Source organism: Loxodonta africana, chromosome 11 (assembly GCF_030014295.1).
Source record: "Loxodonta africana isolate mLoxAfr1 chromosome 11, mLoxAfr1.hap2, whole genome shotgun sequence".
NCBI lineage: Eukaryota > Metazoa > Chordata > Mammalia > Proboscidea > Elephantidae > Loxodonta > Loxodonta africana.
In genome coordinates this window covers 25,264,086-25,408,264 of record NC_087352.1, presented here as the reverse complement: position 1 = coordinate 25,408,264, position 144,179 = coordinate 25,264,086, and the positions used below count along the sequence as shown (strand labels likewise).

At 39.1% G+C, this 144,179-nt stretch overlaps 2 protein-coding genes across 2 annotated transcripts; both read left to right on the top strand.

Annotated features, from left to right (window-relative positions):
• Positions 1-29,796: 29,796 nt before the first annotated feature.
• Positions 29,797-61,933, top strand: LOC104845577 (sulfotransferase 2A1-like). The gene is made up of 5 exons (XM_064293194.1): positions 29,797-29,829; positions 32,646-32,772; positions 43,934-44,028; positions 45,286-45,464; positions 61,617-61,933. The coding sequence occupies exons 1-5, from the start codon at positions 29,797-29,799 to the stop codon at positions 61,732-61,734; spliced, it is 552 nt and encodes a 183-aa protein (XP_064149264.1). The 3' UTR covers positions 61,735-61,933.
• Positions 61,934-86,415: 24,482 nt separating this feature from the next.
• Positions 86,416-106,150, top strand: LOC100654856 (sulfotransferase 2A1-like). Its single transcript, XM_003406635.3, has 6 exons — positions 86,416-86,630; positions 88,536-88,744; positions 96,075-96,201; positions 99,348-99,442; positions 100,684-100,864; positions 105,716-106,150. Exons 1-6 carry the CDS (start codon positions 86,495-86,497, stop codon positions 105,829-105,831), a joined length of 864 nt encoding a protein of 287 aa, XP_003406683.1. The 5' UTR covers positions 86,416-86,494; the 3' UTR covers positions 105,832-106,150.
• The last annotated feature ends 38,029 nt before the right edge of the window (positions 106,151-144,179 follow it).

The window sequence follows — 144,179 nt, the reverse complement described above, 5'->3', positions numbered from 1 at the left end:
TCTGAAACACATGTAGTCACTGTGAGTAGGAATTGACACCACAGTAATCGCTTTTGGAATCCCTAGACGGTGCAAATTATTAACATGCTTGACTGATAACCAAAATGCTGGAGGTCTGAGTCCACCCAGAAGGCTTCAAAAGAAAACCCTGGTGATCTACTTCCAACAGGAACAAAAAAAAAATCAGGCATTGTAAACTGTGTGATCTACCACAGTGTGGATGAGCCTTAAAAACATCATGCGGTACAAAATCATTCTGTCACAAAAGGACAAACACTGTATGACCTTGCTTATAAGCAATAAGCAAATGTATAGACAATGAAGATTTGTAGTGGTTACCAAGAGTGGGAGGGAGGGGGAAAAGGGGAGTTTTTGCTTAGGGGGCATTGTGATTATGTTAATGATGGTGCAATAATTTGGGAAAGGATAGTGAGAATGGCTGAGAATTTGAAGAATGTAATCAGTGCCACTGAATTATACATGTTAAAATTGTTGTATTGGCAAATGTTTCAGTGTGTATATTTTCAACACAATAAGAAAAAGTGAAAGAAAAAACCCGAAGCTATTGAGGACAGTTCTACTCTGACATACAGGTTTGCCGTAACTCACAGTGAACTCAATGGCAACTATTTTTTTATTCCTCTTAAAAATAGGGTAAAAAGAAGAGAATTTGCATAACTCACTTGTTTATTCCCCAAATATTTAGACAGACACGAAATGAGCCGGATCATACAAGCAAGTGAGAACACAAGAGTGAACCATACAGTCACTTTTTCATCCCACTTCACTTGCAATGTCATTTGGATCATGGTTGGACCATATTCACGGTTGGTTGTTGATGTGAGGAAAAGAGAATTTCCTGATAATTTGATATGAGGAGCTGCATCAAGTAACCATTCTTCCAAAAAATTTGCTCTCTCACCCTGTATCACAATAATCTGATTTTCATTACCAGTCTTTGCCCCCAGAGCACTCTACTTCTATACAGCATTTGACAATTTGTACAAGGGCCTCTCTGCCACTAATTGGCCCATTTTATAGCCAGTGCAGCAGCTCATTAATCTCTCACAGCTGCTGCAATTCTAGCAACAACGCTTCTCCATTGGCCTCTGCACTGTCAGGCCATTCCCCTGATGGCTGTTCACTGTAGTCCTCTTGACTGCTAACTGGCTCAGTTCATAGCTATTATAGTGGCTTGCTCAGCAGTTTTAGATGCTCCCTGATGTCAGGACTCTCCACCCTCAGGCCTCCCCATTGATGGCTCTCTGCCCTCAGCCTCTGTGCCGCTAACTGGCCCAGCTCATAATCAGTGTAACAGCTTCAGGACCACGTTTTCCCATGTGGCTCTTCTTCTCTAACAGTGCAATCAACCAGAATCTCTGTCTCAACTAGGAGGCCTCTGAAACCTCTGCATTTCAGCCATTTATATATCCCAATCCTCATCCATTATGTAGTGGGGCTTCTTTTATTGTTAAGGCTGTGTATCAACTTGGCTGGATCATGATTCTCAGTGGTCTGGCAGTTATGATGTAGTTTGGTGGTTGTGTAATGATGTAATCACCTGCAGGATGAGATCTGCTATGAGCAGCCAATCTGCTGAAAAGGAGTTTCCTTGGGGGTGTGACTTCCATCCAATATTGGCTTTCTGGCAAGGCTCACTGGAGTTTGTTCACTCTGGATCCTGCAGCTGGCTCCTGTTCATCTGATCTCCAGTTCTTGAGACTTGAGCTAGCAGTTTATCTTCCAATCTTGGGTTTTGTCAGCCTCTGAAGCCTGTGAGCCAGCCGCCTGTCACCTTAGCTGCCAATCTTGGGATTCTTCAGCCTCCACAGCCTGTGACCCAGAGTCCTGCTGTCTGACCCAGTGACCTTGGGTTCCCCAGTCTCCACAGCTAAGTGAGTTAGGAGAAGCCTCCAGCCTGACCTATGGACTTCGGACTTTCCAGCCTCTAAAACTGCATGAGCTATATCCTTGATATAAATTTCTCTCTCTCTCTGCACATATATATATACACACACTTCACTGATTTTGCTTCTCTAGAGAGCCCAGCCTAAGACAGCCTCCTTCAACAGGCCAGAGTTTAACCAATCCTCAATTAACGATGAGATGCTAATTTACTCAGGTCTTGTTAACTACCAGACAAAAGAATCAAACCACAAAGTTGTTTACAAATTACCCACAAAATGCCAATCAACCTGGGAAAACCCGTGGGCAAAAGTAAAAAATCCTCAGGGGTAGAAAAACCTGAGAACCCCCCTATAATCAAGTTGCTTCTCTAAGAACTGGAGCAAAGGTAATCCCTCGTGGTTTAGGGGGAAATTCTCTCAAGCTTTCTTTTTCCCAAAGAACCAAGACAAAAGGCCACATAAAGGAACTCATTGCACCACAAATTCCTACAGTGTGAAAATTCCATTTTCAATCCACATGCTTAAATAGAGTGCTTGGGAAGACCTCACTGAGTAGGTGACATTTTAAAATTGGTAAGGCTCCTTGATAGAAAAGCATTCCAGGTAAAGAAAAACAAATTAAAAGAGCTGTGATGTGGAGGCATGCCAAGCGTGTTTTAAGAACACCTAGGAGACCAATGGGACTACAGTGTGGACAGAGACGTCACTGACTACTGTTTCAACGGAGCTTTGTAAGCCATTATCGGGACACTGGCATCTATGTCTAAAGTGGTGGAAAGGCATTGGGAATTTGTAGAAGACCTGGATATGAGCTGCCTTAAATTTTATAGGACTAAATTTAGCTGTTGTATTGAGAATACATTGTAAGCCTGTAAGTTCAAAACAAGACAATCAGTTAAAAGGTTTTTGCAATAATCCATGTGAAAAATAAAAGTGTCCTAAGAGGTATACGGCACAGTGGTTAAGTGCTTGGCTGCTAACCTAAAAGTAGGTGGTTCTTCCCCTAAGACCTGAGGAGTTGTTACCTTGTCCTCGTTCTTTGGAGATGCAACTTGGAGGACTTTCCAGATGGCTTTCTATCCCAGAGGGTTATTACTTTTGCCCAGGGAAGAAACCAGTCTCTGCCAGCAAAAAAAAAAAAAAAAAAAAAGAAATGTTATTTTGTACAAGACCTGAGTTGATCAACATCTCAAATGTAATTCAGGATATTTTGAACGTGGCTTAATGAGGGAGGGCCTGTCTTGTAACTGATGAAGACTGGGATACAGAAATGGCTGAAATACAGAGGTATTCAAGGCCTCCTGGTTGACAGGAGCAGGGAAGGGAGTGTGTCCTTTGGAATATGGAGGCCTTGTGCCTACCTTCACCCCAGGGCTGGTAAAAAAAGAAACAAAAAAAAGCTGCAACTGAGACAATGCTGGCTAAGAAGCAGACTGATTAGTAAGAAATAAAGAAATATACACACTAAATTCTGAATAGCCCTTAACTGTGGTGAAGCCCTGGAGGGATTGGCTATGGTTACAGAACAAGTATTTTCCTTGGGAGTAATTCTTCATTTCATACTTTAATAAATAAGTTCTTAATATGGCAAAGTATTAACTTTTATTTTTTTGTAATCTGGTAAAAGAATTACATGGGTTTTAAATATGATTTTATTATGTATGATTAAAGTATTACATAACATTTTAAGGCTGGTTCATAAAGTCGATAAGGTACCAGGTTTTTTTCAATTATTGAATATGTAATTGGATTGTAGGTTTAAAGTCTGCAGGAGGTTGGCTTAACCACTACAGCACCAGGGTTTCACATCTATGTGGGAGGGAAATGAGATTTGGAAGTTTGAAGGGAATAAGTTATCAAACTTAACAGCTAAATTTGGACTCAGCTAATTTGGGAGTCAATGATTTCGTTATTTCTACAGTGAATACTGTTTTTTTCTCCTATGCTAGAACAATGTTGCTGTTGATTGAGGAGCACACCTATGTTCTTTCTGCCCTTCACCCGTACCACACTGTACCACATGCGCATATCATGTATTATAAGAATTTTCCTAAGATGTTCAGTCAATTCAGGAAACTCTGATTGGAGGGGTCATGTCCTATCACTTAGATATCGTTAATACATCTATAATGGTACAATGAACCCATGCTGACCGTCCTTCTTCCCTGAACACTTTTGTTCTTGGCATCAAGAGAGAAGTTGCTGATCCCTTTATATGTCTGGACAATGAAACATAAGTTCTCTCATTTGAGAAATGTCAGCTTTTTTTTCAGGTCATATGAACATAAAATAATTGCAACCTATGCTGGTACCAAGAGCACAATAAAATTTTCAAACAGAAGAGTGGAGAGATTTAGGAAATTTTCTTTGATTTCATGGTTCCACATATTTGTATAAGAGAATGAATTGAATTCTTAAATTTGATTCATTGAGAAAAATATGGTATTTTATTCTTTTGGAAGTATCTTTTTTATCATATTTAAAGCTCTTTTTAACTAAGTATGGTCTACTTAAACAAGAGCATTGGTTGTTAAGAGGAGGGCCCAGAGATCAGAGGGTAAAATAAATTGACAAAATGGAGATGATGAACTGTAAGCCAGACTTTAGAATCAGCTCTTGAAACATCAAAATGAAAGGTATTTCCTACCTTGAGATCTCCTCCACTCTCCTGTTGCTGTCAAGTGGATTTTGACTTATACTGACCCTATAGGTCAGTGTAGAACTGCCTCACAGTGTTTCCAAGGAGTGGCTGGTGGATTTGAACGGCTGACCTTTTCACTAGCAGCTGAGCTCTTAACGACTGCGCCACCAAGGCTACCTTGTGACCGACACCTAAAATTCTGAGGGCTAAGCAGTTTTAGGAACGATCTCAATTAATACATCCTCAAACACCGTTTGATAAATAAGAAACTTGAGGCTCATAAAAATTATGTCATTTTTCCTCTGATAAACAACTAGTTAAAGGTCAAATAACAAAAATTTGAGCACAGACAGTAAAAACTCCCAGACAGGAGAGCATTTGAGGCCGTAACAGCCAAGATCATGCCAATTAGAAGCATAATATGATAAGGAAAACTCACTGTAATTAAATGCATAGTTACTCCACATGTATACCCTAGGGTCCCATAACATGTCAGAGAATTGGATATGCTGACAAAACTAAAAAAGGAGTTTTAAAGTTTTATGTTGGTCATTATGACACTTGGAAAATAAATACGTTTTATGGAAACTCTGTTGCCAAACCATCTTTTTATTTGTGATCCAGGTTAAATCCCAGGATTTCTAATCTATCCATGATCTTGACCAGGCAGATAGCATTAGCATCCATTCTTAACCAACCCTCCCCATCTATTGCAGTGTCTCAACTCTTCTCTACTTGTACAATTTCCTGTGTTTGTCCCCTCCGTCGTAATTAATTGGTAGTATAATCTTCACATTCTTCTTCACATGTCTATTTTTTTTTCCCTTAACAATGGATTTCAGAGACCACTTTTTGGTAGTACAGCAGTGTTCTTTTTTTTTTTTTTTAAAGGTAGCTAGTATTCCAATATATGGCTGGTGGACATTTACGTATTTTCTTGTTTTTTGCTATTACAACTAAGGCTTCCTGGAACAGCCTGTACATCCAGTTTCTTTGCATTTTTGCTCCTGTATTTTATTTATTTTTTTTTCAGTGTAAAAGTTAGAATTGTGCATCAACTTGTCTGAGATTAGTATTGTCACTCCTGCCCTTTTTTGGTTACTGTTTATTTGGTATATTTTCTTCCATCCTCTGATTTTTAGTATATTTATGTCTTTGTGTCTGAGGTGTGTCCCTTGTAGACAGCATATTGATGGGTCTTCTTTTTTTTTTTTTTTAATTCAGTCTGCCACTCTCTATTTACAGGCTCATTTAAGCCACTTACATTCAGCGTGATTATCAGTACATAAGAGTTTATTGCTCTTACATTGTGCTTTTTTTTTGTGGTGCTGATATTTTCTTTGTTCCTCTTATTCTCCTGTGCTGAATACCTTTTGTTTATGGATTTCCTGTTCTTTCTTTATTACCAATTATGTGTTTACTGAAGACTTTATGTTTTTTTCTTTTTTATTCTGATGAGTAGGTTTGTTAGCTTTCTTTGTGGTTACCTTGAAATTTACCATTATCTTGCTAAGATTGAAACAGTCTTTTATTACTTGATATCGCCTTGACTTTCTCTCCATTTGAAAGTTCTATACGTGCACCGTTTATTCCCCTTTTATTGTTTTGACGTTGTCTTCATTTATAGGTTGGTATTTCTGTTTCCCTGTTTTAAGCCTTTTAGCTTTTTTTTTTTTTTTTTTTAAATCATTATTGAGAGTTCTTTAACTAGGCTGGTATCTGGCTGATCCTGTCCTGTGTCCTAGATGCCAATTATCGTTTGATATTGTTGGTTCTCTAAAGAACTCCTTTTAATATTTCTTGTAAACTTGGCTTTGTTTTTACAAATTTGTGCATCAACTGGTAAGTGCTATTCTAATTTTGTTAGTTTTCAAACTACCCTATATAGACTTGCACCATTTTTTCTTCACACCAACAACATATGAATATGCCTGTCTATACGATATTGTGTGTAAATATTTTGAATGCTTGCTAAAGGATTTGTGAGGCACGGTGCCTCAAAGTAATTACCTCAGTGTAATTAAATCCACATTACCCATAATTTGAATGTGGTGGAGTACCTTTTCATATTTTACCCTGATTATTTCAATGGTCATGTTTGAATTTTTTTTAGAAGTAATACAGTAGATGGGATGGAGTAAGTCGGAGCGTGTAGAAGAAATAAGATTGTCAATTAATTGAAAAGTTTGATGCAGTTGATGAGTATGTTAGGAGAGCGGTCATTATCATATTGCCCATTCTTTTTATCATATTTCATATTTCCCATAATAAAAACTAAAAATTATCAGCTGGAAAGGTTTAAAAGATTGAGGCTCAGAAAGGATAGGTATTTAGTTTAAGTCGCAGGAATTGGAGAGATGGAAATATGCTGCCACCATTTAAGTACTGACAGTGATATAAGGCCTGAGACTTTTTTTTTTCTGATTTCTTTCAGCATATATTAATTATTTTTTATAAAAAAGCAAAAAAACAAAAAACTAAGCCTTTTACTTTGAAATAAATTTAGATTCACGTGCAGGTACAAGAAAGAATACAGACAGATTATGATGTCCTTTCCTGAATTTCCCATAATGTTAGCATCTTAGTGATCATTAGTATTCTAGTGTCTCAAAATTATACTAAGAGAATTTTCAAGAGAGCAGAGCATGGAAATTGAGGTTCTGTTGTTATATAGGAGGTGGTATGGATTTAGCAAACTCCAGGTTTGGAAGGCTGTGTGGCTGTTTATACAATTAAATAATCAAACATGGAGATGTTTCAGGTTGTGATCTGAGGTGCAGAATCTCCACCATTCCAACTGGATCCCTTATCTTGAGTGAGACTCACCATTTCCCTGGAGAAACCATTCAAACTATTGTTCAAGCAACTCTGGAATTCTGGACACATTTAAATGCTTTGTTGAAATAATAACCAGAAGCAATAACATAAATAGTCTGAAGTAAAAAAAAAAAAAAAAGATAATGAAAATGAATGCATCCAGTCCCCTATTCCTATATTTTGGCAAATTTTGAAAAAGCCAATCCCCTCCAAAGTGTTTGACTGCAGTTTGGTCTTCTTCCATTCATTCATTTAACACATTTTATCTCAAGTACTCTTTATATGGGCATGGTTTGCAGAACATGGTGAACACGATGTCATTTAACTGTACATGTAAAAAATGCTCAGATGGTAAAAGTTTTAGGATGTATATATTTATCACAAAAAAAGTCAATAATCAAGGAGAAATTCACGATTATAATTTATATCGTCAGGGACTCTAAACATCAGAATCTTCCTTTATACTACCTGAACTTGCACATCAGAGGCCTATGGAGATGTTGATTGGTGAAGACATAGTACAAGTAGATGATATCATGATTAGAGAAGCACAACTGGGTTTTAAATGTGAGCACCAAACCCACAAATCCTGTGAACTGTAGGTGTTAATTTATGATTCAATTGTTTCCACCATGAGGAATTCAATATAGGATATTTTGCAAAGGTACCAAAAACCCAAGGATATAGAGATATAATTAACTAAGGAAGAATGGGAAAAAAGGCCTGGTGATCTACTTCAGAAAATTATGTAATGAAAACCTTATGGATCACAATAGAATATTGTCCAATATACTGCTGGAAGATGTGCCCCCTAAGTGGGATGGTCCTTCAAGACAGCTGCAACAATGGACTCAAACATTCTAATAATCATGTCGATGGTATAGGATGGGGCAAAGCTTTGTTCTGTTATATGTAAGGCTGTCATGAGTTGGAGCCAATGCCATGGCAAGTAACAAAAACAATTAGGAATGAGTATCTATGGAGCAAAACTAAGAAGATAATCTAGTATGTTACTATGGTTTTGAACAAAGTTTTTGTTTATGTTCACTTTCATGAATCGCATTTTAACTCTTGATGCAAAGGAATGCATTCAAGAATGCATAGAAGTGGTCAATTATGTCCTTGTAAGCTCACCTTGGCCTTGGATTTGAAGAATGACTTGGGAAAAAACTGAATTGGGAGGTGTGAGTAGTACCTTCGTAGATCTTTCCGATTCTTTACCCATTCTCACGCATCTATTGTTTCTATCCGTGGTGAATGATACCAGATTAAAACAGATTGGACCCAGCAGGGATATCCCTTGGAGTGGATGAGACTGCTGATCTCTATCATCCAACTGGTTCTTAGAGAAGGAAAGACTTTGATGTACTTCATTCTGAGTTTCAATAGTGCCACAGCATTTAATTACTTTTTATTTGTCTTCCATGAGACCACACTCCTACTATTTTTGCTCCTAACCCTCAATCTCCAAGCATTGTCCTCATCTAATATTAACACCTGACCCCCTGACAAATTTGTCATATTTGACACATATGTAAAGATGCTCTAGAGTACTAGCTGGCAATATAGAGGGAGAATAATCAAGCAGAAAGCTTCCATAGGCATTCATAACTCCATCAGAAGAATGAGCTCTACCATCTTTCAGGCCAGTGTTCACCCCATGGACACAGTGCATTTCAATAGGGCTGGGAAGAAAAGTGGATTTACTCTTAAGGGAAACAGACATTATTTCTGATATAAAACTACCAAATATTAAATTTTCTCCTTCTCAATTGAAACTAAGGCTGACCCCCCCAAAAAAACCCAGTGCCGTTGAGTCGATCCTGACTCATAGTGGCCCTATAGGACAGAGTAGAACTGCCCCATAGAGTTTCCAAGGAGTGCCTGGTGGATTTGAACTGCCGACCCTTTGGTTAGCAGCCATAGCACTTAACCACTATGCCACCAGGGTTTCCAGGGCTGACCATGTGACTAGATTTCTGAAAGCAAGACAGAAAACATGCTGACAGGACCCTGGAGAAAAAATTTATCTTGTTCTGGTAAAAGAAATTCCTACAGAGGAAAAAGCGATTCCATGTGAAGGCATCTGCTTCCCACCTTTGAATTATCCAGGAGGACTTACTGCCCACAAATGCTGCAGCCCTATGGTACCATGATGAGTAACCCATTGTTGTGGATTGAATTGTGTCCTTCAAAAATGTGTGTCAACTTGACTAGACCATGACTCCCAGTATCGTGTGGTTGTTTACCATTTTGTGATCTGAGGTGATTATCCTATGTGTTGTCAATCCTAACCTCTAAAATGTTAGTAAGGCAGGATTAGAGTCACTCAAGTTAAAGAGGCAGGACTCAATCTACAGGATTAAGTTGTATCTTGAGTCAATCTCTTTTGAGATATAAAATAAAGTTGAGCAGAGATTATGGGCCCTCCTACGACTGAGAAAGAAGACCCGGGAGCAAGCCTGTCCTTTAGATCCTGGGCCCCTGCACTGAGAAGGTCCTAGAAGTGGGAAAGATTGATAAAAAAGACCTTCCCCCAGAGCTGACACAGAGAGAAAGCCTTCCCCTGGAGCCGGCACATTGAATTTGAACTTCTAGCCCCCTAAAATGTGAGAGAATAAACTTCTCTTTGTTAAAGTCATGCGCTTGTGATATTTCTGTTATAGTATCAGTTTTTTTTTTTAGCACTAGGTAACTAAGACATCCATACAATCAGATATGCCAGTCAGGAGGCTGAATCACTGACCTTAGAGCTAATGATGTCAACATCCTTTCTCTAAACATTTCATTATAAAAGAGAAGGAAACAAAACAAAACAAAACAAAACATTTCTTTAAAGTATATTACTCACCTGTCCCATTACATGCAGCTGCCTATGTGTACACTATTGCATTGGGCTTATTTACACTAGTCCTGAGGAGGCCAGAAGTAAAATGTATGGCTTGCCCAAAATGTTCTTAAGAAAACAAACATGTGATGGACCAATACACAAATGGAGCCCTGTTGGTGAAGTTGTTAAGAGCCCAGCTGCTAACCAACAGGTTGGCAGTCCAAATCCACCAGCTGCTCCTTGGAAACCCCTAAGGCAGTTCTGTTCTTTCCTGTAGGATCTCTATCAGTCAGAACCAACTCGATGGCAACTGGTTAAAAAAGTACACAAATATACTTTTTTAGTATATTCTTTTTGTTTCTAACTTAAATCCACTGACTTTTCTCCACTTTTTACACCACACCCAGTATATCAAAACTATGGAGATTCTTAATCTCTCTAATGCCAGTTCCAATGCTTATGCTTTTCTTCCAACTCTTTCTGTCTCAATGTACAGCACCAACTTTCACTAGTTTGTCCGGTCTGAAATCTCAGAAACATATGTAGGCTTCTCTCTTCCTCAACTTCTAATTAAGTAATTCTGAATCTCAGGCAGTTGTGCTTACAAAGGGACATTTTTCTGTTTCTGAAGTTTTTGTCATAAATGGGGTGAAAGTGTGCTACAGGCATCTATTGGATAGAGTCCAAGATATGGTTAAACATCCTACAATGCAGAAAACAGCCTCCTAAATAAAAAGTTATCAAGCGCAAAGTGTCAATAGTAACAAAGCTGACAAATACACCATTCAGTCAAAGGCCCAATCCCTTTGATACCGCCTAAATATTGCAAAAAAAAATAATAATAATTTTTTTTTTTTTAAATATTGCTCAGTATGGTCTAATTCTACCATTTCCTGTGTAATTCCAAGTCCTAATCACAGTCATTGCTTGTTCTGGTCTGCAGATCTAATGTTATATATTCTTGTCTTACTTTACACAATTATTCCTTCAACATACAGAGCTCCTGGTGATCTTTAAATGCATGTTTCATCACTTCTCCGTATAAAACCTTTCTGTGGATTTCCACTGCATTTGGTATACCTTTGTAACTCCTTAGCATGGTTTACAGGTCCACATAATTAACTATTTAAACATCTTCAACCTCACTTTCTGTCCCTGTCTTCTCCTACACTGCACAAAGCAATTACCCACATCTTTTCAGGTCTTTGAATATTCCTCAGTATCTTTAAACTCTAGACCTTTACGGTGTAACCCACCCTGCTCTGTTCCCTCTTCACCTAAAAAAACCTAACACTCTCAAATTCATTGTAGACATATCAGGGTACATGCTTTTTTTTTTTTTTCTTCAAGAATCTTCAGTAATCTGTTTACTGTAACCAACCTTACATTAACACTAAAAAAAAAACACTAAAACATGGAATAGTATTCTCTCCTATCAGGCCCCCAATACTGTACAGCACCCCATTTGTAACATCCTCTTGAATTATAATTTCCTATATTAATTCCTCTCTCTGACTAAAAACTCCATTAGGTTATGATTTTGGCCCCCCAGAAATGTATATATATATACACTTATACACACACACTTATATAATCAAGTTTGACACATAGAGAAGGCTCACAGTTAGTAACATCATTCCACGGTCTTTCTCAATTTCATATCTTCCTTCTTACCTGACCTTGGGTAAGAAAGTGTAATGACATCTTCATCCCTCACCTCAAATTCATCCCGCAAGGATTTCAAGATTTCAATACTGTGTATATATTTGGGATAGGAATCCCTTCAAACCACAAATAGTCAGTATCCATCCCAAGAACTGCCTGCAAATCTTGACCTTGTTGTTCCAGTGTTAGCAGTCTTAGAAGCAGCTGGCTGTCTTTCCTGGTACTGCTGGAGGCACTTTTTAATTAAGACAGATCTAGGTGCAAATGATAGAGAGATTGGACAGAACAATCTAAATTTTGCTGAGGTTTCCTTCCTGAGTCTCATTTATAGAAATGGGGAGAATATCGAGATGGCTATCTAGCCAATGAGAGTTAGTTCGAATAATCATTAGTTAACTCAGAGTACTTTCTGGGCTTACATTGATTTTTTTTTTATATTACATTCATTTCAGGTGTATCCAAATGTTAGTAAATATTCAGATGATCAAAGAAACATGGATGACCTTTTAACTGAAGGAAATTTTGAAATCATGAATGTTAATTTGAAAGTCTTAGTTCCTGCTCTATAATTATTCTCATTCTCTGAATATTTTTTCCACAGTCACACAGTTAGCAATTGATTAAATTTTGAATCAGTCTCATCTGAAGCCCATCATAAACTGTGACTCTGCTGATAGCAATTGTTTAGATTCTTAGAATATTTGTTCTGAAAGAAAAAAAAGTGTAAGCCATGTTAACACATGATTCCAGCAGTATTTTTAATGTTCATGTGATGATGAAATTGGTAAGTTTCTTAACATCTGTTTAATATGAAATGTGCGGTTACTCATGGACTTATGCAGTATTTCTACTTCCAATCATTTACAAGTCCTTGGATGTTGAGTTTTGTTGGGGTAAGCCTAGTTCACAAAAACCTAAATGATTCTGGCATGCTGAAAATTCAACAGCTTGATAAGGTTTAGGGTGGAAGACAAAGCCTACTCCTAGCCTGTGTCCATCTTGGTGTGGTTAAGGAGACAGCTGTCCTCAAAACTATGTTTTATGCTCATTCAATCAGGCCACATTTGCTGTCAAAGTTCCAATACCAAACACTGAATGAGGAACAACAATAAGGGTAGGAAGTCTCCTTCATTTGTAATCATCTTTCTTGAGGATTTAAAAATGGATGTGATGGGAAAATGCCAACATGTGGCCAGTCAGTGTACAACTCTCTCATCAACTTTTCACCACAGATCACTTTTTACACTTTCATAGTAGTCTTATGGAAATAAGGTTTTGATCCACTGGGTTGGTGTCATAACCTTCTGTCGTGATGGGCTAGGGAAACATACCAAGGTAAATCCATTGGAAGAAAAAGAATGGAACTTTACAGAATGCTTTTCTCAACATATTCACCTCTTCCTATTGTGACTACCACCCTCCCAGACTGTAACCATCACTATGTACACAAGACAGACTTTGATGTCTGGGAAGTTCTTACTTCACCATTGTTGTTGCTTCATCAGTGACATTATCTTTCATTTTTCCAAGTAAAATTTCTGTGAAACAAATCCTGACAGCTTAACATCTTATAACATCTAGTTATTCCAAATAATTTAAAAACTCTGGGAAATTGTATATAGGTAAATTATAATCCACACATTAGATATGAAGAAAATGATTAAATGTGCATGCTTTTGTCTAAGCTCAAGTGAAGAGAAAATTATATTACTCAAAAAAGTTTTCTTTTGTGTGTGGATGCTGATATTTGCTCATTGTGTTTTAAAATATTTAAAATTTTAGTTTAAAATTAGATAAGTGGGTTTCCTATAATGCAAACTAATTAGCCAACTTAAGTAAAACACCTTTCCATGCTTCATACTTAGTATACACTTAATTACAATGAACATGTTTTAAAAAAAAAAAAGAAAAAAGAAAAAACCAGCTAGTGCATAAGGAAATCAGTCACCATGAGTAAGATCCAGAAAAAAAAAAACAAAAAAAAACACCATCATCTTTTCAGCAAAGATATCAGAATTAAAATTACTGGATTTTGAATATTAAAGAAGTATTTTAAATGTATTCAAAGTTATAAGAGGTGGAATTAAAAGTAGGAAGATACAGTTGATTTGGAGTAGAATCCCCCTCTTCTGTTGCAGGCCCAGCAATTCCCCAGTCAGATTATGCTGAGCTTTATGGGTTTTTTTTTATGGGTCTGGTAGCCAGGAAGAGAGCTGGAGGCATTCTTGAGCAGGGTAAGCATTGCATTGTGATGCACATCTCTCATTGGGTGTCTTGGCTTAGTCTTCAAACCAGTGGTCCTTTTCTATTAAGAAAAAAAAAAAAATTAAGAAGGTGGAGGAAAACACTCCTAAACACTAAGAGAGCAAGGGGAATTTGACTCCTTAAGAATTGCAACTCCAACGACTAAAAAACTCTCCTCGTCACAGGGCCAACTCCTTCCTCATCAGGGCCCTGACTTTGGCATAGAAGCCCTGCCTGCGTGGGGGATTCAGCCTTCTTTCAGTTTCTGCCTCTCTTCTAATAAAGTGTTGAGTTTGCAATTTAGCTCTGTCTGTCCTCTGACTGCAGGAGATGAATGTTTCTTCAAATGTTGCCGAGTAGGTTCTTCGGCTTTCACACTTAATGTAGATTGGTGATTAATGTGAAGGTGGACCCTTCTGGAAAGATTTTTCTTGTTTAGCTGAGAGAAATTTTGCAGAGAAGAGATTTCCTGTGAACTGTTAGCATCTCTGGTTCATGGCAATTGGAGTATGGATGCAGTTTTGGTGATCAGGTGTGGCAGCAAGATCTCTTACTAAAGAAATATACACATTAAATTTTGATTAGTCATTTATTGTGGTAAAACCCAGAGGTAAATGAGATTGGGGGTGGTTACAAAAGAAGTCCCCCTCTTGTCTGACAGTCTGTCATACTATGGAGACTTTCATGTTACTGTGATGCTGAAAGCTATGCCACTGGTATTCAAATGCCAGCAAGGTCGCCCATGGCAGACAGGTTTCAAGTGAGCTTCCAGACTGACACAATCTAGGAAGAAGGATCTGGGGGTCTATTTCTGAAAAGACCTAGCCAGTGAAAACCTTTTGAATAGCAGCGGAACATTGTCTGATACAGTGCCAGAAGACGAGCCCCCCAGGTTGGAAGGCACTCAAAAGACGACTGTGGAACAGCTGCCTCCTCAAAGAAGAGTGAACTTTAATGATGTGGATGAAGTCAAGTTTTCAGGACCTTCATTTGCTGATGTGGCACTATTCAAAATGAGAAGAAACAGAGGCAAACATCCATTAGTAATCAGAACATGAAATGTACGAAGTATGAATCCAGGAAAATTGGAAATAGTCAAAAATGAAATGGAGTGCATAAACATCGATATTCTAGGCATTAGTGTGTTGAAATGGACTGGTATTGGCCATTTTGAATTGGACAATCTTATGGTCTACTATGCCAGGAATGACAACTTGAAGAGAAATGGTTTTGCATTCATTGTCAAAAAGAGCATTTCGAGATCTATCCTGAAATACAACACTGTTAGTGACAGGATAATATCCATATGCCTACAAGTAAGACCAGTTAAAATGACTATTATTCAAATTTACACACTAACCACTAAGGCCAAAGATAAAGAAATTGAAGATTTTTACCATCTTTTGCAGTCTAAAATTGATCGAACATGCAATCAGGATGCATTGATAATTCCTGGTGATTGGAATGCAAAAGTTGGAAACAAAGAAGAAGGATTGGTAGATGAAAAATATGGCATTTGTGATAGAAATGAAGCCAGAGTTCTCATGATAGAATTTTGCAAGACCAGCTACTTCTTCATTGCAAATACACTTTTTCACCAACATAAACAGCAACTACACACATGGATCTCACCAGATGAAATACACAGGAATCAAAGTGACTACATCTGTGGAAAGAGATGATGGAAAAGCTCAATATCATCAGTCAGAATGAGGCCAAGGGCCAACCACATAATAAACCACAAATTGCTCATATGCAAATTCAAGTTGAAACAGAAGAAAATTAGAACAAGTCAACGAGAGCCAAAGTACGACCTTGAGTATATCCCACCTGAATTTCAAGACTTTCTCAAAAATAGATTTGACACATCGAACACTAATGAACGAAGACCAGGCGAGTTGTGGAATGACATGAACAACATGGTACACGAAGAAAGCAAGAGGTCAATAAAAAGACAGGAAAGAAAGAAAAGATCAAAATGGATGTCAGAAGAGACTGAAACTTGCTGTTTAATGTCAAGTAGCTAAAACAAAAGGAGAAATAATGAAGTAAAAGAACTGAACAGAAGATTTCAAAGGGCAGCTCAAGAAGACAGTATTATAATGACATATGCAAAGACCTGGAGATAGAAAACCAAAAGATAGGAACAGGCTCAGTATTCCTCAACCTGAAAGAACTGAAGAAAAAATTCAAGCCTTGCGTTGCAATATTGAAGGGTTCTATGGGAAAAATATTAAACGGCACAGGAAGCATCAAAAGATTATGGAAGGAATTCACAAAGTCACTATACCACTAGATCAACCATTCCAGGAGGTAGCATATGATCAGAAACCAATGGTACTGAAGGAAGAAGCTCAAGCTGCGAAAAACAAGCCTCCAGGAACTGAAGGAATGTCAATTGAGATTTTTCAACAAACAGATGCAGCATTGGAAGTGCTTGCTCACCTATGCCAGGAAATTTGGAAGATGACTTCCCGGCCAACCAACTGCAAGATATCCATATTTATACCTATTCCCCAGAAAGGTGATCCACCTGAATTATATCATTATATATATATCACAGGCAAGTAAAATCTTGCTGAAGATCATTCAAAAGTGGCTGCAGCAGTACATCGACAGGGAAATGCCAGAGATTTAAGCCTGATTTAGGAGAGGACTTAGAACCAGGGGTATCATTCTTGATGTCACATGGATCCTGACTGAAAGAGAACACCAGAAAGATGTTTACCTGTGTTTTATTGACTATGCAAAGGCATTCAACTGTGTTGATCATAACAAATTATGGATAACATTGGGAAGAATAGGAATTCCAGAACACTTACTTGGGCTCATGAGGAACCTGTACACAGATAAAGAGGCAGTCATTCGAACAGAACAAGGGGCTACTGCGTGCTTTAAAGGCAGGAAAGGTGTGCATCAGGGTTGTATCTTTTCACCATACCTAGTCAATATGCATGCTGAGCAAATAATCATAGAAGCTAGACTCTGTGAAGAACAGGCATCTAGATTGAAGGAAGATGCATTCACAACCTGCGTTACGCAGATGACATGACCTTGCTTGCTGAAAATGAAGAGAACTTGATGCACTTACTGATGAAGATCAAAGACCACAGCCTTCTGTAGAGATAACACTTCAACATAAAGAAAACAAAAGTCCTCACAACTGATCCAATATGCAACATCATGATAAAAGGAGAAAAGATTGGAATTGTCAAGGATTTCCTTTTACTTGGATCCACAATCAACGCCCACAGAAGCAGCAGTCAAGTAATCCAAAGACACATTGCATTTGGCAAATCTGTTGCAAAAGACCTCTTTAAAGTGTTAAAAAGCAAAGATATCGCCTTGAAGACTAAGGTGCACCTGACCGCAGCCATGGTGTTTTCGATCGCCTCATATGTATGCAAAAGCTGAACGATGAGTAAGGAAGACCGATGAATTGGCACTTTCGAATTGTAATGTTGGCAAAGAACGTTGAATATACCATGAACTGCCAAACGAAAGAACAATTTGTCTTAGAAGAAGTACAGTCAGAATGCTCCTTAGAAGCAAGACTGGCAAGACTACATCTCACATACTTTGGACATGTTATCAAGAGGGATGAGACCCTGGAGAAGGGCAACATGCTTGGTAAAACAGAGGGTCATCGAAAAAGAGGAAGACCCTCAATGGGATGGATTGACACAGTGTCTGCAACAATAGGCTTGAGCATAGCAAGGATTGTGAGGATGGCACAAGACTGGGCAGTGGTTCATTCTGTTGTACATAGGGTCACCATGAGTCGGAACCGACTATACAGCACCTAACAACAACAACAAAAACAGAAGTGGTGTCCATGGAGTTAATTCTTCATTTCATACTTTAATAAATAAGTTCTCAATATGGCAAGTATTAACTTTCATATTTTTAATCTGGTTAAAGAGTCACGTGAGCTTTAAATATTATTTTATTGTTGTTTAAAATATTGCATACTATTGTGAGGCTAGTTCATCAAGCTGATAAGGTACAAGGTTGTTTTCAATTATTGAATACATAATTGAATTGTAGGGTTAAAGTCACGAGGATACAATGATACAAGTTATGCTTCATAGGAGAAACTCGTACAGAAGTACAGGCATACCTCACTTTACTGTACTTTGCAGATACTGCATTTTTTTACAAATGAAAATTTTGTGGCAACCCTGTGTCAAGCATGTCTATTGGTACCATTATTCCAACAGCATTTGCTCACTTCATGTCTCTGTGTTACACTTTGGCAATTCTCACAATATTTCAAACTTTTTGTTATCTTTTATGATGATCTGTGATCAGTGATCTTTTATGTCACTATTTTAATTGTTTTGGGGCACCGCAAACCATACCCATATAAAATTGTAAACTTAATCAAATAAATGTGTGTGTTCTGACTGCTCCACTGACCGGCCATCTGCCCATCTTTCTCACTTTCCTTAGGTCTCCCTATTCCCTGAGAAAGGACAATATTGGAATTAGTCCAATTAACAACCCTACAATGGCCTTTAAGTGTTCAAGTGAAGGAAAGAGTCGCACATCTCTCACTTTAAATCAAATGCTAGAAATGACTGAGCCCTGGTTGCACACTGGTTAATAGCTTAGCTGCTAACCATAATGTCAGCAGTTTGAATCCACCAGCTGCTCCTTGGAAACCCTATGGGGCACTACTACTCTGTCCTGTAGAGTGGCTATGAGTCTGAACCACTTGATGGCACATAACGAGAGAAATGATTAAGCCTAGTGGTGAATGCCCATCAAAAGGTGAGATAGATCAAAAGCTAGGCCTATTGCACCAAACAGTTAGCCAAATTGTGAATGCCAAGGAAAAGTCCTTGAAGGAAATTAAAAGTCTTACTCCAGTGAACACATGATTGATAAGAAAGCAAAACAGCCTTATTGCTGATATGGAAAAATTTTTAGTGGTCTGGATGGAAGATCAAACAAGCCACAACATTCCCTTAAGACAAAAACCCAATCCAGAACAAGGCCCTAACTCTCTTAAATTCTACGAAGGCTGAGAGAGATGAGGAAGCTGCAGAAGAAAAGTTTGAAACTAGCAGAGGTTGGTTCATGAGGTTTAAATAAAGAAGTCAATCTCCATAATAAAAAAGTGCAAGGTGAAGCAGCAAGTGCCGTGTTGAAGCTGCAGCAAGTTATCCAGAACATCTAGCTAAGATAATTGATGAAGATGACTACACTAAACAACAGATTATCAATGCAGATGAAACAGCCTTATACTGGAAGAAGATACCGTAGGACTTTCACAGCCAGAGAGGAGAGGTCAATGCCTGGCTTCAAAGCTTCCAAGAATATGCTGATTCTCTTTTTAGGGGCTAATGCAGCTGGTGGCTTTAAGTTGAAGCCAATGCTCATTTACCATTCTGAAAATCCTAAGACTCTTAAGAATTATGTTAAATCTATTCTGCCTGTACTCTGTAAATGAAACAACAAAACTGGATGACAGCACATCTGTTTACAACATGGTTTATGAATATTTTAAGCCCACTGTTGAGACCTACTCCTCAGAAAAAAAGATTCCTTTCAAAATATTATTGCTAATTGACAATGTACCTGGTCACCAAGAGTTCTGCTGGAGATGTACAAGATCATATTATTTTCAGGCTTGTTAACACAACATCCATTCTGCAGTCCAAGGTTCAGGAAGTAATTTTGACTTTCAAGTCTTATTATTTAAGAAATACATTTCACAAGGCTATAGCTGCCATAGATAGTGATTTCTCTTATGGATCTGGAAGAAGTAAATTGAAAACATTGTGGAAAGGATCAGCCATTCTACATGCCATTAAGAATACTCGTGAATTTTTGGCCAACATGGCAGCATAGACAGAAGTGCCACACCTTCCCTCCATAAAAAAGACCAGAAAAACTAAGTAAAACAGAGACAAACGTCATTCCAGGAACCCGAAGCGTCAAATGAAGAGACAAAGAACTCAGCCAAACATCGAATGGAATAAGGATCTAAAAGAGGACAGAGAGCGAGGAGAGATATGTGCGGAGGCCCCCATCAGCTAATGCAGCACAGATTCACCATCTCAGACTCCCATCAGAGATCAGCGGTCAGGGAGCACAGGAAAGCAGCTTCAAGGAGCCCCCGGCAGGAGACAGAGCACCTGGTAACCATAAATACACTCTTTCCCCATTCCCTCCCCACTACTCTACCTCCACACTTCCTGGCTGGCTGCAGTGGCTTAGCTGGGTGAGAAGTGTAGCATCCACGCTGCTTGGATTTGCCCAGCCCACATCAGTGGTTGATGGACAAGGAGCACAAGAAAACAGCTTCATGAAGTTTCCAGCAGGAGACAGAGTACCTGGTAATCAGTGATATATGCTTTCCTAACCCCCACCTTTCTCCCTTCTCTCTGCTGCCTTAGGCCTCTTCTGCTTCCTGCTGGCTGCAGGCCTCTTGGCAGGGAGGCAACTGCTTCAGCCCTGGAGTGCTTGGATTCACCCTGTCTACACTGGCTGACTCTGAGTTGCTGTTGCTTTTTTCCATTTCTTTTGGACTCTTGCATGCCTCTCACCACCTCCCCCTCCTTTCTCTTGAACACCTGGTTCCTTGTGCCATCTTTTCTTCTTCTTGAAAGGCTGTGAAGCTCCACTTGACTGGGGAACCACTCCACAGATCTGCAACACCATGCTGGTGAGATCCCTGTGGCTTTTTTTTTTTTTTTTTGCTTTGTTTTGTTTTGCTTTGTTCTGTTCTGATGTGTTTGTTTTTGTTTTCTTTTTCTTTTCATGGCTTAGGGGCCCCTGTTAGCCGAGCTGCACTGCATGGCTTAGGAACCATTTCCTCAGTTTGTACAGCCCCAGAGGCATTTCTTTTTTCTTCCTTTCTTTTCTTTTCTTCTTTTTTTTTTACTTCTGTCTTTCTTTATTTCTCAGTTCTCATCGGCTATATTTACCTTCGCTTCTTGTCTCCCAAATATCTGGTGCTGTGTGACATCTATACTCCTTCTAGCTAAGCCATACTGTGCAGCCTGGGAGTCACTTCCCCATTCTTCGCAGCCATACCAGTGGGACCCCTGGGGGCTTTTCTTTCTTTTTTGTCAATTTTTTTTCTTTTTTTCCTTTTGCTTTTTTCCATTTCTCAGTTTCTCATCTCTCCACTCCAACAGCAAGCTCTCTTAGCACTCATTTTTTCTCATTGTTTGTTTTTTTTTTTTTAACTCCTGTTTCTCTCTCCTCTTTCCCATACCCATATTAGCTCCACACATCACAACCTACCCCCTCTTTCCTGCCTACTTGCACCATGTGCTGAACATCACATCCCCAAGCAGAACAAGCATGGCCTAACAGGACCTGCCCACCACTGATTCCTGGCCCATCCTGTCTTCCCTAGTATGTGCCACAAACAACCTATCCCAGCCCCTCCCCTTCAGCTGGACCTGCCCTACTGCACCATAGCTGAGTGACTGGCCCTACCCATTGGACAAAGAGGTGAAAAGTATCGTGACCACAAACCAGCAAAGAAAAAAGGATGCACAGCCCGCCTGCTCAGAAAGAACCAAATAAAACAAAAAAAGTAGGACAAAGCAAACAAACCTACCATCAATAAATGAAGAAAGTAACTACTGAACATCCCAAAGACAGCAAACAATATTAAAACATTAAAAAAAAAACAGGACAGGATGGTTCCAGTGTGGTAAACCAGTAGGCATCCAAAATAAAACACCAGAAGACTTTCCAGTAGAAGAAAAGGCACTAGAACTACCTCATAGGGAATTCAAATCTCTAATATTCAGAGCTATCTAAGAGTCGAAGCAAAAAGCAGACAAAAATGACAAAAAACTAGACAAATTCATGGAAAAGGCAGAAAAATTCATAGAAAATACAGACCAAAAAAATGGAAGAATTCAGGAAAATAATACAGGAACAAAATGCCAAAATAAATTCAAAACTAGAAATCATACAAAAACAGTTAGAAATCCAAAAAATAAAACAAGATTTCAGAAATGAGCAATGTCATAGAATGACTGAGGAGCAGGTTTGAAATGATGGAAGACAAGAAGGAAGACAAGCTAAATTGAACACAAATACTTGGACGCAACTCTGTTAGAGGAAAAAACAACCAAGAAACCCTGAGAATTATGTGAGATACAATCAAAAACAAAAATGAGCGAGAGATCGGAGTTCCAGAACGGGGGAGAAAACAGAAAATACAGAGGGGATCATTGAAGAATTGCTGAAAGAAGATTTCCCAATATCATGAAAGATGAAAAGCTGACCGTGCAAAAAGTTTAAAGAACTCCATATAGGATAGAAACCAAAAGAAAATCATCAAGACATATCATAATCACACTCGTTAAAACCAAAGACAAAGAAAAATACAGAGAGCAGCTAAAGAAAAACAAAAGTCACAATAAGACTAAGCTCTGATTATTTATCAGAAATGTGCAGGCAAGAAGGCAATGAGATGACATATATAGCACCTTGAAAGAAAAAAAATTGCCAACTAAGAATCATATATCCTGCAAAACTTTCATTCAAATATAACGGTGAAACTAGGGCATTTCCAGATTAACAGAAATTAAGGGAATATGTAAAAACCAAACCAGACTTACAAGAATTATTATAAGGAGTCCTTCCATCTGAGAACAAACTACATCAGACCACAGATTGAACCTAGGATGCAAGACTGTACTAGCCAGATACCAACCAAGGAAATGAACTCTCAAGAGCTATGCAAAACCAAAAGAATTGCAACAGGGAACCAGGGAGGTTAATCTGTAGACAACAACAACGTCAGGACAATTAAAGAGGGAATAAACGGTGTAGGTATAGGATGTTCTAATGGACAGGAAGGCAAGGCACCAAGTAATAATAGACAGGTTCAAACCTAGGAAGACAAAGGTAAATTTCAAGGTAACCACAAAGAAAGCTAAAAAACCTACTCAACAAAATAAAGAAGAAAAACATAAAGTTTCAATAAAAACAAAATCTAAAAAACAAAAGAAATCCATAAACAAAAGGAACTCAGCACAGGAGAGAAAGATGAAAAAAGAAAATGCTAACACCACACACACCAAAAAAAGGCACTACAAAATGACAGCAATAAAGTAGCACCTATCGATAATTACACTGAATGTAAATGGCCCATAAACAGACACAGAATGGATTAAAAAACAAAAAGGATCCATCAATATGCTGTCTACTAGAGACACACCTTAGAAACAAAGACATAAATTTATTAAAGATCAAAGAATGAAAAAAAATCAAGCAAATAACTACCAAAAAAGAGCAGGAGTGGCAACACTAATCTCAGATAAAATAGCCTTTAAAATAAAATCCACCATAAAGCACAAAGAAGGGCACTATGTAATAACTACAGGGACAATCCATCACGAAGACTTAGCCATAATAAACACCTGTGCACCCAATGACAGGGCTCCAAAATACATAAAAAAAAACTCTACCAGCACTGAAGAGAGAACTTGACAATTCCAAAATAAAAATAGGAGACTTCAACACACCACTCTCGGTAAAGGACAGACCATCTAGAGAAAAACTCAACAAAGATACAGAAGACCTAAAGAGCACAATCAGCCAACTTGATCTCATAGACATATATAGAACACACCACCCAACAGCTGCAAAGTACACATTCTTTTCCAACATACATGGAACGTTCTCCAGGAGAGATCACATCTTAGGCCACAGAGCAACCCTCAACAAAATCCAAAGCATTGACATAATACAAAGTATCTTCTCTGATCACAATGTCATCAAAGTAGAAATTAACAACAGGAAGATTAAGGAAAAAAAAAATCAAATACAAGGAAACTGAATAACACCCTGCTTAAAAACCACTGGGTAACAGAAGAAATCAGAACTGGAATAAAAAAATTCCTAGAATCAAATGAGAATGAAAACACATCATACCAAAACCTTTGGGGCACAGCAAAGGCAGTCCTCAGAGGTCAATTTATAGCAATAAATGCACACATCAAAAAAGAAGAAAGGGAAAAAATCAAAACATTAGCTACACAACTTGAACAAATAGAAAGAGAACAGCAAAATAAGCCCACAGCCATCAGAAGAAAGGAAATAATAAAGATCAGAGCAGAAATAAATGAAGTAGAGAATAGAAAAACAATACAAAGTATCAAAAGTTGGTTCCTTGAAAGGATCAACAAAATCGACAAACCACTGGCCAAACTGACAAAAGAAAAACAGGAAAGGATGCAAATAGCTCAAATAGGAAATGAATTGAAGGACACTACAACAGACCCAAATGAAATAAAATGGATCATAACAGAGTATTATGAAAAACTATACTCCAACAAATTTAAAAACCTAGAGGAAATGGACAAATTTCCAGAAACACAATACCTACCCAAGCTAACACAAAATGATGTTGGAAATCTGAGCAGATGCATAACAAGAGAAGAGACTGAAAAGGTAATTTAAAAAAAACTCCCAACAAATAAAATCCTGACCCTGTTGGCTTCACTGGAGAATTCTACCAAACATTTGGAGAAGAGTTTACACCACTACTACTCAAACTATTTCAGAACATAGAAAAAGAAGGGATACTTCTGAATTCATTCTATGAAGCCAGCATAACCTTGATACCAATACCAGGCAAAGACACCACAAAAAAAGAAAATTACACACCAATATCTTTCTTGAACAGAGATGAAAAATTTTTCAACTAAGTTCTAGCCAATAGAATTCAGCAGCATATATATAAAAAAAAATACACCACAACCAAATGGGATTCACACCAGGTAAGCAAGGACGGTTCAAGATTAGAAAAGCAATCAAAATAACTCACATATAAAAGAAAAGAATAATATGATCATCTCGATCCATGCAGAAAGGCATTGGACAAACTCAAACACACATTCGTGATAAAAAAAACTCTCCATAAAATAGGTATAGAAGGAAATTCCTCAGCATAATAAAGGGCATCTACAAAACCAACAGCCAACATCATTTTAATGGAGAGGGGCTGAAAACATTTCCCTTGAGAAAAGGAAAAAGACAAGGGCACCCTCTATCACCACTCCTATTTAACATTGGGCTGGAGGTCCTAGCTAGAGCAGTAAGGTAAGAAAAAGAAAAAAAGAGCATCAAGATTGGTAATGAAGAACTAAGACTGTCCCTATTTGCAGATCATATGATACTATTCATAGAAAACCCAAAAGGCTTCACAAGAAAACTACTGGAACTAATAGATTCAGCAGACTAGCAGGATACAAGATAAACATACAAGAATCAGTTGGATTTCTATTCACCAATAAAGAGAACGACAAAAAGGAAATGAAGAAAACAATACCATTTATAACAGCACCTAAAAATATAAAATACTTAGAAAGAAATCTAACCAGGGATGTAAAAGACCTATACAAAGAAAACTACAAAACACTGCTGCAAGAAACCAAAAGAGATATGTAAATGGAAAGACATACCATGCTCATGGATAGGTAGACTCAACATTGTGAAAATGTCAATTCTACTCAAAGCAGTCTACAAATACAATGCAATCCTGATCCAAATACCAACAACATTCCTTAAAGAGATGGAAAAACTAATCCTTAACTTTATATGGAAAAGAAAGAGGCCACAGAGAAGTAAAGCACTATTAAGAAGAATAAAGTAAGAGGACTCATACTACCTGACCTCAGAACCTACTGGATAGCTACAGTAGTCATCATAGATTGGTACTGGTACAATAATAGATACATTGGTCAATGGAACACAATTGAGAATCCAGGTGTCAATCCATCCACCTACAGTCACTTGAATCCACAACCAACAGCCATGGAAGCAGCAGTCAAGAAATCATACAACACATTGCATTGGGTAAATATGCTGCAAAGGACCTCTTTAAAGTGTTGAAAAACAAAGACGTCACCTTGAAGATTAAGGTGCCCCTGACCCAAGCCATGGTATTTTCAATCACGTCATATGCATGTGGAAGCTGGACAATGAATAAGGAAGACCGAAGTAGAACTGGCTCCTTTGAGTTGTGGTGTTGCCATAGAATATTGAATATACCATGGACTACGAAAAGAATGAACAAATCTGCCTTGGAAGAAGTACAACCAGAATGCTCCTTACAAGCAAAGATAGCGATACTGCATCTTACATACTTTGGGCCTGTTTTCAGGAGGGGTCAGTCCCTGGAGAAGAACATCATGCTTGGCAAAGTACAGGGTCAGCAGAAAAGAGGAAGACCCTCAACAAGGTAGATTGACACAGTGGCTGCAAGGAGCTCAAGCATAACAACGATTGTAAGGATGGCACAGGACCAGGCAGTGTTTCATTCTGTTGTGCATAGGGTCGCTATGAGTGAGAACCAACTTGACGACACCTAACAATAACAGTCACCTGATCTATGACAAGGGCTTAAAGTCCATCAAATGGGGAAAAGACAGTCTTTTTAACAAATGGTACTGGCAAAATTGGATGTCCACCTGTAAAACAAAACAAAACAAAAAAACAGGACCCATACCTACACTATACACAAAACTAATTCAAAATGGATCAAAGACCTAAATATAAAACCCAAAACTGTAAAGATCAAAGAAGAAAAAACAGGATCAACACTAGAGGCCCTAATACGTGGCATTAACAGGATGCAACCATAACTAACAACACACAGGCTCCAGAAGGTAGGCTAGATAGCTGGGATCTTCTAAATATTAAACACTTATGCTCCTCAAAAGTCTTCACCAAAAGAGTGAAAAGAGAACCTACAGGCTGGGGAAAAAAATTTAGCTATTACAAATCTGACAAATGACTAATCTGTAAAATCTATAGGAAAATCCAGCAGCTCTACAACAAAAAGACAAATAATTCAATTAAAAAATGGGCAAAGATTATGAACAGACACTTCACCAAAGTGATATTCAAGCAGCATGAGGGAATGCTCTCAATAATTAGACCTTAGAGAAATGCAAATCAAAACCACGATTAGATACCATCTCACCCTGGCATTACTGGCAAGAATTAAAAAAAAAAACAGAAAATAACAAATGTTGGCGAGGCTGCTGGAAGATTGGAACTCTTATGCACTGCTGGTGGGAATGCCAAATGGTACAACCATTTTGGAAAACAGTATGGCGCTTCCTTAGAAAGCTAGAAATAGAAATACCGTATGATCCAGCAACCCCACTCATAGGAATATATCCTAGAGAAATAAGAGCCATCACACGAATAGACATGCACACCCATGTTCATTGCAGCATTATTCGCAATAGCAATATAATGGAAACAACCTAGATGCCCATCAATAGAAGAATGGATAAACAAACTATGGATACAAACACACAATGGAGTGCTATGGAAAGATAAAGAACAATAATGAACCTGCAAAGCATCTCATGACATGGATGAATCTGGAGAGCATTAACTGAGTGACATAAGTCAATCACAAAAGGACAAATATTGTATGAAACCACTACTATAAAAATTCATGAAAAAGTTTACACACAAAAAGAAACAATCTTTGATGGTTACAACAGAGGGGAGGGATGGGGATGGGAAAACACTAAACAGACAATAGATAAGTGGTGACTTTGGTGAAGGGTGAGACAGTGCACAGTTCTGGGGAAGTCAAAACAACTTGTACAAGGTATGGTCATGGAAGCTCCATAGACACATCCAAATTCCCCGAGGGACCAAATTACTTGGGCTGAGGGCTGTTGGGACCATGGTCTTGGTGAACATCTAGCTCAATTGGCATAACATAGTTTATAAAGAAAATTCTCTACATTCTACTTTGGTGAGTAGCATCTGGGGTCTTAAAAGCCTGTGAGCAGCCATCTAAGATACTCCACTGGTTTCACACCGTTGGGAGCAAGGGAGAATAAAGAAAATAAAAAATATAAGGGAAAGATTAATCCAAAGGTCTAATGGACCACAACTACCACAGCTTCCATCAGACTGAGTCCAATAAAACTAGATGGTGCCTGGCTACCACCACAACAGCTCCAATAGGGATCACAATAGAAGGTCCCAGTCAGAGCTGAAGAAGAATGTAGAACAAAATTCCAACTCACAAAAAAAGACCAGACTTACTGGCCTGACAGAGACTGGAGAAACCCCAAGAGTATGGCCCTCAGTCACCCTTTTAGCTCAGTAATGAAGTCATTCCTGGAGTTCATGCTTCAGCCAAAGATTAGACAGGCCCATAAAACAAAACAAAACTCAAGGGGCACACCAGCCCAAGGGCAAGGGCTAGAAGGCAGGAGGGGACAGGAAACCTGGTAACTGGGAATCCAAAGTTAAGAAGGAAGTGTTGACATGTCATGGGATTTGTTACCCAATGTCATAAGATTAGTGAGAAACTAGTTTGTTCTCTAAATTTCATCTAAAGTACAATAAAAAAAAAAAAAAAAAGGATTGTAGCCAATAAAAAAAGCCGCCTCCTCAAAGTAGAGTCGACCTTAACGACGTGGATGGAGTCAAGCCTCCTGGACCTTCACTTGCTGATGCGGCAAGACTTAAGATGAGAAGAATCAACTGCAAATATCCATTAGTAATTGGAACAAGGGATGTATGAAGTATCATTCAAGGAAAGTTGAAAGTAGTCCAAAATGAAAAGGAACACTTGAAGGGCAATATCCTCGGTGTTAATAAGCAAAAATGCACTGATATTGACCATTTGGAGTGGAAAAGTCACATAGTCTTCTATGCCAGAAGTAACAAATAGAACAGGTATGGTGTCACATTCATCTTCAAAAAGAACAATTCAAGATCTATCCGGAAGCATAATGCTGTCTGTGATAGGATAATATTCACATGCATACAAGGAATATCAGTTAATATGAGTATTGTTCAAATTTACACACAAACACTAATGCCAAAGATGAAGAAGTTGAAGATTTTTATGACATTCTGCAGTATGAAATTGTTCGAACATGCAATCAAGGTGTTTTGATAATTATTGGTGATTGTAATATTAAAGTTGGAAACAAAGAAGAAGTATCAGTAGTTGGAAAATATAGCCTTGGTGACAGAAATGATGCTGAAGGTTACATGATAGAATTTTGCAAGTCAATGACATTCATCGAAAATACCTTTTTTTAACAACATAAGTGGCGATGATACACATGGAACTCACCAGATGGAAAACACAAGAATCAAATCGACTACATCTGTGGGAAGACACAATGGAGAAAGAGGCTCAGTATCGTCAGTAAGAGCAAGGCCAGGGGCCGACTGCAGAAGAGACTGTCTATTGCTCATATACAAATTCAAGTTGAATTTGAAGTAAATCAAAAGAAATCCACAAGAGCCAAAGTACAATCTTGGATATCCACTTGAATTTAGAGACCATCTCAAGAATAGATTTGACACATTGAACACTAATGACCAAAGACCAGATGAGCTTTCCAATGACATCTAGGACGTAATACATGAAGAAAGTAAAAAGTCATTAAAAATGGAAGGAAGGAAGGAAGGAAGGAAGGAAGGAAGGAAGGAAGGAAGGAAGGAAGGAAGGAAGGAAGGAAGGAAGGAAGGAAGGAAGGAAGGAAGGAAGGAAGGAAGGAAGGAAGGAAGGAAGGAAGGAAATACATGTGAGAAGAGACTCTGAAACTTGCTCTTGAACATAAGGTAGCTAAAGTGAATGGAAGAATGATGAAGTAAAAGTACTGAACAGAAGATTTCAAAGGGCAGCTCAGGAAGACATAGTAAGGTAGTATAATGAAATGTGCAAAGACCTGGAGTTAGAAAAGCAAAAGGTAAGAACTCTTTCAGCATTTCTCAAGCTAAAAGAAAAGAAAAAATTCAAGGCAGAAGTAGCAATATTGAAGGATTCTATGGGAAAATATAGTGCGATGCAGGAAGCATCAAAAAAAAAAGATATAAAGAATACAGAGTCACTATATCAAGAAGAACTGATGGATGTTCAGCCCTTTCAGGAGACAGCATACGATCAAGAACTATATGCTACTGAATGGTACTGAAGAAAGAAGTCCAAGCTGCACAGAAGGGAATGGTGAAAACAAGGCTCCAGGAACTGCCAGAATACCAATTGAGATGTTTAAACAAATGAAGGCAGCACTGGAAATGTTCATTTGTCTATCCCAAGAAATCTGGAAGACAATCGCATGGCCAACTGACTGGAAAAGTTCCATATTTGTGCCTATTCTAAAGAAAGGTGATCAAATGGAATGCAGAAATCATTGAACAATATCATTAATATCACATGCAAATAAAATTTTGCTAAAGATCATTCAAAAGTGGTTGCAGCACTACATCAACAGGGAACGGCCAGAAACTAAGCCAGATTCAGAAGAGAACATGGAACAAGGGATATCGTTGTTGATGTCAGATGGATCTTGGTTGCAAGCAGACAATACCAGAAAGATGTTTACCTGTGTTTTATTGACTATGCAAAGGCATTGAACTGTGTGCATCATACCGAATTATGGATAATGTTGTGAGCAATGAGAATTTCAGAACACTTAATTGTGCTCATGTGGAACCTGTCCATAGAACTAGAGGCGGTCTTCAAACAGAACAAGGGGACACTACGTGGTTTAAAATCAGGAAAGAAGTGTGATGGGGTTGTATCTTTTAACCATCCTTATTCAATCTGAATGCTGAGCAGATAATCTGAGAAGCTGGAGGATATGAAGAACATGGCACAAGGACTGGAGGAAGACTCATTAACAACCTGCAATATGCAGATGACATAACCTTGCTTGCTGAAAGTGAAGAAGACTTGAAATACTTACTGATGAACATCAAAGACTATAGTCTTCAGTGTGAACTATACCTCAAAATAAAGAAAACAAAAATCCTCACAACTGGACCAATAAGCAATAACATGATAGAAGAAGAAAAGATTCAAGTTGTCAAGGATTTCATTTTACTTGGATCCACAACGGACACCTACGAAAGCAGAAGTCAAGAAATCAAACGATGTACTACATTGGGTAAATATGCTGCAAAAGACCGCTTGAAAGTGTTAAAAAATAAAACCGTCAGAGGTCTAAGGTGCGCTTGACCCAAGCCATGGTATTTTCAATTGCCTCATATGCATGCAAAAGCTGGAAATAAAAGAGGAAGACTGAAGAAAAATTGACGCTTTTGAATTATGGTGTTGGCAAAGAGTATTGAATACACCATGGACTGCCAGAAGAACGAACAAGTCTGTCTTGGAAGAAGTACAGCCAGATGCTCCTGATAAGCAAGGATATAGAGACATCATCTTAAGTACTTTGGACATGTTATCAGGAGGGACTAGTCCTTGGAGAAGGACATCACACTTGGTAAAGCAGAAGGTCAGTGAAAAGAGGAAGACCCTCATTGAAATAGATTGACACAGTGGCTGAAACAATAGGCTAAAACATAGCAAGGACTGTGAGGATGGTGCAGGACCAGGCAGCATTTGGTTCTGTTGTACATGGGGTCATTATGAATCAGAATCAACTCAAGGGCACCTAACAACAACAAATGTATTGTATGCAAAATAAACATTTATTGCATTGTATTATGAAGTTAGAAATCATTGGGCAGCCCAAATGGCTAAATGCTCAACTACAAAGCAAAAGGTTGGTTGTTCAGCCCCCTTCCCTCCCCCTCAGAGGTGCCTCAGAGTAAGGCCTGAAGATCTGCTTGTGAAAGGAAACATCCTCGAAAACCCTGCGGAGGGCAGATCTACTGTAATACACATGGGAGCTCCTTGAGTCGGAGTCTATTCAAAGGCAACTGTTTTCAGGTTTATAGATAGACAATTAGCACTTGGCTTAATTTATCCAGAGAAACTTTGAAGTTTATTCTCTCTGGGTGTTTCATAATCTACAGCAGCATAATGAGGTACTTCAGACCATTGTTTGAATTTGATAACGAAACCTCTGTATATGATTGACCATGAATATCTGTCTGATTAGTGCTTGGAAAATGATTATCTAGTAGAGATTCCTAGGTAAAGAAACTGAGAACCGGAGTATCAAATGCCTGGAATGTCGACATTAGAGTCCCAACAAAACTCAGATCGTCTGATACATCTCCTATTAAGAAAACAAAACAGTTTCACTCCAGTTGATTCTAACTCATGACAACCCCATACGTACGTATCATACTGCAATTGAACTCCACAGATATTCAATGGCTGATTTTTTGGAAGTAGATCACCAGGACTTCTTTCTGAGACACCTCTGGGTGGGCTCAAACCACCAATCTTTTGGTTAACAGCCAAGCGCTTACCTGTTTGTACCATCCAGGGACTCCGCAAGCCTCCTAGGGCTGCTGGAACAATGGTGCCAAATGTAATAACATGATTTTCCTTCCAAAACATTAGAGAACTTCTCCTTGCCTTGTATCCTCATATCCATGAAGACAGAAACAATCCCCGTCCTGCTCACCACTCCATCTAGAGTGTCCAAGATGACATCTGGCACTTTGTGTTTTTTCAAACCAATGAATGGAAGAAGGCAGAATTGTGGCCAAACACTTTGTTAGAAAGTGGCTTTTTCTATATTTGCAAAAAAATTCATGAGAAAGGGTAATGGATGCATTTATTTTTCATTATCTTTTTTTCCCATCTCAGGCTATTTACCTCAACAGAAATCCCAGAGATGTTATTACTTCTGGTTTTTATTACTGGAGAGCAATTCAATGTGTAAGAAATCCAGACACGTTTGAACAATACTTTGAATGGTTTCTTCAGGGAAATGGTGAGTCTGACTCAATTATGGAATCTGGATGGAATGATGGAGTTCCTGCCCCCTCACCTCCAGTTCTTGCAATTTCACAGTTTAAACAGTCATATTGACATCCAAACAAGGTTTTTGCTTGCTGTTGTTGATAGTTGCCATCGAGTTGGTTCCAAAATCATGGAGACACTACGTATAACAGAACAGGATGATGCCCAGTCCAGTGCCATCTTCATGATTGTTGATATGTTTCAGTCCATTGTTGCATATTTTGTGTCAACCCGTCCCACTGAGGATGTCCCTTGATTTTTCTGGGAAACTTTATCAGACATGATGCCCTTTTCTAGGGATTGGTCTTTCCTGATAACATACCCAAAATAAAGAAGCTTAAGTCTCTCCATCCTCACTAGTAAAGAGCATTCTGGCGGTATTTCCTTCAAGACAGATTTGTTCAATCTTCTGATAGTGCATGGTAGATTCAATATTCTTCACCAACACCAAAATGAATGCGTCAATTCTTCTTCAGTCTTCCTTTTTCATTGTCCAGCTCTAGCATACATATGAGGTAATTGAAAATACCATAGCTTGAGTCAGGTGCACCTTAGTCATCAAAGTGACATCTTTAATTTTTAACACATTAAAGATGTCTTCTACAGCATATGTGCCTGATGCAATACATCATTCGATGTCGTGACCGCTGTTTATGGATGTCGATTTTTGATCCAAGTAGAATGAAATCCATGACAACTTCAATTTTATCTCCAATTACCATGATGTTGTTTACTGGTCCAGCTTTGAGGATTTTTTTGTTTTCTTTATGTTGAGGTGTAATCCATACTTATGGTTGTAGTCTCTGACTTTCATCAGTAAGTGCTTCAAGTCGTCTTCATTTTTGGCAAGAAATGAGAAATCAGACCTCTGCAACACCCCTGTATTTTTATTCTATCTTCCTTAGGCTCAGAGGCACCTCTCATTCAGTCATGAAACAAAGGAAGAAAAACCGTATTTTGGAATTTATTAATATGCCTGATGTTGAGCATAAAATGGAACACGTATTACCTTCCTATTGCTGCTGTAACAAATTTCCACAAACACAGTGGTATACAACAACACAAATTTATATCTTACTGTTCCAGAGGTCAGAAGTCTCAATGGTTTTTGTGGGCTAAATTAAGGAGGCTCTGTGGAAGAATCTGTTTCTTGTTCTTTTTCACCTTCTAGAGACTTGACTAGGGAAACACTGGTGGCATAGTGGTTAAGTGCTAGGGCTGCTAAATGAAAGGTCAGCAGTTTGAATTCAAGGTGCTCCTTGGAAACTTTATGGGGCAGTTCTATTCTGTCCTATAGGTTCGCTATGAGTCAGAATCAACTAGATAGCAAGGAGTTTGGTTTTTTGGTTAGACACTGGAATATATGCACAAGGCATCAGGGTTGGAAGAAGACTCATTAGCAGGCTGAGATATGCAGGTAACACAACCTTGATTGCCGAAAGTGAAGACGACTTGAAGCACTTACTGATGAACAGCAAAGACTACAGCCTTCAGTACAGATTACACATTAACATAAAGAAAACAAAAATTCTCACAACTGGACCAATAAGCAACATCATTATAAACAGAGAAAAAATTTTACTTGGATCAATAATCAATGCCCATAGAAGCATCAGTCAAGACATCAAATGATGCATTCCATTGGGTATATCTGCTGCAAAAGACCTCTTTAAAATGTTAGAAAGCAAAGATGTCACTTTAATGACACCTTTAAGCTTGGTTAAGGTGAATCTGACCCAAGTTATGTTTTTCAATTACCTCATATACACGACAAATCTGGAAAATGAAAGAGAAAGACAGAAGAATTGAGGCATTTGAATTTGGGGGTTGGTGAAGAATGTTGAATATACCATGGACTATCCTGGAGGAAAAACAGCTGGAATTCTCCTTAAAAACAAGGATGGCTAGACTTGACCTAGCTTACTTTTAGTGCATTTTCTGGAAGGATCAATCCCTGGAGAAGGACATCATGCCTGGTAAAGTAGAGGGATAATTTCAACAAGCTGTATTAACATGGTGGTTGCAACAATGTGTTCAAACATACCTACTATTGTGAGGGTGACACAGGACTGGGAAAGTTTAGTTCTATTTTATGGGGTCTCTATGAGTTGGAGCTGATTCAATGGCACTTAATAACAACGTAGGATGCCCACATTTCTTAGCTTGTGGCCACATCACTTTCAACTCTACTTCCATAGGTATGAGTCCTTTTCTGACTCTGACACTCCCACTTCTCTTCTACAAAAAACATTGTGATTACATTGAGCCCAGATAGCCAAGACTATATCCCAGTCTCAAAACCTTTAACTTAATTATGTCTACAAAGTCCTTTTTGCCTACAAAAGTAACATATTCACATGTTCTGTGGGTTACCACATGAATATCTTTAGGAGGCCATCATTCTACCTGCCACAGGTAGTATTGGAAAACTTTCAACTACATTCTGTTGGTCAAATGTGGGTAGACAGGCATGCTCACATTTGGTGGTGGGAATACAAATTATAACAAGCCATCAAGGATAATTTTTCAGAATATAACAAATGTGCATTTACAGTTGCATGCATAATTCCAATTTCTACAGTGGAGAAAAATTTGCTAGCAGAAATGAAAATAGGTGGATAAATAGATGTACAAGACTATTTAAAGCAGCCTCTTTTGTAATAGTGAAAAATTAAGAAAAGATCCACATTCTCCACCAACTATATAATGCAATACAATCCAACTTAAAAATTAAAAAATACTGCTATGAAGGAGGGGGCCAAGATGGCTGACTAGGTAGAAGCTACCTTGGATCCCTCTTGAAACAAAGACTCGGAAAAACAAGTGAATCAATCACATACATGACAATCTCTGAACCCTGACCATCAAACACAGATCTAAAGAGTTGACCTGAGTGACAGAGACTGAGAACGAACAACCATGGGGAAGCAAGACTGCTTTCGGAGGCTGGAGCCAGTGTCCCAGCCAGAAAACCTTGGTGCCGGGCTTTGGACTGGGCGCAGGGGAGCTGATCACGGCATCCTAAGATGGCACAAACACGGGTCGCAGCCCTAGCCCCCAGAAGTGACCTCGGGGAAAGCCCAGCCAGTGCACACAGGCAGCACAATGATGGGGCTGACAGGAGGAGAAGTCACCAGGAGGCAGCGACTGGTTTTGGAGCCTGGAGTGCAGCGTCCCAGCTGGGGAACCTTGGCACTGGGCTTTGGACTGGGAGCAGAGGAACTGACCACGGCTTCTGAGACAGCACAAGCACGGGAGGCAGGCCTGACCCTCGGGGGCAATCTCGACCCAGCCAACACACACAGGCTACACACCCCTTGAGAATCTCAGATAAAATAGTCATCACCAAGAAAGATAAGTAACTTTGTCTATATTCGGGGGTACTACTCTCTCCTATTTATCTGAACCCTCCGCTCCCCTTCCCAGGCGGCTTCATTAACAATTGGAATTTCCTGAGCCAGACAGTGAAGTGTGCTGTTGTTTTTCTTTTTTTTTTTTTGTCTTTTCCTAACTCATTCTCCTGGCCTGAGAGAAGCAGCTACAAAAAACCCAGGAACCAAAAATCCTTCCCTAATTGGACTAAAAATACAGAACCAGCTCCAGCCAAGCATATGTGATCCACAGTCTTGGGCTTTCATCCCTACAGGGAACAAGGTGGCTATTATAATGCAAAGGCAATTCTGATAGTGATCTGACTGTAATTGTTTTAGCAGATTACCAGAATGACAAGTTTCCCAGGTCTGATATCTCTGCATATTCAACAAAGCCCTCACTGACCCACAACAGGGAACTGAGGGCTGAAGCTCCCCCCAGACCACCTAGCCTCCTGCCTTAGGGGTCTAAGGAGGGTGACACCTACCAATCTGTAGAGGTACTTGCGTTGGGGCCTAAGGTACAGCTGCAGAGCCCACCCACCAAAGTCCTTTAGGAATAGAGACACACCTAGCTCACTGGCACTTGGGGGAAGCCTGTCAGCATCCTGCCCCCTCTGGAGTGTGAACCCCAGCCGCTACTAGAATCTGGTGCACACAACTATCACCACTACTTCTCTAGGTGGATAGGTGACAGTCTGCACCACACACTTGATGACCCAAAATCAGATTCTACTCAAGAATAGTGAATGGACTCTTAGGCTTATACATCTGGTAACAGCCTAAACCAGCTGGTAATAGGACATAAGTGATTCAAGGGCTACAACAATCAAGACAGTGCAATCTAGTAGCCCATCTATGTATATTGAAAGAAAACAAAACAAGATAAGACTCAGTGAGGAAATATAAAATAAATCATTACAATATCTTAGAGGTGGCTTGGAGACAGCAGTCAATATCAAACCACATAAAGAAGCAGACCATGATTGCTTCTAGAATTCCCCATACTAAAGAATCAAAATCTTTCCCAAATGAAGGTACAATCCTGGAATTGCCAGATGCAGAATATAAAAAACTAATTTACAGAATGCTTCAAGACATCAGGGATGACCTCAGAAATGAAATAAGGCAAGCTACAGAAAAAGCCAAGGAACACACTGATAAAGCAGTTGAAGAAATCAAAAAGATTATTCAAGAACATAATGGAAAAATTAATAAGCTGCAAGAATCCATAGAGAGACAGCATTCAGAAATCCAAAAGATTAACAGTAAAATTACAGAATTAGACAACTCAATAGGAAGTCAGAGGAGCAGACTCGAGCAATTGGAATGCAGAGTGGGGTATCTGGAGGACAAGGGAATTGACACACATATAGCTGAAAAAAAATCAGATAAAAGAATTTAAAAAAATGAAGAAACCCTAAGAATCATGTGGGACTCTATCAAGAAGAATAACTGCATGTGATTGGAGTCCCAGAACAGGGAGGGATAACAGAAAATACAGAGAGAATAGTTGAAGATCTGTTGGCAGAAAACTTCCCTAACATCATGAAAGACGAAAGGATATCTATCCAAGATGCTCATCGAACCCCATTTAAGATTGATCCAAAAAGAAAATCACCAAGACATATTATCATCAAACTTGCCAAAACCAAAGATAAAGAGAAAATTTTAAAAGCAGCTAAGGATAAAAGAAAGGTCTCCTACAAAGGAGAATCAATAAGAATAAGTTCAGACTACTCAGCAGAAGCCATGCAGTCAAGAAGGCAATGGGATGACATATACAGAGCCCTGAAGGAGAAAAACTGCCAGCCAAGGATCATATATCCAACAAAACTCTCTCTCAAATATGAAGGTGAAATTAAAACATTTACAGATAAACACAAGTTTAGAGAATTTGCAAAAACCAAACCAAAGCTACAAGAAATACTAAAGGAAATTATTTGGTCAGAAAATCAATAATATCAGATACCGGCACAACACAAGGTCACAGAACAGAACATCCTGATATCAACTCAAATAGGGAAATCACAAAAACAAATTAAGATTAATTTTAAAAAGAAAAAAATGCTCAAAACAGGTAATCATTGAAGTCAATATGTAAAAGATCACAATAATCAAAAACAGGGACTAAACACAGGAGGCATAGAACTGCCATATGGAGAGGGAAACAAGGCGATATTAGGACAACACAAGTTAGGTTTTTACTTAGAAAAATAGGAGTAAATATTAAGGTAACCACAAAGAGGTATAACAACTCCATAACTCAAAAGAAAAACCAAGAAAATCATAAGGACTCAGCAAACATAAAGTCATCTACTATGGAAATGAGGAACACACAATTTACAAAGAAAAATGTCTCGGCACAAAAAAGTAAGTGGAAAAATGAAACTGTCAACAGCACACACAAAAAGGCATCAAAATGACAGCACTAAACACATACTTATCTATAATTACGCTGAATGTAAATGGACTAAATGCACCAATAAAGAGACAGAGAGTCTCAGACTGGATAAAGAAACACAATCCATCTATATGCTGCCTACAAGAGACACACCTTAGACTTAGAGACACAAACAAACTAAAACTCAAAGGATGGAAAAAAATATATCAAGCAAACAACAATCAAAAAAAGAGCAGGAGTAGCAATATTAATTTCTGACAAAATAGACTTTAAAGTTAAATCCACCACAAAGGATGAAGAAGAACACTACATAATGATTAAAGGGACAATAGACCAGGAAGATATAATCATATTAAATATTTATGCACCCAATGACAGGGCGGCAAGGTACATAAAACAAACTTTAACAGAACTGAAAGGTGAGATAGACACCTCCACAATTATAGTAGGAGACTTCAACATACCACTTTAGGAGAAGGACAGGACATCCAGTAAGAAGCTCAGTAGAGATGTGGAAGACCTAATTCCTACAATCAACCAACTTGACCTCATAGACTTATACAGAACACTCCACCCAACAGCTACAAAGTATACTTTTTTTTCTAGCACACATGGAACATTCTCTAGAATAGACCACATATTAGGTCATAAAACAAACCTTTGCAGAATCCAAAACATCGAAATATTACAAAGCAGCTTCTCAGAACACAAGGATATAAAAGTGGAAATCAATAACAGAAAAATTAGGAAAAAGAAATCAAATACTTGGAAAATGAACGATACCCTGCTGAAAAAAGACTGGGTTATAGAAGACATTAAGGAGGGAATAAAGAAATTCATAGAATGCAACGTGAATGAAAACACCTCCTATCGAAACCTCTGGGACACAGCAAAATCAGTGCTCAGAGGTCAATTTATATCGATAAATGCACACATACATAAAGAAGAAAGTGCCAAAATCAGAGAACTGTCCCTACAACTTGAACAAATAGAAAGTGAGCAACAAAAGAATCCATCAGGTACCAGAAGAAAACAAAGAATAAAAAATAGAGCTGGACTAAATGAATTAGAGAACAGAAGAACAATTGAAAGAATTAACAAAGCCAAAAGCTGGTTCTTTGAAAAAATTAACAAAATTGATAAACCATTGGCTAGACTGACTAAAGAAATACAGGAAAGGAAACAAATAACCCAAATAAGAAATGAGATGGGCCACATCACAGCAGACCCAACTGAAATTAAAAGAATCATATCAGATTGTTACAAAAAATTGTACTCTAACAAATTTGAAAACCTAGAAGAAATGGATGAATTCCTAGAAAAACACTACCTACGTAAACTAACACAATCAGAAGTAGAACAACTAAATAGACCCGTAACAAAAGAAGAGACTGAAAAGGTAATCAAAAAACTCGCAACAAAAAAAAGCCCTGGCCCGGATGGCTTCACTGCAGAGTTCTACCAAACTTTCAGAGGAGAGTTAACACCACTACTACTAAAGGTATTTCAAAGCATAGAAAGTGACGGAATAGTACCTAACTCATTCTATGAAGCCACCATATCCCTGATACCAAAACCAGGTAAAGACACCACAAAAAAAGAAAATTACAGACCTATATCCCTCATGAACATAGACGCAAAATTCCTCAACAAAATTCTAGCCAATAGAATTCAACAACATATCAAAAAAATAATCCACCACAACCAAGTGGGATTTATACCAGGTATGCAAGGCTGGTTTAATATTAGAAAAACCATTAATGTAATCTACCATATAAATAAAACAAAAGACAAAAACCACATGATCTTATCAATTGATGCAGAAAAGGCATTTGACAAAGTCCAATACCCATTTATGATAAAAACTCTCAGCAAAATAGGAATTGAAGGAAAATTCCTCAACATAATAAAGAGCATCTATACAAAGCCAACAGCCAACATCACCCTAAATGGAGAGAACCTGAAAGCATTTTCCTTAAGAACGGGAACCAGACAAGGATGCCCTTTATCACCGCTCTTATTCAACATTGTGCTAGAGGTCCTAGCGAGAGCAATTAGGCTAGACAAAGAAATAAAGGGCATCCGGACTGGCAAGGAGGAAGTAAAATTATCTCTATTTGCAGATGACATGATCTTATACACAGAAACTCCTAAGGAATCCTCCAGAAAACTACTGAAACTAATGGAAGAGTTTGGCAGAGTCTCAGGTTATAAAATAAACATACAAAAATCACTTGCATTCCTCTACATCAACAAAAAGAACATGAAAGAGGAAATCACCAAATCAATACCATTCACAGTAGCCCCCAGGAAGATAAAATACTTAGGAATAAATCTTACCAAAGATGTAAAAGACCTATACAAAGAAAACTACAAAGTACTAGTGCAAGAAACTAAAAAGGACCTACATAAGTGGAAAAACATACCTTGCTCGTGGATAGGAAGACTTAACATAGTAAAAATGTCTATTCTACCAAAAGCTATCTATACATACAATGCACTTCCGATCCAAATTCCAATGACATTTTTTAATGTGTTGGAGAAACAAATCACAAACTTCATATGGAAGGGAAAGAAGCCCCGCATAAGTAAAGCATTACCGAAAAAGAACAAAGTGGGAGGCCTCACTCTACCTGATTTCAGAACCTATTATACAGCCACAGTAGTCAAAACAGCCTGGTACTGGTACAAAAACAGGCACATAGACCAATGGAACAGAATTGAGAACCCAGATATAAACCCAACCACATATGAGCAGCTGATATTTGACAAAGGCCCAGTGTCAGTTAATTGGGGAAAAGATAGTCTTTTTAACAAATGGTGCTGGCATAACTGGATATCCATCTGCAAAAAAATGAAACAGGACCCATACCTCACACCATGCACAAAAACTAACTCCAAGTGGATCAAAGACCTAAACATAAAGACTAAAACGATAAAGATCATGGAAGAAAAAATAGGGACAACCTTAGGAGCCCTAATACAAGGCATAAACAGAATACAAAACATTACCAAAAATGACGAAGAGAAACCAGATAACTGGGAGCTCCTTAAAATCAAACACCTATGCTCATCTAAAGACTTCGCCAAAAGAGTGAAAAGACCACCTACAGATTGGGAAAGAATTTTCAGCTATGACATCTATGACCAGCACCTGATCTCTAAAATCTATATGATTCTGTTAAAACTCAACCACAAAAGACAAACAAGCCAATCAAAAAGTGGGCAAAGGATATGAACACGCACTTCACTAAAGAAGGTATTCAGGCAAACAACAGATACATGAGGAAATGCTCTCGATCATTAGCCATTAGAGAAATGCAAATTAAAACTACGATGAGACTCCATCTCACTCCAACAAGGCTGGCATTAATCCAAAAAACACAGAATAATAAATGTTGGAGAGACTGTGGAGAGATTAGAACTCTTATACACTGCTGGCAGGAATGTAAAATGGTACAACCACTTTGGAAATCTATCTGGCGTTTTCTTAAAAAGTTAGAAATAGAACTACCATACAACCCAGAAATCCCACTCCTGGGAATATACCCTAGAGAAATAAGAGCCTTTACAGGAACAGATATATGCACACCCATGTTTATTGCAGCTCTGTTTACAATAGCAAAAAGCTGGAAGCAACCAAGGTGTCCATCAACGGATGAATGGTTAAATAAATTGTGGTATATCCATACAATGGAATACTACGCATCGATAAAGAACAGTGATGCATCTGTGAAACATTTCATAACATGGAGGAACCTGGAAGGCATTATGCTGAGTGAAATTAGTCTGAGGCAAAAGGACAAATATTGTATAAGACCACTATTATAAGATCTTGAGAAATAGTATAAACTGAGAAGAACACATACTTTTTTGTGGTTACGAGGGGGGGAGGGAGGGAGGGTGGGAGAGGGTTATTTACTGATTCGTTAGTAGATAAGAACTACTTTAGGTGAAGGGAAGGACAATACTCAATACAGGGAAGGTCAGCTCCACTGGACTGGACCAAAAGCAAAGAAGTTTCTGGGATAAATTGAATGCTTCCAAGGTCAGCGGAGCAAGGGCAGGGTTTTGGGGACTATGGCTTAAGAGGACTTCTAAGTCAATGGACAAAATAATTCTATTATGAAAACATTCTGCATCCCACTTTGAAATGTGGTGTCTGGGGTCTTAAATGCTAACAAGCGGCCATCTAAGATGCATCAATTGGTCTCAACCCATCTGGATCAAAGGAGAATAAAGAACACCAAGGTCACATGATAACTATGAGCCCAAGAGACAGAAAGGGCCACATGAACCAGAGACTTACATCATCCTGAGACCAGAAGAACTAGATGGTGCCCGGCCACAACCGATGACTGCCCTGACAGGGAGCACAACAGAGAACCCCTGAGAGAGGAGGAGAACAGTGGGATGCAGACCCCAAATTCTCATAAAAGGACCAGACTTAATGGTCTGACTGAGACTAGAAGAATCCCGGCAGTCATGGTCCCCAAACCTTCTGTTGGTCCAGGACAGGAACCATTCCCGAAGACAACTCATCAGACATGGAAGGGACTGGACAATGGATTGGAGAGAGATGCTGACGAAGAGTGAGCTACTTGTATCAGGTGAACACTTGAGGCTGTGTTGGCATCTCCTGTCTGGAGGGGAGATAGGAGGGTAGAGAGGGTTAGAAACTGGCAAAATCATCACAAAAGAAGAGACTGATTGGAGCGAGCGGGCTGACTCATTAGGGGGAGAGTAAGTGGGAGTATGGAGTAAGGTGTATATAAGCTTATATGTGACAGACTGACTTGATTTGTAAAGTTTCACTTAAAACACAATAAAAATTATTAAAAAAAAATACTGCTATGATATTAAGAACGACCCCTATAAAGCATGTAAAGCTAAAAATAAAGATAGGAGAAAATGTGTAGATTGTCCTACCAATAAACTGAAATGGATAACAGGGACACGAACAGCTTGAGGAGTGAAGAGCAGACACAATCAGAGCCAGGGGTGGAGGAGTACAGGGCTCTCAAGAAAAAAACAAAAAATAGATTGATATCCAGCTTAGCCGTTCCCTTTGGTAACTCAATTCTCTTCAAAAACCAAAATATTATTTCTCACCCATGTAGATGTGAAACAGTTCTTAAATAGTTTATCTTACATGGTGCCGAGAGTTTTGCCATAGACGTGGTGACTGCAGAATCCTATTTGTCATGAAATTGAGGAAGAGGAAAAGACTTTCCACAACCTCACCCATTTAATCTTCAAATACTTATGACATGCAAACAATAGGCACAAAATGTACACACAGTTGAGCACTCACCTGTGACCCAAATAGTCACCTTTTCTCCCCACTTCTCTTTCAGTGACTTTTGGATCACGGTTTGACCATATCCATGGCTGGCTGCAAATGAGAGGAAAAGAGAATTTCCTTATAGTATCATATGCGGAGCTGTACCGGGTAACCAAATAATTCACTCTCTCTCATACCAATTCATACTAACATAATTTCCCTCCATTCTTCTATTTTTCCTCCTCCATTTTTTTTATTATTGTAGTGAATATATACACAAAACCTTCACCAATTCAATAATTTCTATATATATAATTCATTATCATTGATTGCATTCAAGTTGTGCAATCTTTTCACTGTCCTTTTCCAAATCATTTCACCACCTTTAAAAAATTCAATGTCCCTAAGCTAATCTCCCCTTTTCCCCTCCACTCCACTTCTTGTAACCACTAATAATCCTTGGTTTCTATATAATTTCTTGTTTTATGTAAGTGAGACTATACAATATTACTACTTTTACAACTGATTTATTTCACTCAGCGTAATGCTTGCAAAGCTCATCCATGTTGTGGCATGCATCAGGACTTCATTCCTCTATATGGCTAAGTAGTATTCCATTGGTACATGTATGTATTACATTGTGTTTATCCATTAATATTACCCCATTCTTCAATGTTTCTATTCTACCCTTTTAATCAGAGGTTACCCCAGTGACCAGATCAGAGTTATTTTCCATCTTACCTTCATTCTCCTACTTACGTAGCATATGCCTTATTTGTTTAACATCCTCAGTATTTTCATTCTTTTTGACATGTAATCAATTCAACAAGAAAGGACTTGATGACATTTGCATTTCATGAGAACTATGAACATTTAAAAAAATATGCTACCATCGAATCGACTCCAACTCATGGCAACTGCATGCATTACAGAGTAAAACTGTGCTCCACATCATTTTGTTGACCATAATCTTTACCATGCAGATTGTTAGGCCTTTCTTCCATAGTACCGCTGGGTGGGTTTCAAATGTCAACCTTCGTATTTGTGGATGATCGCAACATGTTTGCTCCAACCAGGGACCTCTCAGTGTCTGGGGTCTTTCTGAAGATTACCTTGACAAATTCCAGGTCCATCCATCTGATTTCTAAAGTATTCTGGACTCAGTCATACAGGTGATTAATGTTGATCATGGTATATTTTATATATTTGTTATCTTCATTTCTCCTTTTCATTAGTTCCAAATATCCTATTTATTTTTTATCCAATTTTGATCACTTTCCAGATGAGTACAACCAACTCACCCTCTCCCTATTTTTCCTCATTTTTTCCTCCTACCCATCTTCATTGCCCGCTGACTTTGCTTGTCTTCTTTCTTCCTCATTTTACTTTACGTTCATGTCTTCTTTCTTATGTTTCTTATTCTAGGACATAAGAGCCAGTGTAGAGAAGATCACCCAGTTCTTGGGCAAAAGGCTAGGCCCTAAAGAATTCAACTCAGTACTCAAGAACATACCCTTCGAAGTCATGAAAACTAATAAAATGAACAATTTTCCCCTAGCACCAGATAGCTTTACAGATCACAGCAAAGTACAATTGATGAGAAAATGTAAGAGAGAGTTTTCTGATTATAGAACATGAAAGAAATGGACAACAAATAACCTTACTTCTTTGGATGCATTAACATATTGGGTAATGAAAGTATTTGAATCTTTGAAATCAAATAAGTGTTATCTGAACTCTGAAAGTTGAAGGAATGAGCTGGGGTATTTATAAACTTAAAAAGAAGACTTATGAAAGTGAAGCCCAGCTGATGAATATCTCTTGGGGTAATTATCTATCTTCTAGCTATTTTCAAGGAGTCCTTAGGTGGCACAAATGGTTAAGGGCTCAACTGCTAGCCAAAAACTTGTGATTTGAGTCCACCCAAAGATGATTCAGAAGGAAAGCCTGGTTATATGATTCCAAAAGGTCACAGCCTTTAAAACCCTCTGGAAGAGTTCTATTCTGTCACATGTGTCCCTTTGAGTCAAAATCATTCAATGGGACTGTTTGGATTGAATTTTGTCCCCCAAATATTTTTGGGTCAATTTGGCTAGCCTATGTTTCACAGCATGATGTGATTGTCCACCATTTTGTCATTTGATGTGATTTTCCTGTGTTGTAAATCTTACCTCTATGATGTTAATGAGGTGGGATTAGTGACAGTTATGTTAATGAAGCTGGACTCAATCTACAAGATTAGGTTGTGTCTTAAATCAACCTCTTTTGAGATATAAAAGAGATAAGTGAGCAGAGACACAAGGGGACTTCATTACCAACAAGAAAGAAGTGCCAGGAGCAGTATGTCCTTTGGACCTAGGGTGCCTGCACTGTGATACTCCTAGATCAGGGGAAGATTGATAATGAGGACATTTCCCCAGAGCCAACAGAGAGAGAAAGCCTTCCTCTGGAGCTGGCACCCTGAATTTGGACCTCTAGCCTCTTAGGCTGTGAGATAATAAATTTTTCTTTGTTAAAGTCATCCACTTGTGGTATTTCTGTAATAGCAGCACTAGATAACTAAAGGAGCCCTTGTGGATCAGTGGTTAAGAGATACAGCTGCTAAGCAAAAGGTCAGCATTCAAACACACCAGCCACTGCTTGGAAACCCTATGGGGCAGTATTACTGTGTCCTATAGGGTCACTATGAGTTGGAATCAACTCAATGGCAATGGGTTTGGTTTTCTTTTCATAGGTAACTAAGACAGGTACCTAAAAATAGGCACTTAAAAAGAATCATAAGTGGCATAGACAGTTTGCACTTAACTACTAACATAAAGTTTGGCTATTAGAGCCAACCAGTGCCATGGACTAAAGGCCTCGTGATCTGCTTCTCTAAAGATTACAGCCAAGAAAACCCTACAGAACAGTTGTACTCTGTAAACATGCAGTCACCATGATTCGGGATCGACTAGATAGCCATGGGTGAGGTTACATTTGATAAGCCTTATAAGGATCGTGGCTTCTAATCCTCATAAGGTAGAAGGCACTGGGAAATTTGGAGCAACCCAGGACGTACCTAAGCTTAAGTTTCCAAAGAATTAATCTGTGGCATTGAGGGCACACTGTGAGTATCACAATTCGAAAACAATAGAATCAGTTAGAAGGTTGTTGGAGAGACTTTCAGGCAACACGGCACCATAGACAGAAGCACCACGCCATCCCTCCACAGCAAAGAGCTGAAAAACAGATGCAAATGTCATTCCTGGAACCTGAAGTGTCAAATGAGGAGATAAAGAACTCAGCCAAACACCAAAGGAAATAAGAAACTAACAAAGAACAGTAAGCGAGGAGAGATACGTGTGGATGTCCTCTATTAGCTCACCCACCATAGATTCCCCATCTTGGACCCCTGTAGGAGATTGGCAGACAGGGAGCACAGGAAAGCAGCTTCACAGAGCTCCCAGCAGGAGACAGAGCACCAGGTAACCAGTGATACAGGCTTTCCCATCCCCATCCACTCCCTGCTGCTCTACCTCTGTGCTTCCTGGCTGACTGCAGTGGCTCACCTGCTGGGAAGTGCAGCTTCTGTGCTGCTTGGATTCACCCCACCCACATCGGAGATCAATGAAGAGGAGGTATGAGAAAGCAGCTTCACAAAGTTCCCAGCAGGAGATAGAGCACACAGTAACCAGCAATACATGCTTTCCTAGCCCCCACCCTACCTCCCCCTGCCCTTCAGCCTCCCCTGCCTCCCACTGGCCTCAATCCCTTGGCCCGGAGGCAACTGCTTCAGCCCTGGGCTGCTTGGATATGCCCCGCCCACACTAGCTAGCTCCCTGAGTGCCATTTGTCTGTTGCTGGTGTTGCATTTTTCCATTTCTTTCGGTTTCTTCCATGCCTTCCACCAACTCCCCCTCCTTTCTCTTGAACACGTGGCTCTGTGTACCATCTTTGCTTATTCTCGAAAGGCTGTGAAGTGTCACTGGACCAGGGAACAACTCCCCGGCCTGTGACGCCACGCTGGTGGAGTCCCTAGGGCTTTTCTTTTTTTGCTTTGTTTTCTTTTCCTTTTTTGTGGCTTGGGAGCCCCTTCTAGCCAGGCTGCACTACACAACTTAGGAGCCACTTACCCAGTCTGCACAGCCCATGGGAACATTTCTTTTTTCTTTCTTTCTTTTTTCCCCTCTCTTTTTCTTTCTGTGTTTCCTCACTTTTCAGTTCTTGTCTCTCTATACTTACCTTCTTTTCCTGTCTCCTGAATACCTGGTGCTGTGTGACATCTATACCCCCTCTAGCCAGGCTATACTGCACAGCCTGGGAGCCTCATCCCTGGTCTTTGCAGCAGCACCAGTGGGACCCCAGGGGCTTCTTTCTCTCTCTTTTTTTTTTTTTTTAAATATTTACCTAGTTATTTTTTCTTTCCTTTTCCCTTTTTCTCTTTGTTTTTCTCCATTTCTTGGTTTTGCATCTCTCCACTCGAAGAGCAAGCTCCCTTAGCACCCTTTTGTTGGTTTGTTTGTTTTTGGCTCCTGTTTCTCCCCCCTCTCTCTCCTCTTTCCCATACCCATATTAGTTCCACACATCACAACCTCACTCCTCCTTCCTGCCTACCTGCACCATGCACTGAACAACACACCACTGAGTGACACAGGCATGGCCTACCAGAATCTGCCCAGCACTGATTCCCAACCTACCCTGTCAGCCCTAGTATGTGCCACAAACAACCCATCTCAGCCCCTCTCCTTCAGCTGGACCTGCCCTCCTGCATCATAGCTTAGTGACTGGCTGTGCATATTGGACAAGGAGGTGAAAAGTACCATGTCCACAGACAAGCAAACAACAAAGAACGCATGGCCTGCCTGCTCAAACATAAACAAATAAAACAAAAAATCAGCATGAAACAAACAGATCTACAAACAATAAATGAAGAAAATAACTACTGAGTGTCCTGAACACAGCAGACAATATCAAAACATATTTTTTAAAAAACAGGACAGAATGGTTCCAGTAGGCATCAAAAATAAAACACCAGATGATTTCTCAGTAGAAGAAAAGCCACTAGAACTACCTGACAGGGAATTCAAATCTCTAATATTCAGAGCTATCCAAGAGTTGAAGCAAAAAGCAGACAAAAAGGAGGAAAAAATAGACAAATTCATGGAAAATAGGGACCAAAAGAGTGGAAGAATTCAGTAAAAAAATCTCAAAATAAATTCACAACTAGAAGTCATACAAAAACAACAATTAGAAATCCAAAAGATAAACAAGATTTCAGAAATGGACAGTGTCATAGAAGGGCTGAGGAGCAGGCTTCAAATGGTGGAAGACAGGATCACTGAAATCGAAGACAAATATTTGGATACAACTCTGTTTGAGGAAAAATCAGAACACGGAACAAAGAAAAATGAAAAAACCCTGAGAATTATGTGCGATACAATCAAAAACAAAAATTTACAAGAGATTGGAATCCCAGAACAGGGGGAGAAAACAGAAAACACAGAGAGGATTATTGAAGAATTGCTGACAGAAAACTTCCCTGATATCACAAAAGATGAAAAGCTGACCATCCAAGAAGCTCAATGAACACCAGATAGGATAGACACCAAAAGAAAATCACCAAGGCATATCATGATCACACTTGCTAAAACCAAAGACAAAGAAAAAATCCTGCAAGCAGCTCAAGAAAAACAAAAAGTCACATACAGAGGAGGAACAATAAGACTAAGATCTGATTACTCAGCAGAAACCATGCAGGTGAGAAGGCGATGGGATGACGTATATAAAACCTTGAAAGAAGAAAATTGCCAACCGTGAATAATATATCCTGCAAAACTCTCATTCAAATATGATGGTGAAATTAGGACATTTCCAGATAAACAGAAATTAAGGGAATATGTAAAAACCAAACCAAATTTACAAGAATTATTAAAGGGAGTCCTTCAGTCTGAAAACAAACAACATCAAACAACAGCCTGAATCTAGGACACAAGATTGTACCAGCCAGGTGCCAACCAAGGAAATGAACTCTCAAGAACTATCAAAAAGCAAAAGAATTACAATAGGGAACCAGAGAGGTTAATCCATGAATGACAACAACGTCAGAACAATAAAAGAGGAAATAAGCAGTGTAGGTATAGAACTTTCTAATGGAGAGGAAGGCAAGGCAATATCAAGTAATAAAAGACTGGTTCAAACCTAGCAATATACGGATACATTTCAAGGTAACCATAAAGAAAGTTAACAAACTCACTCATCAAAATAAAGAACAAAAACATAAAGTCTCAATAAAAACAAAATCTACAAAAACGAAAGAAATCCACAAACAAAAGGAACTCAGCACAGGAGAGTAAGACAAACAAAGCAAACATCAGCACCACAAAAAAAAAAGCACTACAAAATGAAAGAAATAAACTCACATCTATCAATAATTACACTGAATGTAAATGGCCTGAATGTACCCATTAAGAGACAGAGAGTGACAGAATGAATTTAAAAAACAGGATCCATCAACATGCTGTCTACAAGAGACACACCTAAGAAACAAAGACATATTTTTTTTTTAAATCAAAGAATGAAAAAAAATATATCAAGCAGATAACTACCAAAAAAGAGCAGGAGTGACACTACTAATCTCTGATAAAATAGACTTTAAGACAAAATCCACCATAAAAGACAAAGAAGGGCATTATATGATGATTAAAGGAGTGATCCGTCATGAAGACTTAAGCATAATAAGCATCTACACACTTGATGACAGGGCTCCAAAATAGATAAAACAAACTCTAACAGTACTGAAAAGAGAAATTGACAGTTCCACAATGATAGTAGGAGACTTCAATGCACCATTCTCAGTAAAGGACAGAACGTCTAAAAAGAAACTCAACAAAGATACAGAAGAGCTAAAGGGCACAATCAGCCCACTCGAACTCATAGACACATATAGAACACTCTACCCAACAGCTGCAAAGTACACATCCTTTTCTAATGCACATGGAACATTCTCTAGAATAGACCCCAGCTTAGGCCACAGAGCAACCCTCAAAAAAATCCAAAACATTGAGATAATACAAAGTAACTTCTCTGACTACAATACCATCAAAGTAGAAATTAACAACAGGAAGAGAAAGGGAAAAAAATCAATTACATGGAACTGAATAACACCCTGCTTAAAAACCACTGGGTAATAGAAGAAATCAGAGATGGAATAAAAAATTCCTAGAATCAAACAAGAATGAAAACACATCATACCAAAACTTTGGGACACAGCAAACACAGTCCTCAGAGGTCAATTTACAGCAATAGATGCACACATCAAAAAAGAAGGGATAAAATCAAAACATTAGCTAACACAATTTGAACAAATAGAAACAGAACAGCACAAGAAGCCCACAGCCAGCAGAAGAAAGGAAATAATAAAGATTAGAGCAGAAATAAATGAAATAGAGAATAGAAAAACAATAGAAAAAAATCAACAAAACCAAAAGTTGGTTCTTTGAAAGGATCAGCAAAATCGACAAGCCACTGGCCAAACTGACAAAAGAAAAACAGGAGAGGACACAAATAACCCAAATAAGAAATGAAATGGCAGACATTACAACAGACCCAAAGGAAATAAAAAGAATCATAACACGGCATTTCCAATCAGCGTCTGATCTCTAAAATCTACATGACACTGCAAAAACTCAACTACAAAAAGACAAATAACCCTATTAAAAAATGGGCAAAAGATACGAATAGACACTTTACTAAAGAAGACATTCAGGTAGTTAACAGATAGATGAGGAAATGTTCATGATCATTAGCCATTAGAGAAATGCAGATCAAAACTACATTGAGATTTCATCTCAGTCTAACAAGGCTGGCTTTAAGCCAAAAAGCACAAAATAATAAATGTTGGAGAGGCTGTGGAGAGACTGGAACACTTATACAGTGCTGGTGGGAATGTCAGATGGTACAACCACTTTGGAAATTGATTTGGCGCTTCCTTAAAAAGCTAGAAATAAAACTACCATACGATCCAGCAATCCCACTCCTTGCAATATATCCTAGAGAAATAAGAGCCTTTACACGAACAGATATATGCACACCCATGTTTATTGCAGCACTGTTTACAATAGCAAAAACATGGAAGCAACCAAGGTGCCCATCAACGGATGAATGTATAAATAAATTATGGTATAGTCACACAATGGAATACTATGCATCAATAGAGAACAGTGATGAATCTGTGAAACATTTCATAACATGGAGGAACCTGGAAGGCATTATGCTGGTGAAATTAGTCAATTGCAAAAGGACAAATATCGTATAAGACCACTATTATAAGAACTTGAGAAATCATTTAACCTGAGAAGAAAACATTCTTTTGTGGTTATGAGATGAGGGAGGGAGGGAAAGAGGGTGGGAGAGGGGTATTCACTAATTAGATGGTAGATAAGAACTACTTTAGGTGAAGGGAAAGACAACACACAATACAGGGGAGGTCAGCACAACTGGACTAAACTAAAAGCAAAGAAGTTTCCTGAATAAACTGAATGCTTCAAAGGCCAGCATAGTAGGGGCAGGGGTTTGGAGACCATGATTTCAGGGGACAGCTAAGTCTTTTGGCATAATAAAATCTATTAACAAAACATTCTGCATCCCACTTTGGAGAGTGGCATCTGGGGTCTTAAACCCTAGCAAGCAGCCATCTAAGATGCATCAATTGGTCTCAACCCACCTGGACCAAAGGAGAATGAAGAACACCAAGGACACAGGGTAATTATGAGCCTAAGAGACAGAAAGGGCCACATGAACCAGAGACTACATCACCCTGATACCGGAAGAACTAGATGGTGCCCGGCTACAACTGATGACTGCCCTGACAGGGAACACAACACAGAACCCCTGAGGGAGCAGGAGAGCAGTGGGATGCAGACCCCAAATTCTCATAAAAAGACTAGGCTTAATGGTCTGACTCAGACTGGAAGGACCCCGGTCATCATGGCCCCCAGACCTTCTGTTGGCCCAGGACAGGAACCATTCCCAGAGCCAACTCTTCAGATGGGGACTGGACTGGACAATGGGTAGGAGAGAGATGCTGGTGAGGAGTGAACTTCTTAGATCAGGTGGACACTTCAGACTATGTTGGCATCTCCTGCCTGGAGGGTAGATGAGAGGGTAGAGGGGGTTAGAGGCTGGCGAAATGGACACGAAAAGAGAGAGTAGAGGGAGAGAGTGGGCTGTCTCATTACAGGGAGAGTAATTGGGAGTGTGCAGCAAGGTGTATGTAATGTTTTTATGTGAGAGACTGACTTGATTTGTAAACTTTCACTTAAAGCACAATAAAAATTATAAAAAAAAGAAGCATAACAGAGTATTATGGAAAACTATACTCCAATAAATTTAAAAACCTAGGGGAAATGGACAAATTTCTAGAAACACACTAGCTACACAAACTAACACAAAATGATGTTGAAAATCTGAACAGACACATAACAAGTGAAGAGATTGAAAAAGTAATTAAAAAAAAAAAAACTCCCAACAAAAAAAGCCCTAGCCCAGATGGCTGCACTGGAGAATTCTACCAGTACTATCCAAACTACTTAAAAACATAGAAAAAGAAGTGATACTTTTGAATTCATTCTATGAAGCCAGCATAACCCTGATACCAACACCAGGCAAAAAGACCATAAAAAAAGAAAATTACAGACCAATATCTCTCATGAATATAGAGACAAAAATTCTCAACAAAATTCTAGCCAATAGAATTCAACATCATATCAAAAAAATATAATACACCACAAACAAGTAGGATTCATAACAGGTATGCAAGGGTGGTTCAACATTAGAAAATCCATCACTGTAATCTACCACATTAATAAAAGGAAAGAAAAGAATCACATGATCATCTCAATCAGCACAGAAAAGGCATCTGACAATGTCCAACACCCATTCCTGATAAAAACTCTCAATAAAATAGGTATAGAAAGGAAATTTCTCAACACAATAAAAGGCAGCTATGCAAAACCAATGGCCAGCATCATTCTTAATGGAGAGAGGCTGAAAACATTTCCCTTGAGAAAACGAAAATACAAGGATGCCCCGTAGCACCACTCCTATTTAACATTGTGCTGAAAGTCCTAGCTACAGCAATTAGGCAAGAAAAAGAAATAAAGGGCATCCAAATTCGCAATGAAGAAGTAAAATTGTCCCTAGTTGTATATGATATGATACTATACATAGAAAATCCAAAAGACTCCACAAGAAAACTACTGGAGCTAATACAAAGATTCAGCAGACTAGCAGTATACAAGATCGACATACAAAAATCAGTTGGATTCCTAGACACCAATAAAGAGAACGACAAAATGGAAATCAGGAAAACAATACCATTTATAATAGCTCCTAAAAAAAAAATAAAATACTTAGGAATAAATCTAACCAGGGATATAAAAGACCTATATAAATAAAACTACCAAACACTACTGCAAGAAACCAAAAGAGATCTACGTAAGTGGAAAAACATACCATGCTCATGGATAGGTAGACTCAACATTGTGAAAATGTCAATTCTACCCAAAGTGATTTACAAATACAATGCAATCCCAATCCAAATACCAACAAATTCTTTAAAGAGATGGAAAAACTAATTAACTTTATATGGAAAGGGAAGAGGCCCCAGATAACTAAAGCACTATTGAAGAATTAGAATAAAGTAGGAGGACTCATACTACCTGACCTCAGAACCTACTATACAGCTATGGTAGTCGAAACAGCCTGGTACTGGTACAACAACAGATACATTGACCAATGGAACAGAATTGAGAACCCAGATGGAAATCCATCCACCTATGTTTACCTGATCTTTGACGAGGGCCCGAAGTTCATCGAGTGGGGAGAAGACAGTCTTTTCAACAAATGGTGCTGGCAAAACTGGATGTCCATCTGCAAAAAAATGAAACATGACCCATACCTCACACCATATACAAAAACTAATTCGAAATGGATCAAAGACCAAAATATAAAGCCAAAAACTATGAAGTTTATAGAAGAAAAAATAGTATCAACCCTAGAGGACCAAACACACAGCATTAACAGAATACAAACCATAACCAACAACATGTAAGCTCCAGAAGATAAGCCAGATAACTGGAATCTCCTAAAAATTAAACACTTATGCTCATCAAAAGACTTCACCAAAACAGTAAAAAGAGAACCTACAGACTGGGAGGTTACAAATGAGACAAAGGTCTAATCTCTAAAATCTACAAGAAAATCCAACACCTCTACAACAAAAAGACAAATAGTCCAGGTAAAAAAGGTACAAAGGAATCTAAAAGACACTTCACAAAAGAAGACATTCAAGTGGCCAACAGACAGACACACAAGGAAATGCTTGTGATCACTAGCCACCAGAGAAATGCACATCAAAACCACAATAAGATAACATCTCACCCTGGGCTTATTGGCAAGAATCAAAAAAACAGAAAATAACAAAGGCTGCAGGGAGATCGGAACTCTTATGCACTGCTGGTGGGAAAGCAAAATGATACAACCATTTTGGGAAATGATATGGCTCTTTCTTAGAAAGTTAGAAATACCGTATCAACCAGCAATCCCACTCCTAGGAATACATCCTAGAGAAATAAGAGTTGTCACACGAATAGACATATGCACAGCCATGTTCACTGCAGCGTTGTTCACAATAGCAAAAAGTTGGAAATAACCTAGCTGCCCATCAACAGATGAATGGATAAACAAACTTTGGTACATACAGACAATGGAGTATCATGCAACGATAAAGAACAATGATGAATCTGTGAAGTACCTCATAACATAGATGAACCTGCAGGGCATTATGCTGAGTGAAATAAGTCAATCACAAAAGGACAAATATTATCTGAAACCACTAGTGTAAAAATTCATGAAAAGGTTTACACAGAAAAAGAAACAATCTTTGATGGTTACAAGGGAGGGAAGGAGTGGAGATGGAAAAATGCTGAATAGACAATAGATAAGTGGTAACTTTGGTGAAGGGTAAGACAGTACACAATGCTGGGGAAGCCAGCACAACTTGACAAGGCAAGGTCATGAAAGCTCCATAGGCACACCCAAACTCCCTGATGGACAGAATGGCTGGGCTGAGGGCTATGGGGACCATGGTCTTGGGGAACACTGAGCTCAATTGGAATAATACAGTTTATAAAGAAAATGTTCTACATTATACTTTGATGAGTAGCACCTGGGGTCTTAATAGCCTGTGAGCGGCCATCCAGGATACTCCACTGGTCTCACCTCATCAGGAGCAAGGAAGAATGAAGAAAACTAAAAATACAAGGGAAAGATTAGTCCAAAGGACTAATGGACCACATCTACCACGGCCTCCACCAAACTGAGTCCAGTACAACTAGATGGTGCCCAGTACCACCACTGACTGCTCTAACAGGGATCCCAATAGCGGGGCCAGGACAGAGCTGGAGAAAAATGTAGAACAAAATTCTAACTCAAAAAGAAAGACCAGACTTGCTGGCCTGACAGAGACTGGGGAAACCCTGAGAGTATGGCCACCGACACCCTTTCAGCTCAGTAATGAAGCCACTCCTGAGGTTCACCCCTCAGCCAAAGACTAAACAAGACTGAAGAGGCATACCAGCACAGGGGCAAGGAATAGAAGGTAGGAGGGGACAGGAAAGCTGGTAATAGGGAGCCCAAGGTTGAGAAGGGAGAGCATTAACATATTGTGGGTCTGTAACCAATGTCTTAAAACAACATGTGTACTGACTATTTAATGAGAAACTAGTTTGTTCTGTAAACCTTTATCTGAAGTACAATTAAAAAATAAAAAAGAAAGTTGTTGGAATAGCTCATGTGAAAAATAATGGTGCTCTAATTGTGCCCCTATAGGGTCACAATGAGTTGGAATTGACTCAACGGCAATGGTTTTTTTGTTCTGGTTTTGGTTTTTGGTAAAGGCCAAATGAAGAGGGAATTTCAAGAATCCCTAGCGAGTAATCATTTGTACCACAACATGCTAAAGGTTTAATATAAACAAGAACCAAAAGTTGACCATTTAACTTGAGATCATGGGGATTCTTTGTTACACCGACAAGAGCAATTTCAATGGCGAGGACAAAGGCTTAATTGGCAAGTGCTTAGGAAAAACTCTGAGCAAAAGTCAGAAAGTATAGACAACTTTTCTTTGGATCTTTTCTGAAAAGGAGAATAGAAAAATGGAGCAGTTACTTGAAGAGTATGCAAGACCCAGAGAAACATTGTTTAAATTAGGAGAAGTTCCAGCATTTTTTTACTACCATCAAAAACTGGCAAAGATTCAAAGGTCAGCGGAGCAAGGGCAGGGGTTTGGGGACTATGGCTTAAGAGGACTTCTAAGTCAATTGGCAAAATAATTCTATTATGAAAACATTCTGCATCCCACTTTGAAATGTGGCATCTGGGGTCTTAAATGCTAATGAGCGGCCATCTAAGATGCATCAATTGGTCTCAACCCATCTGGATCAAAGGAGAATGAAGAACACCAAGGTCACATGATAACTATGAGACCAAGAGACAGAAAGGGCCACATGAACCAGAGACTTACATCATCCTGAGACCAGAAGAACTAGATGGTGCCTGGCCACAACCGATGACTGCCCTGACAGGGAGCACAACAGAGAACCCCTGAGGGAGCAGGAGATCAGTGGGATGCAGACCCCAAATTCTCATAAAAAAAAAAAAAGACCAGACTTAATGGTCTGACTGAGACTAGAGGAATCCCGGCGGTCATGGTCCCCAAACCTTCTGTTGGCCCAGGACAGGAACCATTCCCGAAGACAACTCATCAGACATGGAAGGGACTGGAGAGAGATGCTGACGAAGAGTGAGCTACTTGTATCAGATGGACACTTGAGGCTGTGTTGGCATCTCCTGTCTGGAGGGGAGATAGGAGGGTAGAGAGGGTTAGAAACTGACAAAATTGTCACGAAAGGAGAGACTGGAAGGAGGGAGCGGGCTGACTCATTAGGGGGAGAGTAAGTGGGAGTATGGAGTAAGGTGTATATAAGCTTATATGTGACAGACTGACTTAATTTGTAAACGTTCACTTAAAGCTCAATAAAAATTATTTTTAAAAATTGGCAAAGAATATTGAATATACTGTGGACATGCAGAATAATGAAGAAATCAGTCTTGGAGTAAGGACACCCAGAATGGTCCTTAGAAGTAAGGATGGCGAGGCTTCCTTTTACTTTGGACAGGGAAGGATCGCTGGAGAAAGACTTCATGCTTGGTAGGGGGTTATCAAAAAAGAGGAAGACCTCCCCCCTCCCAGTGAGATGGGATCGTGCAATAGCCACAATGGACTAGAACATATCAACTATCATGAAGATGGTGCAGCACTGAGCAACATTTCCTTCTTCCAAACTTAAGGCCATTATGAGCCAGCGATGACTCAGTGTACCTAATGACAACAAAAATGATTTAATGGAGAAGTAAAATCATGCTGGTGATAATGCACATAATTGTTGGAGCAACATCCTAAGGAAGAGAGAAGAGTAAAATGCAGATTCAAGATAAAGAGTTGGCTTACATAGGAACATGAACAGTTCACCTGTAGTAACTGGAAAGGGCATAGAGGTACACGAGCAGTTGTACTGCCAGGAAATTGCATAACCATCACCATTAACCATTCCCAAATATTTCCATCATCTTTATCTGAACCCAGCATTTCTATTTTCTAAATTAAATGTGAATCAAGGCCACTGGCTCAGAGAGAATAAATATAAGGTATTGAATGTAAAACATGAAAATAAGGAATGATTTTTCAGGCAGTGTGACTTGGTTTAAGTGGTCATAAATTTAAAGGGAAATAAGGTAATAAGGTTGTCTGTTTTAGCTCCTGTCTTGTTTAGAGTTGGTTTAAAATCTGTAATTAAGATTGTATCAGATGAATTCTACAGTGCGTGAAAGGTACAAGAGAATTTAAAATGAAAGGGAATGATTGCAAATCATTAGTTATGTCATTTCAAGATGGATAATGAATGATACAAACAGCCGCTCAAATACTAGCCAAAAGGTTGGCGGTTCAAAGCCACTGAGACGCACCTTGAGAGACAACCTTGGCGATCTGATTCCAAAAGGTCACAGCCTTTAAAGTGTTATGGAGTAGTTCTACTCAGCCCATGTGGGGCCACCATGAATCAGAATCAACTTGAGGGCAATTAACAACTGCCATGAAGTAAATAAATTCATGAGGAGGAAAAAACAAAAGATCCGCTACTTCTGAGTCAATTCCAAGGAAAGAAAAAATTGAAAACCAAACCAAACTCATTGCCATCGAGTCAATTCCAACTCATTGCGACCCTATAGGACACAGTAGAACTGCCCCCATAGAGTTTCCAAGGAAAGCCTGGCAGATTCGAACTGCTGATCTTTTGGTGAGCAGCACTTAACCACTACACCACCAGGGTTTCCAAGGAAAGAAAGGAAGAGTAAAAATGGAGTAGGGTCAATAGATTGTGAGTTCCAATGGAGGTGAAGTATTAAGGAAACTGAATTGTGTGTAAATATGAAATTTTGTGGCACTTCTACTCTGTCCTATAGGGTCACTATGAGTCGAAATTGACTCGACGGCAATGGGTTTTTTGGGTTTATGAAACTCTGTATTAGGAATGTATGACGTGTGAAATTGAGATCATGGAGGAAGATTGTTATTGTTTTGTTAGGTGCCATCAAGTAGGTTTTGACTCATAGCGACTCTATGCACAACAGTACAAAACACTGCCCCGTCCTTCACCATCCTTACAATCGTTGTAATGCTTGAAAGCATTGTTGCAGACATTGTGTCAATTCACCTCGTTGAGTGTCTTCCTCTTTTCTGCTGACCCTGTGCTTTGCCAAGCATGATGTCCTTCTCCAGGGACTGATCCCTCTTGACAACATGTCCAAAGTATGTAAGACCCAGTCTCGCCATCCTTGCGTCAACTCTTTTTCGGTCTTCCTTATTCATTGTCCAGCTTTCACATGCATAAGATGCGATTGAAAACACCCTGGCTTGGGTCAGGCACACCTTAGTCTTCAAGGTGACACCTTTGCTTTTCAGCACTTTAAAGAGGTCTTTTGCAGCAGATTTTCCCAATGCAATGCATCTTTTGAGGATTAGAAATTAGTTATTAAAATATATAGGGTATACCTTGAGTTTCAGAAAGTGAAGAGAACTTGAAGCACTTGCTGATGAAGATCAAAGACTACAGCCTTCATGGTGGATTATACCTCACCGTAAAGAAAACAAAAATCCTAGCATGTGCATCAATAAACAACATCATGATAAATGGAGAAAAGTTTGGAGTTGTCAAGGACTTCATTTCACTTGGATTCACAATCACCACCAATGGAGGAAACAGTCAAATCAAACAATGTATTGCATTGGAAAAATCTGCTGCAAAAGACCTCTTTAAAGTGTTAAAAAGCAAAGATGTCACTTCAAGGACGAAGGTGTGACCGACCCAAGCCTTAGTATTTTTCATCACTTCATATGCATGCGAAATCTGGACAATGAATAAGGAAGACAGAAGAAGAATTCATACCTTTGAATTATGGTGTTGGTGAGGAGTATTGAATATACTATGGACTGCCAGAAGAATGAACAAATCTGTCTTGGAAGGATAGCCAGAATGCTCATTAGCAGGGAGAATGGCAAGGCTTTGTCTCACGTACTTTGGACATGTGATCAGGAGAGAACAGTCCCTGGAGAAGGAAATTATGCTTGTTAAAGCATGGAATCAGTGAAAAATCAGAAGACCTTCAATAGGATGGATTGACACACTGCAACAATGGACTCAAGCATAACAATAATTATGAGGATGGCACAGAACTGGGCAATGTTTCCTTCTGTTGTAAATCGGGTTACTATGAGTCAGAACTGATTGGATGGCATCTGACAACAACAACAACAACAAATCTTGAGTTGAAGTTATTATTGTTTTTGTTGCCTTTGTTTTTCCTTTTTTTATTGTGATACGTCTATATGTAACAGACCATTTGCAATTTCCGCAAACTTCACATTGGTTACATTCATCGTATTTTTCAACCATCAACAATAACCATTCCCAAATTTTTCCAATACCATTAACAGATGCCCAGTGTCTCCTAAGCATTGTGTCTTCCTTTCCCCCTCCCTACCTTCTAACCCTGCATGCCATCCACTAATAAACTTTGTTCTCTATACACTTGCCTAATCTAGATATCTCATATACTTGCAACCATACAATGTGTTTCATAATTATTCAGTCCTCACTATATTACTATGAGGCATGTACTAGAAATAGACCTAATTTAACAGATGGCAAACTTAAGGCTTAAATACATTATCTAACTAGAATTCTGAGGTTACAATCAATAGTTATCTGGCTCCTGACAGGAAATTATAATCATTCTGTTATGTTGTTGTGGTCAGTTACTGTCAAGTCAGCTTCAACTCATGGCAACCTTGTGTATAACAGAATGAAAAATTGCCCCATCATGTGTCGTCTTCATGATCTTTACTAAGTTGAAGTCCACTGTTGCACATATTGTGTCAATACATCTCATGGAGGGTTTCCTTTGTATTCACTGACCCTCTATTTTACCAAACATGAAGGTGGTTGGTCTTTCTTGATGACATGTCCAAAGTGAGACATATTGCTATTCCCAGTCCAGTGTCATGAAAGAAGGGCAGAAGGACAGTTACAGGAGAAGTTCAAATGAGGTCTTGAGATACTATTTATAAGTCTGATCTGGACTTATTTTTTGTATTTAACAGGAGCCATCGGGGACTGGAAACATCACTTTGCAGTGGCCCAGAGTGAAATCTTTGATAAAATACACAAAGAGAAGATGGTGGGGCTTCCTCAAGGGTTTTTCCCATGGGAATCGTGACCTAATATTTCTGAGTCTGAGATGAATACTGATTCCTTTCATGCCCTTACACACGGGCATCCTAAGATGTAGCAGAAAATTTGTCATTGTATCCTGGGGACTTTACCCCAACAGTACAGTTACGCTTGATAATTGAAAAACAACAGGTACTCTATTAAATTTATGCCACACGGCTTCAAAAAAACTACACAATATTTAATACATGCAGGAAATAACATTTTAAAACTCTTGTAAATTTTACGTAAGCTAAGAAATAAAATCAAACGCTCTGCTATATTTCTGACAGATAGATTATTACATGAAATGAGATATTTCCTGCGTGGGTACCACTTCTGTAACCAACCCCAATCATATTTCTGTTTCTGTTTCCCAAAACAAATGAGTATTTTGAATTTAGAAAGTATACTTTCACAGCAGACGTGCTTGGTACTTGGCCCAGATCATCAAACCAGTACACATACACTCTAGTGGGAGTCCCTTGATTGCACAAATGGTTAAGTGATTGACTACTAACTGAAAGGTTGGCAGTTCAAACCCATTCGGACTGCTTCTTAAGACACGCCTGGCAGTCAGCTTCTGAAGGGTCATAGCCTTGAAAACCCTAAGGAGCACAGTTATACTCTGCACACATGGGGTCACCATGAGTCAGAATTGACTTGAGGCAACTGTCAACAACAGCAAGCCTATCATAGTCATAACACATCCTCGGTAAACGAACACATAATAACAAATAGAAATGGTTATTTCCCTGATCTTCATCAACATTTTATTCCATGTATTTCAGTGGTAAAATCCACACAAACACAAAATAATCTCTATTTTCAACCTTAGAGAAATTATGGCAAAAACTCATATTTAAATTTCTAGACTTAGCTACTGGCCTGCAAAAGGTTTAATTCCTTCTGTTAAAGAAACAAATACATAAAAACATTGCTGCTGCAATATTTAGTCATTTAGGCTTAAGTGCACTTTTTTGGCTCACATAATCCTCACCATCCAAGAACTTGCAAATTCTTGCCAAGAGAAATATTGTGCAGTTAAATTTATACCAGTACATTTCACTTTCTTAGCTGTGGTCTGTAGTCAGGCACTTAAGTATTTGTGCCATCCAGGAAGACTGAAGGAGAATTGATGCCTTTGAATTGTGGTGTTGGCGAAGAATATTGAATATACCACAGACTGCCAAAAGAAAGAACAAATCTGTCTTGGAAAAAGTACAACCAGAATGCTCCTTAGAAGCAAGGATTGCAAGACTTTGGACATGTTGTCAGGAAGGATCAGTCCCTGGAGAAGGACATCATGCGTGGTAAAGCACAGGGTTGTAAGAAAAGAGGAAGACTCTCAACGAGACGTATTGACACAGTGGCTGCAACAATGGGCTCAAGCATAATGATGATTGTAAGGATGGTGCAGGACCAGGCAGTGTTTTGTTCTGTGGTACACAGAGTCGCTATGAGTCAGAACAGACTTGACAGCACCTAACAACAATGACAACAAGGACACCTGCTTCACTTTAAAAAGATCTTAAATTTTATGAATTTCATCAATTCATGAACTTCATAAATACTGCAGGTTGTTGACTTTTTTTTTTGTTCTTCTGCTGGCTTAGACTTGTTTAGACTTTCTGGATTCCCCCTCCCCTGCGAGTACACCCATGTGTCCCAGAACTTCTCTGCTAGCTAATGATTATTCAAGCTAACTCTACCCTCCTATATTTACAGCTGTGATCTCTGGACCCTAAGTAAACTGGGAGTTGTTCTGTCTCAATCTCTAACTTTTGCACCCTTATCTTGCTTTATTAAGAGTTTAGCTCTTAGTTCACCCTTCAGCCAACGATTAGACAGGCCTATAAAAAAAACAGTACTAAAAGGACACACCAGCCCAGGGGCAAGGACTAGAAGACAGCAAGGAGCAGAAAAGCTGGTAAAACGGAACCCAAGGTCAAGAAGGGAGTGTTGACATGTTGTGGAGTTGTTAACCAATGTCATAAAACAATATGTGTACTAACTGTTTAATACGAAACTAGTTTGCTCTGTAAACCTTCATCTAAAGCACAATTTAAAAAAAACAGAATGTTGAATGAGAGGGTTCACTCATTTAAAAAAAAAAAAAAAGTTTCTCACTTAGAACCAGCAAACAAAGTCAGCTGCCTCTGTTTTCGTTAGATGCAATCAAGGCAGTTGGCACTCACAGCAACCCTATGTACAACAGAAAGAAATATTGCCTGATCCTGTGCAAATCCTTACAATTGTTGTTATGCTTGAGCCCACTGTTACAGCCACTGTGTGAGTTTATCTTGTTGGTGGTCTTCCTCTTTTCTGTGTACCCTCTATCAAGCATGATATCCTTCTCCAGGGACTGGTCCCTCCTAATAACATGTCCAAAGTATGTGAGATGAAGCCTCACCATCTTTGCTCCTAATGAGCATTCTGGCTGTTCTTCTTCCAAGACAGATTTGTTCATTCTTCTAGCTGCCCTTGGTCTATTCAATATTCTTCGCCAACACCGTAATTCAAGGTCATCAATTCTTCAGTTTTCTTTATTCATTGTCCAACTTTCACATGCATACAAGGAGATTGAAAACACCATGTCTTGGTTCAGGCACACACCTTAGTTCTTAAAGTAACGTCTTTACTTTTTAACACTTTAAAGAGGTCCTTTGCAGTAGATTTGCCCACTGCAATGTGTCATTTGATTTCTTGACTGCTGCTTTCATAGGTGTTGATTGTGCATCCAAGTAAAATGAAATCCTTGACAACTTCTGTATTTTCTCAGTTTATCATGATGTTGCTTCTTGGTCCAGTTGTGAGGATTTTTGTTTTCTTTATGTTGAGGTGTGTCTTAGTCATCTAGTGCTGCTATTACAGAAATATCACAAACAGATGGTTTAACAAAGAGAAATTTATTCTCTTACTGCCTACTAGGCTACAAGTCCAAATTCAGGGGGAGGCTTTCTCTCTCTGTCGGCTCTGGAGAAAGGTCCTTGTCACCAATCTTCCTTTGGTCTGGGAGCATCTCAGTGCAGGCCTCAGGTCCAAAGGATGCACTCTGCTCCTGGCACTGCTTTCTTGTTGGTGTGAGATCCCCATGTCTCTGTCTTCACTTCTCTCTTTTATATCTCAGAAAAGATTGGCATAAGACACTACCTCATCTTGTAGACTTCATCAATATAGCTGCTGCTAATCCATCTTATTACCTCATAGTGATGGGATTTACAACACATAGAGAAATCACATTGAACGATGAAATGGTAGACAATCATACAAGGGAATCATGACCTAGCCAAGTTGACAGATATTTGGGGGGGACACGATTCAATCCATGACAAGGTGTAATCCATACTGAAGGTTGTAGTCTTTGATGTTCATCAGTAAGTGCTTCAAGTACACCTCAGTTTCAGCAAGCAAGGTTGGGTCATCTGCATATTGCAGGTTGGCAATGAATCTTTCACCAAACCTGATGTCCCATTTTTCTTCATATAGTCCAGCCTCTCGAGTTATTTGCTCAGCATACAGACTGAATAAGTACGATGAAAGGATTCAACTCTGAAGCACACCTTTCGTGATCTTAGGCCATGAATTTTCACCTTGTTCTATTTGAACCACTGCCTCTTGGTTTATGTACAGGTTCCACATAAGAACTATTAAGTGTTCTGAAATTCCCATTCTTCACAATATTATCCATAATTTGTTAAGTTCCACACAGCCAAATGCCTTTGCATAGTCAACAAAACCCAAGTAAACACATTTCCGGTATTCTCTGCTTTTAGCCAAGATTCTTCTGATGTCAGCAATGCTATTCCTCGTTCCATGTCCTCTTCTGATTTTGGCCTAAGCTTCTGACAGTTCCCTGTCGATGTACTGCTGCAACTACTTTTAAATGATCGTCAGCAAAATTTTACTTTGTGTGATTTAATGATATTGTTCAATAATTTCTCCATTCTGCTTGACCACCTTTCTTTGGAATGTACACAAATATAAATCTCTTCCAGTCAGTTGGCCAGATAGCTGTCATCAAAATTTCTTGGCATAGATGAGTGAACACCTCCAGCGCTGCATCCACTTGTTGAAACACCTCAGTTGATGTTCTGTCATTTCCTGGAGCCTTGTTTCTCGCCAGTATATTCAGTGCAACTTGAACTTCTTCCTTCAGTACCATCAGCTCTTGATCATGCACTGCCTCCTGAAATGGTTGAACATCGACCAATTCTTTTTGGTACAGTGACTCTGTGTATTTCTTCCATCTTCTTTTGATGCTTCCTGCATCGTTCAATATTTTGCCCATAGAATCCTTCAAAATTGCAACTTGAGGCTTGAATGATTTTCTTCAGTTCTAACAGTTTGAGAAATGCCAAGCATGTTTTTCCCTTTTGGTTTCCTAAATCCAGGTCTTTGCACAGGTCATTGTAATACTTTACGTTGTCATCTTGAGCTGCCCTTTGAAATCTTCTGTTCAGTGCTTTTTATCATTTCTTCCATTCACTTTAGCTAAGTGACTTTAAAAAAGCAAGTTTCAGAGTCCTTTCTGACATCCATGTTGGTCTTTCCTTTCTTTTTAATGACCTTTTACTTTCTTCATGTTTGATGTCCTTGATGTCATCCCACAACTCATCCAGTCTTTGTTCATTAGTGTTCAATGTGTCAAATCTATTCTTGAGATGGTCTCCAAATTCAGATGTGATATACTCATGGTCATATTTTGCCTCTTATTTTAATTTTCTTCAGCTTAAACTTGAATTTGCATAGGAGCAATTGATGGTCTGTTCTGCACTTGGCCCTTGGCCTTGTTCTGACTGATGATATTGAGCTTTTCCTCATCTGTTTGCACAGATGTTGTCAATTTGATTCCTGTGTTTTTCATCCAGTGAGGTCCACATTTATAGTTGCCGTTTATGTTGTTGAAAAAAGATATTTGCATTCAATAAGTCTCGGTCTTGCAAAATTCTATCCTGCAATCTCCAGTGTCATCTCTATCACCAAGGCCATTTGATATTAACAAATAGAAATGATTATTTCCCTAAGCTCCGTCAGCTTTTCCTCTGTGTAGTTTAATATTGATATACATAAACACAAAATAATCTCTCCTTTTAAACCTTAGGCAATTTATGAAAAAAAAACCATATTTAAATTTCTGGACTTAGCTGTTGGCCTGCAAAAGGTTTCATTCGTTTTGACAGAGACACGATTACAAAAAAAATTGTGTCTGCAACTTGTCAGTGTCATTTAGGCTTAAGTGAACTTTTTGACCCATATAATCCTCACTATCCAAGAGAAATAATAATTCCTGCCAAGAGACATAATAATACCTATAATATCTGCAAGTTAATACCAAAAACAAACAAAACCATTGCCATCGAGTTGATTCTGATTAAAGGTGACCCTACACAGGACAGAGCAGAACTCCCTCATAGGGTTTTCAAGGAGTGCCTGGTGGATTCGAACTGCCAAAATTTGGTTAGCCACAGAACTCTTAACCACTATGCGACCAAGGTTTCCAATGTTAATGCCAGTATATTTCACTTTTTTGTTGGTGTTAGTAGTTGAGCACAAGGATATTAAAATTTTATGAATTTCATCAACTTGTCAACATTAGAAATACTGCTGGAGTCATGTGTCAACACAGCTTAACCATTTTTTTTTTTCCAGATTAAATATTATGTGAATTCAAAAATGGCTGCAGCAGTATATCGACAGGGAGCTGCCAGGAATTCAGGCCAGTTTCAGGACGTGGAACCAGAGATATCATTGCTGATGTCAAATTGGATCCTGGCTGAAAGCAGAGAATACCAGAAGGATGTTTACCTCTGTTTTATTGATTATGCAAAAGCATTCAGCTGTGTGAATCATAACAAATTATGGATAACATTGCAAAGAAAGGGAATTCCAGAGCACTTAATTGTGCTCATGAGGAACCTTTACATAGATGAAGAGGCAGTTGTTCAGACAGAACAAGGTGATATTGCATGATATAAAGCCAAGAAAGGTGTGCGCCAGGGTTGTATTCTTTCACCATACCTATTCAATCTGTATGCTGAGCAAATAATCCAAGAAGCTGGACTATGTGAAGAAGAATGGGCATCAGGATTGGAAGAAGACTCATTAACAACCTGTGTTATGCAGATGACACAACCTTGCTTGCTGAAAGTGAACAGGACTTGAAGCACTTACTAAAGAAGATCAAAGACCACAGCCTTCAGTATGGATTGCACCTCAACATAAAGAAAACAAAAATCCTCACAACTGGACCAATGAGCAACATCATGATAAACAGAGAAAAGATTGAAGTTGTCAAGGATTTCATTTTACTTGGATCCACAATCAACAGCCATGGAAGCAGCAGTCAAGAAATCAAAAGACACATTGCATTGGGCAAATCTGCTGCAAAGGACCTCTTTAAAATGTTGAAAAGCAAAGATGTCACCCTGAAGACTAAGGTGTGCCTGACCCAAGCCATGGTATTTTCAATCACATCCTATGCATGTGAAAGCTGGACAATGAATAAGGAAGACCAAGGAGGAATTGATGCCTTTGTGGTGTTGGCAAAGAATATTGAATATTGGATTGCCAGAAGAAAGAACAAACCTGCCTTGGAAGAGGTACAACCAGAATGCTCCTTAGAAGCAAGGATGGCGAAACTGCATCTTACATACTTTGGACACGGTATCAGGAGGGATCAGTCCCTGGAAAAGGACATCGTGCTTGGCAAAGTACAGGGTCAGCGAAAAAGAGGAAGACCCTCAACGAGGTGGATTGACACAGTGGCTGCAACAATGGGCTCAGGCATAACAACGATTGTTAAGGATGGTACAGGACCAGGCAGTGTTCCGTTCTGTTGTGCATAGGGTCGCTCTGAGTCAGAACCTACTTGACAGCACCTAACAACAACAACAAATATATTCCTATTAGTAAAGTCACAGTGTTTCATGGGCTTTACACATACTCTGTGATGGAACTGGTTCACAATTGGGTCAATTACTAGCTGTGGCACCTTGAAAGAAGTTGCCAAAAAATGGGAAAACTACAGGACAGAAAGTAAGAACATCAAGAGAACATTCATGGCAGAGCCAACGTGGTGCTATAGACAGAAGCACCACACCGTCCCTCCACAACAAAGGCCAAAAAAGCTAAGTAAAACAGAAACAAATGTCAATCCTGGAACCCTAAGCATCAAATGAAAAGATAAAGAACTCAACCAAGCACTGAATGGAATAAGAAACGGACAGAGAACAGAAAACAAGGAGAGATACGGAGTAGAGGTCACTTATCAGCAAATGCAGCATAGATTCACCAACTTGGACACCTGTCAGAGATGGGTGGACAAGAAGTTTGGGAAAGCAGCTTCAAGGAGCCCCCAGCAGAAGACAGAGTAGCCAGTAACCAGTGATATATGCTTTCCCAACCCCTACCCTCCTTCCTCTTGCTCGGCCTTCACCGCTTCCCAGCAGGCCAGAGTTGCTTGGCCAGGAGGCGCCGGCTTCTTGCTCCATGGATTTGCCCCACCCCCACCAGCCGGCTCCCTCAGTGCAATTTTTTTGTTACTGATGTTGCTTTTTTCAGCTTCTTTTCGTTTCTTCCCTGTCTCTCACCTCATACTCCTTCTTTCTCTTGAACACCTGGCTCCATGTGCCATCTTTGCTTCTTCTTGACAGGCTGGAAACCACCCCTTGGCTGGGGAACTGCTTCCCCAGTCTGTGCCACAATGCAGGTGGAATCCCTGGGGTTTTTGTTGTTTTTCTTTTTCCCTTTTGTTTTTCTTCATTTCCCTTTTTCTCAGCTGTCTCTACTTACCTTATTTTCCTGTCTCCTGAATACCTGGAGCTGTGTTACATCTTTGCCCCTTCTAGCATGGCTGTACTGCATGGCTTGGGAGCCACTTTGCAGGTCTGTGAAACCACATCAGTGGGATCCCTGGGAGCATTTTATTTTATTTTTTTCTTTTCTCCTTTTTGTTTTTCTTCATCTCTCAGTTTCTTGTCTCTCTCTATTTTCCTTCTTTCCTGGCTTCTGAATACCTGCTGCCATGTGCCATCTCTGCCCCTTCTAGATGGGCTGTGTCCTGAGGCCTGGGAGCCACTTCCCTGGTCATCACTGGGATCTCTGGGGGCATTTTTTTTTTCTCTTTACCTTTTTGTTTTTCTTCATTTCTCATTTTCTCATCTCCACTTCAACAGCAGGTTCGCTCAGCACTTTCTTTCTTCTTTTTTGTCTCCTGTTTCTCTCTCCTCTCTCTTTTTCCCATACCAAGCTTAGTTCCACACATCACAACCACCCCTTCCCTCCTGCCTACCTTCACTATGTGCTGCACATCACACCTCAGAGCAACACAGGCATGACATACAGGAACCTGACCTTCACTGACCTCTAGCCCACCCTGTCAGCCCCCGTATGTGCCACAAACAACCCATCCCAGCCCCTCCCCTTCAGCTGGACCTGTCTTGCTGCACCATAGCTGTGCAACTGGCTCTGCCCATTGGACAAGGTGGTGAAAAGTATCATGTCCACAAATGAGCAAACAACGAAGAATGCACAGCCCACTTGCTCTGATGCAACCAAATAAAACAAAAAAGCAGGATGAAACCAACAAATCTACAATCAATAAATGAAGAAAATAACTACTGAATGTCCCAAAGACAGCAGACAATATGAAAACACATAAAAAATACAGAACAGGGCAGTTCCAGTAGGTGGCTAAAATAAAATGCCAGATGACTTTCTAGTAAAAGAAAAGGCACTGGAACTACCTGATAGGGAATTCAAATCTCTAATATTCAGAGCTATCCAAGGTTGAAGCAAAAATGAGGAAAAAAATAGACAAATTCTTGGAAAAGGCAGACAAATCATGGAAAATACAGACAAAACGGTGGAAGAATTGAGGAAAAAAATACAGGAACAAAATGTCACAATAAATTTACAACTGGGAACCATACAAAAAGAACAATTAGCTGGAGGCGATGCCAAGATGGTGGAATAGTCAGATGCTTCTGGTGGTCCCTCTTACAACAAAGACCCAAAAAGCAAGTGAATCAATTATATACATGACAAGCTAGAAGCCCTGAACATCAAAGGCAAAGTTAAGAAATCATAGTGAGCAGCAGGTGAGGGAGAGATGGTTCAGAAGCAGGGAGAAGTTGTAGGACCTGACTTGGCGGGAACCAGAGCCCCACAGGACCAATCCTCTGGCATGGCCATGGCAGGGCTGGTGGTAACCTTCAGGACACGTTTTCCACACTGATAGAGAGTGAGTAGCACAGAGTATACTCATGCCTCTGGAATCAGCAAATAACAGTGCTCTTGGCAAAATTTAAGTACTTGCATCTAATTTACTGTGCAGATCAAAAAACACCCTTTGTGAAACATCTCTCTCCCATTTATCTGATCCCTCTACCCTAACCCCTTAGCTGGCATCAGTAGTGGTTGATTTCCCTGGGCCTGAGATAGGTCCTGCTGTGTGCCCTAAGCCATTCTACTTTCCTTGGATTAGGAAAAAATTATTAAATGGGGAAAAAATAATCTTCCAGCTCCCCTAAGCTGGGAACTCAGGGTAGAAGTGGCTCCTGTCCAGGCACAAATGGTCCACTGATTTTGAATACCTTTCACTGATGCATAGACCTGTGTGGGCCCATTTCAGCAGCTTAGGCACTCATTGGCACAGTGCAATGATTGGCAGAGTGCCTGAAGTCTGACTTCAACTGTCTCAGCTGTGTGGTGTAGAGGCAGGTTTTTGGGGTTTGACACCACTCTGCCTATTAAGCAGGGTCCTCACCCACCCACATCAGGGGCCTGAGGACTGGTGGCTCCACCCATGCTACATAGCCATCCACAACAGGAGTCCAAGGACAAGTGATGCCCCCCAGTCCTTATAGCCAAAATCACTGGGTGCCTATGGTCTGGCTACAGAACCCACCCAAGTGTGCATTCTAGGGAACAGGGACACGCTTTCCTCACACTCAGGGAACGGTTGTCAGTCCCCTGCCTTGCTCACAGCATGACCTCCTGCAGCACCAGATACCTGTGACTACACCAATCACCCCTGCTCCAATGAGACTGTAGGTGAGAGCCTGCACCACACACTTGGTGACCGACTGCCTGGACACCTGAGCTGAATCCTTCCAAGAAAAGTGAACAGACTCCTAGGCTCATATACCTGGTAACAGCTGTAGGCATCTGGTGACAGGACGTTACGGCTTCAAAGGCACAATTAATCAAGCTAGCTCACTCAAGTAGCCTATATGGGCATATCAAAACAAAAGAAAGAAAGAAGCTAGGACACAGTCAGCAAACATAAAATAAACTAACAAAACAACCTATAGATGGCTTGGAGACAACAATCAATATCAAATCACATAAAGAAGCAGACCATGATTACTTCAACAAGCTCCCAAAATAAACAATCAAGGAATCTTCCAGACAAAGATATCTTCCTGGAATCATCAGAGTAGAATAGAAAAGATTAGTATATAGAGCTCTTCAATAGATCAGGAAGAAAATCAGGTAAAACACAGAACAAGTCAAGGAACACACAGATATAGCAGTCGAGGAAATTAAGAAGGTTATTCAAGAGGATAATGACAAATTTAATAGGCTGCAAGAATCCATAGAGAGACAGCAAACAGAAATTCTGAAGATTAACAATAAAATTTCATAGACAACTCAATAGAAAGTCATAGGAGCAGAAATGAGGAAATACAAGTCAGAATTAGTGACACTGAAGATAAAACACTTGGCACCAATACATTAGAAGAAAAATCAGATAAAAGAATTACAAAAAATGGAGAAACCCTAAGAATCATGTGGGACTCTATCAAGAAAAATAACTTATGAGTGACAGGAGTACCAGAAAAAAGGAGAGAGAACAGAAAATACAGACAAAATTATTGAAGATTTGTTGGCAGAAAACTCCCCTGATACTGTGAAGACAAGAAGATATCTATCCAAGATGCTTATTGAACCCCACATGAGGTAGATCCCAAAATAAAATCACCAAGACATATTATAATCAAACTTTCCAGAACCAAAGATAAAGAGAGAATTTTAAGAGCAGCTAGGGATAAACAAAAAGTCACCTACAAAAGACAGTCAATAAGAATAAGCTCAGACTACTCGGCAGAAAACATTCAGGCAAGAAGACAATGGGATGACATATATAAAGCCTTCAAGAAAAAAAATTGCCAACCAAGAATCATATACCCAGCAAAACTGTCTTTCAAATATGAAGGCCAAATTAAGACATTTCCAGATAAACAGAAGTTTAGCGAATTTGCAAAAACCAAGCCAAAACTACAAGAAATACTAAAGTGAATCCTCTGGTTACAAATCAATAACATCAGATAACAACCTAAGACTAGAAAACAGGAGAGAACAACCAGATATCAATGCAGATGAGGATTTCACAAAAAAATCAAGATTTAAAAAATGCTCAAGAGGGAAACAGCAATGTCATTATATAAAGGAAGACAACATTAAATCGACAAAGAGAAAATAAAAAATGTAGTCATAGATCTTTCATATGGAGAGGAAGTCAAGGCAATATTAAGAGATAAATGTTTGGTTTAAACTTAGAAAAACAGGGGTAAATATTAGGGTAACCACAAAGGAGACTAACAATCCTACACATCAGAATAAAATACAAGAAAAACATAAACACTCAGCAAAAACAAAATCAACAACAATGAAAAAGAAGAAAAGACAATATATAAAGAAAAACTACTCAGCACAAAAAATTACTTGGAAAAAAGAAACTCAACAATGCACAAAAAAAGACATCAAAATCACAACGCCAAACTCATACCTATCCATAATTATGCTGAATGTAAATGGACTAAATGCGCCAATAAAGAGACAGAGAGTGGCAGAATGGATAAAAAAAAAAAAAAAACAGGATCCATCTATATGCTGCCTATAGGTGACACACCTTAGACTGAAAGACACAAACAAACTAAACCTCAAAGGATGGAAAAAAATATATCAAGCAAACAACAATCAAAAAACATCAAGAGTGGCAATATTAATTTATGACAAAATAGACTTTAAAATTTAAATCCACCACAAAGGATAAGAAAGGACACTATATAATGATTAAAGGAACAATATACCAGGAGGATATAATCATATTAAATACTTACACACCCAACAACAGGGCTTCAAGACACATAAAACAAACTCCAACAGCATTGAAAAGCGAGATAGACAGCTCCACAAATAATACTGGGAGACTTCAACACGCTGCTTTTGATGAAGGACAAAACATCCAGAAAGAAGCTCAGTAAAGAGACAGAAGATCAAAACACCAAAATCAACCAACTTGACCTCATAGCCAAATACAGAACACATCCACCCAACAGCAGACAAATATATTTTCTTTTCCAAAGCACACGGAACACTCTCTAGAATAGACCACATATTAGGTCATAAAGCAACCCTTACAGAATGCAAAAAATAGAAATATTACAAAGCATCTTCTCTGACCATAAAGCCATAAAACTAGGAATCAATAACAGAAAAAGCAGAGAAAAGCACGTATACTTCCAAGGACATGGAAACTGAAGAGCACATTGTTCAAAAACTACTGGGTTGTAGAAGAAACCAAGGAAGGAATAAAGAAGTTCATAGAATCCAATGAGAATGAAAAAAAGTCCTATCAGACCTTTTGGGACACAGCTAAAGCAGTGCTCAGAGGTCAATTTATAGCAATAAATGCACACATTCAAAAGGGGGGGGCAAAATTCAAAGAATTATCCCTACAACTTGAACAAATAGAAAGAGAGCGACAAAAGAGAACAAATAATAAAATACAAAATAATAAAAATTAGAGCAGGACTAAATGAAATAGAAAATAGAAAAACAATTGAAAGAGTTAACAAGACCAAAAGCTGATTCTTTGAAAAGATCAACAAAACTGATAAACCATTGGCCAAATTGACAAAAGAAAAACAGGAGAGGTAGCAAATAACCTGAATAAGAAATGAGATGGGCAATATCAAAACAGACCCAACTGAAATTAAAAGAATCATGTCAGTTTACTATGAAAAATTGTAGAAACCTAGAAGAAATGGACAAATTTCTAAAACCACATGACCTACCTAAACGAACACAAAAAGAGGTAGAACAACTAAATAAACTGATAACAAAAGAAGAGATTGAAAAGATAATTAAAAAACTCCCCCACCCTCCCAAAATAAAAACCTAGCCCTGACGGCTTCACTGGAGAATTCTACCAAACTTTCAGAGAAGAGTTAACACCACTACTACTAAAGGTATTTCAGAGCATAGAAAAGGACAGAACACTCCTAAATTCACTCTATGAAGATAGCATAACCCTGATACAAAAACCAGGTAAAGACACCAGAAAAAAAAAGAAAATTACAGACCTATATCCCTCATGAACGTAGATGCAAAAATTCTAAACAAAATTCTAGCCAATAGAATTCAACAACATATCAAAAAAAATTCATCATGACCAATTGGGATTCATACCAGGTATGCGGGAATGGTTCAACATTAGAAATGAATGTAATCCATCGTATAAATAAAACAAAAGACAAGAACCACATGATCTTATCAATTGATGCAGAAAATGCATTTGACAAAGTCCAACACCCATTCATGATAAAAACTCTCATCAAAACAGGGATAGAAGGAAAATGCCTAAACATAATAAAGGGCATTTATACAAAGACAACAACTAACATCATCCTAAATGCAGTCTAAAAGCATTCCTCTTGAGAACAGGAACCAGGCAAGGATGCCCTTTATTACCACTTTTATTCAACATTGTGCTGGAGGTCCTAGCCAGAGCAATTAGGCTAGATAAAGAAATACAAGGCATCCAATTGGTAAGGAAGAAGGAAAAGTATCTTAATTTGCAGATTACATGATCTTATACACAGAAAACTCTAAAGAATTCACAAGAAAACTACTGGAACTAATAGAAGAGTTCAGCAAAGTATCAGGACACAAGAAAAACAAACAAAAATCAGTTGAATTCCTCTACACCAATAAAGAGAATGTTGAAGAAGAAATCACCAAATCAATACCATTTACAATAGCCCCCAAGAAAATGAAATACTTAGGGATAGATCTAACCAGAGACATAAAAGACCTATACAAAGAAAACTACAAGAAATTACTGCAGGAAACCAAAAGAGACCTACATAAGTGAAAAAACATAGGAAGGCTCAACATTGTAAAAAATGTTATTTACCTAAAGTGATCTAGAGATACAATGCAATCCCTATCCAAATTCCAATGACATTTTTTAATGAAATGGAGAAACAAATCACTAACTTCATATAGAAGGGAAAGAGGCCCCAAATAAGTAAAGCATTACTGAAAAAGAAGAACAAAGTGGGAGGCCTCACACTACCTGATTTTAGAACGTATTGTACTGCCACAGTAGTCAAAACAGCCTGGTACTGTTACAACAACAGATACATAGACCAATGAAACAGAATTGAGAATCGAAACATAAACCCATCCACATGTGAGCAGTTGATATTTGACAAAGGCCCAAAGTCTGTTAACTGGGGAAAAGAGTCTCTCTAACAAATAGTGCTGGCATAACTGGATATCCATCTACAAAAAAATGAAACAAGACCTATACCACACACCATGTACAAAAACTAATTCAAAATTGATCAAAGACCTAAATATAAAATCTAAAACGATAAAGGTCATGGAAGAAAAAATAGGGACAATGCTAGGAGCCCTAATACATGGCATAAACAGTATACAAAACATTACTAACATGCACAAACACCAGAAGAAAAAATAGATAACCGGGAGCTCCTAAATTTCAAACTTGCATGTTCATCCAAAGACTTCACCAAAAGAGTAGAAAGATAACTTACAGACTGAGAAAAAGTTTTTGGCTATGACAAATCTTCTCACCTTCTGATCTCTAAAATCTACATGATACTACAAAAACTCAACAACAAAAAGACAAATAATGCAATTAAACAATGGGCAAAGGATATGAATAGGCACTTCACTAAAGAAGACATTCAAGCAGCTAACAGATACATGAGGAAATGCTCATGATCATTAGCCATTAGAGAAACGCATATCTAAACTACAGTGAGTTACCATCTCACCTCAACAAAGCTGGCATTTATCCAAAAAACGCAAAATAATAAATGTTGGAGGGGATGTGGAGAGACTGGAACACTTATACACTCCTGGTGGGAATGTAAAATGGTACGACCATTTTGGAAATCAATTTGGTGCTTCCTTAAAAAAACTAGAAATAGCACCACCATATGATCCAGCAATCTCACTCCTTGAGAAATAAGAGCCCTCACACAGATATATGCGCACCCATGTTCATTGCAGCACTGTTTACAATGGCAAAAAGATAGAAGCAACAAATGTGCCCATCAGCAGATGAATGGATAAATAAATTATGGTATATTCACATAATGGAATACTACGCAATGATTAAAAAAAACAACGATGAATCTGAGAAACACCTCATAACAAGGAGGAATCTGGATGTCATTATGCTGAGTGAAATTAGTCAATTGCAAAAGGACAAATATTGTATGAGACCACTATTATAAGAACTCAAGAAATAGTTTAAACACAGAAGAAAATATTCTTTGGTGGTTACAAGAGTGGGGAGGGAGCAAGAGGGGTACTCACTAATTAGATAGTAGACAAGAACTATTCTAAATGAAGGGAAATACAACACACAATACAGGTGAGGTCAGCACAACTGGACTAAACCAAAAGCCAAGAAATTTCCCAAACACAACAAAATGCTTTGAAGGACAGAGCAGCAGGAATGGGAGTCTGGGAACCATGGTGTCAGGGGACATCTAGGTCAACTGGCATAAAAAAACATATTAAGAAAATGTTCTCCCTCTCACTTAGGTTAGTGGCGTCTGGGGTCTTAAACCTAGCAAGCAGCCATCTAAGATGCGTCAATTGGTCTCAACCCACCTGGAGCAAAGGAGAATGAAGAACACCAAAAACACAAGGAAAATATGAGCCCAAGAGAAAGAAAGGGCCACATAAACCAGAGACTCCATCAGGCTGAAACAGAAGAACTAGATGGAGCCTGGCTACCACCAATGACTTCCCTGACAGGAAACACAACAGCGAATCCCTGATGGAGCAGGAGAAAAGTAGGATCCAGACCTCAAATTCTTGTAAAAAGACCAGACTTAACGGTCTGACTGAGACTAGAGGGACTCCAGAGGTCATATTCCCCAGACCCTTTGTTAGCCCAAGACTGGAACCATTCCCGAAGCCAACTCTTCAAACAGGAACTGGACTGAACTATAAGACAGAAAATGATAATGGTGAGGAGTGAGCTTTTTGGCTCAAGTAGACACATGAAACTATGTGGAACATGGGGAATACAGGGTGGAGAGGAGGAGTGTGCTGTTTCATTAGGAGGAGAGTAGCTAGGAGTACATAGCAAGGTGGGTATAAGTTTTTGTATGGTATACAATCAAAAGCAAAAATTTGCAAGTGATTGGAGTTCCAGAACAGGGGAAGAAAACAGAAAACAGAGGGAATCATTGAAAAATTGCTGCCAAAAACTTCCCTAATATCATGAAAGATGAAAAGCTGACCATCCAAGAAGGATGACAAACCCCATATAGGATAGACTCCAAAAGAAAATCACCAAGGCATATCATAATCACACTAGCTAAAACCAAAGACAAAGAAAGAATCCTGAGAACAGCTCAAGAAAAATGAAAAGTCGCAACAGAGGAGAAACAATAAGACTAAGCTCTGATTACTTGGCAGAAACCATGCAGGCAAGAAGGAAATGGAATAACATATATAAAACCTTGAAAGAAAAAATTGCCAACCAAGAATAATATATCCTGCAAAACTCTTGTTCAGATATGATGGTGAAATTAGGACATTTCCAGGTAAAAAGAAATTAAGAGAATATGTAAAAACCAAACTTAGAAGAATTATTAAAGGGAGTCCCCTGGTTTGAGAACAAACAACATCAGACAACAGCCTGAATCTAGGACACAAGATCACATCACCCAGATAACAACTGTCATAGCCATCTAGTACTGCTCTAACAGAAATACCACAAGTGGATGGCTTCAACAAAGAGAAATTTATTCTCTCATAGTCCAGTAGACTAAAAGTCCAAATTCAGGGCATCAACTCCAGGGGAAGACTTTCTCTCTTTTTTGGCTCTGGAGAGGGGTCCTTCTTATCAATCTTCCCTTGGTCTAGGAGCTTCTCAGAGCAGGGACCTCAGGTTCAAATGATATACTTTGCTCCCAGCACTACTTTCTTGGTGATATGAGGTTCCCAACTCTCTGCTCACTTTTCTTCCCTTTTATCTCTTGTAAGGTAAAAGGTGATGCAGGTCACACCCTAGGGAAACTCTCTTTACATTGAATCAGAGATGTAATCTAAGTAAGTGTATTACATTCCACTCTAATCCTTTTTAAAGTAACCCAGTCTTGCTTCATTAACCACAGGCAGAGATTAGGGTTTACAACACATAGGAAAATTACAACCATCACAAAAAGGAGGACAGCCACACGATACTGGGAAGCATGGCCTAATCAAGCTGACACGTATTTTTGAGGGGCACAACTCAAGCCTTAATTCCAACCTAGGAAATGAATCTTTAAGGACTATTCAAAACAAAAGGATTTACAACAGAGAACCAGTCACGTTAATCTGTAAATGACAACAATGTCAGAACAATAAAAGAGGTGATAAACAATGTAGATATAGAACTTTCTAATGGAAAGGAAGGCAAGGTGATACCAAGTAATAAAGGCTGGTTCAAATGTAGGAAGATAAGGGTAAATTTCAAGGTAACCACAAAGAAAGTTAACAAACCTACTCATCAAAATAAAGAAAAGATAAAGTCTCAGTAAAAAAAAATCTACGAAAACAAAAGAAATTAAAAAAAAAAAAACACAAACAAAAGGAATTCACCACAGGACAGTAAGAGGAACAAAGAAAACATTAGCACCACAAAAAAAAAAGCACTACAAAATGACAGCAAAAAACTCAAGCCTATCAATAATTACACTGAACATAAATGGCCTAAATGCACCCATAAAGAGACAGAGAGTGACAAAATGGATTAAAAAAAAAAAAAAAAAAGATCCATCAGTACGCTGTCTACAGAGGAGGCTCACCTTAGAAGAAAGACATTAAAAATCAAAGAATGGAAAAAATATATATCAAGCAAACAGCTACCAAAAAGGAGTAGGAATTTCAATACAAATCTCAGATAAAATAGACTTTAAAACAAAATCCAACATAAAAGACAAAGAACGGCATTATACAATGATTAAATGGATGATCCATCACGAAGACATAACCATAACAAATATCTATGCCCCCAATGACAGGGCTCCAAAATACATAAAACAAACTCTAACAGCACTGGAGAGAGAAATTGACAGTTCCACAATAATTGTAGGTATTTTGGTTATCTAATGCTGCCATAACAGGAATACCACAAGTGGATGGCTTTAACAAAGAGAAATTTATTTTCTCACAGTCTAGTAGGTTACAAGTCTAAACTCAGGGTATTGGCTTCAGGGGAAGGCTTTCTCTCTCTGTCAGGACTGGAGGAAGGTCCTTGTCCTCAAACTTCCCCTGATGGAGGAGCTTCTCAAGTGCTGAGGCCCTGTGTCCAAAGGATGCACTTTGCTCCTGGTACTGCTTTCTTGGTGGTATGAGGTCCCCAAGTCTCTGCTTGCTTCCCTTTTCTTTTATCTCTTGATAGATAAAAGGTGGTGGAGGCCACACCCCAGGGAAAATCCCTTTACATTGGATCAGGGATGTGGCCTGAGCAAGAGTATTGCATCCCACCCTAATCCTCTTTAAGCACGGGGAGATATTACAACACATAGGAAAATCACAAAATGGAGGACAATCACACATGGCCCAACCAAGTTGACACATATTTTTGGGGGACACAATTCAATCCATTACAGTAGGAGACTTCAGCTCCACTCCTGGTGAAGGATAGAACATCTAGAAAGAAACTCAACAAGGATACAGACGATCTAAAGGCCACAATCAGCCAACTTGAACTCATAGACATCTATAGAACACTCCATCCAACAGCTGTGAAGTACACATTCTTTTCCAACACACATGGAACTTTCTCCAGAATAGATCACATCTTAGGCCACAGAGCAACCCTCAACAAAATCCAAAACATTGAGATAGTACAAAGTATTTTCTCTGACCACAATGCCATCAAAGTAGAAATTAACAACAGGAAGTGCAAGGGGAAAAAAAAAATCAATTACATGGAAACTGAATAACACCCTGGGTAAAAGAAGAAATCAGAGATGGAATCAAAAAATTCCTAAAATCAAATGAGAATGAAAACACATCATATCAAAACCTTCGGGACACAGCAAAGGCAGTGCTCAGAGATCAACTTATAGCAATATATGCACACACCAAAAAAGAAGAAAGAGACAAAATAAAAACATTAGCTACACAATTCAAACAAATAGAAAGAGAACAGCAAAAGAATCCCACAACCAACAGAAGAAAGGAAGCAATAAAGAGCACAGCAGCAATAAATCAAATAGAAAAACAGTAGAAAGAATTAACAAAACCAAAAGCTGGTTCTTTGAAAGGATCAACGAATTTGAAAAACCTCTGGCCAAATTGACAAAAGAAAAACAGGAAAGGACACAAATAACCCAAATAAGAAATGAAATGCGGGACATTACAACAGACCCAACGCAAGTAAAAAGGATCATAACAGAGTATTATGAAAAACTATACTCCAACAAATTTGAAAACCTAGAAGAAATGGGCAAAGTTCTAGAAATACACTACCTACCCGAGCTAACACAAAGTGATGCTGAAAATCTCAACAGAACCATAACAAGAGATTCAAAAGATAATTAAAAAAAGACTCCCAACCAAAAAAAAAAAAAAACATGGCCCAGATGGCTTCACTAGGGAATTTTAACATACATTCAGAGAAAAGCTTACGCCAGTATTACTCAAATTATTTCAGAACAGAGAAAATGAAGGGATACTTCCGAATTCATTCTATGAAGCCAACATAAACCTGATACCAAAAACAGGCAAAGACACCATAAGAAAAGAAAATTACAGACTGATATATATAGATACAAAAATTCTCAACAAAACTCTAGCCAATATAATTCAGTATCATATAAAAAAAATAATAATACACCATGACAAGTAGGATTCATACCCATATGCAAGAACGGTTCAACATTAGAAAATCAATTTAAATAATCCACAACACAAATAAAATAAAAGAGTCACATAATCATCTCTATCAATTCAGAAAAGGCATTCAACAAAGTCCAACACCCATTTCTGATAATAGTTCTCCATAAAATAGGTAAAAAAAAAAAAAAAAAGAAAAGAAGAAGGGAAATTCCTCAACATAATAAAGGGCATCTATACAAAACCAACAGCCAACATCATTCTTAATGGAGAGAGGCTAAAAACATTCCCCTTGAGAACAGGAACAAGACAAGGATGCCCTTTGTCACTACCCCTATTTAACATCATGCTAGATTTTTTGGGTTTCTAGAGGTTCTAGCTAGAGCAATAAGGCAAGAAAAAGAAATAAAGGGCATCCCAATTGGTAATGAAGAAGTAAAATTGTCCCTATTTGCAGATAATATCATACTATACATAGAAAATCCAAAAGACATCAAAAGAAAACTACTGGAACTAATAGGAATTTTCAGCAGAGCAGGAGGATACAAGAAAAACATACAAAAATCAGTTGGATTCCTATACATCGATAAAGAGAACAAAGAAAAGGAAATCAGGAAAACAATACCATTTATAACAGCCCCCCCTCCCCCGCCGCAAAATAAAATACTTAGGAATAAATATAACCAGGGATGCAAAAGACCTATACAAAGAAAACTACAAAACACTACTGCAAGAAATCAAAAGAGATCTACATAAACAGAAAAACATACCATGTTCATGGATAGGTAGACTCAACACTGTGAAAATGACAATTCTAACCAAAGCGATCCTGACCCAAATACCAACAGCATTCTTTAAATAGAAGGAAAACTAATCATTAACTTTAAATGGAAAGGAAAGAGGCCCCGGATAAGTAAAGCACTATTGAAGAAGGAGAATAAAGTAGGAGGACTCACACTACCTGACCTCAGAACCTACTATACAGCTACAGTAGTCACAACAGCCTGGTACTGGTGCAACAACAGGTACATTGACCAATGTAACAGAGTTGAGAACCCAGATGTAAATCCACCCACCTATGGTCACCTGGGGAAACCCTGGTAGCGAAGTGGTTAAGTGCTATGGCTGCTAACCAAAGGGTTGGCAGTTCAAATCTGCCAAGTGCTCCTTGGGAACTCTCTGGGGCAGTTCTACCCTGTCCTGTAGGGACGCTATGACTCGGAATCAACTCGATGACACTGGGTTTGGTTTTGGGTTTTATGGTCACCCGATCTTCAACAAGGGCCCAAAGTCCATCGAATGGGGAAAAGACAGTCTTTTGAACAAATGGTGCTGGCAAAACAGGATGTCCATCTGCAAAAAATGAAATGAGACCCATACCTCACACCATACACAAAAACTAACTCAAAATGGATGAAAAACTCAAATATAAAACCAAAAACTATAAAGATAATAGAAAAAAAATAAGAGCGATGCTAGAGGCCCTAATACACGACATAAATAGGATACAAACCGTAACTAACAATAGATAAGCTAAATAACTTGGATTTTCTAAAAATTAAACACTTATGCTCATCAAAAAACTTCACCAAAAGAGTAAAAAAAGAACCTAGAGACTTGGGGGGAAAAACTGGCTATGATATATCCCACAAAAGTCTAATTTCTAAAATCTATAGGAAAACCCAACACCTCTACAACAAAAAGACAATCCAATTAAAAAATGGGAAAAGGATATGAGCACACACTATAACAAAGAAGATATTCAGGTGGCTAACAGACACATGAAGAAATGCTCATGATCACTAGCCATTAGAGAAATGCAAATCAAAACCACAATGAGATACCGTCTCACCCTGACATTACTGGCACAAATCAAAAACAGTTAATTACGAATATTGGGGAGAGAACGGGGAGATTAAAAGTCTTACGCACTGCTGGCAGGAATGCAAAATGGTACAACCATTTTGGAAAATGATACAGCTCTTCCTTAGAAAGCTAGAAATAAAAATACCATTTGCTCTAGCGATCCCACTCCTAGGAATATATCCTAGAGAGTTAAGAACTGTCACACGAAAAGATATATGCACACCCATGTTCATTGCAGCATTATTCACAATAGCAAAAAGATAGAAACAATCTAGATGCCCATCAAGAGACGAATGGATAAACAAACTGTAGTACATACACACAATGGAGTACTAGGCAAAGATAAAGAACCATCATGAATCTGCAAAGAATCTCACAACATAGATGAATCTGGACGGCATTAGCTAAGTGTAATAAGTCAATCACAAAAGGACAAATATCGTATGAGACCAGCACTATAAAAACTTGTGAAAAGTTTTACACACAAAAAGAAACAATCTTTGATGGCTACAAGGGAGGGGATGAATGGGGATGGAAAAACTTTAAATAGACAGGATAAGCGGTAACATTGGTGAAGGGTAAGACAGTACACAATTCTGGGGAAAACAGCACAACTTGTACAAGGCAAGGTCATGAATGCTCCATAGACAAACCCACACTCCCTGAGGGACTAAATTACTGGGCTTAGGGCTGTAGGGGCTGTGGTCTCAGGCACACCTAGCTCAAATGGAATAACATAGTTTATAAAGAAAATGTTCTACATTCTACTTTGATGAGTAGCACCTGGGGTCTTAAAAGCCTGTGAGCGGCCATCTAAGATACTCCACTGGTCTCACCCCTGCAGGAACAAGGGAGAATGAAGAAAACTAAAGACACAGACAGAACAAGGGGATACTGAGTGGTTTAAAGTCAGGAAAGGTGTGCATCAGGGTTGTATCTTTTCACTATACCTATTCAATCTGTATGCCGAGCAAATAATCCGAGAAGCTTGACTATGTGAAGAAGAATGGGGCATCAGGATTGAAGGAAGACTCGTTAACAACCTGCGTTATGCAGATGACACAACCTTGTTTGCTGAAAGTGAAGAGCACTTGAAGCACTTACTAATGAAGATCAAAGACCACAGCCTTCAGTATGGATTACACTTCTACATAAAGAAAACAAAAATCCTCACAACTGGACCAATAAGCAACATCATGATAAACAGAAAAAAATTGAAGTTGTCAAGGATCTCATTTTACTTGAACTCACAATCAACATCCACGGAAGCAGCAGTCAAGAAATCAAAGGACACATTGCATTGGGCAAATCTGCTGCCAAAAACCTCTCTAAAGTGTTGAAAAGCCAAGACGTCACCTTGAAGACTAGGGTGTGCCTGACCCAAGCCATGGTATTTTCAATCGCATCATATGCATGTGAAAGCTGGACAATAAATAAGACTGAAGAAGAACTGATGCCTTCGAGTGCTGGCGAAGAGTATTGAATATACCATGGACTGCCAAAAGAACAAACCAATCTGTCTTGGAAGAAGTATGGTGAGAATGCTCCTTAAAAGAAAGGATGGCGAGACTGTGTCTTACATACCTTGGACATGTTGTCAGGAGGGATCAGTCCCTGGAGAAGGACATTATGCTTGGTAAAGTACAGGGTGAGCGGAAGAGAGGAAGACCCTCAGTGAGGTGGATTGACACAGTGGCTGCAACAATGGGCTCAAGCATAACGATTGTTGAGGGTGGCGCAGGACCAGGCAGTGTTTTATTCCGTGGTACATAGGAAAAAAAAAAAAAAATTTTTTTTTTTTTCTTTTTACATAGGGTCGCTATGAGCCAGAACCAACTCAACGGCACCAAACAACGACAACAAAGATACAAGGGAAAGATTGGTCCAAAGTACTAGTGGACCACAACTACCATGGCCTCCACCAGGCTGAATCCAGTACAACTAGATGGTGCCCAGCTATCACCACTGACTGCTCTGACAGGGATCACAATAGAGGGTTCTGGACAGAGCTGGAGAAAAATGTAGAACAAAATTCTAACTCACAAAAAAAGACCAGACTTACTGGCCTGACAGAGACAGAAGAAATCTCGATTATGGCCCCCCAGTCACCCTTTAGCTCAGTTATGAAGTCACTCCTGAGGTTCACCGTTCACCCAAAGATTAGACAGGCCCATAAAACAAAATGAGACTAAGAGGGCACGCCAGCCCAAGGGCAAGGGCTAGAAGGCCAGAGGTGAAAGGAAAGCTGGTAATAGGGAAATGAGAGTGTTGACATGTCAGGGGATTGTTAACCAATGTCATAAAACAATATGTGTACTAACTGTTTAATGAGAAGCTATACTGTTCTGTACACCTTCATCTGAAGTACAATAAAAAAATAAATAAATGAAAGAGAACAGTCGTGATTTCTAAATCCCCTTTAATTTGAAAGGTTGTTAAGAATTCTTTGTTCTGCTTGTTTATTAACTTTCTAGGGCCACTCTCCCCTGCAAGTACACCCATGTGCCCTAGAAAGTTCTCTATTAGCTAATGATTATTCAAACTAAATTCACCCTCCTATATTTACAGCTGTGACCTCTAGGCCCCAAGTAATCTGTCCCAATCCATCTATCCTTTGCACGCTGGTCTTGCTTTAAGACTTCCTCTCTCAGTACCAGCAAACAGACACACTCCCTCTAAAGCTGAGGGGACTGGAACAACCTGGTGAAGCTTGATAGGTGGCTTTTGGGATGGCTTCTGATTATTTGTGGTTTGAAGGCATTCCTTTCCCCCAAGTGGAATACAGAATTGAAAATCTGAGATCTGTCAGAGATGAATTTGTGGTGAGGGATGAAGATGTCATTACACTGTCTTACCCAAAGTCAGGTAAGGAGGCGGGATCTGAAATTCGGGAAGGCTGTGGAATGAGGGAAGCCCTGGTGGCGCAGTGGTTAAGCATTCAGCTGCTAAACAAAAGGCTGGAAGTTCCACCAGCTGGTCCCTGGAAACCCCATCAGGCAGTTATACTCTCTCCTATAGCATCACTATGAGTCGCTATCGACTTGTTGGCACTGGGTTTGAGTTTTTGTTTGTTTGTTTTGGTGGAATGAGATTATCAATTGAGTGGCTTCTCTGTGCCTCACACTTGCCTATGTTTTGGCAACTAGACTGGTGTCCTACTGAATTTTATAGTCTGAGAGAGGGATTAAGGCACACAACGATCATTTAAAGGGATGTGACCACTGAGGCGTTGTAGAGATTGACCACTGAGGCATTGTAGAGATTAAGGGGCCCTTTTTTTAAAGAAGAAAATACTAGTGTAGATTTTGATGATCACGTGGGGGCTGATTAGAGAGACAGATTACTGAAGAAGTAGTGGAAAGAAAGAAGCATCTATTCTGAGATGCTAAAAATCAATGTGAGAGTGTCAGGTGAAGAGGAAACAGGGCAGGGCTGGTTACATGTGTGAAGATCTAGAGTTAAAAAATACTGAAGCATTCTCAAAGACCTGAAGAAACATGGATGTTTGTGCAATTAGGAAATTATCCCAAAGGCAACAGAAATCTACTGAAAAGACTGAAATGGAGAAGTGACAGAAGCATATTCTTATAGATCACTAGTAGTCTCTCTAAGGAGTCCTGGCAGTGCAACAGATAAGTGCTCGGCTGCTAACTGAAACGTCAGTGGTTCAAAACTGCAAGTGCTCCACGGGAGAAAGACCTGGCAGTCTGCGCTTGTGAAGATTACAGCCTAGGAAACCGTATTACAGTTCTACTCAGCTTTACAAGGTCACTATAAGTCAAAATTGTCCTGATGGCACACAGAAACAATAGGACCTCTCTAGAGGCAATGGTAGTTGAGTGTAGCATTCTTGCCTTCCATGTGGGAGACCTGGGTTCAATTCGTGGAAAATGCACTTCACACACAGCCACCATATGTATTTCAGGGGAGGTTTGTGTGTTGCTGTGATGCTAAACAGATTTCAGTGGGCCTTCCTGAGCAAGACAGATAGGAAGAAAGGCCTGGTGATACACTTCTGAAAATCAGACAATGAAAATGCTATGAATCACAATGATCCATTCCACAACCAGCCTTGGGGATGGCACTTCCTTCCATTGTGCATGGGGCTCTCATAAGTCAGGGGCTGACTCGAGAGCAGCTAAAAACAACAACCGAAAGTGCCATAGAAAACTACAAAACTAGTAAAAACATGTGAGGCAATAACTTTCAGGACAGAGTTCAAAAGTGGTCATACAAGGCAAAGATTTATGAGCAGAGGCAACCGAGAATGTCTGTGAGTCCACTTTCCTTTCCTGCTCTCTTTGTAGGGATGGCTTCGGTGGGTGGGGATACACTGGCATGAAAGATGGTAGAGCTTTTATGACTGATGGGATTTTGAACATCCAAGGAAGTGTTCTTCCTTGACAATTTTCTCTCCCCATTACCTACTGGAACCCAAGACAGGCAAGGTGGATGTACGGGGTTGAATGAATCGTTAAGGGTCAAATGTTGAATATCCAACGAGGAAGTCGGAAGTAGATTGAGCAGTAGAAACCAGAGTACTAGGAAGTCAAAAGAACTTCCTGCTCACGGAGATCAAAAGAACAGATGTCTCAAGAATGAAGAATTATTCTTATACTGCGAAGGAAAGAAGCAAGAGGAGGAATGAAAATCTCAATGGGATTTATGGTCACGGACATCATGGTAAAATAGCAAAGTGCCTTTAATATGTACTGGTATGGTCACTACCCAGATCAAAGAAGGTGACTGCTATTTTCCTTCCTTGCCCAGGAACCCACTGGGTGATAGAGATCATCAGTATGATCCACTCCAAAGGAGATTCCAGTTGGGTCCAATCTGTTCCCAACTGGGACCGTTCACCATGGATAGAATCAACAGCTGGGTATGAACGTCTAAAGAATCAGAAAGGACCACGACTCTTCACCTCCCACCTCCCCATTCAATTATTTCCCAAGTCATTCTTCAACTCCAAGGCCAAGGTGAGTTACTAATGACAACAACACAATTGAACACTTCTCTGGCTCTCTGATTTCTACAGTTTTTTGAAAAGAGTTAAAATGTGATTCATTTGAATGAACATATTAGAAAACAGTAGTCCAAGCTACATCATAATATACTACATAATCTCCTTGGAGTTGCTCCAGAAAATAGTCTTCGTTAGTTAAATAAATCCCTTCCTCACCCCATTCTGAAACATTTACAGTGAGCTCCCCATGGGAGAAGCTCCTGAATTATACATCAACACCTACAATTCAGAGGAATTTTGGGTTTGGCACTCACATTAGAAACCCAATTGGGTTTCTTTAATCTATGCATGGCGTGTCTTTCCACCTGGCTCTGTTGAATAATTTCAGGAGTTCTAAAGTAAAGCTCTAACACTGAGTGTCCCCAGGGCTAAAAACGTGAATTTTCACTCTTCTTAGATTATACTTTAAGTCAAATGACACCAAACACATTATCCAAACTGCATAAAACCCATCAAATCATCAAATGTGATGTGGTAGCAGAAGGATTATCAAAATATCCTAGTGTTACAACGTGTTATACGGTACTAGTGTAATTAGCATAGCGGTATTTCTGCTCGTCTCCTTGCTTACTATCTGGTTTGTTTATTGGGCTGTGATCTCCATGGCTATGGAGACTATGTTTAATTTGTTACATTTTACCATTTTACACTGTTATGGCATGAGTAATACTTGGTGCGTAATAGAGACTTAAAAAATAGTGATCATTAAAATATAAATGATAAAAAAAGGTAGCCAAAGACCAAATTAAAAAAACCAAATTTGTTGTCACTGAGTTGATTCCAACTCATGGTGACCCAATGTGTTACAGAGTAGAACTGTGCCATGTAGTTTTCTTGGCTGTAATCTTTACGGAATCAGATTGCCAGGCCTTTCTTCTGTGTCACTGCTGGGTGGGTTCAAACCACCAACCTTTAAGTTAGTAGTCATGAAAATGTCGCTTTCTCCTGAATATATGAAAAAAAAAACAAAACCACAAAACAAAAACTTCTCAACAGAGCACATAAGGCACGTAAGCTAAGAGACACTTCTGCTTGCCTTATGCTCTGTACCCTCATTGACCTTTTCCACAAACATTTACTCAGGACTGAGTGTTGACTTATTTCCAATGCCCATTGCAAACAACTTCTAATCACACTCATATTCAATCCTCACAATAGCAAAACCACATCTACATTATGACAAAAAGGTTGCTGCAATTTTAATAAGTAGATTCATTATGTTATTTAAAGTGTTCAAACATCTTATGTGTTTTGTATTATATATGTGTAAACATCTTATATATGCTCTATAAGTATATACTCATATGTACAACATAAATATATATTCCTATAGTATATATGGAGCCCTGTTGGTGCAGCGGTTAAGAGCTAGTTTGCGAAACAAAAGGTTGGCATTTCAAATCTACCAGCTGCTCCTTCGAAACCCTATGGTGCAGTTCTACTGTGTCCTATAGAATTGGAATTGACTCGACGCAATGGGTTTTTTTATAGTTTACATAGAGCCCTGGTGGTGCAGTGGTTAAAATCTTAGGCTGCTAATCGAAAGGTCAGCAGTTTGAATCTACCAGCCATTCCTTGGAAACCCTCTGGAGCAGTTCTACTCTGTCCTGTAGGGTCGCTATGAGTCAGAGTCGACTCGACAGCAAAGGGCTCTTTTTTTTTAACAGTATACAAAGTATCCCATATATTTGTGTGCCTACTTCATTACGTTACAATACAATATGTATAGCACATATGCCAAATATTATATGTACCATATATAATTATATGTACTATGTAAAAATATATTACAGTATAGATGTGCTCAAGTTTATACAGATATATAAGTATGCCCACCACTTATCTTTCAGTTTGTCATACTGTGGTGGCTTGCATGTTGCTGTGATGCTGAAAGCTGTACCACCAGCATTTCAAATACCAGCAGGGTAACCCGTGGTGGACAGATTTCGGTGGAGCTTCCAGATTAAGGCAGACTAGAAAGAAGGACCTGGTGATCAACTTATGAAAAAAAAATTGACCAATGAAAACTTTGTGGATAGCAATGAAACATTGTCTCATACAGTATAAGCCCCTCAGGTTGGAAGGCACTGAAAAAACAACTGGGGAAGAGCTGCCTCCTCAAAGTAGAGTCAACCTTGATGACGTGAGTGGAGTCAAGCTTTATGGACCTTCACTTGCTGATGTGGCAAGACTCAAAATGAGAAGAAACAACTGCAAACATCCATTAGTAATTGGAACACGGAATGTACAAAGTATGAATCAAGGAAAACTGGAAGTTGTCCAAAATGAAAAAAATGCTTGAAGGGCAATATTCTAGGTGTTAAGTAGCTAAAATGCAGTGGTATTGGCCATTTTCAGTGGAAAAATCATATAGTCTTCAATGTCAAAAATAACACATTGAAGCGGTATGGTCTTGCATTCACCTTCAAAAAGAATATCAAGGTCTATCCGGAAACACAACACTGTCAGTGATAGGATAATATTCATACACATACAAGGAAGACCAGTTAATATGACTATTATTCAAATTTACACACAACCACTAATGCCAAAGATGAAGAAACTGAAGATTTTTACAAACTTCTGGAGTCTGAAATTGCTCAAATATGCAATCGAGATATATTGATAATTACTGCTGATTGTAATGTTAAAGTTGGAAACAAAGAAGAAGTGTCGGTGGTTGGAAAATATGGCCTTGGCGACAGAATTGACGATGAAAATTGCATGATAGAATTTTGCAAGACCAATGGATTGTTCATTGCAAATACCTTTTCCAACAACATAAATGGCAACTACACACGTGGCCCTCACCAGATGGAAAACATAGGAATCAAATCAACTAAATCTGGGGAAAGACACGGTGGAGGAAAAACTCAATATTATCAGTCGGATCAAGGCTTAGGGGCCAACTGCAAAAGAGACCATCAATTGCTCATATAAAAATTCAAGTTGAAGAAAAGTAAAAGAAGTCCACAAGAGCCAAAGTATAATCTTGAGTATCCCCTTTGAATTTAAAGACCATCTCAAAAACAGATGTGATGAATTAGATAGTAGACAAGAACTATTTTAGGTGAAAGGAAAGATAGGAGAGGTCAGCATAACTGGACTAAACCAAAAGCAAAGAAGTTTCCTGAATAAAGTGAATGCTTCGAAGGCCAGCGTAGCAGGGGCAGGGGTCTGGGGACCATGGTTTCAGGGGACATCTAGGTAAATTGGCATAATAAAATCTATTAAGAAAACATTCTGCATCCCACTTCGGAGAGTGGCATCTGGGGTCTTAAATGCTAGCAAGCGGCCATCTAAGATATATCAATTGGTCTCAACCCACCTAGAGCAAAGGAGAATGAAGAACACCAAAGACACAAGGTAGTTATGAGCCCAAGAGACAGAGAGGGCCACATAAACCAGAGACTACATCAGGCTGAAACCAGAAGAACTAGATGGTGCCCTGCTACAACTGATGGCTACCCTGACAAGGGACACAACAGAGAACCCCTGACAGAGCAGGAGAGCAGTGGGATGCAGACCTCAAATTCTCATAAAAAGACCAGACTTAATGGTCTGACTGAGACTAGAAGGTCATGGTCCCCAGACCTTCTGTTAGCCCAAGACAGGAAACATTCCCAGAGCCAATTCTTCAGACAGGGATTGGACCGGACTATGGGATAGAAAATTATACCGGTGAGGAGCAAGCTTCTTGGATCAAGTAGACACATGAAACTACATGGGCAGCTCCTGTCTGGAGGGAAGATGAGAGGGCAGAGGGGGTCAGGAACTGGCCAAATGGACATGAAAATAGACAGTAGAGAGAAGGAGTGTGCTGTCTCATTAGGGGGAGAGCAACTAGGAGTATATAGCAAGGAGTATATTAATTTTTGTATGAGAGACTGACTTGATTTGTAAACTCTCACTTAAAACAAGAAAGAAAGAAAAGACCAAAATAGGTGTCACAAGAGACTCTGAAACTTGCTCTTGAACCTAGAGATATTCAGCCCTGTCAGGACACAGCATGTGATCAGGAACCATATGGTACTGAAAAAAGAAGTCCAAGCTGCACTGACGGCATTGGTGAAAAACAAGGCCCCAGGAATTGACGTAAATAACAATTGAGATGTTTCAACAAATGGATGCAGCACTGGAAGTACTCATTCATCTATGCCAAGAAATTTGGAAGAGAGCTGCCTGGACAACCGACTGGAAGAGATCTATATTTATGCCCACTCCAAAGAAAGGTGATCCAACCAAATGCAGAAATTATCGACCAATATCACTAATATCACAGGCAAGTAAAATCTTGCTGAAGATCATTCGAAAGTGGTTGCAGCAGTACATTGACAGGGAAATGCCAGAAATTTAAGCTGGCTTCAGAAGAAGACATGGAACCAGGGATATTATTGCTAATGTCACATGTATCCTGGATGAAACAGAGAATATTGGAAAGATGTTTACCTGTGTTTTATTGACTATGCAAAGGCATTCGACTGTGTGAATCGTAACAAATTATGGATAACATTTCAAAGAATGGGAAACCCAGAATATTTAATTGTGCACATGAGGAATCTGTATATAGATCAAAAGGCAGTTGTTTAAACAGAAAAGGGGGATACTGCATGGTTTAAAGTCAGGAAAGGTGTGCATCAATGTTGTATCCTTTCACCAAACGTATTCAATCTGTATGCTGGGCAAAAAATCCAGGAAGAGGAATGTGGCACCACGATTGGAGGACGACTTACCAACAATCTGTGTTATGCAGATGATACAACCTTGCTTGCTGAAAGCGAAGAGGACTTGAAGCATTTACTAAAGAACATCAAAGACTACAGTCTTCCGTGTGGATTACATTTCAACATGAAAAAAAAAAAAATCCTCACAACTGGACCAATAAGTAACATCATGATAAACAAAGAAAAGATTAAAGTTGTCAAGGATTTCATTTTTTTTGGATCCACAATCAACATTCATGGAAGGAGCAGTCAAGAAATCAGTGTACTATATTGGGTAAATGTGCTGCAAAAGACCTCTTGAAAGTGTTAAAAAGCAAAGAAGTCACTTTGAGGACTAAGGTGCACCTAACTCAAGCTATGGTATTTTCAATTGCCTCATATACATGCAAGGAAACCCTGGTGGCGTGGTGGTTAAGTGCTATGGTTGCTAACCAAAGGGTCGGCAGTTCAAATCCATGAGGCGCTCCTTGGAAACTTTGCGGGGCAGTTCTACTCTCTCCTATAGGGTCACTATGAGTCGGAATACACTCGACGGCACTGGGTTTGGTTTTGTTTTTATATGCATGCAAAAGCTGGACAATTAAAGAGTAAGATGGAAGAAAAACTAGTACATTTGAATTATGCCATTGGCAAAGAATATTGAATATACCATGGACTGCCAGAAGAAAGAACAAGTCTGTCTTGGAGGAAGTACAGCCAGATGCTCCTGATAAGCAAGGATGTTGAGACTTCCTCTCAAGTACTTTGGACATGTTATCAGGAGGGACCAGTCCTAGGAGAAGGACATCATACTTGGTAAAGTAGAAGCCAGTGAGAAGAGGAAGTCCCTCAATGAAATAGACTGACACAGTGGCTGAAACAAGCGGCTCAAACATAGCAAGGACTGTGAGCATGGTGCAGGACCAGGCAGCTTTGGTTCTGTTGTGCATGGGGTCGCTATAAGTCAGAACCAGCTCAAGGTCACTGTCTTAGTTATCTAGTGCTGCTATAACAGAAATACCACAAGTGGATGGCTTTAACAAAGAGAAATTTATTTTCTCAGAGTCCAGTAGGCTAGAAGTCCAAATTCAGGGTGCCAGCTCCAGGGGAAGGCTTTCTTTCTCTGTCAGCTCTGAGAAAGGTCCTCCTTATCAATCTTCCCCTAGTCTAGGAGCTAGATGAACCCCAGGTCCAAAAGACACACTCTGCTCCTGGTGCTGCTTTCTTGGTGGTGTGAGGTCCTCCTGTCTCTCTACTCGATTCTCTCTTTTATATTTCAAAAGAGATTAGCTCAAAACACAATCCTATCTTGTAGATTGAGTCCTGCCTCATTAACATAACTTCTGCCTAGTAGGATTTACAACACATAGGAAAATCACATCAGTTGACAAAATGGTGGACAATCACACAATACTGGGAATCATAGCCTAGCCAAATTGATGCATTTATTTTTGAGGGGCACAATTCAATCCATGACAGGCACCTAACAACAACAAATATATTGTAAGCATAATAAATATTTATTGTATTGTATAATAAAGATAGGAACCACTGGGCAGTACAATTGGCTAGGTGCTCAACTACTAACTGAAAGGTTGGTGGTTCAACCTCCACCAGAGGTGCCTCAGAGTAAGGCCTGGTAATCTGCTTGTGAAAGGTCACAGACTTGAAAACTCTGTGTAGGGCAGATCTACTCTGACACACTTGGGAATGCCATGAATGGGCGTCTATTCAAAGGCAACTATTTTCCTGTTTATAGATAGAAAACTAACACTTGGCTTAATTTATCTTGAGAAACGCTGAAGCTTATTTTCTCTCTGGGTGTTTCATAATCTACAGCAGCATAATAAAGTACTTTAGATCATTGTTTGAATTTGATAATGAAACCTCTATATACTGTTGACCATGAATATCTGTCTGACTAGTGCTTTGGAAATGATTATCTAGTAGAGATTCCTAGGCAAAGAAACTGAGAACTGGAGTATAAAATGCCTGGAATGTCAACAACAGAGTCCCAACAAAACTCAGATCTTCTGATACATCTCCTATTAAGAAAACAAAACAGTTTCATTCCAGTTGATTCTAACTCATGACAATCCCATATGTATCATATTAGAATTGTACTCCACAGATATTCAATGGCTGATTTTTCGGAAGTAGATCACCAGGTCTTCCTCCTGAGACACCTCTGGGTGGGCTCAAACCACCAATCTTTTGGGTAACAGCCAAGGGCTTACCTGTCTGTACCACCCAGAGACTCCACACACCTCCACGGGCTGCTTAAACAATGGCGCCGAATGTAATGACATAATTTTCCTTCTAAAACACTTCAGAACATCTCCTTGCCATGTATCCTCATATCCATGAAGACAGAAACAATCCCTGTCCTGCTCACCAGTCCATCTCCAGTGTCTAAGACAACGTCTGGCACTTTGTGTTTTTTCAAGCAAATGAATGGAAGAAGACAGAATTGCAGCCAAACGCTTTGATGGAAGGTGGCTTTTTCTCTATTTGCAAAAAAATTCATGAGAAAGGGTAATGGATGCATTTATTTTTCATTATCTTTTTTTCCCATCTCAGGCTATTTATATCAACAGAAATCCCAGAGATGTTATTACTTCTGGTTTTTATTACTGGAGAACAATTAAACATGTAAGAAATCCAGACACGTTTGAACAATTCTTTGAATGGTTTCTTCAGGGAAATGGTGAGTCTGACTCAGTTACGGAATCTAGATGGAATGATGGAGTTCCTGCCCCTCACCTCCAGGTCTTATAATTCCATGGTTTAAACAACCAAATTGCCATCCAAACCAAGTTTTTGGTTGTTGTTGTTGATAGTTGCCAGCTAGTTGGTTCCAGCTCACGGTGACCTTATGTATAACAGAACAAAATGTTGCCCAATCCAGTGCCATCTTCATGATTGTTGATATGTTTCAGCCCATTGTTGCATATTTTATGTCAATCCATTCCACTGAGTGTTTTCCTTGATTTTGCTGGGAAACTTTATCAAATATGGTGTACTTTCCTAGCAATTGGTCTTTCCTGATAACACATCAAAAATAAGGAAGCCGAAGTCTCCATCATGGCTAGTAAAGAGAATTCTGGCAGTATTTCCTTCAAGACAAATTTGTTCAATCGTCTGGAAGTCCATGGTATATTCGGTAATCTTCACCAACACCAAAATATCAATGTGTCAGTTCTTTTTCAGTCTTCCTACTTCATTGTCCAGCTCTCACATACATATGAGGCAATTGAACATACCATGACTTGAGTCACCTTAGTCATCAAAGTGACACCTTTATTTTTTAACACATTAAAGAGGTCTTTTACAGCATATTTGCCCAATGTAATACATCGTTTGATATTGTGACCACTGTTAATGGATGTTGATTTTTTATCCAGGTAGAATGAAATCCATGACAACTTCAATTTCATCTCCATTTATCATGATGTGGTTTATTGGTCCAGTTGCAAGGATTTTTGTTTCCTTGATGTAGAGGTGTAATCCATACTTACGGCTGTAGTCTCTGACTTTTCATCAATAGGTGCTTCAAGTTGTCTTCATTTTCAGCAAGCAATGAGAAATCAGATTCCTGAATACCCCAATATTTTTATTCTATCTTCCTTAAGCTCAGAGGCTCCTCTCATTCAGTCAAGAAACAAAGAATATTTTAGAATTTATTAACATTCCTAATGTTGAGCATAAAATGGAATACTTATTACTTTTCTATTGCTGCTGTAACAAGTTTCTACAAATATAGCGATATAAAACAGCACAAATTTATATCTTACAGTTCCAGAGGTCAGAAGTCTCAATGGTTCTTATGGGCTAAAATCAAGGTGTTGACAGAGCTCCATTCTTTTCAGGAGACTCTGAGGAAGAATCTGTTTCTTGGCTTTTTTTTCACCTTCTAGAGGCTGAACTATATGAACAAGGAATCAGTATTGGAAGAAGACTCATTAACAACCTGAGATATGCAGATAACACAACCTTCCTTGCGGAAAGTGAAGATGACTTGAAGCACTTACTGGTGAGCCTCAAATACTACAGCCTTCAGTATGAATTACACCTCAACAAAGAAAACAAAAATTCTCACAACTGGACAAATAAGCAACATCATAATAAACAGGACAAATATTGAAGTTGTCAAGGATTTCATTTTACTTGGATCAGCAATTAATGCCCATAGGAGGAGAAGTCAAAACATCAAATGATGCATTGCTTTGGGTAAAACTGCTACAAAAAGACCCCTTTAAAAGGTTGGAAAGCAAAGATGTCACTTTAATGACTAAGAGTGCACCTGACCCAAGCTATGTTTTTCAAAAACCTCATATACATAAGAAATCTGGACAATGAAAGAGGAAGACAGAATAAGAATTGAAGCATTTGAACGTTGGCGTTGGTGAAGAATATTGAATATATCATGGACTGTCTTGGAGGAAAAGCAGCTGGAATTCTCCTTAAAATCAAGGATGGTTAGACTTGGTCTAGCCCACTTTTGACACATTTTCAGAGAAGGACATCATGCTTGGTAGAGGGATAACCTCCATAAGCTGTATTAACATGGTGACTGCAACAATGCGTTCAAACATACCTACTATTGTGAGGATGGCACAGGACTGGGAAAGTTTAATTCTATTTTATGGGCTCTCTATGAGTCAGAGGTGATTCAGTGGCACTTAATAACAGAGGATGCCCACATTTCTTGGCTCGTGGCCACATCACTTTAAACTCTGCTTTCATAGATATGAGTCCTTCTCTAACTCTGACACTCCTTCCTCTCTCCTGCAAAGACCGTTGTGATTACATTGGGCCCACAAAGATAGCCCAGATTATATCCCAGTCTCAATACCTTTAACTTAATTATGTCTACAAAGTCCTTATTGTCAAGAAAGGTAACATTTTCACATGTCCATCTTATCTTCATTCTCCTACTTATGTAGGACATGCCTTACTTGTTTAATGTGGGTTACAACATGAACATCTTTAGGAGGCCGTCATTCTACCTGCCACAGCTAGTATCCAAAACCTTTGAACTACATTCTGGTGGTGAAACTGTGGGTAGACAGGTATGCTCACATGTTGGTTGTGGGAATACAAAATTAGAACAAGCCATTATAGATAATTTTTCAAAATATAACAAATGTGCATTTCCAATTACATGCATAATTCCAATTTCTACAGTGGAGATAAGTTCATTTGCAGAAATGCAAGTACATAGATAAATAGATGTACAAGATTATTCAAAGCAGCCTCCTTTATAACATGGAAAAATTCAGAAAAAAATGCAAATTCTCCACCAACAATATAATGAAATATTATCCAGCTTAAAAATTAAAGAATATTGCCATGCTATTAAGAGTGACCTCTATAATTCATTGTAGAGCTAAAAGTAAAGATTGAAAAAAAGTGCGTACATTGTGCTACCAATGAACCGAGATGGGTAACAGGCATAGGAACAGCTTGAGGAGTGAAGAACAGAAACAACCACAGCCGGGGGATGGATGAGTAGGGAATTCTCAAGAAAAGACCCCAAAATAGATTGATATCAAGCTTAGTGGTTCCTTTTGGTAATTCAATTCTCTCCAAATTCTCAAATATCATTTCTTACTCATGTAGATGTGAAACTCTTCTTAAATAGTTATATGGTGTCAAGAGTTTTGCCATAGACATGGTGATTGCAGAAACCTATTTTTGATGAAATTGGGGAAAAGGAAAAGACTTTCCATAACTTCACTCATTTAATCTCCAAATACTTATGACATGCAAACAATAAGTACAAGATGTACACACAATTTAGCACACATCTGTGACCCAAACAGCCACCTTTTCTCCCCACTTCTCTTTCAGTGACATTTGGATCATGGTTTGACCATATCAATGGCTGGCTGCAAATGAGAGGAAAAGAGAATTTTATGATAATATCATATGAGGAGCTGCATCAGGTAACCAAATAATTCACTCTCTCTCACACCAGTTCATAGTAACATAATTTCCTTCCGTGCTTTTATTTTTCCTTCTCCATTTTTTTTTATTATTGTGGTGAAAATATACACAACAAAACCTTCACCAATTTAATAATTCCTACATGTATAATTCATTATTATCGTTGGCATTCAAGTTGTACAATGTTTGTCACTGTCTTTTTCCAAATCATTTCACCACCTTTAAAAAATTCAATGTCCTTAAGCTAATCCCCCCTTTTCCCCTCCATTCCACTCCTTCTAACCACTAATAATCTTTGGCTTCTGTATATTTCCTTATTTCTTATACATGAGATCATACAGTATTAGTCCTTTTGCAACTGATTTATTTCACTCAGCATAAGGTTTGCAAGGCTCATCCATGTTGTGGCATGCATCAGGACTTCATTTCTCCATATGCCCGAGTAGTATTCCATTGGTACATGTATGGATTACATTGTGTTTACCCATTAACATGACCCCCAGTACCCTTTTAATCAGGGTTATCCCAGTGACCAAATGAAATAGGGTTATTTTCCCCTTATCTTCATCCTCCTACTTATGTAGGACATGCCTTACTTGTTTAAAGTCCTCAATATTTTCATTTTTTTTGGACATGTAATCAACAAGAAAGGACTTGATGACATTTGCATTTCCTGGGAGCTATGAATGTTTAAAAAAATATGCTACTGTCGAATTGACTCCAATTCATGGCAACCCCATGCACTACAGAGTAAAACTGTGCTCCATATCATTTTCTTGCCCATAATATTTACAATGCAGATTGTCAGGCCTTTCTTCCACAGTGCCACTGAGTGGATTTCAACTGCCAACCTTCGTATTTGTGGTCAATCTCAACATGTTTGCTCCACCCAGGGACCTCTCAGTGTCTGGGGTCTTTCTGAAGATTACCTTGGCAAATTCTAGGTCCATTCATCCAATTTCTGAAGTGTCCTGGACTCAGTTATACAGATGATAAATATGGATCGTGGCATATTTTATATATTGGTGATCTCCATTTCTCCTTTTCATTGCTTCCAAATATCCAATTTATTTTTTATCCAATTTTGATCACTTTCCAGATGAGTACAATCAACTCATTCTCTCCCTGTCATTCCTCATTTTTCCTCCTACTGATCTTTATTCCCCCCTGACTTTGCTTGTCTTCTTTCTTCCTCATATACTGTACTTTCATGTCCTCTCTCTTGTGTTTCTTATTCTAGGACATAAGAGCCAGTGTAGAGAAGATCAGCCAGTTCTTGGGCAAGAAGCTAGGCCCTGAAGAATTCGACTCAGTCCTCAAAAACGTATCCTTTGAGGTCATGAAAAATAATAAAATGAGCAATTTTTCCCTAGCACCAGATAGCTTCGTGGATCACAGCAAAGGAAAATTGATGAGAAAAGGTAAGAGAGAGTTTTCTGACTACAGAACATGAAAGAAATGGACAAGGGATAACCTTACTTCTTTAAATGCACTAACACATTGGGCAAGGGAAGTGTTTGGATCTTTGAAATCATGTGTCACCTGAACTCTGAAAGTTGAAGGAATGAGTTGGGATATTTATAAACTTAGAAAGAAACTTATGAAAGGGAAGCCCAGTTGAAGAATAATATCTCTCTTGGGGTAATTATCTAGCTTCTAGCTATTTTCAAGGAGTCCCTGGGTGGCACAAATGGTTAAGGGCTCAACTACTAGCCAAACACTGGTGGTTTGAGTCCACCCAAAGAAGGCTGAGAAGGAAGGCTTGTCTATATGATTCCAAAAGGTCACAGCCATGAAAACCCTATGGAACAGTTCTATTCTGTCACATGTGTCCCTATGAGTCAAAATCACTCTGTGGCTCTGTTATGGATTGAACTGTGTCCCCAAATATTTGTGTGTCAACTTGGCTAGTCCATGATTCCCAATATTGTGGGATTGTCCACCATTTTGTCATCCAATGTGACTTTCCTAAGTATTGTAAATCCTACCTCTACAATGTTAATGAGGTGGGATTAGTGACAGTTATGTTAATAAGGCAGGACTCAATCTACAAGGTTAGGTTTTCTTAAATCCATCTCTTTTGAGATATAAAAGACAGAAGTGAGCAGGGAGACAGGGGACCTCATTACTAGCAAGAAAGAAGGGCCAGGGGAAGATTGATAACAATGACCTTCCCCCAGAGCCAAAAGAGAGAGAAAGCCTTCCCTGGAGCTGGCACCCTGAATTGGGACCTCTACCCTCTTGGGCTGTGAGACAATAAATTTCTCTTTGTTAAGGCTATCCATTTGTGGCATTTGTTATAGCAGCACTAGAGAACTAAGGAAGCATTGGTGGCACAGTGGTTAAGAGATATGGCTGCTAACCAAAAGTTCACTAGTTCAAGCACACCAGCCACTGCTTAGAAACACTTTGGGGCAGTACTACTCTGTCCTATAGGGTCACTATGAGTCAGAATGGACTCAACAGCAATGGATTTGGTTTTTTTTTTTTTTTTAGATAACTAAGAAAACCACCTAACAACAGGCACTTATAAAGAACCATGAGTGTTGCAGACAGTTTGCACTTAATTACTAATGAAAAGTTTGGCTGTTAGAGCCAAACTAACAGTGCCATGGAATAAAGGCCTGGTGATCTGCTTCCCTAAAGATTACAGCCAAGAAAACCCTACGGAAGAGTTGTACTCTGTAATACAGGCAGTCACCATGATTTGAAGTCTACTAAATAGCTATGGGTTGGGTTACAATTGGTAAGCCCTTATAAGGATCTTGGCTTCTATTCCTCATAAGGTAGAAGGCATTGGGAAATTTGGAGCAACCAGGATGTACCTAGGCTTAAGTTTCCAAAGAATTAATCCATGGCATTAAGAGCACATTGTATTACAATTCCAAAGAAATAGAATCAGTTAAAACGTTGTTGGAATAACCCACGTGAAAAATAATGATGCCATAAGGGCTAAATGAAGAGGGAATTTCAAGGATTGTTAGGAAGTAATCATTTGTAACACAACATGCTAAAGGTTTAACCTAAACAAGAATCAAAAGTTGACCATTTAATTTAGTGTCACGAGGATTCTTTGTTACATTGACAAGAGCAATTTCAGTGATGGGGACAAAGGCTTAATTGGCATATGCTCAAGGAAAAACTCTGAGCAAAAGAACTACAGACAGAAAGTATAGAGAACTTTTCTTTGAATATTTTCTGGAAAGGAGAATAGAAAAATGGAGCAGTTACTTGAAGAGTATGCAAGACCCAGAGAAACATTGTTTAAATTGGGAGAAGTTCCAGCATTTTTTTACTACCATAAGAAGTTGGCAAAGAATATTGAATATACCGTGGACATGCAGAATAATGAAGAAATCAGTCTTGGAGGAAGTACAGCCAGAATGTTCCTTAGAAGCAAGGATGGACATGTCCTTCGGACATGTCATCAGGAGGGAAGGATCACTGGAAAAAGACATCGTGCTTGGTAAAGTAGAGGGTTATCAAGAAAGAGGAAGACTCCCCAATGAGATAGATGGATGCAATAGCTACAACAGTGGACTCAAACATACCAACTATCGTGAAGATGGTGCAGCACCGAGCAACATTTCCTTCGGTCAAACTTAAAGTCATTATGAGTCAGAGATAACTCAATGCATCTAATGACAACAAGAATGATTTTATAGAGAAGTAAAATGATGCTGGTGATAATGTATGTAATTGTTGGAGCAACATCCTGAGGAAGGGAGAAGAGTAAGATGCAGACCCAAGATGAAGAATTGGCTTAGATAGGAACATGAACAGTTCATCCATAGTAACTGGAAAGGGCGTAGGTAGAAGTACATGAGCAGTTGTACTACCAGGAAATTGCATAACCATCACCATTAACTATTCCCAAATATTTCCATTACCCTTATCAAAAGTTCAGCATTTCCTAAGTATTGTGTCTTATTTTTCTATTTTGTAAATTAAATGTGAATCAAGGTCACCAGCTAAGAGAGAAGATAGATACAAGGTATTGAATGTAAAGCATGAAAATAAGGAATGAATTTTCAGGCAGCATGACTTGGTTTAAGCGGTCATATCTTTAAAGGGAAATAAGGTAACAAGGTTGTCTGTTTTAGCTCCTGTCTTGTTTAGAGTTGGTTTAAAATCTGACGAGTTCTACAGTATGCGAAAGGCACAAGAGAATTTAAAATGAAAGGGAGTGATTACAGTCATTAATTATGTTATTTCAAGATGGATAGTGAATGGTGCAAACAGTTAAGCACTCAAATACTACCCAAAAGTTTGGTGGTTTAAACCCACTGAGAAGCACCTTGAGAGACAAGCTTGGCAATCTGATTACAAACGGTCACAGTCTTTAAAATGCTGTGGAGTAGTTCTACTCAGCACACATGGGGCCGCCATGAGTCCGAATTGACTTGAGTGCAATTAAGAACTACGATGAAGTAAATAACTTCATGAGGAGGAAAAAACAAAAAAACAATTTCTTCTGACTCAATTCCAAGGAAAGAAAGGGAAAGTGAAAATGGAATAGGGTCAATAGATGGTGAGTGCCAATGAAAGTGAAGTATTGAGGAAATTGAATTATCTGTAAATTTAAAACTTTGTATTTGAGAAATGTGGGGTGTATGGAATTGAGATGATGGAGGAAGATTAAAAATTACGTATTACATTATATAGATGTACCTTGAGTTTCAGAAAGATAACTTGAAGCACTTGCTGATGAAGATCAAAGCCTTCTTTATAGAGTACACCTCACCATAAAGAAAACAAAAATCCTAACAACTGAACCAATAAGCATTTAAGCAATAAGATTTACGTTGTCAAGGACTTCGCTTTCCTTGGATCCATAATCCATGCAAATGGAAATCAAACAATGTATTGCTCTGGGAAAATCTGCTGCAAAAACCTCTTTAAAGTGTTAAGAAGCAAAGATGTCACTTCAAATACAAAGGTGTGTCTGATCCAAGCCATGGTATTTTCCATCACTTCATATGCATGCAAAAGCTGGAAAATGAATAAGGAAGACCGAAGAAGAATTGATACCTTTGAATTATGGTGTTGGTGAAGTATACTGAATATATCATAGGCTGCCAGAAGAACAAAAAAAAAAAAAAAAAACTGTCTTGGAAGGACATACAGGATGCACATTACAGGTAGGAAGGAAAGACTTTGTCTCATGTAGTTTGGACATGTGATCAAGAGGCAACAGTCCCTGGAGAAGGACATTATGCTTGTTAAAGTAGAGGATAAGTGAAAAATAGGAAGACCTTCAATGAGATGGATTGACACAGTGGCTGCAACAATGGGCTCAAGCATAGCAACAATTGCAGGGATGGAACAGGACTGGGCAGTGTTTCCTTCTGTGGTAAAGTAGGTTTCTATGAGTCAGAACTAACCGTATGGCATCTAACAAAAATAACAACAAGCCTTGAGTTGAAGTTATTATTGTTGTTATTGTTGCCTTTGTTTGCTTTTGCTTTTTCTATTGTGCAAGTACATAGGTAAAAACAGAACATTTGCTATTTCTACAATCTTCACATTAGTCATAGTCATCATATTGTTCAACCATCAACAATAACCATTCCCAAATTTTTCCAATACCATTAACAGATGCTCAGTGTCCCCTAATCATTGTCTTCCTTTCCCCCTCCCTCCCTCCTAACCCTGCTACCCACTAATAAACTTTGTTCTCTATACACTTTCCTATTCTAGATATCTCATATACTTGCAATCATACAATGTGCTTCATTATTATTCAGTCCTCAGTATATTACTATGAGGCATGTACTAGAAATAGACCAATTTAACAAACAGCAAGCTTAAGGCTCAAATAGATTATGGAGCTAGAAGTCTCAGGTTAAAATCAATGGTTATTTGGTTCCTGACAGGAAATTATAATCATTCTGTTATGTTGTTGTCGCTAGTTGCTGTCAGGTCAGCTTCGACTCATGGCGGTCTTGTGTATAACACAATGAAAAATTGCCCCATCGTGTGTCATCTTCACGATCTTTGCTAAGTTGGAGCCCGTTGTTGCAGCTATGAGTCACTACAACTCACGGGGATTTTCCTTTGTTTTTGCTGACCCTCTATTTTACCAAACATGAAAACCTTTTCTAGCGGTTGGTCTTTCCTGATGACATGTCCAACATAAGTGAGACACATTGCCTGCAATTCCCAGTTCAACGTCATGAAAGAAGGGCAGGATAGTTACAGGAGAAGTTCAAATGAGGTCTTGAGATACCATTTGTAAGAGCTGATGTGTGCTTGTTTTTTGTATTTAATAGGAGTCGTTGGGGACTGGAAACATCACTTCACAGTGGCCCAGAGTGAAACCTTTGATAAAATATACAAAGAGAAGATGGCGGGGCTTCCTCAAGGGCTTTTCCCATGGGAATCGTGACCTAATATTTCTGAGTCTGAGATGAATACTGATTCCCTTCATGCCCTTATGCACAGGCATACTAAGATGTAGCAGAAAATTTGTCATTGTATCCTGGGGACTTTAGCCCAACAGTACAATTACACTTGATAATTGAAACCTAATAGGTACTTTATTAAATTTATGCCATGTCAGCTTCAAAAAATTACTCAATATTTAATACATACAGAAAATAACATTTTAAAACTCACGTAAATTTTACCCAGGCTAAGAAATAAAATCAAATGCTTTGTTTATTTGTGACAGATTGATTAATGCATGAAATGTTTCCTGCATGGTTGCCACTTCTTCTGTAACCATCCCCAATCACAGTTTTGTCTATATTTCCCATAACTAATTACTATTCTGAATTTAGAGAGCATATTTCTGTAGCAGCTATGCTTGGTACTTGGCCCAGATCATCAAACCAGTGTACCTACACTCTAGGTGGACTCCTTTGGTGGCACAAACAGTTAAGCAATTGACTACTAACTGAAAGGTTAATGGTTCAAACCCACCCGGACCACTTCTTGAGACAGGCCTGGCAATCAGCTTCTGAAAGTTCATAGCCTTGAAAACCCCAGCGAGCACAGTTATACTCTGCACACATGGGGTCACCATGTGTTGGAATTGACTTGAGGCAACTGTCAATACCAGGGAGCCTATTATACTCATACAAAAAAAAAAAAAAAACCTCAAAAAAGGAACACATAATAACAAAAATGGTTATTTCCCTCATCTTCATCAACATTGTATTTCAATGTTAATATTCATACAAACACAAAATAATCCCTATTTTAAACCTCAGAGAAATTATGGAAAAAGTGTCATATTTAAATTTCTGGACTTAGCTATTGGCCTGCACAATTTTTAACTTCTTCTGATACAGAAACAATTACATAAAAACATTGCATCTGCAACCTGCAGTGTCATTTAGGCTTAAGTGAACTTTTTTGACCCACGTAATCCTCACCACCCAAGAACTTGAAAATCCCTGCCAAGACAAACATTATACAAGTAAATTAACAGCAATACACTTCATTTTGTTGTTGTCAGTAATCATTTGCTCCACCCAAAAAGAAAAACGAAAAAACCCAAACCCACTGCCTTTGAGTCCATTCTGACTCATAACCACCCCAAGCTTCCAATGCTGTAAATCTCTTTGGAAGCATACTGCCACATCTTTCTCCCTCGGGGCCACTGGTGGTTTCAAATTGTCGAACTTTCAGGTTAGCAGTTGATAGCTTTAACCACTGTACTACTCAGGGATACCTACTTCACTTTAGAGGTATGTTAAAATTTTGTGTATTTCATCAACTCATGAACATTAAAAATACTGCTGGAGTGATGCATCAACACAACTTATCCATTTTTTTCACATCAAATATTATATCAATCTAATGTATTCCTATTAGTAGAGTCACAGTGTTTCACGGGCTTTAGACATACTGTAGGATGGGACTGATTCAAAACTGGGTCAATTACTACCTGTGTCCCCTTGGAAAAAGTTGCTAAAATGGGGAAAACTACAGGACAGAACTACAGCATCAAGAGAACATTCATGATTTCTAAATTCCCTTTGATTTGAAAGGTTGTCAACATTTCTTTGTTCTTCTGCTTGTTTATTGATTTTCTAGGTCCCTTCTCCCTTGCAAGTACACCCATGGGCCCCAGAAAGTTCTCTGTTAGCTAATAATTATTCAAGCGAAGTAAGCCATCCTATATTTACAGCTGTGATCTCTGGACCCGAAGTAGAGAGTTGCTCTGTCTCAATCTCTGTATCCTTTTCACCCTGATCTTGTTTTATTACAAGAGTTCCCCTCTCAGTACCAGCAAACACAGCCACTGCTTCTAAGGTTGAGAAGATTAGAACAACCTGGCAAGGCTTGACAGGTGACTTTTGGAATGGTTTCTGATTATTTGTGGTTTGAAAGCATTCCTTTCAGCAACAAGGCACACAGAATTGAAGATCTGACATCTATCAGAGATGAATTTGTGGTGAGGGATGGAGATGTCATTGCACTTTCTTTCCCAAAGTAAGGTAAGGGGGCAGGAAGTAAAATTAGGGAAGGCAGTGGAATGATAATATCAATTTAGTGACGTCTGTGTGCCTCACACTTGGCTATGTTTTGATGACTAAAGTGGTGTCCTACTAGAGTTTATAGTTTCAGAGAGGGATTAAGACAGGCAATTTTCACTTAAAAGGATATTACACTGGGGAACTGTAGCGATTAAGGGGACTTTAGAGGAGAGACTACTGGTTACATTTTGGTGATCGATGGAGGCTGGTTAGAGGGACAGATTATTGAAAAAGTAGTGGAAAGAAAGAAGCATCTATCCTGGGATGCTAAAAACAAATGTGGGAGAGTTAGGTGAAGAGAGAACACATCAGGGTTTGTTATATGTGTAAAGGTCTATAGTTGAAAGACGGTGAGGCATTTTCAAGCACCTAAAAAAAGTGGATGATTACTGTGCGGAGGAGCAGGAAGTGAGGTAGAATTATTTAAATGGTAAATTCATGTGAAACCTGTAAATCATCCTAAGGAATTAAGAAATTATCCCAAAGGCAATGGCAATGCCCTAAAAGGATTGAAATGGAGAAGTAACAGGAGCATATTCTTAAAGATCACTAATAGTCTCTCTAAGGGGCACTGGTGGTGCAATGGTTAAGCACTCGGCTGCTAACTGAAAGGTCAGTAGTTCGAACCCACAAGTGCTCCATGGGATAAAAGACCTGGAAATCAGCTCCCATAAAGATTACAGCCTAAGAAATACTGTTATAGTTATACTATGTTATATGTGGTTGGTTTGGGTCAAAATTGAATTGATGGCACACAACAACAATAGGACCTCTCTAGAGGAACTGGTGGCTCAGTGGTAAAATTTTCTTCTTCCATGCTGGAGACCTGGGTTCAATTCCTAGCCTATATACCTCATACACAACAATCAAGTGTCTTTCAGTGGAGGCTTATATTTTGCTGTGATGCTGAACAGGTTTCAGTGGAGCTTCCTGAGTAAGACAGACTAGGAAGAAAGGTCTGGTGATCTACTTCTGAAAATCAGCTGATGGAAACCCTACAGATCACAATAAGCCATTCCACAACCAATCTTGGGAAAGGCATTTCTCTCCATTGTGCATGAGGCTCCTATGAGTCAGGGGCTGACTTGAGAGAAGCTAACAACAACAACAGAACGTGCAATAGAAAACTACAAAACTAAGCAAAATATGTCAGGCAACATCTTTTAGGAAGGAGTTCAAAAGAGGTCATACATAAGGTGGAGTTAACATGGTGCTATAGACAGAAGCACCACGCTGTCCCTCTGCAGCAAAGACCTGAAAAACTAAGTAAAATAGATACAGACATCAACCCTGGAACCTTAAGCACAAAATAGAGGGATCAAGAACTTGATCAAGCACTGACTGGAAGAATAAACTGACACAGAACATAGTAAGAAGAAAGCTACTGAGTGGAGGTCCCCGGCCAGCTAATGTGGCCCAGACTCACCATCTTGGACCACAGCCAACAAGGACCCTGAACAAGGAGTATGGGAAGGCAACTTCATGGAACCTCCAACAGGATACAGAGCATCTGATAACCAGGGACACATGCTTTCCCACCTCTGACCCTTCTGCCCTGTATGCTGCCTCCCCTACTTTCCAGTGGGCCATGATCGTGTGGCTGGAAAGATGCCAGCTCACTGATGCCCCAGGCCCACCCCCCCCAACAGCTAGTTCCCCCAGAGCCATATTTTTTTGTTTTTGTTGTTGTTTCTTTGCTCTCTTTCACTTCCTTTCTTCCCTTTCTCCTGCCCACCTAGCCCTGTGCACCATCTCTGCCCCTTCTTGACTGACAGTACTGCACCACCTGGCCTCTCCCGTTCTGTGCCAACCCCACTGGCTGACTCCCTCAGTTCCATACTTGTTTTGGGTTTTTTTGCTTCTTTGTTTCTTTTCCTCACTCTCTTCCTTCCTTTCTCTTCTTCCACCCACTTAGTCCCATGTGTTCTCCCTGCCCCTTGTCAACAAGCTGTGCTGCACCACTCAGCTAGACAGCCACCAGCACACAGCCTCCCTGGGCCTTCACTGTCATCACCAGGCAGCTCCCTCAGTGCCATATTTTTTCTTTTCTTTTTTTGTTTTTTGGGTTTTGTTTGTTTGTTCTCTTCCTCTCCCTCTTCCTTCAATATCAAATCACATAAAAAGGCAGACCATGATGGCTTCAGCAAGCTCTTAAAGAATCAGGAAATCTTCTGGATGAAGAGAACTTCCTGGAACTACCAAAGGTAGAAAACAAAAGATTAATATAAGGAACTCTTGAAGAGATCAGAAAGGATATCAGGCAAAACGCAGAACAATCCAAGGACTGCACAGACATAGCATTAGCAGAACTTAAGGAGATCAGAGAAGAGAATAATGACAAATTTAATAGGCTGCAAGAATCCATAAAAAGACAGCAATAAGAAATGCAGAAGATTAACAATAAAATTTCAGAATTAGACAACTCAATAGAAAGCCATAGGAGCAGAATTGAGCCCATGGAAGTCAGAATTAGTGTGATTGAAGATAAAGCACTTGATACCAACATATTTGAGGAAAAATCAGATAAAAGAATTTTTTAAAATGAAGAAATCCTAAGAATTATGTGGGAGGGACTCTATCAAAAGAAATAACCTACAAGTGATTGGAGTATCAGAAAAAATGGGAATAACAGAAAATACAGAGAATTGTTCATGATCTGTTGGCAGAAAACTTCTCTGATATCATGAAAGATGAGAAGATATCTATCCAAGATGCTCATTGAACCCTACACAAGGTAGATCTCAAAAGAAAGCCATCAAGACATATCATAACCAAACTTGCCAAAACCAAAGATAAAGACAGAATTTTAAGAGTTTGGCTTAGGGATAAACGAAAAGTCACCTACAAAAGAGACTCAATAAGACTGAGCTCAGACCACTCAGCAGAAACTATCCAGGCAAGAAGACAATGGAATGACATACATAAAGCCTTGAAGGAAAAAAATTGCCAGCCAAGAATCATACATCCAGGAAAACTCTCTCAAATACACTGAGGAAATTAGGACATTTCCAGACAAACAGAAGTTTAAGAAATTTGCAAAAACGAAACCAAAATTACAAGAAATACTAAAGGGAGTCCTCTGGTTAGAAAACCAATAACAACAAGAAAACAACCCAATACTAGAACACAGGACAGAGCAACAAGACATTAATCCAGACAGGGAAATCACAAAAATAAATCAAAGCTAAAATGCACAAAAGAGGGAAACAGTGACAATATTGTGTAAAAGATGACAACATTAAATCAAAAAAGAGAGACTAAAAAATGTAGATATAGATCTTTCATAAGGAGAGAAAGTCAAGGTCATATAAAGAAATAAAAGTTTGGTTTAAACTTAGAAAAATAGGGGTAAATGTTAAGGTAACCACAAATGAAACTAACAATCTTATAGATCAAATAAAAGAAAAACATAAACACTGAGCAAATACAAAAGCAACAACAATAAAAAAGAGGAAAAGACAACATATAAAGAAAAACTACTGAGCACATTAAGTGGAAAAAATAAACTTGTCAACAACACACAAAAAAAAGACATCAAAATGACAGCACTAAATTCATACCTCTCAATAATTACACAGAATGTAATGAACTAAATGCACCAATAAAGAGACAGAGAGTGGCACAATGGATTAAAAAACATGACCCATCTATATGCTACCTACTAGAGACATACCTCAGACTGAAAGACACAAACAAACTAAAACTTAAAGAATGGAAGAAATTATGTCAAGCAAACAAAAATCAAAAAATAGCAGGAGTAACAATATTAATCTCTGACAAAAATAGACTTTAAAGTTAAATCCACCACAAAAGATAAGGAAGGACACTATATAATGATTAAAGGGTCAATGTACCAGGAGGATTTAACCATAATAAATATTTACATACCCAATGACAGGGCTCCAAAATACATATGACTAACTCTAACGGCATTGAAAAGAGAGATAGATGCCTCCACAATAATAGTAGGAGAGTTCAACACATCACTATTGGTGAAGGACAAAGCATCCAGAAAGAAGCGCGATAAAGACATGGACAATCTAAATGCTACAATCAGGCAACTTGACCTCATAGACATATACAGAACACTCCATCCAACAGCAGACAAGTATACTTTCTTCTCCAACACACATGGAACATTCTCCAGAATAGAACATGTATTAGGTCATAAAGCAAGCCTTAACAGAATCCAAAACATCAAAATATTACAAAGCATCTTTTCTGACCATAAAGCCATAAAAGTAGAAATCAATAACAGAAAAGGCAAGGAAAAAAAATCAAACATATGGGACCTGAACAACACCTTGCCAAAAACTCCTGGGTTATAGCAGAAACTAAGGACAGAATAAAGAAATTCATAATCCAAAGAGAACAAAAACACTTCCTACCAGAACCTTTGGGACATAGCAAAAACGCTGCTCAGAGGTCAATTTATAGCAATAAATGCACACATCCAAATAGAAGAAAGGATGAAAATCAAAGAATTATCCCTGCAACTTGAATAAATAGAAACAGAGCAGCAAAAGAAGCTCTCGGGCACCAGAAGAAAGCAAATAATAAAAATTAGAGCACAAATTCAATGAAATAGAGAACAGAAAAACAATTGAAAGAGTTAATAAGACCAAAAGATGGTTTTTTGAAAAGATCAACAAACAGGATAAGCCATTGGCCAAACTTACAAAAGAAAAACAGGGGAGGAAGAAAATAACCCAAATAAGTACTGAGATGGGCAATATCACAACAGACCCAAATGAAATTAAAAGAACCATAACAGAATACTATAAAAATTGTACCCTAACAAATTTGAAAACCTAGAGGAAATGGACAAATTTCTAGAAACACACTACCTACCTAACACAAACAGAGATAACCCAGAAAGAACAACTAAATAAACCTATGACAAAAGAAAAGACTGAAACCCCCCCCCCCCCAAAAAAAAGCCCTGGTCCTGGCAACTTTACAGGAGAATTCTACTAAACATTCGGAGAAGAGTTAACACCATTACTATTAAAGGCATTTCAGAGCATAGAAAAGGATGGAATACTCCCAAACTCATTCTATGAAGCCAGCATAACCCTGATACCAAAACCAGGTAAATACAACAACAAAAAAGGAAAATTACAGACCAAAATCCCTCATGAATTTAGATGAAAAACCCTCCAAAAAATTCCAGCAAATAGAACTCAAAAACATATCAAAAAAATAATTCATCATGACCAAGTGGGATTCATACCAAGTATGCAGGGATGGTTCAACATTAAAAAGCAATCAATGTAATCCATCACATAAATAAAACAAAAGACAAGAACCACATGATATTATCAATTGATGCAGAAAAGCCATTTGACAAAGTCCAATACTCATTCATGAAAAAACTCTCAACAAAATAGGAAGAGAAGGGAAATTTCTCAACATAATCAAGGGCATTTATACAAAGACAACAGCCAACATCATCCTAAATGGAGAGAGCCTGAAAGTATTCCCCTTGAGATCAGGAACCAGACAAGGATGCCCTTTATCACCACTCTTATTCAACATTGTGCTGGAGGTCCTAGCTAGAGCAATTAGGCTAGATAAAGAAATAAAGGACATTCAGATTGGTAAGGCAGGAGTAAAAGTATCTTTATTTGCAGATGAATGATCCTATACACAGAAAACCCTAAAGAATCCTCAAGAAAACTACTGAAACTAATAGATCAGCAGAGTATCAAGATACAAGATAAACGTAGGAAAATCAGTTGGATTCCTTTACACCAACAAAGAGAACGTTGAAGAGGAAACCACCAAATCAATACCACTTACAATAGCCCCCAAGAAGATAAAATACTTGGAATAAATCTAATCAGAGACATAAAAGACCTATACAAAGAAAACTACAAGAAACCAAAAGAGACCCACATAAGTGGAAAAACATACCTTGCTCATGGGTAGGAAGACTCAACATTGTGAAAATGTCTATTCTACCCAAAGCAATCTACAGATATACAGTGCAATCCATATCCAAATTCCAATGACAGTTTTTAATGAGATAGAGAAAAAAATCACCAATTTCATACGGAAAGGGAAGAGACCCCATATAAATAAAGCATTACTGAAAAAGAACAAAGTGGGAGGCCTCACACCACCTGATTTTAGAACCTATTATACTGCCACAGTAGTCAAAACAGCCTGGTACTGGTACAACAACAGACACTTAGACCAATGGAACAGAACTGAGAATCCAGACAAAAATTCATCCACCTGTAAGTAGCTGATATTTGACAAAGGCCCAAAGTCCGTTAATTGGGGAAAAGACAATCCCTTTAACAAATGGTGCTGGCATAACAGGATAACCATCTTCAAAAAAACGAAACAAGACCTATACCTCACACCATGCACAAAAACTAACTCAAAATGGATCAAAGACCTAAGTTTAAAATCTTAATGATAAAGACAGTGGAAGAAAAAACAGGGTCAACACTAAGAGCCCTAATACATGGCATAAACAGTATACAAAACATTACTAACAATGCACAAACACCAGAAGAGAAGCTAGGTAACTGGGAGCTCCAAAAAATCAAACCCTCATTCAAAGACGTCACCAAAAGAGTAAAAAGACAACCTACAGACTAGGAAAAGAATTTTGGCTATGGCAAACCCTATCAGTGTCTAATGTCTAAAATCTACAAGATACTGCAAAACCGCAACAACAAAAAGACAAATAACCCACTTAAAAAATAGGCAAACGATATGAACAGGCACTTCACTAAAGAAGACATTCAGGCAGCTGACAGAAACATGAGAAAATGCTCACAATCATTAGCCATTAGAGAAATGCAAATCCAAACTACAATGAGATACCATCTCACTCCATCAAAGCTGGTATTAATCCAAAAAACACAAAGTAATAAATGTTGGAGAGGTTGTGGAGACTGGAACACATATACACTTCTGGTGGAAATGTGAAATAGTACAACCACTTTGGAAATCGATTTGGCACTTTCTTTAAAATCTAGAAATAGAACTACCATACAATCCAGCAAACCCACTCTTTGGAATATATTCTAGAGAAATAGGAGCCTTTACACAAACAGATATATGCACACCCATGTTCATTGCAGCATTGCTTACAACACCAAAAAGATGGAAACAACCAAGGGTCCCATCAATGGATGAATGGATAAACAAATTGTGGTACATTCACACAATGGAATACTACACATAAATAAAGAACAACAATGAATCCGTGAGGCATCTCATAACATGGAGGAATCTGGAAGGCATTATGCTGAGTGAAATTAATCAGCCACAAAAGGACAAATATTGTATGAGACCACTATTATAAGAACTGAAGGATAGGTTGAAACACAGAGGAAAACATTCTTTGATGATTACGAGGGTGGGGAGGGAAGGAGAGGCTTATTCACTGATCAGATAGCAGGCAAGAATTATTTTAGTTGAAGGGAAGTACAACACACAATACAGGAGAAGTCAGCACAACTGGGCTAAACCAAAAGCTAAGAAATTTCCTGACTACAACCAAACATTTCAAAGGACAGAGAAGCAGGGGCAGGGGACCGTGGTTTCAGGGGACATCTAGGTCAATTGGCATAACAAGTTTTTTAAGAAAACAATCTGCATCCCACTTTGGTGAGTGGCGTCTGGGATCCTAAAAGCTAGCAAGTGGCCATCTAAGAAGCATCAATTTGTTCCAACCCACCTGGAACAAAGGAAAATGAAGAACACCACAGACACAATGAAAATAGGAGCCCAAGACAGAAAGGGCGAGATAAGCCAGAGACTCCATCGGCCTTAGACCAGAAGAACTAGATGGTGTCTGGTTACCACCAATGACTGCCCTGACAGGGAACACAACAGAGAAACCCTGATGGAGCAAGAGAAAAGTGGGATGCAGACTTCAAATTCTAATAATAAGACCAGACTTAATGGTCTGACTGAGACCAGAGGAATCCCAGAAGACATGGCCTCTGGACTCTCTGTTAGCCCAAAGCTAAAACCATTCCCAAAGCCAACTCTTCAGACAAAGATTAGACTGGACTATAAGACATAAAACGACACTGGTGAGGAATGTGCTTCTTAGCTCAAGCAGACACATGAGAGTATGTGGACAACTCCTGACTCAAGGTGAGATGAGAAGGCAGAGGGGAATAGCAGCTGGTTCAATGGACACAGGAAATTCATGGTGGAGAAAAGGAGTGTGCTGTCACATTGTACGGAGAGTGATTAGGGTCACATAACAATGTGTGTATAAGTTTTTGTATGAGAAACTGACTTGAATTGTAAATTTCACTTAAAGTACAATAAAAAAAGAAATCCACAGCCATCAGAAGAAAGGAAATAATAAAAATCAGAACAGAAATAAATGAAATAGAGAATAGAAAAACATTATAGAGAATCAACAAAACCAAAAGTTGGTTCTTTGAAAGGATCAACAATTGGCAAAAAGAAAAATACAGGAGAGGAAGCAAATAAACTGAATAAGAAAATAAATGGAGGACATTACAACAGAGCCAACTGAAATAAAAAGGAACATGACAGAGTACCATGAAAAACTGTACTCTAAAAAAATTTAAAAACCAGAGTAAATGGACAAATTTCTGAAAACATACCACCCACCTGAAGGAACACAAACTGAAGCTGAAAATCTGAACAGACCCATAACAAGAGAAGAGATTGAAAAGGTAATTTAAAAAACTCCCAACACAAAAAAGCCCTGGCCCTGATGGCTTCACTGGAGAATTCTACCAAACATTCAGAGAACAGCTCACACCAGTACTATGCAAACTATTTCAGAATATAGAAAAGGAAGGGATACTTCCAAACTCATTCTAAGAAAGAAGCATAACCCTGATACCAAAACCAGGGGAACACATCAGAAAAAAAAGAAAATAACAGACCAATATCTCTCATGAATATAGATGCAAAAGTTCTCAACAAAATTCTAGCCAATAAAACTCAGCAAAATACCAAAAATGATAATAATAATACACCACAACCAGGTGGGATTCATAACAGGTATGTAAGAATGGTTCAACGTTAGAAAATCAATTAGTGTAATCCACCACATAAATAAAACAAACAAAAAGAATCACATGATCACCTCGATATACAGAAAAGGCATTTAATAAAGTCCAACACCCATTCCTGATTAAAAAAAAAAAAAAAACTCAATAAAATAGGAATAAAAGGAAATTTCTCAACATAATAAAGGGTTTTTGGTTTTTATGTAAAATCAACAGCCAACACCATTTTCAACAGAAAGAGGCAGAAAACATTCCCCATGAGAACAGGAATAAGACAAGGATGCCCTATATCACCACTTCTATTTAACATTGCCCTGGAAGTTCGAGCTAGAGCAATAAGACAAGAAAAAGAAATAAAGGACGTACAAACTGCTAAATATATGGAGTTTTTCCATCGTCTCTTTCCACAGATGTAGTCAATTTGATTCCTGTGTATTCCATCGGGCTAAGTCTACATGCATGTTTATGTTGGTGAAAAAAAGGTATTTGCAAAGAAGAAGCTGTTGCTCTTACAAAATTCTATCATGAAGTCTCTGACATTGTTTCTTTCAACAAAGCCATATTTTCCGACTACCAACCAGTCTTCTTTGTTTCCAACTTTTGCATTCCAATCACCAGTAATTACCCATGCATCCTAATTGCATGTTCAGCCAATTTTGGACTGCAGAAGTTGGTAAAAATCTTCATTTTCTTCATCTCTGACCTTAGTGGTTGGTGTGTAAATTTGAATAATAGTCACATTAACGCTCTTTCTTGTAGGTGTAGAGATATTATCCTATCACTGACAGCATTGTACATATGATTGTCTGATTCAAAATGGTCAATACCAGTCCATTTCAGCTCACTAATGCCTAGGATATCAATCTTTATGCATTCCATTCCATTTTTGATGATTTCCAATTTTCCTAGATTCATATCTCATACATTCCACATTTCAGTTATTAATGAATACTTCCAGCTGTTTATTCTCATTCTGAGTCATGCCACATCAGCAAAATGAAGGTCCAGAAAGCTTGATTTCATTCACATCATTGAGGTTGATTCTACTTTCAGGAGGCAGCTCTTCCCCAGTTGTATTTTGAGTGCTGTCCAAACTGAGGGGCTCATCTCCTGGCACTATATCAGACATTATTCTGCTGCTATTCGTAAGGTTTTCACTGGATAATTCTTCTCAGAAATAGACCACCAGATCCTTCTTCCTAGTCTGTCTTAGTCTGGAAGCTCAGCTGAAACCTGTCCATCATAGGTGACCCTGCTGGTATTTGAATACCGGTGGTATAGCTTCCAGCATCACAGCAACACACAAGCTCCCACATTATGACAAACTGACAAACATGTGGAAAGAGACAATGAAAAAGCTCAATATCATCAGTCAGAACAAGGCCAGGGGCGACTGCAGAACAGACCATAAATTGCTCATATGTAAGTTTCAGTTGAAACTGAAGAAAATTACAAGTTCAAGAGAGCCACAGTACCACCTTAAGTATATCCCACCTGAATTTAGAGACTGTCTCAAAAATAGATTTGACCCGTTGAACACTAATGACCAAAAACCAGACAAGTTGTGAAATGACATCAAGGACGTCATACATGAAGAAAGCAAGAGGTCATTAAAAAGACAGAAAAAAAAGAAAAGACCAAAATGGATGTCAGAAGAAACTCCGAAAGTTGCTCTCGAACATCAAGCAGCTAAAGCAAAAGGAAGAAATGATGGCGTAAAAGAACTGAACAGAGGATTTCAAAGGGCAGTTCAAGAAGACAAAGTAAAGTATTATAATGACGTGTTCAAAGACTCAGGATAGAAAACTAAGAAGGTAGAACACGCTTGGCGTTTCTATAGCTGAAAGAACTGAAGAAATCTTCAAGCCTCAAGTTGCAATATTAAAGGGTTCTATGTGACTCGACGGCAGTGGGTTAGTGGTTTATGGGAAAAGTACTAAATAACTCAGAAAACATCAAAAGAAGATGGAAGGAATACACCCAGTCACAATACCAAAAAGAATTGGTCAAGGTTCAGCCATTTCAGGAGGTAGTATATGATCAGGAACTGATGGTATTGAAGGAAGAACTCCAAGCTGCACTGAAAGCATCAGTGAAAAACAAGGCTCCAGGAATTGACAAAATACCAGTTCAGATGTTTCAACAAACAGATACAGCACCGAGGTACTCACTCATCTATGCCAAGAAATTTGGAAGACAGCTACATGGCCAACAGATGGGAAGAGATCCGTATTTATCCCTATTCCCAAGAAGGGTAATCCAACTGAATGAAGAAATTATCAAACGATATCATTAATATCACAGGCAAGCAATATTTTGCTGAACGGGACTTCTGGCCAACGAGGCACCATAGACAGAAGCATCACACCGTCCCTCCACAGCAAAGACCCAAAAAACAAGTAAAACACAGACAAATGTCATTTCTGGAACCTCAAGTGCCAAATGAAGAAATAGAGAGCTCAGCCAAGCACCGAATGGAGTAAGAAACTGACAGAAGACAGAGAGCAAGGAGAGATACGTGCCGAGGGCCCCATCAGCTTTCAGCTAATGCAGCACGGATCCGCAATCTTGGACTCCATTCAGGGATCAGCAGACAGGGAGCATGAGAAAGCAGCTTCGTGGAACTCCCAGCAGGAGACAGAGCACCCAGGAACCAGTGATACACGCTTTCCCACCCCCCATTTTCTCCCCACTGCTCTACCTCCGAGCTTCCTGGCTGGCTGCCTTGGCTTGACTGCATGGGAAGTGCAGCATCCATTCCACTTGGATTCACCCCACCCATGTCAGAGATCAACGCACAGAGAGTACTCAGCTTCACGAAGCTTCCAGCAGGAGACAGAGCACCCAGTAAGGAGTGATATATGCTTCCCTAGCTCTCCCTTCTCCCCCCAGCTTCAGCCTCCTCTGCTTCCCGCCAGCCACAGTCCCTTGGTGCGGAGGCAACTGATTTGGCCTCAGGCTGCTTGGATTCACCCTGCCCACACTGGCTGGGCCCTGAGCTGGTATTTCATCTTTCCAACTCTTTTGGTTTCTTCTGTGCCTCCTACCACCTCCCTCTCCTTTCTCTGGAATACCTGGCTCCGTGTGCCATCTGTTTGCTTCTTCTTGAAAGGCTGTGAAGCCATGCTCGATGGGGAACCATGCCCCCAGCCTGTGACACCATGCTGGGATCCCTTGGGCTTTTTTTTTTCCTTGTTTTGCTTTGTTCTGTTTTGTTTTTTCTTTTCACAGCTTGGGAGCCCCTTCTAGCTGGGCAACACCGCACAGCTTAGGAGCTACTCCCCCAATCTGTGCAGCTGCTAGGTGGGATCCCTGGGGGCATTTCTCTTTTTCATTTTTTTCTTTCCTTTTTCTCTTCTCTCTCTTTTTCCCTTTCTGTCTGTCTTCATTTCTCAGTTCTAGTCTCTCTATACTTATCTTCTTTTCCTGTCTCCTGAATACCTGGTGCTGTGTGACATCTATACCCCCTCTAGCCAGGCTATACTGCACAGCCTGGGAGCCACTTCTTCAGTCTTTGCAGCCCCACCAATGTCCTGAAGACAGCAGACAATACCAAAACATTTAAAAAAAAGAACAGAATGGGTCCAGTAGGCATCCAAAATAAAACACCAGATGACTTTCCAGTAGAAAAAAGGCACTAGAACTACCTGACAGTGAGTTCAAGTCTCTAATATTCAGAGCAATCTAAGAGTTGAAGCAAAAAGCAGACAAAAATGAGGAAAAATATACAAATTTTTGGAAAAAGACAAATTCATGGAAAATATAGACAAAAATGGAACAATACAGGAACAAAATGCCAAAATAAATTCACCACTAGAAATCATTTAAAAAAAAAAACGATTAGAAATCCAAAAGATAAACAAGATTTCAGAAATGGACATTGTCATAGAAGGGCTGAGGAGCAAGTTTGAAATTATGAAGACAGAATCAGTGAAATTGAAGACAAACACATGGATACAATTCTGTTTGAAGGAAATCAGAAAAAAAGAACAAAGAAAAATGAAAAAACCCTGAGAATTATGCGGGATACAATCAAAAGCAAATTTTGCTAGTGATCGGAGTTCCAGAACAGAGAGAGAAAATGGAAAACACAGAGAGGATCACTGAAGAATTACTGACAGAAAACTTCCCTAGTATCATGAATGATGAAAAGCTGACCATCCAAGAAGCTCAACGAACCCCATATAGGTTAGACCCCAAAACAAAAACACCAAGGAATGTCATAATCACACTTACTAAAACCAAAGACAAAAAATCTTGTGAGCAGCTCTAGAAAAACAAAAATTCACATACAGAGGAAAAACAATAAGACTAAACTTTGAAGTTTCGGCAGAAACCGTGCAAGCAAGAAGGCAATGGAATGATATATATAAAACCTTGGAAGGAAAAAATTGCCAATGAAGAATAACACATCCTGCAAAACTTTCATTCAAATATGATGGTGAAATTAGGACATTTCCAGATAAACAGAAATTAAGGGAATATGTAAAAACCAAATTTACAAGAATTATTAAAGGGAGTCCTTCAGAATGAGAGCAAACAACATCAGACCACAGCCTGAATCTAGGACGCAAGATTGTACCAGCCAGACACCAACGTAGGGAACGAACTCTCAAGGTCTATCCAAAACCAAAACAATTGCGACAGGGAACCAGAGAGGTTAATCTGTAAATGACAACAATGTCAGAACAATAAAAGAGGGAATAAATGGTCTAGGTATACAACTTTCTAATAGAGAGGAATGCAAGGTGATACCAAGTAATAATACACTGGTTCTAACATAGGAAGATAAGGGCAAATTTCAAGGTAACCACAAAGAAAGTTAACAAATCTACTTATCAAAATAAAGAAGAAAAACATAAAGTCTCAATAAAAACAAAATCTACAAGAACAAAAGAAATCCACAAACGAAAGGAACTCAGTGCAGGAGAGTAAGAGGAACAAAGAAAACATTAGCAGGACAAAAAAAAAAAAAAAAGCACTACAAAATGACAGCAATAAACTCAAATATAAAGAACAACAATAAATCTGTGAAGCATCTCATGACACGGATGCATCTAGAGAACATTATGCTGTGTGTAATAAGTCAATCACAAAATGACAAATATTGCATGAGACCACTACTGTAAAAACTCATGAAAAGGCTTACATAGAAAAAGAAACTGTGTTTGATGGTTACCAGGGAGGGGAGCAGTGGAGATGGAAAAACACTTAATAGACAAAAGATAAGCTGTAACTTTGGTGAAGGGTAAGACAGTACGCAATACCGAGGAAGCCAGCACAACCTGTACAAGGCAAGGCCACGGTAGGTCCATAGGTACATCCAAACTTCCTGAGGGACCGAATTGCTGGGCTGAGGGCTATGGGGATCATGGTCTCAGGGAACATCTAGCTCAAATGGTGTAACAGAGTGTATAAAGAAAATGTTCTGCATTATACTTCGGTGAGTAGCATCTGGGGTCTTAAAAGCCTGTGAGCAGCCATCTAGGATACTCCACTTGTCTCACCCCTTTGGGAACAAGGAAGAGTGAAGAAAACTAAAGACACAAGGAAAAGATTAGTCCAAAGGACTAATGGGCCACATCTACCATGGCCTCCACTAGACTGAGTCCAGTACAACTAGATGGTGCCCAGCTACCACCACTGACTGCTCTGACAGGGATCATAATATAGTGTCCTGGATGGAGCTGGAGAAAAATGTAGAACAAAATTCTAACTCAAAAAGAAAGAGCAGACTTGCTGGCCTAACAGAGACAGGAGAAGCCCTGAGAATATGGCCCCCCAACACCCTTTCAGCTCAGTAATCAGGCCACTCCTGAGGTTCACCCTTCAGACATAGATTGAACAGACCCATGGAACAAAACAAGACTGGGGGGGAGCACCAGCCCTGAGGCAGGGACTGGAGGGGAGGAGGGAACAAGAAAACTGGTAATAGGGAACCCAGGGTTGAGAAGGGAGAGTGTTGACATGTCGTGGATTGCTAACTAATGTCAAACGACAATGTGTGTACTGTTTGATGAGAAACTAGTTTGTTCTGTAAAACTTCATCTAAAGTTCAATAAAAAATAAAAATTTGCTGAATATCATTCGAAAGCGGCTACAGCAATATATCCACAGGGAACTGCCAGAAATTCAAGTTGGATTCAGAAGAGGACGTGTAACCAGGGATATCATTGCTGATGTCAGATGGATCCTGGCTGAAAGCAGAGAATACCAGAAAGATGTTTACCTGTGTTTTATTGATTATGCAAAGGCATTCTACTGTGTGGATCATAACAAAGTATAGATAACATTGTGAAGAACAGGAATTCCAGAACACATAATTGTGCTCATGAGGAGCCTATATCTAGATCAAGAGGCAGTCATTCAAACAGAATAAGGGGATACTGCTTGGTTTAAAGTCAGGAAATGTATGCATCAGGGTTATATCATTTCACCATAATTATTCAATCTGTATGCTGAGCAAATAATCTGAGAAGCTGGACCCTATGAATAAGAATGGGGCATCAGGATTGGAGGAAGGCTCTTTAACAACCTGCATTATGCAGATGACACAACCTTGCTTGCTGAAAGTGACGAAGACTTGAAGCACTTACTTATGAAGATCAAAGACCACAGCCTTCAGTACGGATTACACCTCTACATAAAGAAAACAAAAATCCTCATAACTGGACCAATAAGCAACACCATGATAAATGGAGAAAAGATTGAAGTTGTCAAGGATTTCATTTTACATGGATCCACAATCAACCCCCATGGAAGCAGCAGTCAAGAAATCAAATGACACATTGCACTGGGCAAATCTGCTGCAAAAGACCTCTTTAAAAGTTTTAAAAGCAAAGATGTCACCTCGAAGACTAAGGTGTGTGCCTCACCCAAGCCATGGTGTTTTCAATCACCTCATATGCATGGGAAAGCTGGAAGATGAATAAGGAACATTGAAGAAGAATTGATGCCCTTGAGTTGTGGTATTGGCGAAGCATATTGAATACACCATGGACTGCAAAGAACAAACAAATCTGTGTTGGAAGAAGTTCAACCAGAATGCTCCTTAGAAGTAAGGATGGCGAGATTACATCTCACATACTTTGAACATGTTATCAGGAGGGAACAGTCTCTGGAGACAGACATCATGCTTGGTAGAGGGTCAGCAAAAAAAAGAGGAAGACCCTCAGTGAGATGGATTGACACAGTGCCTACAACAATGGGCTCAATCATAAGAACAATTGTGAGGATGGCGTGTGACAAGGCAGTGTTTTTTTCTGTTGTACATAGGCTTACTGTGAGTCAGAACTGACTCAACGGCACCTAACAACAACAACAAAAAATTGATAAGGAAGAAGAAAAACTATCCGTATTTGCAGAGGACATGATACTATACATAGAGAGGAAACCCTGGTGGCATACTGGCTAAGTGCTACAGCTGCTAGCCAAAGGGTCGGCAGTTCAAATCCGCCAGGCTGTCTTTGGAAACTCTATGGGGAAGTTCTACTCTGTCCTATAAGGTCGCTATGAGTTGGAATTGACTCGACTGCAACGGATTTGGTTTTTTTTTTTTTTTTTTTTTTTAATATATACATAGAGAACACAAAACATGCCACAAGAAAACTGCTGGAACTAATAGAAAGATTCAGCAGAGCAGCAGCATACAATATAAACATAAAAAAATCAGTTGGATCCTATACACTAAAAAAGAGAACTATGAAAAGGAAATCAGAAAAGCAATACCATTTATAATAGCCCCTAAAAAAAATAAAATACTTAGGAATAAATCTAACCAGGGTCATACAAGACCTATACAAAGGAAACTACAAAACACTACTGCAAGCAACCAAATGACACCTACATAAATGGAAAAACATACCATGCTCATGGACAGGTAGACTCAACATTGTAAAATGTCAATTCTACCCAAATGCAATTCCAATCCAAATACCAACAACATTCTTTAAATAGATGGAAAACTCAATCATTAATTTTAAATGGAAAGGAAAGAGGCCCTATATGTAAAGCATCCAAAAAAAAAACTGCATTATTGAAGGAAAACAGCAGATTAGGAGGCCTGACACTACCTGATCTCAGAACCTACTGTACAGCTACGATAGTCAAAACAGCCTGGTACTGGTACAAAGACAGACACATTGACCAGTGGAACAGACTCAAGAACCCAAATGTAAATCCATCCACCTATGATCACATGATATCCCACAAAAATCAAATGGAGAAAAGACAGTCTTTTTAACAAATGGTGCTAGCATAACTGAATATTCATCTGTAAAAAAATGAAACAGGACCCATATTTCACACCATATACAATAACTAATCCAAAATGAATCAAAGACCTAAATATAAAACCAAAAGCTATAAAGATCATGGAAGAAAAAAATCGAATCAATGATAGAGGCCCTAATATATGTCATAAATAAGATGCAAACCATAACTAACAATACACAAACACCAGAAGATAAGCTAAATAACTGGGATCTTCTAAAAATTAAACACTTATGCTCATCAAAAGAATTCACCAAAAGAGTACAAAGGGAACCTACAGACTGGGGGAAAAAATTGGCTATGACATATCCCGCAAAGTTCTAATTTCTAAAATCTATAGGGAAATCCAACACTTCTACAACAAAAAGACAAATAATCCAATTTAAAAAATGGGAAAAGGATATGAACAGACACTTCACCCAAGAAGAAATTCAGGTGGCTAACAGTCACATGAAGAAATGCTCCTGCTCATTAGCCATTAGAGAAATGCAAATCAAAACTACAATGAGATACCTTCTTTCCCCAACATTACTGGCATGAATAAAAAAAAAATGAAAATAACAAGTGTTGGAGAGGCTATGGGGAGATTGGAACTCTTATGCACTGGAGGTGGAAATGCAAAATTGTGCAACTATTTTGGAAAATGATATGACACTTCATTATAAAGCCAGAAATAGAAATACTATCCCACTCCTAGGAATACATCCTAGAGAAATAAGAGCTGTCACACAAATACATATATGCACACCTATTTCCATTGCAGTGTTATTATTCACAAAGGCAAAAATGGAAACAACCTAAGTGCCCGTTGACAGATGAATGTTTAAACAAATTATGATACATACACACAATGGAATACTACCTAACGATAAAGAGCAATGATGAATCTGCGAGACATTTAACAACATGGATGAATCTGGAGGGCATTATGCTGAGTGAAATAAGTCAATCACAGAAGGACAAGTACTGTATGAGACCACAATTATAAAAACCCATGAAAAGGTTTACACAGAGAAACACTCTTTGATGGTTAAGGAAGGAGGGAAAAACACTAACTAGACAACAGATAATTGGTAAATTTGGTGAAGAGTAAGACAGCACACAATACTGGGGAAGTCAGCACAATTTGACCAAGGCAAGGTCATGGAAGCTTCACAGGCACATCCAAACTCCCTGAGGGACCGAATTACTCAGCTGAGGGCTAGGAACCATGGCCTCTGGGAACATCTTGCTGTCTTGGCATAACATAGTTTATAAAGAAGATGTTCTATATCCTACTTTGGTGAGTAGCATCAGGGGTCTCAAAGCTTGTGGGAGGCCATCTAAGATATTCCACTGGTCCCACCCCATCTGGAGCAAGGAAGAATGAAGGAAACCAAAGACACAAGGGAAAGATTAGTCCAAAGGACTAATGGAACACAACTACAACAGCCTCCACCAGACTGAGTCCAGCCTGTATGGACACATCAAAACTCCCACAGGGATAGAGTTACTGGGCTGAGGGCTGGGGACCACACACTGCTGGGAGACATTAGTTCAATTGCCATAACATAGTTTATATGGAAAATGTTCTATGTTCTACTTTGGTGGGTAGCATCTGGGGTCTTAAAAGCTTGTGAGCAGCCATTGAAAATATGTCTACTGATCCCACCCTGTTTGGAGCAAGGGAGAATGAACAAAACCAAAGCACAAGGACTAATGGAACATGACTACAACAGCCTCCACCAGACTGAGCCCAGCACAACTAGATGGTGCCCAGCTACAACCACTGACTGTTCTGACAGGGATCACAATAGAAGGTCCTGGACAGAGTTGGACAAAAATGTAGAAGAAAGTTCTAACTCACAAAAAAAGACCAGACTTACAGAGCCATACCTACAGAGAGTGCAGGGAAGGAAAGTGGACTCACAGACATTCTCTTCTCAGTTGCCTTTGCTCATAAATCTTTGTCTTGTATGACCTAGTCTGCCAGGTCTAGTCTGACAGAGACTAGAGAAACCCCAAGAGTATGGCCCCCTGGATACCCTCTTAACTCAGTTCTGAAGTCACTCCTGAGGTTCACCCTTGAGCCAAAGATTAGACAGGCCTATAAAACACACAATAATAAACGTAGCTCAACAACGTATACTAGACTAAATGGGCACACCAGCCCAGGGGAAAGGACCACAAAGCAGGAGGCAACAGGAAACCTGGAGAATGGAAATGGGAAACACAAGGTCAAGAAAAGGAGAGTGTTGACACATTGTGAGGCTGGCAAACAATGTCATAAAACAATAGGTGTATTAATTGTTTAATGAGAAACTAATATGCTCCATAAACCTTCACCTAAAGCACAATAAAAAATAATGATAAAATACTAATTATGATATGAAAAAATAAATAAATCTGGGACAAAAAAAAGGTCATACAAGACAAAGATTCACAAGTAAAGGCAACTGAGAAGAGAATGTCTGTGAGTTCACTTTCCTCCCCTGTACTCTCTGTAAGTATGGCTTCGGTGGGTGGGGATACACTGGCATGGAAGATGGTAGAGCTTGTATATACTGATGTGATTTTAATTGCCCATGGAAGCATTCTGCCTTGACACTGCCAGCTGGAACCCAAGAGAGCCAAGGTGAATGCATGGGGTCAGGTGAACGGTTGTTGTTGTTGTCGTTAGGTGCCATCGAGTTGGTTCCGACTCATAGCGACCCTATGCACAACAGAACGAAACACTGCCTGGTCCTGCGCCATCCTTACAATCGTTGTTATGCTTGAGCTCATTGTTGCAGCCACTGTGTCAATCCACCTCGTTGAGGTCTTCCTCTTTTCCGCTGACCCTGTACTCTGCCAAGCATCATGTCCTTCTCCAGGGACTCATCCCTCCTGACAACATGTCCAAAGTATGAAAGACGCATGTTGCCATCCTTGCCTCTAAGGAGCATTCTGGCCGCACTTCTTCCAAGACAGATTTGTTCATTCTTTTGGCAGTCAATGGTATATTCAATATTCCTTGCCAACACCACAATTCAAAGGCGTCAACTCTTCTTCGGTCTTCCTTATTCACTGTCCACCTTTCACATGCATATGATGTGATTGAAAATACCGTGGTTTGAGTCAGGCACACCTTAGTCTTCAGGGTGACATCTTTGCTCTTCAACACTTTGAAGAGGTCCTTTGCAGCAGATTTGCCCAATGCAATGCATCTTTTGATTTCTTGACTGCTGCTTCCATGGCTGTTGATTGTGGATCCAAGTAAAATGAAATCCTTGACAAATTCAATTTTTTCTCCATTTATCATGATGTTGTTCATTGGTCCAGTTGTGGGGATTTTTGTTTTCTTTATGTTGAGGTGTAATCAATACTGAAGGCTGTGGTCTTTGATCTTCATTAGTAAGTGCTTCAGGTCCTCTTCACTTTCAGCAAGCAAGGTTGTATCATCTGCATAACGCAGGTTGTTAATGAGTCTTCCTCCAATCCTGATGCCCCGTTCTTCTTCACATAGTCCAGGTTCTCGTATTATTTGCTCAGCATACAGATTAAACAGGTGTGGTGAAAGAATACAACCCTGACACATACGTTTCCTGACTTTAAACCAATCAGTATCCCCTTGTTCTGTCCAAACAACTGCCTCTTGATCTATGTAAAGGTTCCTCAGGAGCACAATTAAGTGTTCTGGAATTCCCATTCTTCACAGTGTTATCCATAGTTTGTTATGATCCACACAGTCGAGTGCCTTTGCATAATCAATAACACAGAGGTAAACATCTTTCTGGTATTCTATGCTTTCAGCGAGGATCCACCTGACATCAGCAATGATATCCCTGGCTCCACATCCTCTTCTGAAACCGGCCTGACTTTCTGGCAGTTCCCTGTCAAAATACTAGTGCAGCCGTTTTTGAATGATCTTCAGCAAAATTTTGCTTGCATGTGATATTAATGATATTGTTCTATAATTTCCACATTCAGTTGGATCACCTTTCTTGGGAATAGGCATACATATGGATCTCTTCCAGTCAGTTGGCCAGGAAGCTGTCTTCCATATTTCTTTACTTAGACTAGTGAGCACCTCCAGCACTGCTTCTGCTTCTTGAAACATCTCAGTTGATATTCCATCAATTCCTGGAGCCTTGTTTTTCACCAATGCCTTCAGAGCAGCTTGGACTTCTTCCTTCAGTACCATCGGTTCCTGATCATACGCCACCTCTTGAAATGGTTGAATATTGGCTAATTCTTTTTGGTATAATGACTCCGTGTATTCCTTCCATCTTCTTTTGATGCTTCCTGTGTCGTTTAATATTTTCCCCGTGGAATCCACTATTGCAACTCGAGGCTTAAATTTTTTCTTCAGTCCTTTCAGCTTGAGAAACACCAAATGTGTTCTTCCCTTTTGGTTTTCCATCTCCAGCTCTTTGCACATGTTATTATAATACTTTACTTTGTCTTCTCAAGAGGCCCTTTGAAATCTTCCGTTCAGTTCTTTTACTTCCTCAATTCTTCCTTTTGCTTTAGCTGCTTGACGCTCAAGAGCAAGTTCCAGAGTCTCCTCTGACATCCATCTTGGTCTTTTCTTTCTTTCCTGTCTTTTCAGTGACCTCTTGCTTTCTTCATGGATGATGTCCTTGATGTCATTCCACAACTCGTCTGGTCTTTGGTCACTAGTCTTCAATGCATCAAATCTATTCTTCAGATGGTCTCTAAATTCAGGTGGGATGTACTCAAGGTCATATTTTGGCTCTCGTGGACTTGCTCTGATTTTCTTCAGTTTCAGCTTGAACTTGCATGTGAGCAATTGATGGTCTGTTCCACAGTCGGCCCCTGGCCTTGTTCTGACTGATGATATTGAGCTTTTCCATTGTCTCTTTCCACAGGTGTAGTCAATTTGATTTCTGTGTGTTCCATCTGGCGAGGTCCATGTGTATAAAATATAGTCGCCGTTTATGTTGGTGAAAGAAGGTATTTGCAATGAAGAAGTCGTTGGTCTTGCAAAATTCTATCATTCAATCTCCAGCATTGTTTCTATCACCAAGGCCATATTTTCCAACTACTGGTTCTTCTTCTTTATTTCCAACTTTGGCATTCCAATTGCCAGTAATTATCAATGCATCTTGATTGCATGTTCGATCAATTTCAGACTGCAGCAGCTGATAAAAATCTTCTATTTCTTCATTTTTAGCCCTAGTGGTTGGTGCATAAATTTGAATAAGAGTCATATTAACTGGTCTTCCTTGTAGGCTTATGGGTATTATCCTATCACTGACAGCGTTGTACTTCAGGCTAGATCTTGAAATGTTCTTTTTGACAATGAATGCAACACCATTCCTCTTCAAGTTGTCATTCCCAGCAAAATGGCCAATACCAGTCCATTTCAGCTCACTAATGCCTAAGATATTGATGTTTATGCGTTTCATTTCATTTTTGACAATTTCCAGTTTTCCTAGACTCATACTTCGTACGTTCCAGGTTCCGATTATTAATGGATGTTTGCAGCTGTTTCTTCTCATTTTGAGTCGTGCCACGTCAGCAGATGAAGGTCCTGAAAGTTTTACCCCATCCACATCATTAAGGTTGACTTTACTTTGAGGAGGCAGCTCTTCCTCAGTCATCTTTGAGTGCCTTCCTAACCTGGGGGGCTCATCCTCCAGCACTATATCAGACAATGTTCCGCTGCTATTCATAAGGTTATCACTGGCTAATGATTTTCAGAAGTAGACTGCCGGGAGTTAATATTGAATGGGGGGGGGGAGCAAAGAGATTGAGCAGTAGAAACCGGAGTAGTAGGGAGTCAAAAGAACATCCTACTCATGGAAATCAAAAGAACAAGGTGGAGGAAGGGCCAAGATGGCAGAGCAGTCATATGCTCCTTGGGAACCCTCTTACAACAAAGACCCAAAAAAACAAGTGGAACGATTATCTTTATGACAAGCTACGAGCCCTGAACATCAAAAGTAAAGTAAGAAAATGGACTGAGTGGCAGTTGGAGGGAGAGACAGTTCAGAAGCGGAGAAGAGTTGCTGGACCTGAATCAACAGGATCCTCAGGTACCATTCCCAGAAGCAGCTGCGACGGACCGCTGGGAGCCTTCGGCACAGTCCTCAGGGAGAAACAGCCAGCCACACAGCCTACTCACACCTCTGGATACAAAGAAGAACAGCGCTCTTGACAAAACCAAAGTATTTGTGTATATTTTACCAGGCCCCCAGCCCCAAAGCTGGCTTCAGTGGCCGTTGATTTCCTCGGACCTGAAATAGGTCCTGTCACATGTCCTGAGCCATTCTTCCAGCCTTGAAGAAGGAATAAATTCACAATTGGGGAATAGATAATCTTCTAGCTCCACTAACGTGGGGAGCTCAGGACAGAAGCAGCTCCTGTCCAGGAATAAATGGTCCATGGACTTTGAATACCTTTCCCCTCTGCATGGACCCGTGTGGGCCTATTTCAGGAGAATAGGCCCTGTTGTCAGACTGTAACTGTTTCAGCTGTGAGGTGGATAGGTGGGTGTTTGATGTTTAACACCACTTTGCTTATTAAACAGGGTCCTCACCTATGCACATCAGGGGCCTAAGGACTGGTAGCTCCACTCAGGTCACCTAGCCACCCATAACAGGGTTCCAAGAAAAACTGGTACCTCCCAGTTCTTACAACCAAAAACATTGGGTGTCCAAGGTCTGTCTGCAGAACCCAGGGACACGCTTTCCTCACAGACTCTCGGGGGACAGTTGTCAGCTCCCTACCTTGTTCTGAGCATGACCCCCTGCTGCAACCAGATACTGGAACCTACACCAATCCCCTCTGCCCCTGTAAGACTGTAGGACAGAACCTGTAAAACACACTTGATGACCAACTACCTAGACACCTGAGCTGAAGCCATACAAGCAAAGTGAATGAACTCCTAGGCTCATATATGTGGCAACAGCCCTAGCCACCTGATGACAGGGTGATAGAGCTTCAAAGGCGAAAATAATCAAGCTAGCTCACTCAAACAACCTATTTGGACATATCAAAACAAAACAAAGCAAGAAGCTGGGACATAGTAAGCAAACAAAATAAATTAATACAATAACTTACACATGGCATGGAGACAACAGTAAATATCAAATCACATAAAGAAACAGACCATGATCTCTTCAACTAGATCTCAGAACAAAGAATCAAGGGATCTTCTGGATGAAGATACATTCCTGGAATTACTGGATGCAGAATACAAAACATTAATATACAGAACTCTTCAAGACATTAGGAAGGAGATCAGGCACTGCACAGAACAAGCCAAGGAATACCCAGATAAACCAGGTCAAGAAATTAAAAAGGTTATTCAAAAACGTAATGAAAAATTTAATAAGCTGCAAGAATCCATAGAGAGACAGCAATCAGAAATTCAAAAGATTAACAATAAAATTACAGAATTAAACAACTCAAGAGAAAGTCAGATGAGCAGAAATGAGCAAGTGGAAGGCAGAATTTGGGAGATTGAAGATATGGCAATTGGCATCAATATATTTGAAGAAAAATCAGAAAAAAAGAATTTTAAAAAATGAAGAAACCCTGAGAATCATGTGGGACTCTATCAAGAAAAATAACCTATAAGTGATTGGAGTACCAGAACAGGGAGGGATAACAGAAAATACTGAGAGAATTGTTGAAGACTTGTTGGCAGAAAACTTCCCTGATATCATGATAGATGAGAAGATATCTATCCAAGATGCTCATCGAACTCCACATAAGGTAGATCATAAAAGAAAGTTACCAAGACATATTATAATCAAACTTGCCAAAACCAAAGATAAAGAGAGAATTTTAAGAGCAGCTAGGGATAAACAAAAAGTCACCTACAAAGGACAGTCAATAAGAATATGCTCAGACTACTCGGCAGAAACCATGCAGGCAAGAGGCAAGGGAACGATGTATATAAAGCATTGAACAGAAAAAATTGCCAGCAAAAAATCATATATCCAGCAAAACAGTCTCTCAAATATGAAGGTGAAATTAGGACATTTCCAGATAAACAGAAGTTTAGGGAATTCGTAAAAACCAAAACAAAATGACAGAAATACTAAAGGGAGCTCTCTGGTTAGAAAATAAAGAAATCAGTATCAACTCAAGACCATAACACTGGGCAGAGCAATCAGGTGTCAAACCAGACTGGGAAATCACAAACATAAATCAAGATAAAAAAAAAATGCCAAAACGCAGAAACAGTGATGTCAGTATGTAAAGCAAGACAACATGAAAACAAAAAATAGGGGCAGAGTTTGGTTTCCAACCTTGGACAAGCCCAAACCGCTCTGTGCACTAAGTGCTGGCAGCTCTGCCGTTTCTGACAGTTCCTGAAGGGGGTTGAAACACAGGGCAAGTGGAAACTTCCCCCATGTGGTGTAAGAACTGTAGTCATACATCTTTCATGTGGAGAGAAAGACAAGGTGATATTAAGAAACAAAAGTTAGGTTTAAACTTAGAAAAATAGGGGTAAATATTAAGGTAACCACAAAGGAGACTAACAATCTTCCACATCAAAATAAAACACAAGCAAAAATAGAGACTAAGCAGAAACAAAATCAAATACAATGAATAAAAGGAAAACACAGTATATAAAGATAGACTACTCAGCACTTTTTTTTTTTAACTCAGCACAAAAATTAAAAGGGAAAAAGAAAATGTCAACAACACACACAAAAAAGACATCAAAATGACAGCACTAAACTCATAAAAAATACCTATCCATAATTACACTGAATGTAAATGGACTAAATGCACCAATAAAGAGAAAGAGAGTGGCAGAATGGATTTAAAAAATGATCCGTCTATATGCTACCTACAAGAGACACACTTTAGACTTAGAGACACAACCAAACTAAAACTCAAAGGATGGAAAAAATATATATTAAGCAAACAGCAATCAAAAAAGAACAGGAGTTGCAATATAAATTTCTGACAAAATAGACTTTAAAGTTAAATCCAGGAGGCAGAACCAAGATGGCAGAATAGGCAGATGCTTCTGGGGAGCCCTCTTTACAACAAAGACACAAAAAAAACAAGTGAAATGAGTATATTTGTGACAAGCTGGGAGCCCTGAGCTTCAAAGGCAAACTTAGAAAACGAACTGAGGGGCAGAGAGACGAAAAGACCGTTCAGAAGCGGAGAGGAGTCACTAGACCTGGATCACAGGAGCCCTCAGGCACCATTCCCGGAGCAGCGGCGGCAGTGGCGGGCTGGTACTAGCATTCGTCCGCAGTTTCCTCAGGGAGAAGCAGCCAGCTGCACAGCCTACTCACACCTCCGGAACCTGAGGAGAACAGTGCTCTTGGCAAAAGATAAGTATTTGCGTATATTTTAACACATCACCCCACCCCCAAACTGGCTTCTGCAGCTGAAATCCCTGGGCCTGAGATGGCCCCTGTTGAGCACCTAGAGCCATTCTCCCAGCCTTGGGGAAGGAAAAAACTCGCATTTGGGTGAAAAGATAATTTCCTAGCTCCACTAACCGGGGGAGTTCAGGACAGAAGCAGCTCCTGTCCAGGCATAAACCGTCCGTGGACTTTGAGCAGCTTTCCCTTCTGCATGGACCTGCGTAGGCCTATTTCAGGAGAATAGACCCCTGTTGGCAGACTCCAACCATTTCAGCTGTGCGGTGGAGAGGTGGGTGTTTCACGTTTGACATTGCTTTGCCTATTAAACAAGGTCCCCATCTACCGACATCAGGGACCTAAGGGCTGGTAGCTCCACTGAGGTCACCCAGCCACCCGTGACAGGGGTCCAAAGATAAGTGGTACCTCCCAGTCCTTATGACCAAAAACATTGGGTGACAATGGTCCGCTGCAGAACCCACCCACCTGCACACTGTAGGGAAAAGGGACATGCTTTTCTCAGAGACACTTGGAGGTCGGTTCTCAGCCCCCTGCCTTGCTCAGAGTGTGACCCCTTGCTGCAATCAGATACCAGTATATACTCCAATCACCCCTGCCCCCCTCAGACTGTAGGACAGAGCCTGTACCACACGCTTGATGATCAGCTACCTGGAAACGTGAGCTGGATACATACAAGAAAACTGAAAGGACTCCTAGACTGATACACCTGATAATACCTCTAGCCATCTGGGGTCAGGACATCAGAGCTCCAAAGGCGAAAATAATCAAGCTAGCTCACTCAAGAAACCCATACGGGTATACCAAAACAAAACAAAGCAAGCAGCTATGACACACTGAGCAAGCGTAAACTAATACAATAACTTATAGATGGCTTGGAGACAACACTCAATATCAAGTCACATAAAGAAACAGACCATGATCACCTCAACAGGCTCTCAAAACAAAGAATCCAGGGATCTTCTAGATGAAAGTGCATTCCTGGAATTACCAGATGCAGAATACAAAAGTTTAATATACAGAACCCTTCAAGACATCAGGAAGGAAATGAGACAATACGCAGAACAAGCCAAGGAACACACAAATAAAGCAATTGAAGAAATTAGGAAGATTATTCAGGAACATAATGAAAAGTTTAATAAGCTGGAAAAATCCATAGACAGGCACCAATCAGAAATTCAGAAGATTAACAACAAAATTAAAGAAGTAGACAACTCAAAAGAAAGTCAGAGGAGGAAAATTGAGCAAGTAGAAGCTAGAATTTCTGAACTTGAAGATAAATCACCTGGCACTAGTATATTTGAAGAAAAATCAGATAAAAGAATTTAAAAAAATGAAGAAACCTTAAGAATCATGTGGGAGTCTACCAAGAGAAATAACCTACTAGTGATTGGAGTACCAGAACAGGGAGGGATAACAGAAAATACTGAGAGAACCGTTGAAGATTTGTTGGCAGAAAACTTCCCTGATATTGTGAAAGATGAGAAGATATCTATCCAAGATGCTCATCAAACTCCACATAAGGTAGATCTTAAAAGAAAGTCACCAAGACATATTATAATCAAACTTGCCAAAACCAAAGATAAAGAGAGAATTATAAGAGCAGCGAGGGACAAATGAAAAGTTGCCTACAAAGGAGAGCCAATAAGAATAAACTCGGACTACTCGGTAGAAACCATGCAGGCAAGAAGGCAATGGGATGACATACTTAATAAATTGAAGGAAAAAAAATTGCCTGCCAAGAATCATATATCCAGCAAAATTGTCTCTTAAATATGAAGGTGAAATTAAGAAATTTCCAGATAAACATAAGTTTATGGAATTTGTAGAAACCAAACCAAAACTACGAGAAATACTAAAGGTAGTTCTTTGATTAGAAAATCAGTAGTATCAGGTATCAAACCAAGACTAGAATACAGAGCAGAGCAACCAGAAGTCAACCCAGATAGGGAAATCCAAATAAACAAAGGAAGATTATAAAAACAAACAAACAAAAAAGCTCAAAACAGGGTAACAGCAATGTTATTATATAAAAGAAGACAACATTAGAATAATAAAGAGGCACTAAGAAATGTAATCATACACCTTCCATATGGAGAGGAAGATATGGTGATACAAAGAAATAAAAGTTAGTTTTAAATTTAGAAAAATAGGGGTAAATAATAAGGTAACCACAAAGGAGACAAACTATCCTACTCATCAAAATACAATACAAGAAAAAAATAGAGACTCAGCAGAAACAAAATCAACAACAACAAATATGAGGAAAGGACAATATACAAAGATAATCTGCTCAGCACATAAAATTAAGTGGGAAAAAGAAACTGTCAACAAAACACAAAAAAAGACATCAAAATGATAGCACTAAATTCATACCTATCCATAATTACCCTGAATGTAAATGGACTAAACGCATCAATAAAAAGACAGAGAGTGGCAGGATGAATTAAAAAACAAGACCCGTCTATATGCTGCCTACAAGAGACACACCTTAGACTTAGAGACAAAAACAAACTAAAACTCAAAGGATGGAAAAAAATATATTAAGCAAACAACAATCAAAAAAGAGCAGGAGTAGCAATATTAATTTCTGACAAAATAAACTTTAAAGTTAAATCCATCAGAAAGGATAAGGAAGGACACTATATAGTGATTAAAAGGACTATACACCAAGAAGATATAACCACATTAAATATTTACGCACCCAATGACAGGGCTGCAAGATACATAAAACAAACCCTATCAGCATTGAAAAGTGAGATAGACAGCTCCATAATAATAGTAGGAGACTTCAACACACCACTTTCGGTGAAGGACAGGACATCCAGAAAGAAGCTCGATAAAGACATGGAAGGTCTAAATGCCACAGTCAACCAACTTGACCTCGTGGACATATACAGAACACTACACCCAACAGCAACCAACTATACTTTCTTTTCTAGTGCACGTGGAACATTCTCTAGAATAGACCACATATTAGGTCATAAAGCAAGCCTTAGCAGAATCCAAAACATTGTAATATTACAAAGCATCTTCTCTGACCATAAGGCCATAGAAGTGGAAATCAATAACATGAAAAGAAATCAAACACTTGGAAACTGAACAATACCCTGCTCAAAAAAGGCTGGATTATAGAAGACATTAAGGATGGAATAAAGGCATTCAGAGACTCCAATGAGAATGAAAACGCTTCCTATCAGAACCTTTGGGACACAGCAAAAGCGGTGCTCGGAGGCCAATTTATATCAATAAATGCACACATCCAAAAAGAAGAAAGGGCCAAAATCAAAGATTTATCCCTACAACTTGAACAAATAGAAAGAGAGCAATAAAAGAAACCCACCAGCACCAGAAGAAAACAAATAATAAAAATTAGTGCTGAAGTAAATGAAATAGAGAACAGAAAACAATTGAAAGAATTAACAAGACCAAAAGCTGGTTTTCTAAAAAAATCAACAAAATTGATAAACCACTGGCCAAGCAGACAAAAGAAAAACAGGAGAGGAAGCAAATAACCCAAATAAGAACTGAAATGGGCGATATTACAACACACCCACACCAGGTGGGCGGGGCCAAGATGGCTGACTAGGCAGACACTACCTCGGATCCCTCTTGCAACAAAGACTACGGAAAAACAAGTGAATCGATCACATACATGACAATCTACGAACCCTGACCATCAAACACAGATTTAAAGAGTTGACCTGAGTGACAGGTGAGCGAAAAGCTGCCCCCTGAACCAGCAACTGCTTCTGGAACCCGCAACCCACCCCACAGCCTTGAGCCCCTGCAGTTCCCTGGTGCTGAGTGGCGGGGCTGATTGCAGCTTGCTGAGGCGGGGCAGGCACGGGACACAGCCCTAACCCCTAGCCCCCTGGGGTAACCTCCATAGAGACTCAGCCAGCACAAGCAGGCTGCACACTGACGGGGCTAACAAGAGAACGAACAACCACGGGGAAGCAGCAGCTGTTTTCGGAGCCTGGAGCCAGCGTCCCAGTCAGAAAACCTTGGCGCTGGGCTTTGGCCTGGGCACAGGGGAGCTGAGCATGGCATCCTGAGACTGCGCAAACACAGGGCGCAGCCCTAGCCCCCTAAAGTGACCTCGGGGGAAGCCCAGCCGGTGCACGCAGGCAGCGCAGTGATGCAGCTGACAGGAGGAGAAGTCACCGGGAGGCAGCGACTGATTTTGGACACAGGAGTGCGGCATCCCAGCCGGGGAACCTTGGTGCTGGGCTTTGGAATGGGAGCAGAGGAACTGACCACAGCTTCTGAGACAGCACAAGCACAGGATGCGGGCCTGACCCTCGGGAGCCATCTCTACCCAGCCAGCCCACACGGTCGACACGTCCCTCGAAAATCTCAGATAAAACAGTCATCCCAAGCAAGATAAGTAACTTTGTCTATATTCGTGGGTGTACTCTCTCCTATCTATCTGATCCCTCCCCTCCTCTTCCCAGGCGGCTTCATTAACATTGGAATTTCCTGGGCCATAGAGTGAAGTGCTCTGGTGGTTTTTTGTTTGTTTGTTTTATCTTTTTCTAACCCATTCTCCTGGCCTGAGAGAAGCAGCTACAAAAAACCCAGGGACCAAGAATCCTTCCCTGACTTCCCGAAACTGGACTAAAAATACAGAACCAGCTCCAGCCAAGCATTTGTGATCCACAGTCTTGGGCTTTCATCCCTACAGGGAACAAGGTGGCTATTATAATGCAAAGGCAATTCTGATAGTGATCTGACTGTAATTGTTTTAGCAGACTACTGGAAAGACAAGTTTCCCAGGTCTAAGATCTCTGCATATTCAACAGAGCCCTCACTGACCCACATTGGGGAACTGAGGGCTGAAGCTCCACCCAAACCACCTAACCTCCTGCCTTAGGGGTCTGAGGATAGTGACATCTACCAAGCTATAGAGGTACTTGCATTGGGTGCCTACGGTACAGCTGCAGAGCCCACCCACCAAAGTGCTTTAGGAATAGAGACACACCTACCTCACTGGCACTTGGGGGAAGCCTATCAGCATCCTGTTGCCCATGGAATGTGACCCCCTGCTGCTACTACAATCTGGTGCACACAACTATCACCACTATTCCTCTAAGCGAATAGGTGACAGACTACGCCACACACTTGGTGACCCAAGATCAGATTCTACTCAAGAATAGTGAATGGACTCTTAGGCTTATATTTCTGGTACCAGCCCAAACCAGCTGGTAAGAGGACATAAAAAAAAAAAAAAGAGGACATAAGTGATTCAAATCCTACAACAATCAAGACAGCACAATCTAGTACCCCATCTGCATATATTGAAAGAAAACAAAACAAGATAAGACTCAGTGAGCAAATATAAAATAAATCATTACAATATCTTATAGGTGGCTTGGAGACAACAGTCAATATCAAACCACATAAAGAAGCAGACCATGATTGCTTCTACAACTCCCCAAATTAAAGAATCAAAATCTTTCCCAAATGAAGATACAATCCTGGAATTGCCAGGTACAGAATATACAAAATTAATTTACAGAATGCTTCAAGACATCAGGGGTGACCTCAAAAATGAAATAAGGCAATCTACACAAAAAGCCAAGGAACACACTGATAAAGCAGTTGAAGAAATCAAAAGGACTATTCAAGAACATAGTGGAAAAATTAATAAGCTACAAGAATCCATAGAGAGACAGCATTCAGAAACCCAAAAGATTAACATTAAAATTAAAGAATTAGTCAACTCAGTAGGAAGTCAGAGGAGCAGAATCGAGGAATTGGAATCCAGAGTGGGAGAGTTAGAGGATAAAGCCATTGACCCCCAATATAAAAAATATATATATAGCTGAAGAAAAATCAGATAAAAGAATTAAAAAAAATGATGAAACCCTAAGAATCATGTGGGACTCTATCAAGAAGAATAACCTGAGTGTGATTGGAGTCCCAGAACAGAAAATACAGACAGAATAGTCGAAGATCTGTTGGCAGAAAACTTCCCTGACATCATGAAAGATAAAAGGATATCTATCCAAGATGCTCATCGAACCCCATTTAAGATTGATCCAAAAAGGAAATCACCAAGACATATTATCATCAAACTTGCCAAAACCAAAGATAAAGAGAAAATTTTAAAAGCAGCCAGGGATAAAAGAAAGGTCTCCTACAAAGGAGAATCAATAAGAATAAGTTCAGTCTACTCAGCAGAAACCATACAGTCAAGAAGGCAATGGGATGACATATATAGAGCACTGAATGAGAAAACTGCCAGCCAAGGATCATTCATCCAGCAAAACTCTCTCTCAAATATGAAGGGGAAATTAAAACATTGACAGATAAACACGAGCTTAGAGAATTTGCAAAAACCAAACCAAAGCTACAAGAAATACTAAAGGAAATTGGTCAGAAAATCAATAACATCAGATAACAACACAACACAAAGACACAGAACAGAACACCCTGATATCAACTCAAATAAGGAAATCACAAAAACAAACTAAGATTAATTTTAAAAATGAAAAAATGCTCAAAACAGGGAATCATTGAAGTCATTATGTAAAAGATCACAATAATTAAAAAGAGGGACTAAATACAGGAGGCACAGAACTGCCATATGGAGAGGAAAACAAGGCGATATAGGACAATACAAGTTAGGTTTTTACTTAGAAAAATAGGGGCAGATATTAAGGTAACCACAAAGAGGTCTAACAATTCCATAACTCAAAAGAAAAACCAAGAAAAACATAACGATTCAGCAAACATAAATTCGACTACTATGAAAATGAGGAACACACAATTTACAAAGAAAAACGTCTCAGCACAAAAAAGTAAGTGGAAAAATGAAACTGTCAACAACACACACAAAAAGGCATCAAAATGACAGCATTAACACATTCTTATCTATAATTACACTGAATGTAAATGGACTAAATGCACCAATAAAGAGACAGAGAGTCTCAGACTGGATAAAGAAACACAATCCATCTATATGCTGCCTACAAGAGACACACCTTAGACTTAGAGACACAAACAAACTAAAACTCAAAGGATGGAAAAAAATATATCAAGCAAACAATAAGCAAAAAAAGAAGAGGAGTAGCAATATTAGTTTCTGACAAAATAGACTTCAAAGTTAAATCCACCACAAAGGATAAAGAAGGACACTATATAATGATTAAAGGGACAATTGACCAGGAAGATACAACCATATTAAATGTTTACGCACCCAATGACAGGGCTGCAAGATACATAAAAGAAACTTTAACAGAACTGAAAAGTGAGATAGACACCACCACAATTATAATAGGAGACTTCAACACATCACTTTCGGAGAAGGATAGGACTTCCAGTAAGAAGCTCAATAGAGACACTGAAGACCTAATTGCTACAATCAACCAACTTGACCTCATAGACCTATACAGAACACTCCACCCAACAGCTGCAAAATATACTTTTTTTTCTAGTGCACATGGAACATTGTCTAGAATGGATCATATATTAGGCCATAAAACAAACCTTTGCAGAATCCAAAACATCGAAATGTTACAAAGCATCCTCAGACCACAAGGCCATAAAAGTGGAAATCAGTAACAGAAAAATCAGGGAAAAGAAATCAATTACTTGGAAACTGAACAATACCCTGCTGAAAAAAGATGGGGTTGTAGAAGACGTTAAGGAGGGAATAAAGAAATTCATAGAATGCAACTAGAATGAAAACACTTCCTATCAAAATGTCTGGGATACAGCAAAAGCAGTGGTCAGAGGTCAATTTATATAGATAAATGCACACATACATAAAGAAGAAAGAGCCAAAATCAGAGAACTGTCCCTACAACTTGAACAAATAGAAAGTGAGCAACAAAAGAATCCATCAGGCACCAGAAGAAAACAAATAATAAAAATTAGAGCTGAAATAAATGAAATAGAGAACAGAAAAACAATTGAAAGAATTAACAAAGCCAAAAGCTGGTTCTTTGAAAAAATTAACAAAATTGATAAACCATTGGCTAGACTGACTAAAGAAATACAGGAAAGGAAACAAATAACCTGAATAAGAGACGAGATGGGCCATATCACAACAGACCCAACAGAAATTAAAAGAATCATATCAGTTTATTCTGAAAAATTGTACTGTAACAAATTTGCAAACCTAGAAGAAATGGATGAATTCCTAGAAAAACACTGCCTACGTAAACTAACGCAATCAGACGTAGAACGACTAAACAGACCCATAACAAAAAAAGATATTGATAAGGTAATCAAAAAACTCCCAACAAAAAAAAAAGCCTTTGCCCAGATGGCTTCACTGCAAAGTTCTACCAAACTTTCAGAGAAGAGTTAACACCACTACTACTAAAGCTATTTCAAAGTATAGAAAATGATGGAATACTACTTAACGCATTCTATGAAGCCACCATATCCCTGATACCAAAACCAGGTAAAGACACCACAAAAAAAGAAAATTACACACCTGTATCCCTCATGAACATAGATGCAAAAATCCTCAACAAAATTCTAGCCAACAGAATTCAACAACATATCAAAAAATAATCCACCATGACCAAGTGGGATTTATACAAGTGGGGTATGCAAGGCTGCTTTAATATTAGAAAAACCATTAATGTAATCCACCATATAAATAAAACAAAAGACAAAAACCACATGATCTTATCAATTGACGCAGAAAAGGCATTTGACAAAGTCCAACACCCATTCATGATAAAAACTCTCAGCAAAATAGGAATTGAAGGAAAATTCCTCAACATAATAAAGGGCATCTATACAAATCCAACAGCCAACATCATTCTAAATGGAGAGAGCCTGAAAACATTTCTCTTAAGAACAGGAACCAGACAAGGATGCCCTTTATCACAGCTCTTATTCAACATTGTGCTAGAAGTTCTAGCCAGAGCAATTAGGCTAGACAAAGAAATAAATGGCATCCGGATTGGCAAGAAAGAAGTAAAATTATCTCTATTTGCAGATGACATGATCTTACACACAGAAAACCCTAAGGAATCCTCCAGAAAACTACTGAAACTAATAGAAGAGTTTGGCAGAGTCTCAGATTACAAGATAAACATACAAAAATCACTTGGATTCCTCTACATCAACAAAAAGAACATCGAAGAGGAAATCACCAAATCAATACCATTCACAGTAGCCCCCAGGAAGATAAAATACTTAGGAATAAATCTTACCAAAATGTAAAAGACCTATACAAAGAAAACTACGAAGTACTAGTGCAAGAAACTAAAAGGGACCTACATAAGTGGAAAAACATACCTTGCTCATGGATGGAAGACTTAACATAGTAAAAATGTCTATTCTACCAAAAGCCATCTATACCTACGATGCACTTCTGATCCAAATTCCAATGACATTTTTTAAAGTGATGGAGAAACAAATCACCAAGTTCATATGGAAGGGAAAGAAGCCCCGGATAAGTAAAGCATTACTGAAAAAGAAGAAGAAAGTGGGAGGCCTCACTCTACCCGATTTTAGAACATATTATACAGCCACAGTAATCAAAACAGCCTGGTGTTGGTACAAAAACAGACACATAGACCAGTGGAACAGAATTGAGAACCCAGATATAAATCCATCTACATATGAGCAGCTGATATTTGACAAAGG

Bases quoted from the DNA above. Each gene is read 5' to 3' on its own strand.
- LOC104845577 (XM_064293194.1), top strand. From the start codon at position 29,797: ATGTGCAAAGACCTGGAGTTAGAAAAGCAAAAG. The intron at 29,830-32,645 runs GTAAGAACTCTT...TTCCCATCTCAG, and splicing joins TGGAGTTAGAAAAGCAAAAG to GCTATTTACCTCAACAGAAA. The intron at 32,773-43,933 runs GTGAGTCTGACT...CTTCTCTTTCAG, and splicing joins ATGGTTTCTTCAGGGAAATG to TGACTTTTGGATCACGGTTT.
- LOC100654856 (XM_003406635.3), top strand. From the start codon at position 86,495: ATGGCTTCTGATTATTTGTGGTTTGAAGGCATTCCTTTCCCCCAAGTG. The intron at 88,745-96,074 runs GTGAGTTACTAA...TTCCCATCTCAG, and splicing joins TCTTCAACTCCAAGGCCAAG to GCTATTTATATCAACAGAAA. The intron at 100,865-105,715 runs GTAAGAGAGAGT...TGTATTTAATAG, and splicing joins AGGAAAATTGATGAGAAAAG to GAGTCGTTGGGGACTGGAAA.